The 144,179-nt window shown below is 38.9% G+C and overlaps 2 long non-coding RNA genes across 2 annotated transcripts; one reads left to right on the top strand and one right to left on the bottom strand.

Annotated features, from left to right (window-relative positions):
• Window positions 1-37,674: 37,674 nt before the first annotated feature.
• Window positions 37,675-132,499, bottom strand: LOC129638165 (uncharacterized). The gene is made up of 3 exons (XR_008707716.1): window positions 129,670-132,499; window positions 39,447-39,521; window positions 37,675-38,407 (listed from the first exon to the last, which is right to left on the bottom strand). It is a non-coding gene; the product is annotated as an uncharacterized LOC129638165 (long non-coding RNA).
• Window positions 52,208-60,999, top strand: LOC129638158 (uncharacterized). Its single transcript, XR_008707715.1, has 3 exons — window positions 52,208-52,575; window positions 60,270-60,378; window positions 60,818-60,999. It is a non-coding gene; the product is annotated as an uncharacterized LOC129638158 (long non-coding RNA).
• Window positions 132,500-144,179: the final 11,680 nt, after the last annotated feature.

Below are 144,179 nucleotides of genomic sequence, written 5' to 3'. Positions count from 1 at the left end.
TTTTTTTTTTTTTTTTTCTGGGAACCCAATCTACCTTTCAGGAAAATTATGCAACTATTTAAAAATTCTTTATTAAAATCCTAACTTCACGCAGCAAGTGTCAAATGAAATTTGGAGGAGCGATACTTTTTTAACAAAGTTCCATTATTTGCACTTTTCCCACATTAAACTAAGCAATCTTGGCTGGTCCCTTTCTTGATGACTGAGGACAAGATTTCTTAGACTTTGGAGACCTAGTAGGGTGATTTCTGGCAACGGTGCTGTCTAAGTTAATCTTCCCAGAGGTTATGATATTTGCATTTATTAAGTGGCATATATACAAAATGCCAGGCATTCTGTATTTATAGCTCATCACAAAGCCACGAGTTGGACAATATTATCCCTAATTACAGATGAAAGATCCGAGGCTCACAAAGGCTATGCAAAGTGCCCCATATCACAATTTAATCAGTGGCCATTCTGTAATTCAGACCTAGGGCTGTCTGACTCTAAAGCTTGGGCTCTCAATTTCCACTCCATCCTGCCAAATGGATACGTGCAAGCCAACCAGGCAGCCCTTCAGGGGACCAATGGAAGAACTCAAAATGGCCTCATTCCCAGTACAGGCGAATCTGCAACATTGTGGCCCATCTGCCACAATGCTACAGTGTACTGATGTCATTCTAGAAGAAAGCCCAAAGGCCATTTTTACAACTTCTCAGCAGTTCACCATTTTATTTGTTAACCTAATGGATCTTTTTCTTGGGGAAGTGGCACCTGACTGAACAGCTGGTCTCCCTACCATATTGCAAACAGGGTATGAGTAAATCTAATTGGGTCTGCCAGAACACATACACAAACTGGATAAGCCTTTGAGATGTACGTTTTAAAAAATCATAAATACATAATTAATTGCTTTCAATACAGGACACTGTGTCTTCATGAGCTGACAATGAAGTTCTGTCTTCAGTAATATTCCCCAAGGGAGTAATTTCTGTCTAGCAGTCCAGGCACTGGCTGTGTCCCATCACCTGATATGCTAATTAAAATTACAGATTCCTAAACTTCACCCAAGACAAACTGAATCAGACTATCCAGGGGTGATGATCTGGAAACTGTGTTTCCAACAAAGCCCCAGGTAATGGTAGTGTGCAGCCAGAATTAGGAACTAATTCAGTAAGTTAGAGTGAATGGGGACGACTGCCTCAGGCTAATTCATTTGACTTTTCAGTATATATTTATTGACCTAATACTCTGTACTACTACTGTTCTAGACTCTGAGAACAAGCTGTGAAGAGGATAGACAAATCCTGTCCCAGAGATTTACAGTCTAGTGAGGGGAGAATAGCAGTAAGCAAGTAGACATGACACATAAATAAGAGAATTTCAGGGAGCGGCATCACAGGGTGGTAAAGCAGGAGGGAAGACAGGGATCCGTACAATGAATCAGGGAGGGAGGTGGTGGTGTAGGGAGGCAGAGGGTGAGCGGTGAGCGCACATACACACACATATATGTTGCTCTTGTTTAGTTTCTAAGTTGTATCTGACTCTTTTGTGACCCCATGGACTGTAGCCCACCAGGCTCCTCCGTCCACGGAATGCTCCAGGCAACAATACTGGAGCGTGTTGCCACTTCCTTCTCCAGGGGGTCTTTCCGACCCAGAGACTCAACCCACATATGCATTGGCAGGTGGATTCTTTACCACTGAGCCACCAGGGAAGCCCAGATTCTTTTCCATTTTTTCCGATTCTTTTCCATTATAGGTTGCTACAACATATTGAATATAGTTCCCTGTGCTATACAGTCAGTCCTTGTTTGTTTATTTAATGTATAGTCATGTGTATCTGTTAATCCTAAACTTCTAATTTATCCCTACCCCCTTTCCCTTTTGGTAACCTTTAATTTGTTTTCTATGTCTGAGTCTGTTTCTGCTTTTGTAAATAAGTTTATTTACATCAAGCAAATAAATTATCAGTGTTCTTATAGATGTGCCAAAAATAATGGTGATGGAAAATGGTTGAAGTTTGGTAAATATCATCTAACTCAACCTCCTGTCTTTACTGAGGGAAAAACTAAGGCCCCAAGAACTTAACTAATTCACAGGCATACAACTATTTCGTAGCAGAAACGGTAATAAAATGCAGGTCTCTCAGCGCAGTGCCCTTTTCAGGATGTAAAGAAAGATATCTGTACAAACACTAGAAGTGCTTCTCATACAAGTAAAGTTAACTGGTGGGATTGAAAATTTTGGCAAATCTATTCTATATATGAATTCAGGAAAAACAGAGAAAGAACAGGTTGAAACCCCGATCTGTGCTTTCCAGTTATGTGCCAATGAAAAGTCTCCAGATTTTTCTGCACTTGATTTCCCTCTTCTGTTAAAAACAAAGAAACAAACCCAATGACACAAGCCCGGCTTACCTCAGAAGGCTGTCAAAATGAAGGAAGAGGATGCTATAAAGGCTTGGCACAGAGACAGTGATTGGATAAGGCAGCATTCATTTTTTCTTTTTTTAGCCTTCTGCCCCTCAAAATACATGCTGGGGTTTGAATGGCTGGAAAGCATGTGTTCTTTCCTAAATTCCACCTCTCCCATTCCAAAATGATTTTTCAATTCAAATAGGAGGAGGGGTTCCTGGGTTCATAGCCAAGAATTATGGTAATCCAAGGATCACTTTCCACCAAAAGTGAAATTAGCAGCAGCCTTAGAATGCCTCAGGTTTGTGTTTTTTTTTTTTTTTTTTTAAGAGCAGATGAAGAGGTAAGAACTAGGTGAAGCACCGTTCTCTTTCTCCTCAGCTGATAGAATTTAATCAAAACAGGACCCATCTATCCAGTTGGGAAGATGCCCTTGAGAAGGACATGGCACCCCACTCCAGTATTCTTGTCTGGGAAATCCCATGGACAGGAGTCTGGTGGGCTACAGGCCATGGGATCACAAAGAGTCAGATACAACTGAGTGACTCAGCATACCCTCCAGTTATGCTAACCCTCTGGTGGAGATCAGTGGAGAAACTGGGAGAGGAAAGTATTTAAAGTGTTTAAATAGTATATATAAAGTATTTAGTATATTTTCTTAAAAAAAAAAAAAGACATAGAGATGAATGATGGCAGTGGTCACCTCATCTCACTCTGTGTCATTGCCTGGGTAGGTATCTGTGGTGACCATGAAAATGTACCCCTCAGATCTCCTGCTGTAGGAGCACAGCTGATGGAGAGCCACAAGCATGATCCCCTTTGGACCCACAGCTGTGTGTGTGCCAACGTCAGGCTTCCTACGGGACACTCTCAGCCAATGACGGAGCAAAGTAGATAACATACTTCAATCCCATTTCTGTGGAGTGTAGGAAAGCTCTGGTAGACAAATTTGGTTCCTAGATTCTCCGCTGTCCTGGCTGACATTTTTCGGAACTAGCTACGCTCTGGGGCTCCTTTACCCCATCCTCCTTTCCTCCCAGTCTCCTGTCACCGGTGTCAGGCTCACACTGTCAGCTGAAGCCTCTCCCCACCTTCTCTGGCACTTCTGTTTTAGTCTTCAGGTGTTTCCCCCAAGAAATCTCTTGCATATCTCATCCTGCCTTGGTATCTGCTTCTCTGAGCATTCCAAATGACACAACAGTGTTCCAAAAGTTCAACTGGTGTCAAGAACATCATTCTGCACAAGGTTTAAAATGAGTAGCTAGTTGGGGACTCAGACATGTCCCACTGGTTATAATAGAAAGGGAAAAAAATGTTCTGTTAGCATTTTGTATAAACTTATGACCACATTTTATCACCCAAAGTGTACCTTCGCTGACTACCAGATGTGTCATTAACCATTTCTGAAAAAAGTGAAATAAAACCATCCAGCCTGAGAATGCTGTAGAATAAGTCAATACTAACAGATGGTGTTTATTTTGTCACTGCTTGTGTTAAAAAATTACCACCTAGTCCCATCGAATCCATTTCTTTAAGGTGGAAGCTTTATGTAAAAACTGCTACAGAAAATGCAATATTTTATCAGCTGTCATTGAGTTCCTTAAAATATGAGCACTTGTTTTCATGGTTTTCAGTTTTCTAGGACATGGTGCAATACACAGGAGATGGGTTTGTATAAATCTGACACGATGGAGTATTTTGCCAGCAGCTCTGTCTTGCAACATGCAATCTGTTTTGTTTTTCAAACAAAGTTGGTATATGAGTTAGTTGGAACGCTAGTGTTTCCAGGACGAAGACAGAAACTCCTCAGTTATATAGGCTTCTGCCATGTGATACAGTGTACAGGGCCCACAGGAGGGAATCATTTAAAGACATTATTGCCTGCCCTTTAGATGAACTCACAAAGAGAATCAGGAAGAATGGTGCCATAGAAGAACACGTGATAATACAGGGGAAAGTTTACAGTGTGTTAACTGAAAAAATTATGAAGCAAGAAATAAAATATGATGCCATTTTTGTTTTAAAATATACACACAAAGAGGTAGTAGAACAGAATAGTTAGGTTAGGAAAAGGTCATCCTGAGCTTGACTGGCTGAGATCAAATTCTGGTTCTGCCACACACGTCTATTACCGTTACAACCTTGCTACGTCACTTGACCTGTCTCTACCCAACTTTCCCCCTGCATCCGGGATGACTGCATACCTGGCTCATGGGACTCTTTGGAGGATTAAATGTAAAGCATTTAAAAAAGTGCCTGGCACAGATTAAGTGCTATAAAAGTATTATTAATATTGTTTTAATTTTTATTACACATAATTATAAAGAAAGTCCTAGATGCATATTTCTCACAGTGTCCATAGTGATTTTTGCTAAATGGTAAGATGATTTTCCTTTTCTAAAATTAATTTGTATTGGAGTATATTTGCTTTACAGAGTTGTGTTCGTTTCTCCTGCACAGCAAAGTGAATCATCTGTATGTATACATACATCCTCTCTTTTTTGGATTTCTTTCCCATTTCGGTCATCATGGAGCACTGAGTAGAGTTCCCTGAGCTATACAGTAGGTTTCCAACTTCATACATACTATCGGCAGATGACATTCAAGTGTTTTTCCCCTGGCTTCTTTGTTTATTCTAAAGTGTTCTTATACATACAAACATCTACCATTTGAAAAAAAAGGGAAGGGAGAGAAACGGAGAGGTAGAAGGAAAATTCTTGCATGCTTCTGCCATAACAAGTTCTGCTTCCATAAATAGTGTATAATTGGCTGGATAAAGTGGCTTGATTTTTTTTAAGTCTTAAACTCCAAGCACCTTGATCATTTAGAATTTATTTTAAAATACCTTAACTAAAACATCTGTGAACTCTCAAACTAAATGATAAGTGAACAAAATCACATATCAATCAATATGACCTTGGGATCAAAGCGAAAACACTGCATACACGGAGTTTTCTCCTGATAACTAAGTCGGGGAATAAACGTTCTCCCTTGCCTGATGCTTCCATGTCACCCTCCCCTAAGTTGATGAAAACTGAGCCATTTTTTTTTTTCCTTCAGAAAATGGTGGTCTCGGTAACTTTTGTATATGTATAATCCTAAAAATCTGTATGTAGGTCAGGAAGCAACAGTTAGAACTGGACATGGAACAACAGACTGGCTCCAAAGAGGAAAAGGAATACGTCAAGGCTGTATATTGTCACCCTGCTTATTTAACTTATATGCAGAGTACATCATGAGAAACGCTGGACTGAAAGAAACACAAGCTGGAATCAAGATTGCTGGGAGAAATATCAATAACCTCAGATATGCAGATGACACCACCCTTATGGCAGAAAGTGAAGAGGAACTCAAAAGCCTCTTGATGAAAGTGAAAGTGGAGAGTGAAAAAGTTGACTTAAAGCTCAACATGCAGAAAACGAAGATCATGACATCTGGTCCCATCACTTCATGGGAAATAGATGGGGCAACAGTGGAAACAGCGTCAGACTTTATTTTTTGGGGCTCCAAAATCACTGCAGATGGTGACTGCAGCCATGAAATTAAAAGACGCTTACTCCTTGGAAGGAAAGTTATGACCAACCTAGATAGCATATTCAGAAGCAGAGACATTACTTTGCCAACAAAGGTTCGTCTAGTCAAGGCTATGGTTTTTCCTGTGGTCATGTATGGATGTGAGAGTTGGACTGTGAAGAAGGCTGAGCGCCGAAGAATTGATGCTTTTGAACTGTGGTGTTGGAGAAGACTCCTGAGAGTCCCTTGGACTGCAAGGAGATCCAACCAGTCCATTCTGAAGGAGATCAGCCCTGGGATTTCTTTGGAAGGAATGATGCTAAAGCTGAAACTCCAGTACTTTGGCCACCTCATGCGAAGAGTTGACTCATTGGAAAAGACTGATGCTGGGAGGGATTGGGGGCAGGAAGAGAAGGGGACGACAGAGGGTGAGATGGCTGGATGGCATCACCGACTCAATGGACATGAGTTTGAGTGAACTCCTGGAGTTGGTGATGGACAGAGAGGCCTGGCGTGCTGCAATTCATGGGGTTGCAAAGAGTTGGACACGACTGGGTGACTGAACTGAACTGAACTGAATCCTAAAAAATGTACTGGCAATTATACCAAATGAAAGTGTAGAACATATATGTGCATAAGCTCTAAATCTGTAAATAAGTCAAATATTACATGGGTGCCATTTTGAGGTAAAATGATGGGCTTAAAGCAATTAAACTTTGTTTTCTGGAACCCTAAGAGTACACCCAAGTCAATTTTCCCTGAAGTTACCAGAGAACATATCACTAAAAGTTACCAGCAAAACAACAAGCAGAGATATAACTTCATTCATGTCTTATATATATTTTTAACTGCATATGTCTGTCGTGTCGTGTGACAGACGTTTAAGAAACGTGACAACAGATTTTTCAACATGTAGGGATCTGATTATGAGACTGGGACTCTTCTGGACTATGACTCTGTCTTCTTTGCCCCAGGATTTCAGTGAGAACTTGGCAAATAAGAAATGGAAGCTGAGGGATCTCCCATGTGCCAAGATGCCATAAGCTGCATTTCTTGATGGTCCTTTATTATCTTGACATATTCTTTATTATCTGAGGCATCAGTTCCTTTATTGGCTCCAGCATCCAACAAAGCTACAGTGATGTATCTATCCTGTTTGTTTTAATTTCCATACTTAGGTTTACTATCAAGAAAACTCCAGAACATATCTCTGAATGCCATCACATTCCATGAGATTGGCCATTGTAACACTGAATGAGGTTACCATAGAAACTCCTCAGGCCCCACTTATACCAAGACCTTCAACACACATGCACACAACCAGCTTTTCTAGGCTGGAAACATGTTTCCATTTTTAAAGCTCTCACTTAATTAAAGTGCCTGCCATGTACATATGCAGCAAACTTTGGGCTGTGGAATAGATGCCTGCAAGGAAAGAAATATTAACAAATGTGCTATAGTCCCTTTAAACACTGAAGTTAAAGACATGATAATTATTCACCCAAGATAGCAGAGTTTTCCATCTCAAATCTAAAACATTAAGGGTAAGAAAGGTCATGCTGCTGCTGCTAAGTCGCTTCAGTCGTGTCCGACTCTGTGCAATCCCAGAGACGGCAGCCCACCAGGCTCCCCCGTCCCTGGGATTCTCCAGGCAAGAACACTGGAGTGGGGTGCCATTTCCTTCTCCAATGCATGAAAGTGAAAAATGAAAGTGAAGTCGCTCAGTCGTGTCTGACTCTCAGCGACCCCATGGACTGCAGCCTACCAGGCTCCTCCATCCATGGGATTTTCCAGGCAAGAGTACTGGAGTGGGTTGCCATTGCCTTCTCTGAAGAAAGGTCATAGGTTCTACATAAAACCATCTTTTTGGCCATTACATCCTGAGTCTGCAGTGCTGAGGCGTTTATGAGGGAACTGGGTTACCCTTTCACATATATGTACTCAGTGTGCCATCTCTACTCATCATACCCACAATGAGATCTTACCTCACACATGTCAGAATGGCTGTCGTCAAACAGACAAGAGCAAACAAGTGCTGGTGAGCATGTGGAGAAAAGGGAACCCCTGGGCACCGCTGGTGGGAATGTAAATTGGTGCAGCTGCTATGGAGAACAGTATGGAGGTTCCTAAAAAAATTAAAGATAGAACTACCATATGATCAAGTGATTTCCTTTCTGGGAGTTTACTCAAAGGAAATGAAAACACTAACTCAAATATCTGCACCCTCATATTCATGGCAGTATAGTTATAATAGCTAAGGTATGGAAGCAGCCTAAATCGAAGGGCCCGTTGATCGATGAAAGGCTAAAGGGGATGTGGTGTTACATACAATGGGATATTACTCAGCCATACGAAAGAATGAAATTTTGCCATTTGTGAACACATGGATGGACTTAGAGATTATTATGCTAAGTAAAACAAGTCAGACAGAGAAAGACAAATACCATGTACTTTCACCTATATGTGCAATCTGAAAAACTAACAAATACAACAAACCAGAAAAAGAGAACAAATGAGTGGTCACCAGAGGGGACAAGGGTGGGGGAAGGTATGAAAAAGGTAAAGAAGATTAAGAGATTCAAACTGCCAGATATAAAATAAACAAGTCACAGGGATGTTAATATAAGCACAGGGAATAAGGGCAATACTTTTATAATAAATGTGTATGATGTGTAACCTGTGAAAATATAGAACTACTGTGTTGTACACCTGAGACTGTGATGTTAACTGTACTTCAGTTAAAAATGTGACTTTACAAAGATGTCCTTTGTTACAGGATAGGCAAGCTGATCTTGGCAAATTAATATTAAGCGATCAATAAATTCTAAGTCTTATTGTGTGTCAGGTACTCTTCTAGGTGCTTCGGTGCACTGCTTTATTTGAGTTTTGCATCATTCATATGAGAAAAGCACATTTATTATTCCCATATTATAGATTAGGAAGTTGAAGCTAAAAGATGATAAGTGACTTATTCAAGGTAACATTACCCCTGGCGGCCGTGCTAGATTTGAACTCAGATGACGTACTTACACAAATGTATACCTGTCTGCTTTATAAGCTAGTAGCCAATTATAAGACTCTTGGAAAACCTTATGGACACTCCTATTCCGCCTTCCTGCTCCATCCCCGCTATAGCCTTTTGCCCTCTTTTGAAAGGTAAATGAATCCTGTGTTAGCAACAGTGACACAGCTGTTTTGTTTTTCTTTAATCACCTATCACAGACTGTCATAGACCATCATGGTTTATCTATTTGCCATGCATGCTAAGTCACTTCAGTCATGTCTGACTCTTTGAGACTCCATGAACTGTAGCCCATCAGGCTCCTCTGTCCATGGGATTCTCCAGGCAAGAATGCTGGAGTGGTTTGCCGTGCCATCCTCCTGGGGATCTTCCCAACCCAGATTGAACCCTCATCTCTTACGTCTCCTGACTTGACAGGCAGGCTCCTTACCACTATTGCTACTTGGGAAGTCCCACCTATCTACCATGAATTGCCTTAACTACATAGCTCTCTTGATTATGTTTAGAATTCAACCATTAGGAATATTTCAACTCAAAAATGCCTTTATGCTTTCACAGTACTTTTGTAAGCTCTGGTGCCAGGCCGAAGCTCATAAGTATAGGTAGGCATGTAAATTCTCTGAAAAAGAATTACTGATACAGCAATGATCTGACAGTACCAAACACTGAGATATTTAAAACGTGTTTCTTCCCAATAGTATTTAAAAGATCATCTCAAGGATTTTAATCTTCACCATTGGTTTCATTTTTTCCACTAAACCATACATCTGAGTCACTTTTCAAGACATAATTTTTAATATTTAACAGTACAAACATTCCACAATTCTCTTTTCAAGTTGGTTTCTGAAACTGCAGAAACAGTAATGAAACTGTTTAACTACTGATGACTTACAACTCCATGGGAAGTTCCAAGAGTCTGTTTCTAAACTGTGGCTTTGGAATGGTAACAACCAAGACCGAGCTGTGTACCGGTTGGGACCTGAAAGTCTGCATTCCATAGGTTCTCATTTGGGTTCTCATTTGGCCTCTCCACCTGCAAACCACGTATCCTTACTCTAACTGCTTTAGATCCAATTGCCTCCATTACTCTCATCTATAATATGCTGATACTAATAGAACCTGGATATTTATTAACAGAACTTCCGTGAATTAACTGAGAAAGTGTGTGTGAAGCGGATTCAGTATAGTTGTTGTTACTGTCACTTAGTCATGTCTGACGCTTTGCAACCCCACGGACTGCAGCACGCCAGGCTAGTACAGTATAGCAGGTGCTCAATAAAGATTTATATTCTTGTTATGACACAACAATTACTCCTAATCTTATTAATGGGGAAAGGCCTTCCTGTGATGGTAGGAAAGAATGTCATGTCCTTACAGTAGGTAATGTACAGCCTGATTTATTCTTAAAATATTTTAGCTACATTCTTCCAATGTTTCCCACCTGGCACATGCAAAACAGTGGATGAAAGCATTTGCTTTGAGGAAGCCTCCTGTCAATATTATCCAACTTCTCTCTGAAGGTACAAGTTTTCTTTATTTGTTGCAGACCCATTCTCCCAACTCACTCATTTGCCCCATGAACGAAATATCAGCCCAGGCCCTCATTCTTGATCAGGCAGATACTAAGAGGTGCATTTTTGGTACCAAAGGCACACTGAATGCACTGGGAGATTCCTGAATGCACAAGCCTCCTGATCTGTGCCAAGGCCTGGACAGCAGCTACTTTGATGCTGACCTGCATGAGGATTTTCCAGGTGGCGTCATTTGGAGAGACCATTACCCCAACTGGGACAGGTAGCCAAGACTGGGGCCATCTGTCTCCTAGAGAAGAATCCAGTGAGTGTAGAAGATCTTAGGAGAGGCTTGGTGTGTACTTTATGGTTGTTTGCATTGAAACAACTCTGTGCATTGGTCAGGCATACTGAAACATGACGGTGAAGATGGGCTGGCACTGGTAGTCCCCTTGCCAGCTGCAGGAGTTGACCCTTTGATCCTACTCGCTGGCACATCCACATGGAGTGTGTGATTTGTCCTTTCAAAAGCTCGAGAAGCCACAGGCAAAGCACAGTGGCCACCAGGCTACCCAAGAGGCATCTCCTTTATCCGCGTACTACGTGCACTTTTAATTTAAAAATACTTCCAATTACATTAGAATAATCATAAATAAGAGTACAATGAGGTAGAGAGTGAAGCTGGCAGGCTATTTTCAGATTGTTATTAAAATTAGCATTATTATGATTCCATCAATTGTTTCCACACTTTGAAATGTCCTCTTTCCGTCCAAACCTCTTTATATGTTTTTATGAGTTTCATTATAACATCAGGTACCCCTTTCAAAGGAACATAAATTTTAAGTCTGACAAATCAGGTTTGCCCTATCTCAGGAAACTGTTCTATTTGGGACACAGATAAAATGACAATGCTTTTTCTAATGCTGCCTGTGTTTATTCCCTCACGCAATCCCAATTATTGGTAGCTTTGGGAATTCCAGTACAGTCCATTGGATGTTTACATAACAACACACTTTAGTTTTTAAAGATAAACATAATGAACACTATTGTATTTCACATGAACAGTGTTCTTTTTCTAAGAAGTTAGTGACATTTGTACAACCAGGAAGTCAGATAATATTACAGGAATCATCTTCCCTTTGAGAAATTAAGACAAAGTAATATAAAAATGCCAGTGAAGGCTATGTCTATTTCCTTGAATTTTCTATCTCTGATGTTCAGTGAGGAAGAGAGACATGGTCCGGCCTATGATGGAGCTACTGGAGAAGACAGCCAATAAATATTCAACCAAACAAATATATGCAATTAATACAGATTATGGTAACTGCTATAAAAGAACTAAGTAGAGTTGCTATTATTATTTTCATACAGGAAACTATGCTAACAAACATCCAACACATTGAAATGATGCTGTATGTTTCAATAGCAGTAGGGTCTTGAAATATATATATATATATATATATATGCATACATATGTACATATATACATATGTGTGTGTGTAATCTTTGTATAATTCATTCAAAGACAGTTTACAACACTGAAATCAATTGAGGCTTGTGGATCAAGAAGCAACAGTTAGAACTGGACATGGAACAACGGACTTGTTCAAAATTGGGAAAAGAGTACAACAAGGCTATATATTACATGTCACCATGCTTATTTTACTTCTATGCAGAGTATATCATGTAAAGTACTGGTCTGGATGAATCACAAGCTAGAATCAAGATTGCTGGGAGAAATATCAAAACAATCTCAGATATGCAGATGATACCACTGTAATAGCAGAAAGCAAAGAAGAACTAAAGAGCCTCTTGATGAGAGTGAAAGAGGAAAATGAAAAGGCTGGCTTGAAAGTCAACATTCAAAAAACTAAGATCATGGCATCTGGTCCCATCACTTCATGGCAAATAGAAGGGGAAAAAGTAGAAGCAGTGACAGATTTTAAAATCACTGTGGATGGTGTTTATAGCCATAGAATTAGAAGACGCTTCCTCTTTGGAAGGAAAGCTCTGACAAAACTAGACAGCATATTAAAAAGCAGAGACATCATTTTGCCCACAAAGGTCCACATAGTTAAAGCTATGTTTTTTTTGAATAGTCATGTATGAATGTGAGAGTTGGACCATAAAAAAGGCTGACTGCCAAAGAATTTATGCTTTCCAGTTGTGGTGCTGAAGAAGACTCTTGAGAGTCCCTTGGGCTACAAGATCAAACCAGTCAATTCTAAAGGAAACCAATCCTGAATATTCATTGGAAAGACTGATGCTGAAGCTGAAGCACCAATGATTTGACTACTTGATGCGAAAAGTCAACTCATTGGAAAAGACCCTGATTCTGGGAAAGGTTGAAGGCAAAAGAAGAATGGGGTGGCAGAGGATGAGAAAGTTAGATAGCATCACTGACTCATTGAACATGAATTGGAGCAAACTCCAGGAGATAGTGATGGATGGGGAAGCCTGGCATGCTGCAGTCATTGGGGTCGTAAAGAGTCAGACATGACTTAGTGACTGAACAACAAACAGCAACATCTTCAGTGTGTGCCAAGCATCTAAAATGTGTCAGGCAGTGAGTTTGGTTTTAGATTAAAAAAAAAATGCCTGTAAAAGACTTAGTGACTGGACAACAACAATAACATGCTAGATACATGCTTTGATCTCAAAGTTCTGCCATTTCTACCTCCTAAGCCTTCCCAGCAGCTGTTCAGGGCTTTGCGTCTCCTCTCTCTCCTGTATGCCTGGGCCACTATCTTCATGTAGTGACAGCAACTATAAGCTAGCTTCTGCCTGTCCTCCTGTTCTCCACCCCTCAGGCTTTTTAAACTGTGTTCTCCCCACGTGAGTGCACGTAAATATATGCTCAATCTCTCTCTGTGTCCTTAACACCCTAACTGGAACTTCGAGGCCTTTCTAATATCTCACTCTCTAAACTCCCCCCACTTCATTTTTACTCCCGTGACTTTCAGTTCTTTAAACCAACACTCTCTTGTTTGCCCCAAATCTTTATAATTCCTATTTGCCTGGAAACATCTTGTCCAACTCTTTTGTTGAATTCCTATGTATCCTTCAGATTTAGCCCTATTATTACCTTCTCAGGGAGTTTTCTTCTTTTATATATGTATATATATTCTTTTATATATGTATATATATTCTTCAAACCCCTTTTCATGTTTATTTTCTCTATAAATTTGTAAGCGGTACAAAGGCAGAGATCATTTCTTTATCACCATCCCCAGGGTCAAGTACTGTGCCTAGCATAAAGTGGGTTCAACATTGGTTGAAGGAATGGAGTGATTAATTAATTAGACTGGAAAACCTATGGGAGCCCTGAGAAGGAAAGTCCACTGCAGCCTGGGGGATATTTTCTCCAAAGCCTGTGTCTTGAAGAATGACAAGGAAAAGACAAAGGCAATGCAGAGACAGACTTCTGATATTTAACCAGGTGGTTATAAAATCTGTGTTCCCTTAAAAATAAAGAATAACTTGGCCAATGAAAATATCCAACTTAAAAAACAGAGCTGTTACCACGATGAAACATAAGCCATAAATGCTGTCCTTCCCAGAATTGATCCCAGACTATCTCAGGTGAGCACTGCAAAAAGGTTGGCCTTTTCTGTTTCTATATGTGGAGACAGATTACGTTTTAGAGTCTTCATCAGTGTAATTGAATTCTTCCTGCAGAATATGGACCTTGAATAAAAATCTAAACTGCTTATAATGTTGCAGAGTATCAATGTCTAATAACATTTTTAAAAAAACAGCCTAAGAAACTAATTTCCAAGGTTTCCCTGTTAAATTACTCTTTCTGAAATAAAAACTTGCATTCAGCACCAACAGAGAAAACTGGTTTAAAGCTGAAATATGAATATATTGAAATTAATCATGATAACATAACCCCTTAACTTTAAATAAGTCTAATTATTCCTTATCTAAACTGGATAAAAATAATGTACATAGTTTCAAAAGAAGTATGTCTATCGTACTTGCTGATAGCATATGGATTCATGCCAGGATTCCTGAATTGAGAAAATGCTTTTCACAACCAGAACTTTGAAATCTAATGAATTACCTATTTTATTTTTACTGCTTGAATTCCACTGTATGAATGTGGAAAAATAAGTATCTTATAGCAATGCAGTTTAACATATTATTAATACTATTTTTTCCTAGGTAGATCTTGAAGCTTGTATAAGTAGATGATAACAGAGTAAATCTTATTTTAAACTTAGAAGACAGAAAGGCTATAGGAAATAGTCCTGTGGCAGCTGATATGAAATTATAGGTACTTCATCAAAACCCAGGCAGCCAGAGCTACCTCATAACTCATGCTTAGGGCTTCATAATGTGATTAGGTTTTCAAGAGGGTGCATTTGTGTTTTGGCTTTCTTTTAATCACTTTATGTTCAGCTAGGCTTCCAACTTACTACTGATTGACTACAGTCATCATGGTGAGAATAAAGAGATCGTCAACTTTGCTGAAGAAAAGTTATTAAATTTTAGTTTTCCTAAAGGGAAACATTCCCTGCAACAGTAATTGAAAAAAAATAAAATCTTTATTGACATTCTTTGAGGGGAAAATACAATATTCAACATTTAGGCAGGAGCTAGATAGGTAAAGGAAATTTAGATTTGAGGCAATTATACAAAGTCAGCCAAGAAAATTGACTGTGAGAGGAGGTGTCTTGTCTGCTCGTATTCTGGTCTGATTGGCAGCAAGGGCCTCTTTTCTATTTCCACTGAGTCGCTTACATACTCACTCCACACACATTTAAGGAATACCTATATATATGAATCATCTTCTCTGCAAATGAGATGCAGACTAATGGGTCATTGGGTATGAAACCAAAGACTAATGAACAAAGAGGTGGACTTCAGGGTGGCGAGGACTGTACAGAAAAAGACTGCTGTGGGAAACAGGGGAAGGAAAAGAATGACTTTGCAGGTAGAACCTGCTTGCAAAGTCATTCTTTTCTCTAGATACTACACCATTGCCATCCAGGTGGAAAAGGCTGTGTTGACTGAATATGAATCCTATCTTATAGCTTATTTTGAGAGACAGGAATTATCTGCAGGATGTGATAATAATAAATGGCTCATATGTGACTTTTTAAAACAAATACTTTTTCCCTGATTAGAAATGTAGCACACGAATTCCCTGGCAGTCCAGTGGTTAGGACTTGGCATTTCCACTGCAGGGGGCATGGGTTTGATCCCTGAGCAGGGAACTAAGATACTGCAAGTGCTGTGTGCGTTGAAATCTATTCTTTAAAAAAAACAAAACAAAAAAACAAAACAAAACAAAACAAACAAACAAAAAAACAAGAGCAGTCCTAGGTAGGCTATTTTGTAATCTGCCATGTTATATTTTATATTTTAACACAAATACTATTCCATATTTTAAAATGTTGTTCTACATCATGTTTCTAAGTCATACATTATTTTATTGCATTGATAGATTAATTTATATGGGCTTTCCTTGTGTGGCTCAGCTGGTAAAGTATCTGCCTGCATGGTGGGAAACCTGGGTTCGATCCCTGAGTTGGGAAGATCTCCTGGAGAAGGGAAACGCTACCCACTCCAGTATCCTGGTCTGGAGAATTCCATGGACTGTATAGCCCATGAGGTCACAAAGAATTGGACACGACTGAGAGACTTTCACTTTCACTTTTCATTAATTTATTTAACCACCTGCTTACATGTAGACCATTTCCACCTCTTCTACATTATAAACAATTTGTATCTTGGATCTATATCTATATCTGTTATCTTGGGGAAGACAGATTCATTATTTCAATCATAGTCTATTCAAATTTATCTTAAAACTTCTGCTATTATCAATAGATTTCTATTAATAGTATTTTCTTTAATTATTATATTTGAAACTGTATTTTCTTAACTAAATGGTCCCCAAATATTCTAAGTTTCCTATAGACTTATGGGTTTAAAATAAAAAATTTAAAAATAACAATGGTGAATAAAACTTGGAAAACATGAAGAAAAGACAGAAAATATTAGTACACAGAATATGAGACATAAATATCTACAGATTTGGATAGAGGGCAATAAAAGTCTAGGTATGATTCACTTGCCAACCAATGGAAACAGAAAGATACTATTAGTCAAACAAGCAACAATTTCTTAAAAATGAACAAAAAGCAGTTCTTCTTTATCTATTCCAATACTAAGTCATGAGAAATGTTTTCTTGCAAATCTTCATAAAAATCTATGTGATGTTTGAGTGATATCCTCAATTACATGGTCAAGGTAAATGCAATTATTTGCTTCAGTAAAACTGTAATTTTTAAATAAAATTTATTGCTACGAACACTTTAACTGTTTAGAGAATCATTTCATGTTATCACCTTCTCCTGAAATAACTAGAAATACCAGAAAATTGTTAAACAATGTTGCGAGTTCTCTAGAACAGTTCCTCTTGCAGCTGAAAAGAGATTTGATGACATTCCTTTGTCCTCCACATTTGAAAGACAGGTGCGTGAGTCTGAATCGGACACAGAGGGAAAGGCCACTGACCGCCTAATGCCCTTACTGTACAACATGCATACATTTAGTGCAGAGAATTACCTACAGACATCAGCTGACTTCAAGAGGTCATTTTCAGGTGCTCTGTTCTCACATAGTTTAATTAGTTCGACTTTTTCTTGATGACAAAAAGCATTAGATTCACAATAAAGGCCTAGTAGAATCTCAACTTTTTCAAGGACACTTCAAGAGGGAGGGAAATGTATGTTTCATTCCATGAAGTGCTGTTTTAACAAAGGATACGATGCAATGTAGAAAACATATTATTTATGGGACATGGGTGCAGGAACAGTCACTGAAAAAAAAATCTGTCATTCCAAAGCTCCCTTTATAGCTTTTGAAACTTAATCATCTGACATTTTTCCAGGAAGCCTTCCCTGACTGACACCCTTCAACCATGATTACTCTCCTCCTGGACAGACATGAATGCATGTATTCAATGTATGAGAACAGTTTTACACGTGCCATATTACTTTGTATACATTCCCTAGTTAATCTATTAGTTTGTCAAAGTATTCTTGAGTACTAGACATTAGAAATAAGTGTAAAGTATAAATATGCTGAGTTTTCCTTTTTTTTTTAACCTAGGCTGCATATTCCAAAATAATCCAGGAATTATGCCTGCTATTTTTTTTTTTTAATTTTTGATGGATGATTTATAGGGTGAGTATTTAGACTGGATAGAGAAGAATGAGTACAGAAGGGTGTTAGTGACATAAAAATGCCTAATTTCAAGGGAGAAAAATCGAGATTAAAAATTAAAAGGCTGAAGCTTCAACTAAAGATGGTTGAGATGAGAAAATTATAATCAAAGCTGCATAGAACAGATAATACCTGCAACATCTATATTCCAGAAAAATTCACCATGCATAGAATAAAAGTGCCATGTAAATAGTTATGAGTTGTTGCAACAATAGAAGACTTGGGTGATATAATTTTTTTTTCTTCAAAACTAGCTCTTTGAATGTGCTTGAGACTTCACATTGCCTATTCCAGGTTGTTGTCGAGCATCATGGGTCAGTAAATACTGCAAAGGTTTTGAAAGACAGACTGATCTCTGACATTTCTATATTACCCAGATGACCTAAGAAGTGTACAACTACCGGGATGATCAGAATACAGAAGGGAGAGAAGCTTCCTGTAAAAGTATTATCTGGATATAATGATATTTGTCTTGTACTCTCTATATGAGAATGTGACTCTCTGACTTAAACAACTGCCACTGTTTATCAAATATTGAACATGTGCTGGATCTGACTTACTCCCTTTGAGCTAGGTACTATTATTTTTCCTACCGTACTGAAAGAAATATACAGCCTCTGAAACAAAATCACCAAATTCTAAGTAGCAAAGCTGGGATTTTTAACCTCTTAACAACTATATATGGGAGGCTAGACAGTCTCCCCCATGAAGTCCTTAAACGGTGTGATCAAGAAAACATTCTAAAATTCTGTGAACATGAATCATCTTCAGATGACTTCAGGGGTGCCATGATTAATGTCATGATTCATGGGTGTCAATGTCAACTTCAGGGGTGCCATGATTAATGTCAGGCGGTGTTGCTGACGCAGACAAAGCAATGGCAATCCGTTGAACATCCAGGCCTGGCCCTCCAAAGAGCAGATCAATCACCCGGCACAAAGATGTGCAGTGGATATACATAATTTTAGAAAGCCAAATCTTGTTAATGGAAAGATAGGACTACTGTGCTCTGAACATTATATTCCTTTTTCCTTGTGAACTTTTTGTAGCAACTGACTTGAATTCTACATCCTCAGGCTTACTTAAGTGGCAGCAGGTATGCAAAAGTCTTTGTGTGTCACCCCAAACAACAGGAAACAAAATTCTTAATCTTCCCAATGGAAAAGAAGCACAGACCATTAATAAACCATGCCAATCTTGTTAGACTACAGCATAGTTTTTTTTTTTAAAATCTCATTATATCATATTGGCATTGGGCTTACTTGATATTTTCAGAGTGCTTACATATTATCAGAGTGATGTCTTTCTTTTTTCCCCACCATGCATTGGATAGCACATCAGTGTGACAGAATGGGTGTTCTAAGTTGAAAATTTACTTTCTTGCCTTTGTTTTGCGAGCCAGTGAGACAGAGAATGCAAATGCAGGAAATGCAAATTTGGAGCTGTCTGGGGCTGGAGCTTAAACAGAGCCCAGCTACATAAAAACTGCAGTGTTTCGATAGGGAGATATTTATAAAAGCTTCAGTGCTGACAATGTGACCAGCTAGTACACAAACACAATCTAAATTCTAGGTTTAGGAAGATTACGTTTCTGTTAACTGATGCTCCTCTGGTAAAACTCCAGGTACAGTTACTCCTGTGCCCATATTCATCAGTGCTACCGCCATTCTTGATTACTTACTAGGTGTGTCACATATTTATCTCACTTGAGCCACCCCAAGAGGGAGACTCTATTAATGACCCCACTTTCCAGGCCAGGACTTCCCTGGCGGCTCAGAAGGTAAAGCGTCTGCCGACAGTGCGGGAGACCTGGGTTCGTACCTGGGTCAGGAAGATCCTTTGGAGAAGGAAATGGCACCCCACTCCAGTCCTCTTGCCTGGAAAATCCCGTGGACAGAGGAGCGTGGTAAGCTATAGTCCATGGGGTTGCAAAGAGTCGGACACAACTGAAGGACTTCACTTTTCTTTCCTTTTTCCAGGCCAGAACCCTGAGACATACAGAGGTGCTGTAACTCACCCTAGGTCACTTGGCTTATAAACAAAAGAAGCTTGGTCTCAAATTTTTTTGTTTTCTTCTTTTCTGATTATTTTTGCCCTTACTACAACTTTGCCTTTCAAATAAATGCTTTAGACTGCCCATTTTGGGTATCTGCTTCCCCAGGAGTGGTTTTACATGTGTTCTAGGCATCAGCTATGGATTTCTATATTTCAGTTGCATATGTACTTTCACAGGAATAAACATTTGGGGACACTAAATCAAAGGTGAAGACCTAAAGAATAAATGTTCAAAGATGCCAAGGTAGAACAGAGGAGATGGCATGACTGAATAATCAGTTATTGACCCCAGGTGACCTGACCTGCATAATCCTGGAAATTCATTTGTCTCCATCAAAAGGGCAGCTGAGTTGACTAAACTGCATGCAGGAAGGTCAAATGGCTTCAGCAGAGTGACTGGAGACACAGACATTCAATGTCAATACCATGCAGAGCCACACACCCTGGAGTTTATTCCCCTTTTAAAGAGAATGTAATAGAGAAATTCCAGTCAGCAATAAGTTAGCTTTTCAGGAGTCTAATGACATCATTATAGAACATTCTAACTTGGCTCTGTGGATGCAATGTCATTAGTGCCCCTGGGGTTTAGACTGTGCTATGTCAGTTATTCTATGCAGCCTCTCTCCATGTTGTATCCTCTCCCATATGTCGGGAAAAAATGAGAGCTTTTATAGACACAATAGGGTCTGCAATAGCCCCAAGAGCACACAATATTATTTTATTCATCAGTTGTCAAGTGCCTGCAGGGTTCAAAGAGACAGGTCAGTAGAAGGGTGTATATAATATGAATTGTTCTACACTCAAAAAAAAAAAATAAGGTATTTGCAGGAAGGTGTCTCTAGGGTTCAAATTTAATAGAAGCTGCAGATTCAATTGGGGTCTCGCAACTTTAACCCTTTTCTGAGACCACCAACCTAGAAGTCAGTATTTGAACTAGGATTTGGATTTTTTTTGAAGATTCTTTATTATCTTTAAATGCCCCCACAAGCATCCTTTATGCTAAACACTGAAGCCCGCCCATCAGATCCTTGCTAAAAATCTCAAGTACTTGAAACACACTGTATACACAGTGGGTGTTCAGTATATGTTAGGTGAAGGAATCAATGTTAGAGGTTTGGTAGAGACAATCTATGCCTCTGAGAGCTTTTCCAAAGGCAACCATGGGAACTGGTATCCCCTTTCAACAGTTGTGAACAAACCTGTTTTGGCATGGGAGCCAAATAAAAGTCTTACTGGGAACCATATTTTATTTAAAATTTGAATAAACTAATTTTTTCTCATTATTAAAGTAGTATACACACACTGAAACAAACGGAAATCATACTGAAAACTAAAAGGGAGACATCTTCCCTCACCCCACACACACAAGATGATACTAAAATACGATTTATTTTCTTGAGTCCTACTCACAGATGTAGATATAGAAACAGCTGTATGAAAACTGGCATCCACATATTGGTGACACCTCCATAAGTCAAAACGTGACATGATCGTTTCATGCTCTTTATACAAAGTCACTATGTTGGGTGGGTAAGGTCAGTTGGTATCTCTTGAGAAACTGACATGGCTCCATTTATTATTATATGATAAAAGAGTTGGATGAATCATCACATTTTCCTCTCTATTGTGCTTAATTTTTGGCTTACTTTAAAGCGACTTTCCTCAGCCAAGTATTTCTGCCCAAATGATTCATCACACTATAATTCTTATTCTTGTGTGCTCGAGTCACCAGTCTAAGTTCTCTTCTGAGAGAAAAACATGTTTGTGTGTGTACCTGTATTCATGTCTCTGAAGATAAACTTTCATTTGGGCATCAAAGGTATTGGCTCCTGGTTTGATTTTCAGACATACAGACCTACTCTTAATGGTGCATATCACTATCCCAAATCTTTTCTAGAGAGCATCGCCTACTTGATCATTCAATTCCCAGCTTCTACTGAAAGCCTGGCTGAGAGAAATGATGGGCCAGGAAGCCTGTCTGTGGGATACATGATCCATTCACCCCTCTAGTAACTGAAGTCAGATCACCAGAAGCCCATGTGATTAGACCTCAGTCAAGGAGTATAAATCATACTGAATAAGTTCTAATGCTATGCCATTGACTTTGATCAAAGGATATTATCAGGTATGCACATTCAAAAACCCACCTGGGTCTTGGTTATCGACAAAAAGGCATTGAGAACATTGCTTATGCCATCCATTCAATATCCCTGGTTTAAAAAAACTGGGCATGAAACATTTTGGGATTTAATACCTGGAAAACATTTTGTCTTCTTGAGTAACTTTTATTTTTCTCTAACCCCTACACCCATTTTGATTAACAAACAAATAAAAAAACTATGTAAGTACCATGAACTTCATGTCTATAACTGAGAAATTCAGAGTCTAACATTAAAGTTCAATAAAAGCAGCTATGTTGATTCTTCTGGTTGATATATTCGCAGTCTATTTTTTCCCATATTGTTTTCTATTCTCTATCTCATAACTTAGATGAATATACTTTATAGTGTAGCTGTATGCAAAGGGGCGGAGAAGGCAATGGCACCCCACTCCAGTACTCGTGCCTGGAAAATCCCATGGGCGGCGGAATCTGGTAGGCTGCAGTCCATGGGGTCGCTAAGAGTCAGACACGGCTGAGTGAATTCACTTTCACTTTTCATTTCATGCATTAGAGAAGGAAATGGCAACCCACTCCAGTGTTCTTGCCTGGAGAATTCCAGGGATGAGGGAGCCTGGTTGGCTTCCATCTATGGGATTGCACAGAGTCGGACACAACTGAAGCGACTTAGCAGCAGCATGCAAAGGGGATAAGGAAAATGAATGCTAGTTATTGTATTTTGTCACTCACTTTAAGTTTTCTCAATTCCTTTTATTTAAAGAGTTTATAAACGATGAATACACATGCACATGGTCTACCTTTCACATACAGCTGATTCCTGGGAAATTTAGGGTATAGAACTGAGCTTGTATTTTACACAGTTTGGCAGATATTTTTAAGTTCTTTTGTAAGTGTGCTACCTGGATTTTTATAATCTATTTTTCTAAAAGAACATCTTAATAATAATAGTTACTATTAATTGAATGTTAACTCCGTACACTGTACTATAGATTTAGCATATGTACATATTTGATCTTTATAACAATCCTCTCTGGGCAAAGTTATGTTCCCATTTTATAGATCAGGAAACTGAGGCAAAACAAGTTAAGTACCCAGATTACTAAGAAAATAGAAATAGAATATAAGCCCAAGTCTGCCTGAATTCAAAGTTCATACTCTAAATGACCAATTCACCTTTTCTGAAGCAAGGCAGGTCCAAGCACAGAGTCCTTTTAAAGCCACAGAGCTTGACCCTTGGTAATAATAAGTGAGAGTCGGACTATAAAGAAAGCTGAGCGCTGAAGAATTGATGCTTTTGAACTGTGGTGCTGGAGAAGACTTTTGAGAGTCCCTTGGACTGCAAGGAGATCCAACCAGTCCATCCTAAAGGAGATCAGTCCTGAGTGTTCACTGGAAGGACTGATGTTGAAGCTGAAATTCCAACATTTTGGCTACCTGATGCGAAGAACTGACTCATTTGAAAAGACCCTGATGCTGGGAAAGATTGAAGGTGGGAGGAAAAGGGGACAACAGAGGATGAGATGGTTGGATGCCATTACCGACTCAATGGACGTGAGTTTGGGTGAACTCCGGGGGCTGATGATGGACAGGGAGGCCTGGTGTGCTGCAGTCCATGGGGTCACAAAGAGTTGGACACAACTAAGTGACTGAACTGAACTGACTGAATAACAAGTCATTTCAAAGACACCAAGTCACGGTATTATGTCTGCAAGAAAGAGTGCTATGGGCTTTATTAATTAGCAGGTGAAACGTCTGTCTCTGTTCCTCAGTAGTGGAGTAACACAGACACTGGAATCAAGGTCGAGGGGAAAATGTACAGTTCGTTCCTCCTAATTTACAGGATGTTGCTCTGGGTTCTGGTCATTCTATCTCCAAAGTGGAGTCAGTGACACCCCCCTAACAGTTTTAACAGGGCTGCAGTGAGCATCAAATAAGGTAAATGATGAGGCAACACATGATAAATTAAATAAGCCCAGTAGAGATAAAAGTTATCTTAGCATAAGAGAAAAAGTCTTCTTATGGCTCTGTAATTATATTAAAAATTTATCTTTTCCCGTGTCTACCTAACTGCCTAGTGGATAACAAAACCTCTTGCTGTTGCTGTTTAGTTTTTCAGTCATCCCTGACTCTTTGTGACCCCATGGACTTTAGCCCACAGGCTCCTCTCTCCAAGGGATTTCCCAGACAAGAATACTGGAGTGGGTTGTCATTCCCTTCTCTAGGGGATCTTCCTGACCCATGGGTGGAACCTGTGTCTCCTAAAATTGGCAGGCAATTCCTCCTTTACTTGTACATGCCCATTTTCGCTAAAGATTACAAAAGATCACATCCGTATTTTTGCTAAAGATCACAGCTCTTCCTAAATGAGTCCCTCCTCTACTGTCCTCAATGCTAGACATAGGGAGCAGGAAAGAGAAAGGCAGGGTGAGGGAACCTGCACCTCTTCAAGAATGCCTGTGTCCACAGATTAAAATGTCCTCATTTGTAGGATGTGGCTAATAGTAGAACAGTGTATTCTTCTACAGCAAGTGTTTTGTTGTTGTATTTAAGCTGTTAGGCTGTTGGCAAATAAGGGAATAATGCCATGCAATTTAGAATTTCATTAGTTGATATATAGTTTTCTCCAGCATGTTCATGTTTTACTTTGGGAATGACAGCATTCCTAGGGATGAAAACCCAGCTGAATGCAGCAAGTCAACCAAGAATGATGTAGCACTCCCTGCCCCCTGCTGCGCATGACTCCTGCTCATCCTACAATCTGATGGTGCCTCATTTTGGTTGTATTTTGTCTTATAAGAATATATGGTTCCTCCTGATATTTGTATATTTTGCTTTTGCTCTTGTTTCCATAGCTCAGCAGTCTTTGCCATTCCTACTCTTTAATCATTTTACCTTTAATTAAAGGTAAATATATATATATATATATATACATACACACATATGTATTCACACATATGTATTCACACACATTAAAATTTAATAATTCTCCACTATTGTTTTATTTTTTAGGATTATAATGTTTTGTTGATGCTTGATTACTAGGTTGTATAGGCTTTAAATGGTCTGCCCCAACCCAGATTTACAGTAAATCATCTTATTTTTTTCAGTGCATGATTTTGCATGTAACAAGATTTTTAGAGGGTGCATATACTGCATGAGAGAAGAAATGCAAGCACTTCATTCACAGATTTGTTGGGAGGATTGAAGAGATAATGCATGAAAAACCCTTACTCCAGCACACAACACAAAAGAGTTAGCTCAGTTAAGGAGAGCTATCAGTACTCTTGACATGTTCATTTCTCAGGGAGGGGAGTTCATAATCTCTATACTCTAAGTAGACTGTATAGTTCAGGAACTGAATAATTTTTAGAAAAACATTTGTGGCCATTCTGCCTATAATATTTCTGGTTCTGTACATCTATAGGTATAGATTGGGTTTATATATAATACAAATACAGACTTTCTAAAGGAATTAACATGATCTAATGATAAATATGTATTTATATGAAAAATATGTACTTATATTAATAAATGTAATGGATACACACAGTGTTTATAGAGACATACATAAAATTTTAACATGAAATAGAATAGGTCTGTGGATCTTACACCTGGCTGGATGTCAGAATGATTTGGGGAACTTAAAAAAATATTTCTACTTGGGGCATTACCCATGCTACTGATGAGGAGGCTTACGATGGGACTTAGTCTGTGTAGTTCTATAAAGCTCTTCAGATGACTCTGACTTTAGTTGGACTTAGAAAAAAAGTCAACACATTGGATATAAAAATTCCTCTTTCATAAAATAATAGAGTGACTGACTCCTTACCAGCTTTATGATTATGCTAAATAAACAGGAGCTTACTCTTTGACTTATGGATTTTCAAATGCTTCTCCAATTATTTCAAAGCTATTATAGAATAGTAAAACAGTCTCAAAATAAATTTCACTTTAATTCACATTATATTTACAAAACAAATATACACAAGTCACCACTACAGGGCTACAAAGCTGTAGGGTGAGGTAATGTGTATGTGAGACCAAATTATGTTGACGAAGTCTTATACCTTTATCTCCTACACTTTGATAGCCATAAGCCTAAGAACTTCATTAAAAGGTAAAAGAAAAGTAAAACTACTGGGTTAGACAAAAAGTTCATTTGAGTTTTTCCATACATCTTACATAAAACTCAAAAGAACTTTTTTGCCAATGCAATATTATGAGATTCCATATTTACAGTCATATTTGGACGAGTGTGGACAAATGAAACAGTCTCATTGCTTAGTTTGGTGACACAAACTTACAAACTTGAGACAGTGTTAGATTTCACTTTCCTATCCAAACAGAAACAAAAACTCTGAAGGAATGTGATGGTTTGGGAGACAATGAAGGAGTAGGGATGAACGGGAAAAGAATGAAACATGGCAGTGAAGGAGGACAAAACGGATCACCCAAGGGCTTCCTGGGAATGTAACAGAGTTGTCCAGGAGATCGTAGAGAAAAGCATATGTAGGAATGTCTGATATTGGAGAATACAAAAGAATATACCTCTCAAGGAAGAAATAGAAGGGTAAAGAGATGGAAACTGGAAGGTGGCCTCCCTACGAATGTGCACACTGCAGAGGTTACACAGAATATTGGTACCGACTATGTGATCTTATCTGAAGAACTTACCTGGGTAGCAACGCTCATGACAATTTAAATGGTCAGGTCTATGAATGGGTTTCCCCCACCCGCCCCACCCTGAGGGGTTATACAGCTCTTTCAGTGCACAGAGAAAATTGGAGAATGAGAGAGAGGGGGGATCTGAATCCATACGGCCAAAAGGAATGCAATTAATAAAATGAAATGCAGAGAACAGAATGTGGACACAGCATCGTTGACATTGGATCACATTGCCCTTTACAATGTGTGTATGTTTAGTAAAATCACACCAACTCCCTTTGTCCTTATCTCTGGCCACCTTGGGAGTTTTGATCCTTAAAATCACAAAGAGGACAGAGAAGGATCACAAAGCACTCCCTCTTGGATGCGCTGCCATCCATCTTTTTGATGTGAAACATCTAAAACCAAATTCTCAAAAATAATTTTCCACTGAGCATTTATTCTGAGCTCTGTTTCTCTGGTGATTCTTAACAAAGGTTTTGTTGCCAGTGCCCAGAGGAAAGACTAATTTAAATGTAGAAAGAGATGCTTAAAAAATAATGTCATCTGTTGGCAAAATCTCCGAGGGTATTACCTTCCTTTCACACAGGCAGGGAGCTAAACCTGATTGCATTTAGGGTTATCTTTAGCAGCTAAACTCAGAATCAAAACATTCTCATGAGGACTATTGTTCTAACTAATCTACTTATTATGCTTTTATTCAGTTTTAATAGTCTTTTATTAAAAAAAAAACTCAAAGGGGACAGCAATGGATTTTGCAATTATTAGCGAGGAAAGCACAGCCTATGACCCACTAGCACTGGTTTGTCTAAGAATGTTCATCTTTTGAAAGCTGTATTTTAAACCATTATGTTAATTACAGGCGCTCACTCCCCCCTCTGCCGCGCTGCCCTCTACTCCCAACAAAGTACAACCAGTATGAAGCTGGCTTTCCTCCGATTTGGAATCGGAGGTGGAAGAACTCAGTAGGTGTGATGCATGACTGCTGCTTAAAAGAATGAGATGGAGAAGACGAGCGTGGCTTATTAGAAAAAGAAAAAAAAGTTACACTCTAGAATATCTGTGAGTAGGGTGTTCAAAGCTTTGTTTACCAATCCTTTGTGCCATTTAATAGGAATTCGTGTCTTTCATTTTCTTTATGCTTCTTCCACCTTCCTATCTTCAGGGGATAGAACAAATCAGTCTGATGTGTTTCCTTCTTTATGCGTTGTTTGTCTTGGGCAAAAGATGTTCACATATTTCTTTTGACTGAAAGCTCGATTCACCAAACCAATTAAATGAAGATTTTCTAAATGCTTACTTCTTGTTCAGAACTTTGTCCACAGTGTACAAACAATATAACTTTAAAGTAAATAGCTCTTTTCCCCAATTCTAAACAGATCATCTGTTGTGCATTTGCACACAAATAGAAACTGCAAACATCATAGACAAGCTTAGAGCCATGATGGTACTGCTGGTTTAGTTGTGAGGTCATCTCTGACTCTTGCAACCCCATGGATTAGTAACCCGCCAGGCTCCTCTGTTCATGAGATTCTCCAGGCAGGAATACTGGAGTGGGTTGCCATTTTCTTCTCCAGGGGATCTTTCTGACTCAGGGATCTAACCCGAATCTCCTGCATTGACAGGTGAATTTTTCACCACTGATTCACCAGGGAAGCCCCATAGAGCCACACGCCCTAGTATATATGAAAACAGAGCCATGGAAGGTAAAACCTCACCAAAATTATACTGGATTTCCTATATATTTCTGGATATACTTTGACTATTTTTTCCTTAAATTGTTTGGAAATCCCAAATGGAAGGAATAGCCTCTGGCTATGTTAAATATGGCTCGGTCGCTCGGTCGTGTCCAACTCTTTGTGACCCTGTAGATTGTAGCCCACCAGGCTCCTCTGTCCACAGGATTTCCAGGCAGGAATACTGGAGTGGGTTGCCATTTTCTCCTCCTGAGCATCTTCCCAACCCAGGGATGGAAGCCACGTCTTCTGCATTTCCTGCATTGGCAGGCTGGATTCTTTACACTAAGCCCCTAGGAAGCCATGTTAAATGTATGCTCAGTTAAAAGGCAGGGCCATGTGACTGCTGATTTATTCTTTAACTGCTAATCAAATATTTTATAGATTAGGTCTTTACTATCAGAAGTCATTATTTTCCAGATTATTCTCACTCATGGTCTCAGAAAGGTTTTAAGAATCATCTAACAGCAGAAAAGAAAATTAAACCTCACTCTACACTGTCATCTTTTGTTCCTAAGGAGCCAGTAAATGTGTGAGGGACCGCATATTCAAGTACATGGATGATGCTAAAAGTCATATTAATGCAAACAGGGAATGACCCAAGGAGTAATAGCACTTACATTCATAGAACATGTCTAAAAAAGTGTATGAAATATCATACTCATTAGTTAATGAAACCTTATGATATCCTCATAAAAGACATGTAAGAGGTATAAATGAGGTAACACACCTTGATTGCACTAGGCCAGTCTCTGATATACAAGGGGTTTGGTCACTTACACAAGAGCTCTTGGGTCTTGGTAGAGCTGAGGAAGATCTACTTCAGTGACCTTGAACCCTCATCCCTAAATAAACAAAGCAGTCTCAGGAAGGAAGGAAGAGTATAAACATTCAGTTCACATCAAGAGAGTCACTCAGGGAGTTGAGAAAGATTTTCAAAGGTGAGAAAATCAGATCACATTTTCTTTGCTGGTGACTTTGTTATGAGAATTGTGGCATCCAAGTTCCAGTGAAAGACTTTCTCTTGAGATGAAAGATCAATATCTTATTTGATTTGCAGGCAAGAAATAAACTTCAGAATGGAGAGTTCCTTACTGTTTTCTTTGGTTAGACTCTTCCAGTTTAGAAGGCTGCTGGCCTAATCTTAAGTATCAGAGAAACTGAGGTAGGGAGAAGTTTCATATGGTTTCCCTGGGCCTTACAATCTACCCCAACCAATAGATGGTGATCCATCTGCCATATTTCCATTATGTCTTGGGAAATTAACAGCAAGAAGTACTCACATTTATGTGACAAATGACTGACTAAAGAACACAAGTAGATTCTAGACAGACAGGCTTCCCCTTCTTCCCCGCCCATGGTAGGTTCTGCTGTTTGCCTGCACCTTAGCCATTAGTTCTTTCTATCTCCCTTCTTCTCTTGTAACCAAATCCTACTTTTGTTCATGCTAAAAGCTGTACCAGTATTGTGGCCTGGAAAAATTCCATGGACAGAGGAGCCTGGTGGACTACGGTTTGTGGGACTGCAAAGAGTCAGACACAACTGAGCATGCACACACACACACACACAGCGCTTAGCAAAGGTTGGTCCCTTCCCCAACCCAGGGGATAAACTCTGCTTCGTCTGATCGTCTAGTGATTCCAAGCACTTGCTTGACTGAGTAATGGGCAGGCAGTTGACCCAGCTATTGGGAACATAAAAGGAAATAGGGTGGGCCAGATTCAGAAAGTGAGTTTTACTCCCTGATGATAAAAGAGAGATCTGCTATTTGCCCTTCTGGGTTTACATGCAGTAAAGAGAGTGAGATGCTTGAGGATGAAGTCCAAAGGGAATCTAAGGGCAAACATGGCCAAAGCCAATACAAAGGTTCTCCAGTTGTCAAAGACAGCGCTCCCCAACCTTTTTGGCACCAGGAACCAGTTTCATGAAAGACAATTTTTCCATGGATGAGTGGCAGTGGGGGATGGTTTCAGGGTGATTTTCACAAGGAGCATTCAACCTAGATCCTTCACAAACACAGTTCACAGTAGGGTTCACACTTCTATGAGATTATCTAATGTCACTGCTGATCTGACAGGAGGTGGAGCTCTGGCAGTAATGCGAGTGATGCAAAGCAGCTATAAATACAGATGAAGCTTCACTTTCTCCCCCGTTGCTCACATCCTGCTGTATGGCCTGCTTCCTAACAGGCCATGGACCAGTACCAGTCCGTGGTTCCAGAGGTTGGGAATCCCTGCTCAAAGACACTGTTGAACTACTAAACCAATCCAGAACTATCCACCTCCAGACTCAAAGAAGGCCTTTTATTTTAATCCAGTTTTAGTTTGGCATTGAGTTGTTTTTGAAGCTGAAAACAGCTCTAAGGAGGATCCCTCCTCCCCCTTCCTTTCCCTCAGCACTTTCTTCACTAAAGGATTTTTAAAATTTACAAAAGACCTATGTGTTGCTTAAAATCTCATTAGATTTAAGTGCCTTGCAGTGCCCTCCAGAAGCTATAATGTATAAGGTGACAAACTCCTCCAGTTTGCTCGGGACTGTCATGGTTTTCACACTGAAAATGCCGCATCCCAGAAACTCCTTCAGTCTCAGGCAAACCTAGATGGTTGGTTACCCTACATGTACACAGGAAAACTTAGCATATGAAAAATGTCCTACCCCAAATTGAGAAATTATCCGAATAATCCAAGGTAGTTTGTTTTTCCTCGAACATCTGGGCATATCAAGTACAAGGAGAATTTGGACAACATTTAAAGAATGTCTTTATTTGCCCACTTTGATTTCCAGATACAAATCGAGGAATGGAGATCTTTATTTGTGGGGAAAAAAACCCAAAAAACAAAAACTAGTGTAGGCCAATATTAGCATTAACATTAAATATTATGAGTATATATGAAAAGTCAAAGTGTTGCTCAGTCGTGTACCATTCTTTGCAACCCCATGGACTGTAGCCCACCAGACTCCTCTGCACATGGAATTCTCCAGGAAATAATACTGGAGTGGATTGCCATTTCTTTCTCCAGGGATTCTTCCTGATCCAGGGATTGAACCCAGGGCTCCTGTACTGCAGGTGGATTCTTTACTGTCTTAGACACCAGGGAAACCCTATGAGTATATATATGTATATATGAAGTATGCCAGGCCTTTAAAGTACTATACTTGAACTATCTTATTGAATTCTCAAATAATTCTTAAAAAATATTAATATTTGTTTCCATTTTACAATGAGGCAAGTGAGGCTTAGAGAATTTAAGTTACCTGCTGAAAGTCACTTATATGATAAGGATTTGAAGAACAATCCCTGATTTTTGTGAGCAAGCCTGAGTAGATTTAGTTTGGAGTTGAAAGTGTCACAAAACATGATCAACACTTCTGTGAACTGAGATAGAACATCCTAAATGCTCACAACCACTTCTTAGAAATTTTACTGCAATTCCTTCCAACCTACAGATTTGAGTACAAGCCCTTGGGGCAAAGGATAAACATGTGCCTGGGAAGGTCCCTGTGGGTACAGGCTCCAGTTCGTACAAGTCACACTTAGGGACCTACTAATTCACAGAGTCTCTGCACCCAGCAGGAAGGAAGTCCAATTAAAGGCAAACGCCATGTTGTGCATCTCTGCTGATGGGAATCACCTGTTTTACATGAATACCTCTGACTCTGGTCTGAGGGAAAACCACTCAGAGCATTTCAAGTAGTGGAATCAGAGGTTACTGAAGCGGAAGTTATCAGCCAGACCCTGTCCTGTATTATCTCCTTGCAGGAGAGGAATGAGAATGATGTTGGCGATTTTTGATCTGATTGTATTGGGAAGATAATGTCAATGAAAATTGAGTGTTATTACTAGTGCAAAGTAAATGTCGGGGCAGACTGAGACATTTAAGAAAAAATTGGAGAGGCCACTTTCCAGGGAAAACTATTCAATTTTATTAACATTAGAGCTATTACATGCTTTTTTTCTTTTTTTGGCAAAAATAAAATAAGATAATTGAGGGCACCTGATAACCAAATACCAGAGTCAATTTATATAAGGGTATAATCCAGAATGGAACCACAAGTGACCTTTTTTACTTTGCTAGTTTCTCTTTTTCAAAATGAAGGACCCACAACTGCATATGCAAAGATATGTTAACTACTCTATTCTGAAAGTTTGGTTACTTATTTGGTACACACTGGTAACCATAAAATCAAAATCATTTGAAAGTATAGGTATTAACTTTTTCTTGCTCGTATCCTACTCTGCCCTTCATCATCCAAATGTTTTAACATAAATGAAATGGGGTCATATGCACATTTGTGTGTGATATCGGTAACCATGATGAAGACTCATCCACTAACAATAATAAAAATATTAATAATGGTCATACTAAGAATAGTTCCATATCACTGCTTACTATGAGTCTTGTACTATGTAATTTTACATGCATTATCGTATTCCTTTTTCACAATGACCTATGATAATCCTAAAATCATTGTCCATTTTCCACGAAGGAAGCAGAAGCTCAGAAGAGTGAAAGATTTTGCCCAAGGTCACATGGATAGAGCCTGTATTTTAACACAGCCCGTTCACCTCGGTGTCTGTTTCACATCACTCCTCAATGTGCCTTCCACTTGCATAGTCTACTTATACAACAAGATTTGTGATACTTAAAATCATATTTTAAAAGGACCTCAGGGTTATTTATCCTGTGTCCTGATTAGTATAAGATCAATTCCATATAAAGACATGCCTTAAGGTTGTACAAACCAAAACTATAATGAGAGTTCAAGAAGGGTTTAGAGAAATTCCTGGATGATAGATCTTCCCCAGTTAGGGATGCCCCCTTTGAGGACAATATCAAGAAGGGCAACTCTCATCATGTCACACCAATGTCCCTTGGTGCTACTATAAAAGACAAAATACTGAATAGTGTGGACTATAATTCTTATCCCATGTGACTTTTTTATGTTCTTCTGATTCTTAAAATATATCTAAGTAACCTATTTCTACAATTCATCAAGCTTAACTGTGAGGAATAACTGAATCTTGCTGTTCCTTGTCCAACTGGAGGCAAAGGTGAAGAGTTCTTATTAGAAGAAGGCATTGCTATTTTTGCAGCTTGTTTTGTTGGAGAGAAAATGATTGGTCTATGAGAAGATCTGGGTCCTTTTTTCATCTCTGCCTCCCAGGTGCTGGGTGACCCTGAGCAAACTCTGATCCTCACTTTACTCATTAACAGTGTGAATGACTTGAAGCTGGGGTGCTTCTCCTCAAAGAAAGGATGGGACAAAAAAAAAAAAATTCACCAGTCAGCAGAGACAGACCAGGGAATCTGTTTATCTAATCCTGAATTCTAGATGGAAAAACGTGCCTTCCGAAAAATTTATCACCACAGGCCTGCCCTTAGGCAAATTTGGGATTCAACATTTACATTACCAGCATATATCAGGAAACCCCAAGACAAGAAATCAAAGTGGGCTTGACTTAGTTGTATTTTATAGAGCATGGCACAAGCCAACACATATTTCTCTGCAAAGATGGAATGTCTCTACAAGGATGGGATACAGCTTCAAGTCAGGCCCCACAAAATATACACAGATAAATTCCAGAGAACATAAGCTCACTCTCCAAAACTGCAAAGTAAACAAGGAAACAGGTGTTCATGAGCAGTCATCAGCAGAAACCACAGGGGGAAAAAAACCTTTAGACATTGGAATTATGAGATTCAAATTGTAACATAACTATGTTTAAATATTTTTTAAAGAACTGCAATAATGAGCAAAGGGAAAGACAATGGAAGAAAAACTGGTCAGGTTATAAAAAGAACTCTTGGGGACTTCCCTGGTGGTCTAGTGGTTAAGACTCTGTGCAGCCAATGCAGGGGGCACAGGTTTGATTCGTGGTCAGGGAACTAAGGATCCCATGTGCCACTGAGTGGGGCCCAAAATTAAAACTCCTAGGAATAAAATATTCTAAATAGAAATTCAAACACCAAAAAATTAAAAGCATCTAAACAAAAACCCAATGTATATTAGTCACATATTAGATTGGAACATACAAAAAATTTATTCAGAATGTTGAAGAGAGAGACAAGAAGACTAAAATTTGAGAGAATAGGAAATAGGAAGATAAAAGGAAAATGTTTTGCAGTCTTTCTTTCCTGAAAATAAAAGGAATGAACAGAACGAGGGATAATAATATGGCTAAGAATTTTTCCAAAGTGATGAAAAGGTTGAATCCTCAGAAAGAAATATATACCTACCTAGCCACAATGCCATAAAATTGCACAATATCAAAAATGAGAAGATTTTGATGACTATGAGAGATTAGAAACTCAGGTTGTCTACAAAAGAAAAATGTTATTCTCAACAAATTTTTCAGCAACAATTAAAGCCAGAAAAGAATGAAAATCTTTTAAATCTTTAAGTCACTGAAGGATAATAAATGTCAACCTAGCATTGTGTAACTGACTGAACTATTATTCAATATAAGCAGTATTAATAGATATTTTTCAGACAAACAGAAAATGAGAGTTTGTTACCAACTGATCCTAAATTACGGGCTTCTCTGGTGGCTCAGACAGTAAAAAATCGACCTTCAATGCAGGACACCTGGGTTTGATCCCTGGGTTGGGAAGATCCCCTGGAGAAGGGCATGGCAATCCACTCCAGTATTCTTGCTTGGAGAATCCCCATGAACTGAGGAGCCTGGTGGGTTACAGTCCATGGAGTCACAAAGAATAGGACATGACTGAGTGAATAAGCAAAAGACCCTAAATTAAGAAACTTTTTGAATATTCATTGGAAGGACTAATGCTGAAGCTTCAATACTTTGGCTACCTGATGCAAAGAGTCGACTCATTGGAAAGATCCTGATGCTGGGAAAGATTGAAGGCAAAAGGGTATGAGGGTGGCAAAGGATGAGATGCTTTGATGGCATCAGTTTCTCAATGGACATGAACTTGGGCAGACTCTGGGACATGGTGGTGGACAGGGAAGCCTGGCACGCTGTAGTCCATGGGGTCGCAAAGAGTTGGACGTGACTTAGCGACTGAACAACAGCAACAAAGGAATTTCTAGGGTAACTTCTGGCCCCATGCCCAGAGATTCCAATTTAGTTGGTTGGGGAAGGGTCTGGCACCTATATGTGTATCTCTAAATATACATATATTACACACACACACATGCACACACATTAATACTTGGGTTTTTAGGCCATCTAGGAGATTCTAATGGGCAGCCAGTCCAATCTCTGTCCTCAAGTAGGGCTTCTTCAACTTTAATGCATAAACAGATTATTCAGGTATTATGTTAAACTACAGAATCTAATTGAGTGGGCCCCAAACTCAGCATTTCTAATAAGCTCCCAGACGATGTTGATGATGCTGGTCAGGAGGCCATGCTTTGAGTAGAAAGGTTCCAAAGCATTAGTTGAGGAAGACAAAAATTTATCTCAGGAGAAAGACTGAGGATCAAGAAACAATGGTAGTTTCTGCTGCATAATGTAGTGCTGCTGCTGCTGCTGCGTCGCTTCAGTCGTGTCCAACTCTGTGTGACCCCACAGACGGCAGCTCACCAGGCTCCCCCATCCCTGGGGTTCTCCAGGCAAGAACACTGGAGTGGGTTGCCATTTCCTTCTCCAGTGCAGGAAAGTGAAAATTGAAAGTGAAGTCTCTCAGTCATGTCCGACTCTTCGCAACCCCATGCACTACAGCCTACCAGGCTCCTCTGTCCATGGGATTTTCCAGGCAAGAGGACTAGAGTGGGGTGCCACTGCCTTCTCCATAATGTAGTGAGTCAGCTATAAGTATGCATATATCCCCTCCCTCTCGAGCTTCCCTCCCAGCCCCTCACACCACCCCTGTGCGTCATCACAGAGCACGGAGCTAAGCTCTTGAGCTATACAGTAGGTTCCACTAGCTGTCTACTTTATACATGGTAGTATATACACATGTCAACCCAAATCTCCTAATTCATCCCAGTCCCCATGCCCAAAGGTCTGTTCTCTGCACCTTCCATCTCTACTCCTGCCTTGTAAGTAGGTTCATCTGTACCATTTTTCTAGATTCCACATACATGCATTAATATATGATGCTTTTCTCTTTCTGAATTCACTCTGTATGACAAACTCCAGGTCCATCCACATCTCAGCAAATGACCCAATTTCATTCCTTTTTATGGCTGAGTAATATTCCATCGTGAATATGTATATATGTACCACATCTTTATCCATTCATTGCAAAAAAAAAAAAACCAAAAAAACCCCTAGTGGATAACTTTTAAAAAAGCAACAAAAATGAAGCAGTGATAAACGCAACTCCAGAAAAATAAATGACCCAATCAAAAAATGGGCCAAAGAACTAAATAGACATTTCTCCAAAGAAGACATACAGATGGCTAACAAACACATGAAAAGATGCTCAACATCACTCATTATCAGAGAAATGCAAATCAAAACCACTATGAGGTACCATTTCACACCAGTCAGAATGGCTGCGATCCAAAAGTCTACAAGTAATAAATGCTGGAGAGGGTGTGGAGAAAAGGGAACCCTCTTACACTGTTGGTGGGAATGCAAACTAGTACAGCCACTATGGAGAACAGTGTGGAGATTCCTTAAAAAACTGGAAATAGAACCGCCTTATGATCCAGCAATCCTACTGCTGGGCATACACACTGAGGAAACCAGAAGGGAAAGAGACACGTGTACCCCAATGTTCATCGCAGCACTGTTTATAATAGCCAGGACATGGAAGCAACCTAGATGTCCATCAGCAGATGAATGGATAAGAAAGCTATGGTACATATACACAATAGAGTATTATGCAGCCATTAAAAAGAATACATTTGAATCAGTTCTAGTGAGGTGGATGAAACTGGAGCCTATTATACAGAGTGAAGTAAGCCAGAAAGAAAAACACCAATACAGTATACTAACGCATATATATGGAATTTAGAAAGAGGGTAACAATAACCCTGTGTACGAGACAGCAAAAGAGACACTGATGTATAGAACAGTCTTATGGACTCTGTGGGAGAGGGAGAGGGTGGGAAGATTTGGGAGAATGGCATTAAAACATGTAAAATATCATGTATGAAACGAGTTGCCAGTCCAGGTTCGATGCACGATACTGGATGCTTGGGGCTGGTGCACTGGGAAGACCCAGAGGGATGGTATGGGGAGGGAGGAGGGAGGAGGGTTCAGGGTGGGGAACACATGTATACCTGTGGTGGATTCATTCTGATATTTGGCAAAACTAATACAATTATGTAAAGTTTAAAAATAAAATAAAAAAAAAAGAATTTATTAAGGTGGGTAACTCTACACATTACTTGTATGAATGATAACAATAAGGTCTAATTTTGTATAGGAAAGAAGTAAAATGGGAGAGGATGATTAGAAAGAAAATGTTCCAAGATCTTCATATTATTCAGGTGAAACTCGGAAGCATTTATTAAGATGAATGCCATGGTGTACATTAAGAGTTTTGCAATTGTGTCTGATCAACAATAATAGATTTCAGAGATTCCCCAAGATCTGGCAACCTCAAATTTTAATAAGCAAACCAGAACACTTTTGAGAGTAAAAGGGGTGCCATTAGTAATTACCCTGGACAACAGACACAAATCAGGATCATCTCAGAAAAATCAGGACAGATGGACAGCTTCCCTCAGAGTTGAGAGGAGTGTCTGAATCATCAGGTCTCTGGATCCTTCCTCCTCTCCCCCTGGACCATCTAATGAGAAACGTCCTCTTTTTATTTATTTCATGCCTCATGTGTCTATGTTCATGCTCATTTGAAAGGAACATAATGGACAGACTGCTTTTGCCTGCCCTGCCTCAATTCCTCCTTCACTGGGCAGCTGCACCTCAATTACCTTCGGGAAGAACCACATCTAACCCACACTGTATCATTCACTATTGGTCTGTGCCAACTATGGGAATAAAAGCATCTTCCAGGCCTGGCCAAGCAGGTCACTCTGTTCTTTTGATCACTCTGATTGGTTGCAGTACAAGCATCTGAGTCAGGACAGCCTAATGAGAGTCAGTTCTGAGAATCATTAAGAAAAATATTGCTCTTTGTGTTGGGTTTTCCAGTTGGAGGAATTTTGTAAGTCTGATGCTGCTGGGAACCAGCAGGTGGAGGGTCTTGTCTGAGAGCCTTTCCAAACCTGAAGACAAGAGAGACACACACCCCAGTGACATCTTTTATATCTGAATCTAGACAGGCCTGAGCAAATGATGCCCCTGCACCGTGAGGTGATGTGAGTTATCTCCTAAACCAATTTTTGGTCTTATTCATTTCATTATTGTTGTTCTTATTTACTTAAGCCAGTTTGAACTGGGTCTTCTAACTAGCAAATAAGAGTCATACTTAATAAGATGTATGGTTTGTGCAAACCACTTGACCAAATTAACTTGGCAACCCCTTTCAGCTCTACTGACATGGCTGAAGGGACATAAGCTACATAAGAATGAGAATCAGAATTACTTTTTTTCCTGTGTGCTATTATTTAAATCTACGGCTTGAAGCTGCTATGAATTTTAAAAAAGTGTTTACCATTTCCAAAAATAGATTTTATAACCCAACTTGCCTAACATTTGAAAAAAATGGGCCAGGTTTGTGCCATTCTAAATTCACATTCTAAAGGAGGCAGCTTATAAAATTTTGTTTATGATCTGATTTTCAAAACATTTGAAGGGACTGATTTAGATTATGAAATTCAGCTAAAGCAAGAGGCTGAAATTAATGCTTCTGAATTTCTTTGCTTCTGATTCTAAATCTCATAACTGTGAGTTATTCAAATGCATCATTGTCAGCATTCCAGAGAGAGAGTCACAATAATAAATAAGGTACCTGCTCACTTCAAGTTACCCTAATGACATGTAAGGAAAAAATACCTATTATTTTGCACTTTTCCTGACCACTTGATTTAAGATTCTGAAGCAGTATTTATTTGATGTGTTGCAATACTTTGATTTTTAATATAACATGTTATTTATATTAGTGACTAATATATTTTGAAAACAAAATTAAAATATGCTTTTGAACTGATGTATCCCCAGCACCCAACAGTTCCTGGCACAGAAAATCTCCTCAAATATTTGCTGAATGAATGACAAATAAATGAATATGCCTAAAGCATATATTAAAATATGCATTAGAGGACATAAAAGTATAATATTCAAAAAGCAGGAGCATATATTTACCTCTGTGAAGTATGGTAGTCACTCAGTCGTGTCTGACTCTTTGCGACCCCTTGGACTGTAGCCCGCCAGGCTCCTCTGGCGAGAGGAGAAAGGATACTGGAGTGAGTAACCCTTCCCTTCTCCAGTGGATCTTCCTGACCCAGGGATGGAACCCACATCTCCTGCATTGCAGGCAGATACTTTACTATCTGAGCCACCAGGGAAATCCATATTCACTGCTAGTTACCAATTAACACTTAGATCAGGGTTTTTGGTATGTGTGTTCCCAGGAGTATATGTTCCAATGCCAGCTCTTAAATTTAAAAAAAAAAAAGTTTTCATACATATCTTTCCTGCTGGACTTCTCAGAGCCTTGAACATGCCAGTATGAATTTAAATATTCCAGAAAGAAGCTAAGTGAAGCAGTGGTTCTTAGTCATAATGCTAAATTTGACAACCAAATTTAATTTTTGTGGAATGTTTCTTATTAAGAGTATTCTTCAGACCCCACTTTTGAGGAATGCTTTCAGACTCTCACTGCCAACATCCAGAAAAGAGTTCATGATGGCAAACACATCATTTGGGGAGGCAGGTGTTTTTCTTGCACGGATAGAAGAATTCAACATGGATTTCCTGGAATGTGCAATTGAACTCTATGAGACTTTTTCCTTGGATCCCAACAAAATAGAGAGCTTAGAGGAGCAGAAAGTATTACCCTGGATGTAGAACTGATCTGCATAAATTCATCAAAGGATTACACTGCGGATGTATAGGTTATTTGAAAGAAGAAACATGAATATCAAGCCATGCTTTAAAAATACGCCTGAAATAAAAAGGATACTGTTTTCAAAACTCAAATGCAGTTCTACATTTCTTATGTATCAATAAAATGTGGATAAATGTGTCAAAGAGAATATTGAGGATTTCATTTGCTCCTTGTATGCAACCACACTTTGGGTTATTCCTTATTGATTTATGATTTTATTAAAGCCCTAGGGACATGTTCTCCTGCATATTTCTAGTTGATGACTGAATGTGTATCTGATGTTTTGTAAAGAACACGTGGAATGCTTCCTTGCCAAGCTTCACCCACTTTTAAAGAAACACTTATAATAGGAGTTCAATACAACAACAAATAAGCATCATTTGTTTCCCTCTTTATCTTATCTTTGTTCCCCAGGAATTTAAATGCAAATGTGAAATAGAATGAACACCAGCAAATGCATCAACTGCTCCCACAATATAATCATTGCAATCTATAAAGCATAACAGGCTCTCTTGTGCTGTCTGCTTACTGTCACAGTATTTTGTGGTTGGAAATACATTCCGTGGGTGTTATTTTGCAACCACATTTGAAAAGGAACACTCTGCGGAATCATCCCAGTGTTTATGTGAAAAGAGTGCAATGTTTGCCTGGGCATGTATGGAACAGCTTTATTCTTTATTTAACTTATTTTCACAAAACAATTAAGGGAAAAATATTTTTAGCATCAATAATTAAAACTGGGGAACTCAAAGGAAGGGCTGATCTCCGCAGCCTTATCTAAGCAGAGCTTTCTGCCTTGCTACTAACCATATGCCCTGCCTGACAGTCTCCTGAAACGCTCCACTCTGATTTATTGGCCAGTTCCTGCAACCTGCCTTGTGCCCTGAACTGAATACAGAGCATCCCAAACAGTCCTTTCACGGTGAAAAACCACCCTCATGCATGTGCTGCTGCTGTTGCTGCTAAGTCGCGTCTGTCGTCTCTGACTCTGTGCGACCCCATAGACAGCAGCCCACTAGGCTCCTCTATCCCTGGGATTCTCCAGGCAAGAGTACTGGAGTGGGGTGCCCTTGCTACCCTAGATCAATTGGTTATATTTTTTAGTACTCTAGAAATGTCCCCAGGGGAAGAGCCTGGACCCAGGGAACCACTAGACCAGTGGTTCTTAACTTACTCATACACTGAATTGTCTAGGACAACTTGTTAGACTCTCAGATTTCAAACCTAAAGATTTAGGTTCAATGTGTTTGAAGGAAGACACAAGAATCCGTCTTTCCAGCAGGCATCCCTTATGACACAGATGCACATGCTCCCAGGTTCTGCCAGACCAGGGACTGGTCCACTAAGCCCAATGGGCCAAATCTGACCTTCTGCTTAATTTTCTACATAAAGATTTTGTGGAACACAGCAATACCTATATTTCTTTTAAATCTATGTCTGTGGCTACTTTCACAGTCATGAGATTGTTGAGCAGTTGTGACAGAGACTGCGTGGTTTGAGAAGCTTATTTACTCTCCAGCTCTTTATAGAAATGTTTGCTCACCTCTCCTCTAAATGATATTGAATTAAGTTTTATGCTTCAGACTTAAGTTCCAAAACACTATGGTGTTGTAATACAGATGCCATCTTCAGTATAGACCTCAGCAACTTAAACCTCTGCAATGGTTTCCTATCACCTTTAACTTCTTACTCTATCCCTCAAGGCCTTTGCTTTACATGGTTCCTGGGTCCCTCATAAACTTCACTTCTTTCCTCTTCTCCCTAAGCCTTAGCGCTCTGCATCCCAGGGATTCTGGTCGTTCTTTCTGGTCCTTGAAGATGCCATGTTTGTTCACATCTCAGAGCCTCTGTACATGATGCCATTTTAAATATAGGGTATGAACGTCCATGCATTTTTAAAAAAAGTCAGTGTATATTTAAGGGACATGTACTATGTCCTTAGGAACCATGTGCAGTGCTTGTCATAGACTGGAGAGTAAGTGAAGTTTGGCTCTTTTCCTTAAGAAGTGTACAGCTTAATATGGAAGAAAGAAAGTGAAGAAGTGAAAGTGAAGTTGCTCAGTCATGTCCAACTCTCTGTGACCCCATAGACTATAGCCTACCACGCTCCTCCATCCATGGGATTTTTCAAGCAAGAATACTGGAGTGGGTTGCCATTTCCTTCTCCAGAGGATCTTCCCAACCCAAGGATCAAACCCGGGTCTCCTGCATTGTAGGCAGACACTTTGCCATCTGAGCCACCAGGGAAGGCTTAATATGGAAGAGAAACATCAAATAATGAAGTATACAAAATCTGCAACATCACCTCACACAAATCAGAATGGCCAAGATTAAAGGGAGCTCAACCAGGTGCTCTGTAACCACCTAGAGGGGCGGGATGGGGTGGGGGAGGGAGGGAGGCTCAGGATGGGGGGAACATACGTATACTTATGGCTGACTCACGTTGTTGTACAGCAGAAACCAGCACAACATTGCAAATCAATTATCCTCCAATTAAAAATATTTTAAGAAGTACAAATGACAAATACTGCACAGGGTGTGGAGCAAAGGGAACATTCCCACACTCTTGGTAGGAATGTAAATTGGTGTAGCCACTATGGAGAACAGTGTGGAGGTTCCTTAAAAAAACTAAAAAAAGAGCTATCATATGATCCTGCAATCCCACTCTTTAGCATATATCCAGAGAAGTCATAATTCAAAAAGATAACGCAACCTGATGTTCAGTGCCAAGATAGCCAAGAGCTGGAAGCAACCTAAATGTCCATGGACAGATAAATGGGTAAAGAAAATGAGGTATACTCTCAGCTATAGATAATGAATAGTACTCAACCACAAAAAAGAACAAAATAATGATATTTGCAGCAACATGGATGAAATTAGAGATTATCATAATAAGTCAAGTAAGTCAGACAAAGACAAATACCATATGATATCACTTACATGTGGAATATAAAAAATTATACAAATGAACTTATTTACAAAACAGAAACAGACCCATAGACAAAATAAACAAACTTATGGTTACCAAAGGGGAAAGGTGGGTGGAGGGATAAACTAGTGATTTGGGAGTAACATATACACATTACTAAATATAAAACAGATAAACAACAAGGACCTACTGTATAGCACAGGTAACTATACTCAATATTTTACAATAATCTATATAGAAAAAGAATCTGAAGAAGAATAGATACATGCCTATGTACTGAGTAAGACAAAAAGTTCATTTGGGGTTTTCTGTAAAGTCTTCTGGGAACCCTAAATGAACTTTTTGGCCAACCCAAATATAACTGAGTCACTTTGCTATATAACTAAAACTAATACAGCATTGTAAATCAACTATACCTCAATAAAATTTATTTTTAATTTTGAAAAATGCTGTCATGCTAAATAGCAGATGCCCTAAGAGAGCACATCCAAGAGTCCTGATTTGATTTGGAAAGACAAGGAAGACCTCCATCACCAAGTGATATTTACACCAAGATCTGAATATGAGTGGACTCAACTTGGGAATTTCATTTTTATTCAACTTTCTACAATGAGAACAGATTGAAAGATTTTAAACAGATGAATAACATGTTACAATATCTGACTTTAACAGAATACTTTTCTACTAGGAGATACAGCATTCTGTACTCAACTATATTTTAAGTCAAATGTTAACCTTCAATAATAATGGATAGAATGCTAGATTTTCTCTTGAACCTAACAAATTTCCCTGAAAGTTTCACACAACAAATGGTTGAATAAATTTTTAAAAGAGTATATTTTTACAAAACAGCAAGGCCAATTCATCCAAGGAGTTAATCCTCACCCTTGGAGAACAACCATTTCCAAATACACAGACAAATATATTTGAGATATAAATGACAAGCAGCACATAATTTCAGGTGTAAAATGTAATGATTTAATATATATGTATACGGTGAAGTGATCACCAGAGTAAGTCTAGTGAACAACCATCACCATATATTTTTTCTCCTGTGATGAAGACTTTTAAGATCTAGCCTTTTAGCAACTTTCCGATATGTAATACAATAGTATTAACTGGGCTTCCTAGGTGGCACTAAAGGGATTCCCAGGGGGCACAGTTGGTTAAGAACCTGCCTGCCAATGCAGGAGACACAAGAGACATGGGTTTAATCCCTGTGTTGGGAAGATCCCCTGGAGAAGGTAATGGCAACCCACTCCAGTATTCTTGCCTGGATAATCCCATGGACAAAGAAGCCTGGCAGGCTACAGTCCATGGGGTTGCGAAGAGCTGGACACAACTGAAGTGACTGAGCCCACAGGTGGCACTAGAAGCAATGCAGGAGACACAAGAGACGTGTGTTGGATTCCTGGGTTGTGAAGATCCCCTGGAGCAGGAAGTAGCAAGCCATTCCAGTATTCTTGCCTGGAAAATTCCCTGGATGGAGGAGCCCGGTGGGCTACAGTCCATGGAGCCACAAAGAGTTGGACACAACTGAGCACATGAGTATTAACTATCTCATCATGCTGTACGTTACATTACAGGAATTATTTATAACTGAAAGTTTGTACCTTTTGATCACTTTCACTCATTTCTCTCGCACCCTACCTATCAAAACATTTTATGTTTCAGAAAAGTGATTTGTCTTGGATAAATCAACGTGTCTGAGGTCTGGATCCAAAGGCTGCTGGCTGAGAGCTGGCTTCTAGTGGTGGAAACACTGCGATTCTTCTTCATCATTTCACCTGTCTCCTACCTTTTCTGCCCTTCCTAAGAAGAAAGCATGTTAAATATGGATTGCCTGAATCCCCCCTTTTGTATCTGGCTAGAGTGTCAAGAGATGACATTTATTTAAAGAGATTAAAAGCTGCGGCAACTTGTGGCCTAGGTGTTCCCACTTATAAGCTACTCTGGCTTCCTTTGTTTCTGTCTTTCTTAGCATCAACTGTATAACACGCAAGGCCTAGCGCACAATGAAAGTATAAGCCTTTTGTTTGAGTTATTAACAACCTCAACAGGGGACTGCAGTATGCTAAGCCAAGTATGTGAAGTTCCTTTGAGTCCAGGACAACTGCACAGATCACAAGCCCATGAAGCTGGTGCTGGTTCCTCTCTTTATAGTCTTTCAGTGAGGCTTAGATGCAGCGATCTTGGGAGAAGCTGTGAATCAGTGCAAACTTCTGACTTGGGTAGCTAAGGGCAGCTGAACTCTAGACACTGGGACAAAATCTTACGCACTTTTGACTTTGCCTTTGTTTTTCGCCAGGAAGGACAAAACCTGCATTGGACTTGCCTTGAATTTGAGAGTAAAATCAGGTTTGTAATTCCAGAAAAGCAGAAAAACAAGACTTTCAGAGTGCATTAGTTCCAGGCTACTTAGCCCTAATAAACCCAGACAAAAGAGTCTTCTATATGCTCCAGCCAACATCACTGGAGTTCTACGTTAGTAACTAGGGTCAATGCCGGAATTAATAATAGTGTCCTTGTACCCAGCTTATCTGGATTGTGCACACATTTCTAAGCATCCTCCGGGGGGGAAAGGGCTAATCTATGATAAAATTGGGGCTTTAAAAATCTGTGTCTTGGATATTCTCACTCTCCATACCTATTGGCAAATCATTTCAACACAACTAACAAAAAGATTAGTCCAATTCATTTACTAATAGATGGCAGCGTAGACTTTGAGTAGCCAAATTGCCGGATTAAAATACAGCAACACCAAATTTTTCTTTTTATTTATTTTTTGCTTCAAAATTCAACCATATGCCTATGGACACAACTTTGTGCTTTTGAAATCTGAACAAATGTGATAAGACTGCTACAGTAAAGTATCACGATAAAATGATTTTGCCCATGTCCAACACAAATTGGCAATTTGCCCAGAATATGTGTAAAGTAGGCCAGCAAAGGTTTTCTGATTCTAACTGTACCCAAGTAATAGAAATCTGTTGTTTGTGTGTAGTGTTGGTAGAACTTTTGAGGAGAATGCTTTTCTTTCTCTTGGTTGTGGGGTAGACATATGATCACAACCAGGAAATTAACCTACTGTCCTAGGAACTAGTCTTAAGTAAAATAATGCAAAAACAAAACTTGAGTGGAATCATGTGAGGAAAATGGTTGGTAGAGATTTATCCTATTTGTGCTCAATGAGACTACAGATACATGTTCTTGTTATTTAGCTCCTTGGAGCTGTCTTGCTTCTAGACTGTTCCAAAAGTTTTCTTTGGAACCTGTTTGTTTGTTTGACCTGATGTTACTTTCTGAAACATTTCCTTTGTTTGGAGTCAGTTTCTGTTGCTTACAACCAATGAGCCAGTACCACCAGCACAAACCCAAAGAGGCTCCTACTGACCTCCCACAATTTTAAATAATCAACAAAATTCCTTATAAAATGAAGATATGTTTACAGCTTATTGTCCTTGTTGCACAGGCTTCATCGATTTCATTGTTTTATCTCTAATTGATTTATTTAACACTTTTATTAATAATAGGTGCCAGCTTGAAATTGACTTTACCGCCGAGAATTCTAGTGTAAAAGTAGCACATCTGTGCTGACAGGATGGCTCATGAGATTGACCTAGATAATGAGTTGTATAATTCTGGCTCCACAACAGACACTGAGCTATGAAAATATAAGTAAGTGAGTAAAAATTCAATCCTCTATCCCTTATTCCATGTTATTTCTGAATGTGTCACTTAGTAGAGTTATTGCTTCACTTCCTTGCTGGCAAATATTATTCAGAGGTTTTTTGAGTCATGTCATCAACAGACTCTCCCTAAAATCATTGTATATTGACAAATGACTGCAAGATGAAGAGGTAAAGGTTAAAAAAAAAAAAAAAAAGTGGAACAGCCTTGTCAAATGAGTATAATGCTGAAAAATAAATGTGATGCTGGATAATTCCCAATCTCATGCAAAATTTGAAAGTCTCTTGAATTTGCCTAAAGCTTATTAAGTAGTTACTCTGTTAGCAGAGGCAGAACTAGAATGCGGTGAGTTAAGTGAGGGAGCAACATTTAAGGAGGTATGCATTCTCTCTCCCTTCATAGGAGTGCAGAGTGAGCCCCTGAGCGTGAGTGCTTCCTTAAATATTGCACCCCTGGCACCTTTCTTAACACACCTTAGTTTGGGCCCCATTTGCCAGATCAATCAAGAGCTCTTCCATTCATATCTGGTAGGGGTCAAGACAAGTTAATAAAGGATCTTAAAATAAGGATGAATAAAATATGTATCAAAATTGAGAAACAAAATGATTGATGGTAGAGAGATACTGTGTTGAATTGGGAATATTAATAAGGGTTCAATGAAAGGAGTAGTATATTAATAAATGTTCAGTGAAAAGAGTAGTATTTGAGATTGGTTGGTTTTTGTTTTTGTTTTTCTTCTTTTAGAAAACACAATTCTGACTTTAAGCAAGAGGGAAAATGATTGGTTTATGTAACTACCATTCTGGGAATGTGGTGTGGTTTGGTTTGGGGTGCTCATAAGATCTCAGCAAGAATGAGTTTTTTCCCCCCAATTTCCTTCTTGGTTGACTCCACTCTCCAACAGATAAGATGGCTCTGGTAACTCTAGATTTTCTATCCTCTCAAGTTGAAATCCAACAGGAATATATGAAGACTGTTTCCCAGTGGTTTCTTTAAAATCCCTCAGATAAGCTCTTTGCCTAGCTTAAGTCACATGCCATTTCAGAACCAATCTCTATGAGCAGAGAAATGTAGCTTAGCTAATTGGCTAAGCCTAAGGTCACATGACCCATCGCTGGACCAAAGGCTGGGTTGAAGGCCTGGAAGGGTTGGAGCCAGAGAAAGTAACACTGGAGGGGCAATAAAATTAAGCTTCAATAAATATGCCTTTAAATATGGATCAGATATTGACTATTAAGGAAAAGGTCATTCTGAGAAGAGGGAACATAAGCAAAGAAAAAAGGGCAGAAAATACTAGGCAGTATTCAGAATTACTAAATTATCCAACTGTGGTCAAGTATAAGATACATTTAAGTTACTTAAATATATAGAAATCCCTCTTTATTTTTTGAGTCATATTCTTTGTTACCATTATACAGTGTGTGTGTGGTATGTGTGTTTGTGTTTAGTCTTTCTCTGAAAGACTGAAAATTAGACTGAAAATTTCACATTTGTATTTTTGTATCTTTGGGATATTCCCTATTTTTGGTCCTCAATAAATATTTGTTGCAAAAGTAAAGGGATTAATGAATAGAATAATAAATGAAAAGTAGAAAACTAGCCTAGAAAAATAGGGTCATATTGTACAGGATTTTGAAAGTCAGGCTAAAAAATTTAGATTTTACTATATGGCTCACAAATGTTTGAAAGCATGGACACCAAATGGTCAGAGCTGTATTTCCAGAATATAAATTAATTTCACAGTTTTATAACCTAGAATGAAAGAGAGAGAAAAGAGGAAGAGGTTGAATGACCTGTTGGAAAGATATTTCACTATTTCAGTCCCTGAGATGCTATTTCAGTATTCCTGAGGACCTGATTTGAGTAATAATAATGGCCTTAGGAAAGGGGAAGTACAAATAATGGTAGAAATAGAAAATCTGGTCAACAATTAAAGGGAGAGAGTGAGGGTGAGAAGTCAAAAGGAATGAGATGGTGAGTCTGGTTGCCTATAGCAACAGAGGTGCCATTAACAGAAGTCAGAAACCACAGCTGCTTGGTGGTTTGTGGAAGAATATAATGAATGACAACTTGGACACACTGACCAGCATTCAAGGGAAATAAATTCCACTAGCCATCAGAAATGCAAGTGTGAAGTCAGCACAGATTTGGGGGCTAGAGTCTTCTCCTCCTGAAGGAAGATGAGGAGGAGGTTGAAATTGTAGAAGAGGATGCACATGGTCAAAAGGAAGAGAAAGAAAAGAAGGGGTCCAAAGTCAAACGTTAGCATTAAATATGGTAGAGTTTGATTTCATTCTAAATACAGTACAGTGAGAAACCATGAGTGATGTTAAAACAAAGGGAGGGTGAGTTCTACTTTAAATTCTGAAGACTTTGGGTGTTAGATAGAGTGAAATTAAGGTCAGACAATTGCTAGACCAAGAGATATCTCCGTGATCCTTGATTCCTAACTGTTAATCTAGGCCAGTTGATCAGGGTCCTCCTTCTAGTTCTTTTTCTAGATCTTTAAAACAAAATTAATCAGAACACAAATCTACCATTCAACACTGAAAGGAGGAGGAGGAGACAGCAGGGGAAGAGAAAAGGATTAGTGAAATACGATCTGCAGTTGAAGTTACAGCTGCAGAACTGAGACTGAGATAATTAAGTAGCTGGGGAGAAGGCAGTGATGACACCCAAATGCAATGCCTGAATCCTCTACTCTTAACGGCTATGCTGTCCTTACAGCTGGTAGGTTCCAGATAATTTTTTCAAAAGTTGGACTGACCAAGATATCCTTGGGTAATACATGTGGTAGATAACAAGTTGGAGGCTACGTGCAATAAGAACAGAAAGGACCACTTTGTTTGACATTTACTGGAACAAAGAGCTTAGATAACTTGTCCATGATCATGACAGACATGTAGTATTAGAGGTCAACACAGCGACCGGGACTCCTGCATCCTGAGTGGTAGAGTGACTTTCCCATTCTATCACGTGGCATTTTCTATGCAGAAACTTAGCTAGATCTTAAAGAGTTACAGCTGCAGCTGTAAAATGGGAACTTTAGAGAGTCATGAGTTCAGAAGATAAATGGACCTAGAAGACAACCCAGATGATAGAGTAAAATTGGCCCAGAGTCAGAAAAATATTTTTTTCTGAGACTATCACTTACCATTAAAATCATCACATATCCAGCGTTCTACTTTGTTTCTGCTTCACACTGACATATACGCAAATACATAAATGCAAATGAAGACACTGATGTGCAAAGGAAATTATGTGAGAGGTGGTTCTTATTTGGAGGGTCCTAAGGAATATCCATTTTTTTTTTTGGACCCAAATTCAAGGAGGGTGAATGACATGGATTTCCTATGAAATGGGGATGCTCTTTTGTCATTCTCCAATGTTAATGCCTCTTGTTCTCATAAACATGCTATTTATACCCATAATAATAAGCAACATGATCTTTTCCACTTCGTGAAAAAGTTGTGACACCAAGATTTCCTTTTCACTTCTAAGTCTAATGATTAGAAAGCAAATAGACTATTTAAATGGTTTTGCTTATATCTGCTTGCCTTTATGGATCTGACATGATCTGATCCATGAGCTGCAGACTGTCAAGTTCTGTACCTGTGAAAGCATTGTGGCAAATCACAGAGAATTCAGATGACAGACCCTTACCGCTCATTCCTCATCCAAGTGTCAAATCAATGTTATGTTGTCTCCAAGCAACATCTGGTTTTACTTTCTGCAACTGTTGTTGATCTTGGCTTTCTAAATACCTTTCATGTTGCAAAAGACATGGCTTCGTTTGAGCAACTATTACAAATAAAGCCAACTGTATTGTAATGAGTCTTAAAGCCTTCGTTAGCACATTCCTAACAACCTTTCAAAGGTAGATCAGCATTAAAGATGTATTACCAGGATCTCATAAAAATTAAATATATTTCCTAGGAACCTTAGCTGAATTAGGGGCAAAGCCAGAAAAAAAGAATTATTACCTCTACTTTAGCCTTTAGGCCATGTTATAAGAACAGACACCCCATCAAACAACTTCATAAATGTGAAAAACCTAATTAGAAAATTAATTCCCAATTATGCATATAGAACGAAGCCTGCTAAATGAGGAAGGGACCACAGTGGGGGAGAGTCAAAGCAATGTGGAAATTATTTCAATTGGGAAACCTGCTTCTCACAGAAGGGTAGAGATATTGAGACTAGGGAACACAATTTATTTTATGGAAAAAGACCCTGAGGTTTCTTTTCTCTGGCCTTGGGGACTTCCATTATTACTTACAGAAGGTCAGGAAGTCCTAAAGCTCTTTGAAGTATGGGCCACCTCCCATGATGGGGATGAGAATAAAGAAAAAACAAAACAAAAACACTTATTCATCGTTCTTCTAAATGAGTAATTCTAGAGTCTCCATGTATGGGTGGTTTATCTATATGGCTTAATTTCCATTTGAAAAAGTAGAAAATGCCCATGCATAGGAATGCATATTTTATCTTTGACTATTGAACAGTACTCTGTTGCCTGAGATACTTTGATATGAATCTACCACTTATATAAGAACAAGGGATTTATATACAAGAGGATCAACTATATCACATGTGCTTGAATACTTAACACCATGTCAGCAGCCTTCGGGTCTGATGATGACAGCACAGGCAACAACCAGGCCCCTCGAAGGCGCATCCAGATCACTCCTGCCTATGTTTTCCAAGTCCACCTCTTTAAGTGGGTTTCAGATGCAATTAAAATGAAAATGCCATAATGGGCCGTGACATTAGAACAAAACACACCCTCAGAAGGTTTCTGCATGTGCTTTTTTCTTTTTTTCCTGAGCACTGAAAATTATCTCTTTGTCAGCCCTGTGGCATGGTCACAATGCAGGGGCCTCAGACTAGGGAGATGTGTTCATTAGGAGAACTGGATGACTAGGCAAGGTGCCAGCTTGTGTTGCCTTGTTTGGAAGAGAAAGCAGAGCCGAGTTCCCTAGCACCACCTGCCCATCAAACCCCAGAGCACTTCTCAGCCTCCCAGGTCAACCTGGAGGATGTTAACTCGCATCAACAAAGGACAGGGCAGGAAATTTGACTGCCAGCCCGTTAATTTTATATACAGTCTTACAAATCAAGATTGTGTTGCAGGAGCTATTCAAGCTGGTGTTTACCAAGAGTTAGGGATAGAAAGAGAGATGGAGGTTTCAAATTAAGATCTAAGGAGGGAATCAGCAAGCTGTATGCACTCTGCAGAATGAAAGACCCTTAACAATTGCTCCTAAAGTCATCATTTTCTACAGATGAAACCACAAGGGCTCAGGAAGGAGAAGAGGTCTGCTAAATAAGGATGGTTCGGCAGTAGAATAAGAGGATCAAAATCGGGACTGCAGCTAGGGAGGGGCCACAGACTGAGCCCTTTTCATTTGCTTGAGATGCCCTGGAAAGTTGCCTTAAAGTTCCTCAGATCAAAGTACAGGCTGTTTGAGAAAAGAGCCTTCCGATTGTTTGCTAGTCCCTCAAACCAATTTCGGCTAGTAATTAACTGATTCCCAACATCAAAAGGTGAGCCATCCCAGGAGGAGTCAAGAGAGATCAAAGCCTGTGGTGAGGGGTCCCCCAGCACCCCTGCCACCCTCCGCCCTCTTTCCCAGACAGATATCCATCCGACTGCAGTAAGTGAACAGTCGCATTGCTTTTCACTAGAGAGCAACATCAAACAGACTTCCAAATCACTTGCTGGAGTTTTCAAGCTCTGTTAGAAGAAAAAGAGGAAGGTACAGGTACGTGACCATATGGTTCAGATTTCCTAGGATGGTCTAGGTCTCTAACAGTAACTCCTGTTGTCCCCATTGCTGGGACATGTTCCAAAGCAGGGTCACTATGGTAAAGAAAAGTGGGCTGGGCAGTGCTTGGTACACAGTATATGATAAACACATTTTAGATCCCCTCTTCTGCATATCATCACACTATGATTCCTAATTACTGTATTTTTTAAAATATTGTGTGCACAGTGTATACTTTTATAGTATGCAAGGAAAGAGTATCACATAATGGCTTTCAATAATTTGCCTAAGCCAGGTGCTGCACACAAGTCTGCCAGAGCTGGTCAGTCTCTGTGAGAATGGGCCATTGTCTGTAATAGAGTTACTAAGGCATTTTTGTTTCTATTTTTTGCTGCACGGCACAGCTTGTGGGATCTTATTTTCCCAACCAGGGATTGAACCTGCACCCCTTGCGTTAGAAACATGGGGTCTTATCCACTGGACTCCTAGGGAAGTCCCCTTTATGTGACACTCTGAAATGCACTAGACTAGTGTGGTTCCTCCTGCTCTCATTCACACCACTGGTTAGTTTCTGTGGTTTTCCACACAGGTTTCTACACATGTGGCTGTACCAAAGCAGATCCTGGCAACTGCTTTTTGGACAGAGACTATCTCTAGCCCAAACTTTTACAGATTTTGTGAAGCTGAAACAAAGTCCCAGGTGACTTGCAGTCAAAATGTACCCAAGGATTGAATGTAGGAGAAAAATGAGGAAAGTCAGAATAGGGCTCAAGTTTCTAAACTGGGAAGGCTTCTGCCAGTATTTTAGGTCTAAAGATCTAAAACTGAAACTAGAAGCAATTCCTACAAAAGGGGATCAGACAAGGGGCACTTGCAGGACAGATGTGCACTTCTAGATTCTGTTTCTGTCCTTGGGAATGCTGCCCATGTGAAATAATTCAGCATCTCAGCCTCTTCCCTTTGAAACATGCTCCTTCCTCATGGTCCTATGTTGACGGTAGAGTCAACATTTTTCCTGAGAGTCTCTGTCAACAGCTATTCTTTCCTGGACATTAATCTTCATTCTAGATCCATCAGCTCTACCAACTTCCCATCAGTCTGGTAATTTCCAATGCTACTATGCTAATTTTAGAGGACTCCTGTCCTTATGACTGGTTTCTGTATTTCAAACCACTGAACAAAACACCTTTAGATTAATTTGCCAATATCCCATTTTTCTATATATTATTACATCCCAACTCTTGGAACTCTTTGAGAGTGCCACAGTGTCTCCAAGAAGTTGAGAAATCATCTCATATCTCTATATCCTATCCAGGAATGAAAGGATTTCTAAATTTCTCCTTTCTTTCCCTTCAACTATATGCAACCCTTATCCTCCTCTGGATTTTGACCCCGATTTTCAAAATATAGAAGGAGCTACTGGCTTGAGTTGAATTACAGCTGTCCCTTCATAAGCCATCTGGCTTGTCAGTGTCTATCCTTTCACAATTATATGCCTTGACACTGAGGTTGAATATCTGTTACTTTTTAACTTTTCACTTGTGCTATTACATTCTTATCACAGGATGAAGGGAAATATGGAATGCTTTTAATGCTCCTGTGTCTATCACCAATCAGCTTGGTTCACTCATTTATATCTCCAGTTTAGCTCCAGTACAACTCTGAGCTTGTGTTTCCTGTCTCAGCCTTTGTGTAACTGTATGGAGCAGGCTAACCCCCAAAATATCTAAAAGTTTTAATACCAACGTGTCTCATTTTCTAAGGTGCAGCTTGGTTTCCTCAGAACTACCCATAGATTTTCCATATTTTTCCTTCCTTCTGGCATTTTAATGGAAATAACCATACTTCCACAACATTTAATAACATCTTCCAGAAATAAGCCAGCTCTTCGATAATGACCCACTATGCCTGATACCATCAGAAAATAATACCCAAGGATAATAACGTGAACCTTGTGCAGAAAAGAATAGCTATGAGGTGAAACCCATTACTTGGAATGAAAACAGGAAAGGATTTTTTTTGTTGTTGCTATAATATATATTCTTTTTTTTTGTTTTTCTTTTTACATATAGCTGCTTCAGGAATAACCTTTGTGAAAAGATAAAGATATCAAAGTTTAACTTTTTGACCTTTCTTTCTCTAAACTAACATTGATAACATACTGTGAAACTTACTTACTGGATAACATCCACTGAAGGGCTTATGAAAGCATTCTTTAAAAGCTCCATTGTCTATTTCCTTTTAATCTTTCGTGTTTACCTGAAAAAAAAAAAATCTGTGCTTTCTAAATTACATGTTCCTGACAAAAGAAGAAAAACACACAAGTTATTCCTGTGAAGAGCATCAGAGAAGCATCAGAGACGGAGGGGGGTTTTCTGATTGATTGACAAGCTTGATTTGATTGGTGCTTGTTATGACTTCCTGTGGCAATTATAATAGCCTTAGTCCCGAGCGATGCTGGTCATCACCACCATCCTTCTTCTCTACCCTTCCTGCATGTTTCCACATTGCTTTTTCTCTCACTGCTGGCACCTCTTTCCAGCCCAATGAGCAATTTACAATGATTACTCCCTTCTCCCAGCCATGAGAATGTCATTTTAAAACAGTAGGAAAAAGAAAATATGATTCCGCTCAAGAAAAGGACCCTGGTATGGAATGAACCTCTCATTCTTTAGATTAATAAATGGAGACCTTAAAGGTTCTTTGACTTCTTAATGTAGCTGAGGAACCAGAGGGGTGGGGAAGGGCAGGTCTGATTGCCATTTTGAGAAATACTTTAGCATAAAGTGACACTAGCAGAGTGATTTTGGACAAGTTTCTTAACCTCTTTGAGCCTCCGTTTGCCAAATGGAGTAATGATATAAGCTGCATCATAAAGCATTTATCTTACTGAATCTTCCCAACATCTATAGTACACATACATAACAGTAGCTTCCATTTATTGAGTGCATAACTCTATACTTACTGTTAATGTTTGGGCACCACAGACCTACCTCCTGACCCTTTCTGTGTGTGTGTGTGTGTGTGTGTGTTAGTTGCTTAGTTGTGTCCAACTCTTTGCAACCCCATAGACTGTACCCACCAGGCCCCTCTGTCCATGGGATTCTTCAGGCAAGAACACTGGAGTGGGTTGCCATTTCCTTCTCCAAAAGGAACTATAGAAAGAAAGAAAGTGAGGTCATTCAGTCATGTCCGACTCTTTGCGACCCCATGGACTATATATAGCCTACCAGGCTCCCCCATCCATGGACTTTTCCAGGCAAGAGTACTGGAGTGGGTTGCCATTTCCTTCTCCGACCCTTTCTATAATCCTTTGGAATTGTTTGAGTCTGGAAATCCACCCTACCCTTGCCTAGACCTCTCCCACCCCAGAGAAAGGAAGACAGACTTTGCCCCCACTTAGAAGAGAAACTGGGAAAAGCCAGTTTCAGTTCTCAGTTATGATGTGAGCCAAACATGAGTTAAAACCTCAGGTTTACAAAGCCCATCGATACTGCTCTAGGAATTTCATGTGAAACACCCATTACCAAGCTGGTTTAATTTGTTTAGTTAATAAACTTTATGTGAACCGTTTTTATTTAGCATGTGTACTGGAAGCATTTTTATATAATTTCTGAGTCCACAGTGGCATGCTTTCCCTGAACATTTATGACGTTCCACAACTCAACTTCCAAAGAAACCCATTATGGAATTAAATGGATTCAGGTGGATAATTTGAGAGGGTAACTATATTGCAGGCAGCAAAGACAATATGTAAATATTGCAGCAATCTCTCTGACACGATATTAGAATATGAAAGAAAATGAAATCAACGAAACTATGAGATACGGAATTAATTTACTTTCAAATATTAAAAGTAATGAATCTTCTACTTATTTTCAGATTCCTATGACTCATCTTAATACTATAATAATTCTTAACTCTATTACATTACTTAACACATATTTGCATCACAGCACTCTCCAAATGAATGCCTGGCACTTTTTTTTCCCCCAAACAGTTTGCCAGAAATTGCTATTATATTTTCACCATTCTGGGTTTGAATAGTCTGGTGGGAAATTATTTTTTTTTAAAGTGCAACACTTGACATGGTATTTTCTTTACAAGAGGGACAAATGAATGAGAAAGTATAATCAGCCACATTACATGAGATCTAGAGACTAAAATCCTATTCTAACTCTGGATCTACCTTGCTTTTCATTGGAAATGAGTCTTCCCTCCAGTTTCTGAATATCTGTCAATAAATAAACATAAGCCTTTAAAAAGGCTTAACAGAAGCTGTTAATAAGCTGTTAAGCAATAGAAAGGAATGAACTACTGACACAGGCTGGATCCTGGATGAACCTCACAAAGATTATGCCAAGTGAAACAAGCCAGACACAAGAGACCATATATTGTATGATTCTACTGATATACCCAGAAAAGGCAAAATTATAGAGGCAGAAAGTGGATGAGTGGTCACGTGGGGCTGGGTGTGGGAATGGGGATTAACTGTAAGTTGGCAAAAGGAATCTTACTAAGGGGGAGCAAAAATATCCTAAAATTTATTTATGGTGATGGTAAAGTTACTTCAGCAACTTTACTAAAATTACTAAAAGTCATTGATCTGTACACTGAAATGGGACAATTTAATGATATATAAAATACACATCAATAAAGCTGTTGAAAAAATAACCTGGAAGAACAGATGGATTGAAACTAATGGCAGGGTAGGCTGTTTGAGAGAGGAATCTCTGCCTTAATGTCATCAAAGAGTAATATCTCTTTGCAGTGATACATTAGGACATCTTCTCTGGGAACGCTGATGGCTTAAGCTTATGCACCAAGCACCATGTCGTTATTGAATCTTGCATGAAACCCCATGGCCTACTTGTAGAAGCAGGATTTCCAACATTCCCCTCCAAAGAAGACCTTGACCCTCCCACCTCACCTCTTTCTCACATGCTACTTCCATACAGTGCATAATACTCACAGACTTAACATTCAAACTCAAATGCTATCAGTCTTAGATCTGAATCTTAGATCCTTTCTTTGAGTTCCTTCAGTTTTTCTAAGCACTGTATCCCCTCCATTCAGCAATGCTGTAGGTCCAACCCTTTTACGGTTCTATCATGCTTTTGTCTATCTTGAACCTTTTGACGTGAAGCCCAACTGTGACACTTGTATGGTACTTCATGGGGATGATAATAAACAATAGCTTCATATCTCATAGGTAATACAAACTCATAGTAGATTCAGTTTGGTGTGCAAGAGTGTGTGTATGTAGAGACATACATAGATGTAGGGAGCATGAAGAATGGGAATTGAAAAGGAGTCTTTTCACATGACTAATGCATCTTTGAGAGAGCTCCTTAAGTCTTCTGGTCAGTGTACAGTCATCTCAAAAGAAAGGAGCTCATTTTATAAGTACTATCTATGCTGACACTTAAATTGCTATATTTTGCGATCATATCTCTCTTTTCACGTCATTGTGTCCTCATTTCCTCAATACCTGACATTTTGGAAATCTGGGGTACAGACAAAGAGAAAAAGGTGTGGAGTGTGAAAAAAACTCGTTTATGGCTTTTTACTAAAGAGATCAGGCAAAAGGGAAGCCACCAGTGAATGAGTGTCATTTTGTGCCAGAATTGGCAAGTGGTATGCTGGTAGGTCTTCCCCCTATATTATTTTATTCCGTCCTTGTAACAACTCTCTGAGGCTGGTTTTATCCCCCACTCCCCCTTTACACTGATGAGGAAGGCAAAGCTCGGGGGAAGTGAGCAAACTAGACCAGGTTAATCAGGCTAGTATGTGAAGCAGACAGATATCACTCTAATACCCAGCTGTTTCATGATTGAAATTGAGTCCGATGCACAGTAAATTTATTATCTTCATAATATTTAGTAAACTTTTATAGGGGGTGTGTTCTGCTCCCTTATCAACCCCAAAATAATTGTTTGAGAGATGAAACATCAAGAATTCTGGGAGGAAAAGAAAGTGACTGTCTTTTTAAGAAAAACAAAATACTTGTTTGTTTTCTGAACCATCTTGATAAATTCCTTACTTCCTCAATGAACTGCCTAATGGGTAGGGGTGTCTTTGCAATTATAAAGACCTCCTCCTGCAATTGGCCATGATATGTTGGTGCTATATGATTGATCTCCTATCACATTATGGGAATCTGCTCTCCATGACTTATTTGGTTCTATGAATTTTCTGTAATGGAAATAGGTAGATGACACACACTGATGCAAATCTAACTTTTAGGTTTCATATTGAACCTCTATGAACACATATTCTAACATAGTGCGCTCAGTTGCTTAGAGGTGTGCTCCTCTGTCCATGAGATTTTCCAGGCAAGAATACTGGAGGGGTTGCCATTTCCTTCTCCATCTAACACAGTAAGAACTTAGAATTCTGAAAGCTATCATATGTACCTTATTAAATCACTTACAGCAAAAGTTCTCAAGTTGAGTGTGCATCAACATTCCCTGGAGGGCTTGATGTAACACAGATTGCTTGGCTAACTCCCATGGTATCCACTTCAGTAGGTCTCAGATTTGCAGGAGATTTTATAGTATTTTGGACAAGTTTTCAGATAATACTGGTAAATTAATTTGAGGACCAATTTTTTAGACCCATTTTTTTTTTCTTTCAAAAGAAAGAAGAAGCATATAGAGCAATTATTTTTTTTTTTGAGAAATTATTTTTTTTCTATTTATTTTGTTCTCCTCTATAGGTAGGAATACATTTTATAATTTCTATGGAATTTCAGTATTTAAACCTATTCAAAAGTAGACATACCAAGAATTAAGTTCTCATTTATACAATTTAATTAAGTGGCACCTGGGTCTTGATTGTTATCACTGCAAACTCTATTTTTCTGTTTTTCAAGTTATTTTGCAATTTTCTCTTACTTGGTTCTGACAACCACTTGACTGGCATGGCTAATGTATTATCGTATTATAAATGAGATAGCCAAATCCCTGGGCAGTTAAGTGACTTGTCCCTATAGATATAAAGGATTTAAATTGATGTGATTTTGATTCAAAATCTTAAAACCTTAAATTTTACAAATATACATATCATGGTGTGAATGGGCACAACCAGATAGACAAAAATAAAAGCAAGTGGCAAAATGATGGTGCATTGAATCAGCAATTAGGCAGCTGGGGACCTGATCGCCTAAGTCTGCCCTAACAAGCTCTTGGAGACAAATCATAGATGCAAATAGACTTAAATTTACTCATCTAGAAAATGAGGGGTAGACCAGATAGCTGAGATTCCTTCCTGGGTTGGTTTATTTATTCATCTAGTTGTTCACTGAAGAAGTATTCATTAAGAATTTACCATGCATCTGGCACTGTGTTAGGCCCTGAAAACAAAGAGCTGAGCAAGAGACCCTACATGCCATGAAGCTTACATTCTAGGTGCATTCTAGCTAGCTCATATACAGTAGTGATCGTATTTAGAGAAAAAATAAAACTAAGAAGAATAACCATATCATTAAAGCATCACTGTAGCTAAGAGTCAAGGTCTCCATAAAGAAGTGATATCTTAGTGGACTCTTGGATTTAAAAAGGGAGACAGCTACATAAAATGACAGGGAAAGCATATACCAGGTAGGGCTGTACTAAATGCAAAAGATCCTGAGATATAAACCAGCTCAACTTTTATAAAAATTAATTAACTAATTAATTATTTTGTATTAGGAAACACAGGAGTCATGGGTTCGATCTCTGGGTCAGAAGATTCCCTCAAGGAGGAAATGGAAAACCACTCCCATTCTTGTCTGGAGAATCCCATGGACAGAGGAGCCAGGTGGGCTAACAGTGGGGTCACAAAGAGTCAGACACGACTTAGTAATTAAGCACAAGCACATAGTGAAGTATAGTTGATTTAGAATGTTGTGCTAATTTCTGCTGTACAGCAAAGTGATTCAGTTAAACATACATATTAAACATATATATTCTTTTTACATTATTTTCCAAACTGGCTTGGCAATTGTAAGAAATAGGAGGAAGGTCAGTATTCTGGAGCCAGGAGAGTAAGCAAATGATAAGAGACCATGTCTGAGTGGTACCCAGAACCTGATTGTTTAAGATCATTTAGAGTTTTTTTTAATTTGAATGACATTTACTGAAAATTTCATTAGTGAGGGTGTTTCCATTAAAAGCAGAGTTAAAATGATCATAAAATGTTCTTGTTGTATAAAGTAATAAAACATCCAGGATTTACCTAGTTCTCTGTTTTCTGAAAGGTGCACCTAACTATAAGATACGAGCTGCAGTCCCGCCCTGTGAGATGTCAGCAAAGACTATCAAGGCAAGGCCAGTCCAACAAGTATCTTTTCTTAATCTAAAAGATATAAATGGGCTTTTTGAAAAAATTTACTTTACTAAAGCATAGTTGATTTATAGTGCTGTGTTAATTTCTGCTGTAGAGCAAAGTGCAATAAATATCTTTTTGATCTTTTCCTTTTTGTATGCCACACTTCCTTTTATGTTATTATTATTTTCTTTTTTGAGTCTTAAAGGCCACCATAAGAATTTGGAGGTCTTCTGGCAGAGAAAAGTAAGAACTGATTTAAGCTAAAATTACTCACTGGTTCTATGGGTATTAAAAAAAACTATGTAAAAGTGAACATACACATACGTAAAAATCCATTTAAAAATTCTGACCTTTAAATAGATGTTTTCCCCTCATTTATTTAGCATATGAATGAGAACATACACATTAATACACCAGCCAAAATTGTGCCTTCACCATTGATACTTTAAGAATATTACTAAGTATTATAAACATGGGCAACTCAAATAATAATTAGGGGGAAAATCATATGGAAATTGCTCACAAACTCATTAGAGTGTGCTTAATTATTGCAGTGAAGGGTTAGCAAGAGGATTGAAGCTTACCAAATAAATCTGTTTGCACATGGATTGATATGCTTGTATCATAATTACTCACAGCTGTTGGACTTTCGAAGTTTATTAGGAACTTAATTCCAAAACTTTCATGCTGAAAAGATTTTTTAAGAGGAAAGTGTTAGCCCAGTGCCAGTAATGTGAGCAAGGAGAATTTTTCTAGCAATTCTTTTCAGAGATTACTTACAGAGTAACACAGATCTCCTCATTATACATAATGAAGTGAACCCACTCATTTTTGATTTTCACACACTTTCCAGAAAGAGCAGAGCCTCCTGATTGAAACTGCCTGAGCCCTGCAATGAGAAGTTGCATGTAATATGTATTCCAATTACAAAACGATCTCAGAAAACAGGCTTGATGCCTGATATATTCATTTGAAAGCAATTCTTGGCTAAATTGATCTTTAAATAATCTATCTATACGCTTGTTAATTTAATAGATCAACTGACATCAGGAGAAGACAGCAGCGCTTCATCCTTCACACTCTGTCTTATAGCTGACAACTAATCCTTCTTTCTTGGTGATTCATTTATTATACTTTATAAATTAGAAGAAATGTACAGGGCCCCTGAAATACAGCTGAGGCTATGCTCAATAGCTTCTTCTTACTCATCATCAATCAGAAAATTAATATTGTGCCTGGGCTTGCAATTTTGATCTCTTTCTAATTTTTGGTCTATTTAACTGATGGCTGCTGTTCAGACTTACATTGCAACTGAGTATAAATAAAGTCATTATTTGTCTCTAAATGGTTTCCTTTGTTTCTGAGGCTCTTTTTAGATCAGCTTTTGATAAGTACTAAGATTACCTATTGAGGGCAATTTAAAAAGAAAACAACTTGAGAACCAAATGTTTTCACAATCAATGGATTTTCCATTGTGCATGCATGAATGTCCATACACACATTCTGCCAATATAGACCAAATCACAATATTAAAGATCTGGCCTTTTTATCTTCATCATATACCTTGCATTCCAGACTCCCAAATTATTAATTTTTCTCCAGATTTACATTGGACTATTAAACATCCATGTGCGTGCGTGCTAAGTTGCTTCAGTTGTATATGGCTCTTTGCGACGCTATGGACCATCGCCTGCCAGGTTCCTCTGTCCATGGGATTCTTCAGGCAAGAATACTGGAGTGCTTTGCCTTGCCCCCCTCCAGGGCATCTTCCCAACCCTCCAGAGATCAAACCCACTGCACTGGTAGGCGGATTCTTTACCACTAGCGCTACCTTGTTCAGTTGCTCAGTCATGTCCTACTCTTTGTGACCCTATCAGCTGTAGCCCGCCGGGCTCCTCTTTCTGTGGAATTCTCCAGGCAGAAATACTGGAGTGGGTTGCCATTCCCTTCTCCAGTGCCACCTGGGAAGCCCTTTAAACATCCATGCCCATGTTCATTTCATTCCCTCTTCCTGGAATGTACTTTGAATTTGAATTGAAATCCCACACAACCTTCAACCTTCGAGGACCAAATCAGTTTCTCTTCCTATGAAAAAGTCTCCCTCACTGTATCCCAGGCAAAATCAATATGCAAATAAATTCTGTTTTAAATACCAATACATTATTTTTCATCAATTAAAATGGAAACAGCAACAATTATAGTGATAGTAAACACACTGTTCTAAATCGTTTGTTCCAAATTCACTGTTTTTAGTTCTATGTATATTATCATCTCATTTAATCTGTAAAGCAACTCTATGACGTCAGTGATTTTGTTTTCTTCATTTTGCACAAAGCAACAAAGGCAATGAGAGATCAAATAACTCATTCTGGTTCACTCACAGGTAAAAAGGGCTGAGTCAAATCCTGAACCCAGTCATTGTGGCTTCAGAGTTCAGTCTCAACTCCTACTCCTACCCTGTGCTACAATGCCAAAGTTGCAGGGGAGTTGAAAGTGTTACAATAAATCTAAGGTGCCTACCATAGTATCTCAAACGTAATTCAAGAAGCAGTGGTTATCTTATTATCATATGCAATGAAAATGTTATAAAATAAGTTATACTGCTGCTGCTAAGTCACTTCAGTCATGTCCGAATCTGTGCGACCCCATAGACGGAAGCCCACTAGGCGCCCCCATCCCTGGGATTCTCCAGGCAAGAACACTGGAGTGGGTTGCCATTTCCTTATCCAGTGCATGAAAGTGAAAAGTGAAAGTGAAGTCGCTCAGTCGTGTCCGACTCTTCGCCACCCCAGAGACTGCAGCCTTCCAGGCTCCTATGCCCATGGGATTTTCCAGGCAAGAGTACTGGAGTGGGGTGCCATTGCCTTCTCTGAAAATAAGTTATAAGTAACAATAAATCAGATACGATATATTTATTGTTCTTATGTCAGTCTATTATTTTAGATGGATGCTCTATAAATCATCAATCACAGCTTTAACGCAGAAGTCTGCAACTCACACATGAAGCTGTGATGCAGAGCAAATGTTCCATAAATGTTAAGTGAATGAATGAATGAAATGAATCAACAAACTAATATGAGAAGTTTGGGATGGGCTTTACCCTCTCCTTCATGTCTCCCTGAGGCACAGTGCTTAAATCCCTCAAAAATCACACAAATATTCAACCACTGGAGCATGGATTAAATCAACTTTTTCCTTCCATTTCAATGAGTTATTATCTAAGGTAAAATCCACAAAGCAATATTTTTAAAGTCTACATACAGAAATAAAACATGGAAATTACCTGATTAATGCAGATAGCCACTCACCAATTTATATTCTTGAACTCAAGAGAATCATTTAGCTAATTGTATAGGTGATTATTATGCTTTTCACAGAAGTGTGTATCATGCATTTAGAATTTTTAAATTGCGACTCTGAGAGAATCCTCTTAAATCTAATTATTGTATACTTAGAATCTTCCATAATCATCTAAAAGACTTATTTATTTCTTTAAGGAAAGAGAACTTTTAAATATGTAGAAGCCCTCTTGTGAGAAGGTAAATTAAACATTTAAAAATAATTAAGCAGGCTTTTTCAAAAATACAGGCTAAAACATATATTAAAATAACTGGTCAATGAAGGAAAAAAAAATCTTCTCATATGTTTCTTATCATGTATTTAAAGTTGAATGTGCTCCAAAAATGTATCAATAATTTAATAATAGTCAGAATTCTTATATTTAGGGAAATTCTCTGATATTTTAGAAAATATTTTGAGATAAAGCACAGATACAACTATCGAGTTTGGAGAATGGCTGAAATTCTTTGAGCGTCACATGGGACTGGTGATTTGATCTACAGAGAATACAAATATGCACTTAGAGAACATTCTCAGGTGAAAAATAAAAACTAGGGAAGGAAATAAGAAAGGAAGGAAGGAACACATGAAGAAAGAAAGAAAGAGGAAGTTTGTTTCTCTAAGTGACCTTGGAGAGAAACAAAGGAAAAATTAGTCTTCAGAGTTCTATCATTTGTCTGAAACGTATTTTGTCTCCTGTGTTCATATCAGCTTTTTAAAAAGGCACAAACACATACTATATGTATTTATTTATGAAAAAATATACTTCCCTATTACATAAACTATATATATAGTGTGTGTGTGCTCAGTCACTCAGCTGCATCTGAATCTTTGCAACCCCATGGACTGTGTAGCCCACCAGGCTCCTCTGTCCATGGGATTTTCCCAGCAAAAATACTGAAGTGAGTTGTCATTTCCTCCTTACATGTTATTAAATGTACACAACATTTTCAAGGAAGTTGAAATAAATGAAAAGAAATTCAATAGCTTCTTCTTGTACCACGTTCAAGAAACATTGCTCTAAATAAAGGCAATGACAATATTTCAAAATAAAAAATTTCCCAATTGGGAGATCTTCAACGTGTCAGCATCCCATAACATTCTAATCTGCCAAAAACTTAACCATGGACCCATCATCTAAAATCAATGTTCAAATCTTTTAGGTAATTTCACAGAAGTCTCTTTTCTTGCTCATCTCTTTGACTGCAGCAAGAAAAAAAGAAAGAAGGAAAGAATATAGTTTTCAAGGACAAATGAACGCTTTGGGGAGGCTTTCAATATACTGGAGGTTTGTTTAACAGTTCCTCCCTGACTGAGTAAGTTGGGGAACATAGAGGATTCAGGTGGGATTGCTTCAAGTTAAATACATGGAAAAGTACTTTATTTACAGAGCCATCAATTTTCTTTATGGATCTGAGACTGCAGAGAGAACATTGGACTATGAATCAAGAGATTTGGGTGCTGCTATGAGAGTTGATTCTGGGACTAAGTACTTGGATGACCTTGATCAACTCATTTAAATTTTCTGTGTCTCCCCCCACCAAAAAAAATCAGCTAACTTCCTCAGACATTTGTTAAGCTTCTTCTAGGCACCCCATAATAATAATCAAATGAATAATTAACCCTAATATTTCAAACACCTATTGAGACTCCAAAAAAGAGAATTTCTAACTTTTGACATATTTTTTCTTTGTGGTATTTTAACACTTAAATTATTTTCAAAGTTTATGCCAAATATCAGCAGAATGCCTTGCTTGTAGCAGGAAAATAAATGTGCTTCCTGAGCCTATATGGGAATGCAATCATTGGGCCAAATATTCATTATAAACCATAAGTTTCTTACAAACAGAAACAAAAGCCAAACTTTTCAAATTTCTTGGATCATCAGAATTACTTGCTGAGCTTTTTTAATCCCATGTCCCAACCTTGGCATTTATGAATTCAGGACATCTGAGCCAATATTTGTTTTCAAGCCCAAGTTTTCTAGCAACCAACTCAAAGAGGAAGCCTGAGTAGTTACAACATCCATGGTGTTCACAATGCAGAAACAAACCAGTTGCTCAGGAAAAGCCCAACCATTTCTTATAACTGGAACAAATTTCTCTTCTGGGAGTGGATCAATGAACCAAAGCAAAATTGCTGTTGGTAATAAAACTATTGCCTATATTTGTATTGGGACTACAAAATGATCTATTATATTATTTGAAGAATGTTTCCAGGGATGGATTTCCATTGATTAATCAAACCTTTCTTTTGAGGGATTGCACCTATAGGAGGGTATAGGTACAGTACCTGAAGCCATACAACATTATTAATTAATACTTGGGCAAAGATGGAGGAAAAGAAAGAAGCAAGGGAGGAAGAAAACGAGGAGAGAGAGGGAGAGGAAGAGTTTAGCTAATCTGCTAAAATTATATTTCCAGGAGCCAAGCTAAACCACACACTGTTTAGGCTGATTGGCACTACCAATTCAGTTCTGATTTAGAAAGATCCCTTCAGCTAACACTTGGAGAGTTTGAAATGAAACTCTACCTGATGTTGTTAAGTCAATTTGCTTGGATTAAATCCAGCATTTGCCATGTGTTTTCAAGAGTATTTTGACTGATTTGCTCCAATTATCCCTGAATGTCTTCTAAGAACTTTTCTCTCCAAATTCCACTCATTTTTCAAGGGCCAATTCAAGGCCTAGCATTTTTTTTTTTTTTTTCTGGAAGGTTTTGCCAATGATTCTAGTCCTAAACATTTCTCCTTTCTCAAAAACCCTTGAGCCTGTAAATGTTGACAAGTATATCCTGTCAACTCAACAGGAATGAAAACTGTTTGAGTAGAGATAAACTGATACACCTAATCCCCAATTTCCTTACAGAGCATACTGTGTTTCTGCATTATCACATTTTTTATTTCTATTTCTGTGGTTTTTTTTTTTAATTTATTTTTTAATTGGAGGGAAACTGCTTTACAATATTGTGATGGTTTCTGCCATTCAGCAATGCAGATCAGCCATAAATATACATGTATCACCTCCTTTTTGAGCCTCCCTCCACTCTCCCATCCTCTAGATCATCGCAGAGAACCAGGCTGGGCTCCTAATGTTATACAGCAACTTCTCACCAGCTACCTATTTTACACATTGTAGAATATATATGTCTATGATACATTTTCTATTTGCTTCACTCTCTCCTTCCCCCAGTGTGCCCGCAAGTCTGTTCTCTATATCTGCATCCCCATTCCTTCCCTGTTAGATGTTAATTGACAGATGAGTGGATAAAGAAGATGAAGTACATATATACAATGGAATATTACTCAGCCATAAAAAGGAATGGATTTGCATCAGTTTTAGTGAGGTGGATGAACTTAGAGCCTGTTATAGAGGTGAAGTAAGTCATGAAGAGAAAAACAAATATCATGTATTAATGTATATATATTTCTGAATATTTATTAAATTCTGCTAGATCCCAGCTCAAACTCCAGCTCAAACTTCTAACTTGAGCTATCACCTTTGAAAAATCTTCATATGTGTACCACCAACACCTCAAACTCCAAATATCCCAAACTAAACCTGATTTCCTTCTAGGCTTATTTCAATGATTGTCTTTATTAAACAAGCTAGAAACCCTGCAAGCATCCTCAGCTTCCCCTCTACTAGCTCCCTAGTGAGTGAAAGTCACTCAGTCGTGTCCAGCTCTTTGCGACCCCATGGACTACACAGTCCATGGAATTCTCTAGGTCAGAATACTGGAGTGGGAAACCTTTTCTTTCTCCAGGTGATCTTCCCAACCAGGGATCGAACCCAGGTCTCCCATATTGCCAGAGGATTCTTTACCAGATGAGCCACAAGGGAAGCCCACTAGCTCCCTACTTGCAATTATAAACTGCTCACTTTACTTCAGAAAATGTTACAGGGTAATGCGGAAGAAATCACACCCCAAAGCAATAAAACATTTATCAGCCATAACTTCTGCTTATTTTTTGTCAGTGTGATCGAGAATAGGGTGTTTCCTTTCACTGGAGTATTTTTTTAACATGTAGATTAAGAATAGCTACCTTTTTTACAGTGCTTACTCTAAGTAGAGTGTGCTGGGCAGTATACTGGATACTTGACCTTACACACACACACGTGTGTGTGTGTGTGTGTGTACACACCAGTGTACACCCATATTGAGTCCAAACAAAGTAAAGGGGCTGCTTTGAAAGTGAAGGGCAAAAAGCTTAATCACTCAGGACTGGTAATTGACATATTTCTCTCAACTGGGTAGATTTCAATGTGGCTCCAATGGGTCGTCGCCTTACAAATATGCATTAAAAAGCTGATTCGACATGTAGTGCTGAGTAGATTTATTGATTCTCTACTCCAGTGTCACTTTGGCATTTTATTACATTGATACGTCTTCACATATTTTGTAACAGGCCAATTTATCCACAAAGAATACAGAATGATTTTCTCTAAGAGCTTCCTCTTTCTTGGAGAGGTCTCTGGTATATTTGGATGCAGGATGCCTGCCTCACAGATGCTGTCATGCTCACTAGGACTAATATTGTGTGTAAGAGCAAAGACTTTCCATTTCACCCTTCTTGACAGGGATCTTCTAGAGCTTTTACGAGAGGACTCCACCACCCGCCCCCACCTTGGGAGCTGAGAGACTGGTAAGACAACATCCACAGGCGCTGTTTAAATCCTACTTCATCACTGCAGAAGTGAGATGGCAGAGTTAGACCCTCGTACAGTAATTTCTCTGGCAGTGAACATACTGCCAGGCTCAACAGTTTGCTGAATGTGTTCTATACACCAGATAGCATGGTAGGTGTGCTGTGCTTCAACATGAGCAAAACCCTTCCAACTCCTGACCTCACGGAGCCCGTAATCAAAAGAGAGGGACAGAGAAGTGAATGGATAAATACATGGTTATAATACACAGTCTGGGTTATCAAATAGAAGGCCAAAGAGTGTGTGACCAGCATCCTGATCTAGTCTAAGGTGTCAGGGGAATGAAGGGGTCCAGGAAGGCTTTTCTGAGGAAGCCAAGTTTGAAGCAAAATCTAACAGTGTAGAAGTTAACAGGTAAAGGCTAAGAGGGTGGGGTGTAGGGAAACCATTTTTAGACAGTGAGATAAACCTAAAATGGGAGGAAGAAAGGCTAATCAAAAGAAAAGGAGAAGGTCCCTGGGCAGGTGCTCAGAGACTAAGAAGAGTCTTACGAGGAGGGAGGGGCCAGGCCTTGTAGACCATGTTAACCAATTTGCTCTCTAGTCTAACGGCAATGGGAAGATCCTCCTGAGCAACTTAAGAAGGTCCAATGATCCAATACCTATTTTTCAATGATTGATCTGACTGCAAGGTAGAGAGGGAGGGCTGTGTGGACTTTGGGAAAACAGCTGGTGCTCCAGTGAGCATCCAGGTGAAAGCTGACAGTGACTTGGATGAAGTAGCAGGTCTACACAGGCAGAGTAGAGGAGACAGATACAGAGAAGGGAAATTTATCAGTACTTGATGGTAGGTGGAATATAGGAATGGTGGAGAAGAAAATAAAAGTCATGCTGTAAAGACATGTGGCCCTTCAGAAAATAAAATAGTTTTCCTTTGTTTTAAACATTGCCATTAATAATTTTTTTTTTTGCTTCCAACACTGGCTTCTTCTTTTTAAAAATGTGAATACTAATGCAAGCTGTAAAAAAATTGGTACCCATGTCTTCTGAAAAAATATATGTACCACTGATGCAGCAATTAGCTAGAACAGAGAGGCAGGTACACAGGCAAGGAAGTGAGACTTAAGTTTGGTTTCTAGGCCTAATTACTAGCCTTGGGCAGTCTTTTCACCTCTCTACATTGTACTTGTTCCATTTGTAAAACGGGCATTAGAATATACAAATTGGTTGTGAAGGTTAAACACGTGGTGTAAAGTGCTTGGAACAGTAGCAGGAATGTGGTAAATATTCATTAAATTTAGCTCATTTCTGCCTTCAAAGACTCTCCACGGGAGGTGTAGCAATACGTCCCATCAGACCCTGCGCCAGTGCCCAGGATGCTATGCATCATCCGGCTGCTGCCCACGTTGTTTTCTATCTCCCCTCTTTGTTCTCTGTACCTCAGCCATGTCCAACCTCCTTCTATCTCTGGATGTACCCAGTTGGGTCCTATCTCAGGACCTTGGCCGTAACTATTTCTTCTGTGTGGGACACTCCAGATCTTTCCACAGTTGGCACCTTCTCATTGTTCAAGCCTTAGCATACATGTCACACTCTCAGGGAGGCCCGCCCTGATGGCCCTCTACAAAATGGTCCCTTTTTTTTTTGTCATCCTCCATTCCATTATTGCGCTGTATTTTCTTCATAGCCCAAATCACTCACTGAAGTTACTGAGTTCTTTCCAAGCTGACTGACTGTCTTTCTTAAATATAAGGCAGCCAACAAGAGGGCAGGGGTTTCATCTGTCTTATATCCCAAGTAGCTGCAATCGTTTATGGCACGTAGTTAGCACCCCACGAATAACTGTTGAATGACTGAATGAATTAATTACAACCACAAGTACTATGAAGGAGCAGAAATTTCTGTCAGGGATCCAAAACCCTGTTGAGGTTACAAGAGAATGCTGGGGAGTACTTTTTTAGTGGATCAAAACCAAGATTCATCTTCTTCATCGTTTTGCCTCAGAGGCAGCTTCCCACCCTGGGTTTTTCCCAGCAAAGAAAAGCTACTCAGGGATGCAGCTCCATATATTTTTGCCTGCTAATTTCCCTTCTGAGTAGTGACACTCTTAGAACCACATCCCTAAATACTATTCCAGTTTGCCTTTAGATATACTAGAAAAGGTAATTCTACTTTAAATAATAAATATTTGGGGAAGTGTGAGGTTTTAGTCTGTGACTTTTTCAAGACCAATGGTCACTGAAATCACCACATATTGCCTGGACCCTCAAAATCACCCAAAGGAATGGACTAGGATTTCCCACAGCTTCTTCCCATTTATTTTTCTTCTTTTTAAATTTTTACAAAGAAACTGAATTGCAACAAGATGTAACAAGTAGTGCATTTCTGGGTGATTATAACACACCCTAGGTGGTGTCATAAGGCACCAGAAAGTGTAAGAATTTCCTCAAATCCCTGAGAGTTTTGTTGCTTTAAATGTAGTTGACATTCTATATAACAATGAGAAAACGGGATGTGTGTATTTACTGGACACTGCAAAGGTGAGCTTGGGATGTTATTATCACCCCATCAGTAAGCCTGGAAAGTGTTCAGAGTCTGAAAACACCATCCTGGTTTATGTTCTAGTGTGAAGTCGTTTCATATACTTGCTCAGTCCTGGATTTTATTTTTTTTTTTTATGATGAAACTGTTTTGGTCCAGAGAGGCTGTGGTGTGATACCAATCAGTTGAAAAATATATACCAATAAGGCACGGGCATAACATTTAAGTGGATGGATTATGAGGGTAAAATGATTAAATATTAATAGTTAACATTATAGAGCTTTTAAAACACACCACGTACTTTAACATGAGCTATTTCATTTAACCCTCACAGGAACCCTAGGATGTAAATACTTTTACTCTCCTAATTTTATAGATGAAAAGACTGAGGCTTATAAACATTAGAAAATTCACCTAAGGTCATATATCTAGAAAGGGGTAAACAGTGGTAGCCTAATCTCTCTTTCTCTCCAATATCTTTCTTTCTCTCTCATTCTCCTAGAAGTGAAAAGTTAAACACTAAACCATTTCATCTGATTCAAAATCTCATTCTACCACTTGGATGCTATATGACCATGGATCCAATTTTTCTAATGTAGAAATGGTGATGCTAATAGGATTTACTTCACAGATGGTTTTGAGGGTTAATAGAGCAGAGTACTTCACTTATAGTGTTTAATAAATTATGACAATTATGCATTATCAGTACTTTATGGATAATCTACCAGGTTCAGCTGTGAAAATCCAATGACACAAACCTCCTCTGGGTGGATGATGATAGATTTGGAACACAACACAAGTAATATGCAGCTACAAATTCAGTGGGTAATACAAGGGAAAAGAACAAATGGTCAAGTATAGAAATAATAATAGCAATATAACACTGTCCTAAAGGCTTCCTTTATCCTTATGTAATACCCATGTTCCTAAAAAGTAGGCATTATCATCTTCTTTTTACAGATGAAATCCAGACCAGAGAGTTTATTTGTTCTAGGAACCCATTCAGTATTCTTGCCTGGGAAATCCCATGGACAGAGGAGCCTGTGCTCTGCTTGTGCGTAGTCGCTCAGTCACGTCCAGCTCTTTGCGACCCGAGGCACTGTAACCCACCAGGCTTCTCTGTGATTCTCCAGGCAAGAATACTGGAGTGGCTTGCCATCCCCTCCTGCATGGGATCTTTCCAATCCAGGGATAGAACCCAGGTCTCTCTCATTGCAGGCAGATTCTTTACCATCTGAGTCACCAGGGAAGCCCAAGAATACTGGAGTGGGTAGCCTATCCCTTCTCCAGGGGATCTTGCTGACCCAGGAGTTGAACCGGGATCTTCTAAATTGCAGGCAGATTCTTTACCAGCTGAGCTATCAGGAGAGATCGGGGGCAGGGGTGTGTTGCAATCCATGGGACCACAAACAGTCAGGCACGAATGAGTGGCAGAGCAAGCACACATACAGCTGGCAAGTGATAGAGGCGGAACTTACACCCAGGCCAGCTCACTCTCAAGACTACATTCTCTGTGCCACCTTATTCTATGCTATGTTGTTTCCCACTATCACAGAAGATCAGAACAGGAGGGAACTGGTGTCTATGAGGAAGAGACAAATGTCTTAGAAACAAGGAAGTGTTGATTAGAATGTATATTTTCAGGAGGTAGAACATCATCAGTTCAGTTCAGTCGCTCAGTCGTGTCCAACTCTTTGCGACCCCATGAACCGCAGCACGCCAGGCCTCCCTGTCCATCACCAACTCCCGGAGTTCACTCAAACTCACATTCATTGAGTCAGTGATGCCATCCAGCCATCTCATCCTCTGTCGTCCCCTTCTCCTCCTGCCCCCAATCCCTCCCAGCATCAGAGTCTTTTCCAATGAGTCAGCTATTCACATAAGGTGGCCAAAGTATTGGAGTTTCAGCTTTAGGATCATTCCTTCCAAAGAACACCCAGGACTGATCTCCTTCAGAATGGACTGGTTAGATCTTCTTGCAGTCCAAGGGACTCTCAAGAGTCTTCTCCAACACCACAGTTCAAAAGCATCAATTCTTTGGTGCTCAGCCTTCTTCACAGTCCAACTCTCACATCCATACATGACTACTGGAAAAACCATAGCCTTGACTAGACGGACCTTTGTTGGCAAAGTAATGTCTCTGCTTTTGAATATGCCATCTAGGTTGGTCATAACTTTCCTTCCAAGGAACACCATCACAGGAGGACAAATGACAGATCATGAACAAAGAACAAAAAGCCTACATGTGAGAACAGCATGAGGGAAGGTAATGGAATCCAGTGTTGGAAATGTAGGGAAAACTAGACCAGCGAGGACCTTCAGTGGCAGCTCGTGGGTCAATCCCACAAATAACAGTGTCAACCACTGTAAACCCTACAAACAACTTAGAATTTTGAGTAGAGGCCATGAAAAGATGACAAGGTTTTTGGAAACAACCCATTTGGCAGGAATGTGCAAAATGAAGAAGGAAATTCACTTAGGAGCTTTCGAAAAAAAAAAAAATGAGGGACAAAAACCTGAATACAGAGCAAGGATGTGTTTCCTGTCTTGAGGAATCAAAGCCTTATATTTATAAAGATTTACTGGGTACACCTGTTGTACATTTTAAGGTTGTTGGGAAAAGGGTTGTCACAATTATCTTCTTTTTTTGGAGTGTAATACTCACAGGTGAACTCCAGCATCTGGTTTCTGCACTGATAATGGGGTCTCACCATATCTCTTTCAAAGGAAACTCACATATTGAATTATTAGTGCCCAGATGAAATCTAGTTAATAGCTGAAATTGCTGTTTTCTTTAGTGTGTTACCTTATCTCTTTTTAACAAGCCTTACTTACTGGGGTAATTGCACTGAATTCAATCCATTATCTATGGATTAATTCATTAGGGTGGCTTAAACTTTGGGAAAATGGATGGGTTTTAACTGTCCTCCCCTCAATTCCAGGCACTGACACAGTAAAACAAGCCTGGACCACTTTTATGGAGGCAACAATTCATGAAATAAAAATCAATGAAGACCTTTCCTTTCCAAGCCCTCATGTCATTGTTATGCTCCCTTGGTTGCATGGAAAGCCTTTGGGTAAAAGGACAACTCTAATCAGAACGAGAATCATTGTCTTTGCAAAGCGTGAATAATACATTTCTGGGCCAGTGCCCTGACCACTGGAATGGCCCCTCATGTTACTGCCTTGGAGGGACATGGCTACAGAACTAAATAGTCATATTCAGTCAGGTGGCTGGTATGGGGAAAGATGGAGGCTTTTTTGAAAGCAAAATAGGTTATCATGAGTGTCAACGATTCCCCCAGCCTTTTTTTTTTTTTTTGGATGTTGTCCCTTACAAGTGCCTTTAGTCAGTGAATAGATTTGGTTAAGTATGGCAGTAATTCTCAAACCCTGTTCTAATTGACTCTGTCAGAATCACCTAGAACTTTAAAAACAATAACAGTTCTCAGGGCCCCATTCCCTGGAATTTGTGATTTAGTAGATCTGGGCTAGTAGCCAGAAATCTTTATTCATAAAAGGCTTCAGGTGAGTCAGATGTAAAAACCTATGTTTATAAACCACTGACCTAGTCAAGTTACTGTTTTCTATTAAAAAAACAGCCACTTAGCCAAATGAGTAGGGGAGGCTTGGATTGTTTTATATATGATGCCAATAAGTGGTTTTAACTTTATTAAATACATCAAGCACTCTGGGAAGCCATGCCAGAAGCACACACAGTAAAACCCACATAATACTGTCAAACTGAAACCATTCTGTGTACCTGGAAGAACATGGCCTTCCACAGTGGCCTTCTGATCACATTTCAAGACTGACCAAAAAAATAAATAAGTAAATATTGATGATCTACTCCAATTTGTCACATCTATAAAAAATTAAAAATTGTAAGTTAAAAATTACAGGAGGTCAATCCTAAGGAAATCCACCCTGAATATTCTTTGGAAGGACTGATCCTGAAGCTGAAGCTCTAATACTTTGGCCATCAGATGCGAAGAGCTGACTCACTGGAAAACACCCTGATGCTGGGAAGGACTGAGGGCAGGAGAAGCGGGTAACAGAGAATGAAATGGTTGGATGGCATCACCGTATCAATGGCCATGAGTTTGAGCAAGCTCCAGGTGATAGTGAAAGACAGGGCAGCCTGGCATGCTGCATCCATGGGGTTCTAAGAGTCAGACACGAATTAGTCACTGTACAATAACAATGGCAAAAATTACAGGAACATCATATGGTGGTTTAAAAATATGCTCACAACTGGAAAGGGTCAGTTTTCATTCCAGTCCCAAAGAAAGGCAATGCCAAAGAATGCTCAAACTACCGCACAATTGCACTCATCTCACATGCTAGTAAAGTAAGGCTCAAAATTGTCCAAGCCAGGCTTCAGCAATATGTGAACCATGAACTCCCAGATGTTCAAGCTGGCTTTAGAAAAGGCAGAGGAACCAGAGATCAAATTGCCAACATCCGCTGGATCATCAAAAAAGCAAGAGAGTTCCAGAAAATCATCTATTTCTGCTTTATTGACAATGCCAAAGCCTTTGACTGGGTGGATCACAATAAACTGCAGAAAATTCTGAAAGAGATGGGAATACCAGACCACCTGACCTGCCTCTTGAGAAACCTGTATGCAGGTCAGGAAGCAACAGTTAGAACTGGACATGGAACAACAGACTGGCTCCAAATAGGAAAAGGAGTACGTCAAGGCTGTATATTGTCACCCTGCTTATTTAACTTATATGCAGAGTACATCATGAGAAACGCTGGGCTGGAAGAAGCACAAGCTGGAATAAAGATTGCCGGGAGAAATATCAATAACCTCAGATATGCAGATAACACCACCCTTATGGCAGAAAGTGAAGAGGAACTAAAAAGCCTCTTGAAAGTGAATGTGGAGAGTGAAAAAGTTGGCTTAAAGCTCAACATTCAGAAAATGAACATCATGGCATCTGGTCCCATCACTTCATGGGAAATAGATGGGGAAACAGTGGAAACAGTGTCAGACTTTATTTTTGGGGGCTCCAAAATCACCGCAGATGGTGACTGCAGCCATGAAATTAAACGACGCTTACTCCTTGGAAGGAAAGTTATGACCAACCTAGATAGCATATTGAAAAGCAGAGATGTTACTTTGCCAACAAAGGTCCGTCTAGTCAAGGCTATGGTTTTTCCAGTGGTCATGGTTGGATGTGAGAGTTGGACTGTGAAGAAAGCTGAGCGCCGAAGAATTGATGCTTTTAAACTGTTGTGTTGGAGAAGACTCTTGAGAGTCCCTTGGACTGCAAGGAGATCCAACCAGTCCATTCTAAAGGAGATCAGCCTTGGGTGTTCTTTGGAAGGAATGATGCTAAAGCTGAAACTCCAGTACTTTGGCTATCTCATGCGAAGAGTTGACTCACTGGAAAAGACTCTGATTCTGGGAGGGGTTGGGGCCAGGAGGAGAAGGGGACGACAGAGGATGAGATGGCTGGATGGCATCACTGACTCAATGGACGTGAGTTTGAGTGAACTCTGGGAGTTGGTGATGGACGGGGAGGCCTGGCATGCTGTGATACATGGGGTCGCAGAAAGTTGGACACGACTGGGCGACTGAACTGAATTGAACTGAACAAATTCTTTCATGTTTTTTCCTTCCATAGGCAGAGCCCAATTCTTTTCCCTTGAATGTGAGCAAGACTCAGTGACTCCCTTCTCGTGATTATAAAATAGGGCAGATATAACAGTACGTCCCAAGACTGGATCATAAAAAGATTGCTTCTTCATCTCTTTTGAATCTTGTGCTCTTGGAGAAGCAAGCTGCCATGTCACGAGGACATCAACTTGTGCAGGAACCAAAGCAGAGGAGGACTTGAGCCTCCTTTCAGCAGCCAGTACCAAATGCTAGCCTTGTGAAGAAGCTACATAGGAAACAGACCCTTCAGTCCCAATAAAGCCTTCACATGCTGCACTTGGGGCCACAAACCCTTGTACAGCCTCATAAAGTAATTCACTCTCAAATTTCTGACCCACAAGGACTGTGATTATTAAAAATTATCACTTTAAACCATTCCATTTCTGGTAGTTTTGTTATACAGCAATAGATAACTGATAGACCTGAGAAGACATTCCTTTCCTGACATTTTTAACTCTCCTTTTATTTATTCCTTATCTGAGATACACAGACACATAAAAATGATCACCATCACACATATCAGTAAATACTTCTTAATTCATAAGCACTGCTGTAAGTATATAGTCCCTAAAAATAAGTCATGGTTAAATAATACAATTTTGCATGGCTTCAGTGAGATGGTATGGGCTTCCCTGGTGATTCAATGGTAAAGAATCCATCTGCCAATGCAGGAGATGTAAGGGATGTGGATTCCATCCCTGGGTCAAGAAGATCCCCTGGAGGAGAGCACAGCAACCTATTCCAGTATTCTTGCCAGGAAAATCCCATGGACAGAGGAGCCTAGTGGGCTACAGTCCACAGGGTCACAAAGAGCTGGACATGAATGAAGCAACTAGCGCGTGCATGACTGAGGTAGTGTACGATAATAAAACAGTTAAGGTAAGCATGGACTGAAAAATTAAACCTGAAGAGTGGGGGCGACTTTAATCAGGAAATGTTCCTTGTGTTTCACAAACTCACATATGAATAAGGAATTAAACAATTGGTAATAGTGGGCAACTGCGATTGTCACTGTGGAAAATCATGTTAGTCCTGACTCTGGATACATTTTTCAAAAAGCAAATTAGGAAGAGCAGTGGCTGAGACTAGTATATAGGTGGTGAGGATGAATGCTAAAAATCTGAATGCGTACCCACTGCCAAAAGGAAATGAGAGAGTTCTCTGTTCAGGGTAAGCCAGCTATCTAGATAGTGATTTGGTATCTAGATAGTGATTTGGTATCTAGATAGTGATTTGCTAAATGAAGCCACCAGGAATGCAGCACTGGAAATCAGCAGAGTTAAGAGGGTGAACAGTTCCTTGGTGAAATAAGATGGGTGTTAATGCAAGATGCGCCTTGTTTATAGCTCTCTATATAATGTTATGTTTCTGCAGATAAACACTTCTGCTAAGTGTTTGGTAATGATATCATAGAATATATTTTGTCATTCCTAGTGAATGTTCTTGTTATGAAGTCCTCAGTTTAAAAATGCCATCAGCTGTTGTTAAAGAGAAGTTTCTGCATCCTGACTCTTAACTGACAGAGTCAAATATCTGAGGCCCAGAGCATTCTTTTTAGCTAAATGAGTGACTTTTTGTATCAGGATTTTGCATTTGGGGGAGGATAAGAAGAATCACATAAAGTATATGATTCCTGCATGCAAAGTCACTTCAGTTGTGTCCGACTCTTTGTGACCCTATGGACTGTAGCCGACCAGGCTCCTCTGTCCGTGGGATTCTCCAGGCCAGAATACTGGAGTGGGTTGGCATGCCCTCCTCGAGGGGATCTTCCTGATGTAGGCATTGAACCTGCATCTCCTGTGGCTCCTGCATTGCATGTGGATGCTTCACCACTGAGCCAGTGGGGAAGCCCAAATTGTATGATAGATACTGATAAATAAAATATGAAAACCACCTAATTTTTAAGTAATTATTAAAATCTCCCAAGGGGGACAGAATTATTTGGCTCTTAAGGGTGGAGGAGGAGTAAGAAAGAAAGAAAATCAAAATAACCAGCTGTTCCACTAGCATCTCCACCCAACATCACATACCACACCAGACACACACATGAACACACACACACACACACTCTAAAAGAATACAACTAAAGTACACACGCACCACTCCCACCCACCCACCTCATACAAACACAACAAATACACACACAAAAGATGCATACTAACAGCCAACACACACACACACACGCGCGCGCGCACTCTCCAGAAACTTAGCAGTTACACAAGCAGAAAAATGGATGAAAAAGCTGTAATAAGATCAGCACCAGAGGTGGTCTTGCCAGGATTCCTTCAGAGGCCAGTGAGGGAAGCAGCCAGGTTTGAGGCAATTGTGGGTACCGGGGAGTGTACTTAATGAAAGGCTTTCAAATTCAATTTAAAAATCACTTTGCTGGCTACACAAACCCCTTTTGGCTGTGACGTAACCTACAGATTGCCAGATTCTAATAATATCAGATTTGATGGCAAACACAGGGTTAAGGAAGGAATTCAAAGGGCATGAGCTCAATTTACTAGAGGTGCTGGAACTGAAACTGAAAAAAAGTAAAAAAAAAATCTCAGGTGTTTTTTTTGAGATGATAAAGAGAAACCACAAGAGCTAGGAAAAGGATAGTCAATCATTCTTAGTAATTTTCAGTGAAAATTATTTCATATTATGGGCAACAAAAATAATAATACGCAGAACTCTGTATTAGAAAGTGAAATAAATACAGTCTTCTTTTTTTCAGGACCGAATGAGGACACTGTATCAAATAATCTGTGTTTGAAGTAGTTGGCCCCGAAACAAGAAACAGCAGCCCTAGTTCTTGGGCTATGCGTCCTAAAGCAAATCTTAGCCTCCTGCCATCTTATGCAGCATCTTATGGTGACATTTAAAAAAAAAATTGTACAAGGTATTTTAACAGAATTTTGTTCTCAAAAAAATCTGCCCCCCTCCTTTTTTTTTTTTTTTTTTTTTGCTTTTCCTACCACAAGTGCAAATGATTGCATATTTTGTTAGGATTCAGGTAGAAGGAAGAGGAAATGGGTGATAACATTTGCAGCTTTGACAAGACAGTAAAAGAGGGAAATACCATAAAGGGGAAAACAAAACAAAACCCCAAAGAAGAAATGAAGGAGTTCTCAGCCTCTGGCCTCCTCTTTGGCTATTTGGATTGGAATACTCATATAGCAAAAATAGCTCTAGAGCCATGTTCCTCCTAAGCTGATGATCTGTCATTTTCTTCCTTGGAAATACTATTTTAAGCAATTGTCATGTCTACAGTCTTCAAGGGATTTTAAAAAACACAGTGTACTTGGAGCAAGAACAACACTCATTTGAACTGTGTGGTATGGCTTAATCTCAGTGCTGAATCTTTTTCTCTGATATCTTTCTAAAATCTTACTAAGGGAATAGAGGAATCTAAATCTTCACCAATATTTGGATGAAACTTCCCAATTGTGAAAGCTTATTCTGAATGTCAACTTACTGTTTTATCACGTAACCCAATTCTGCTTCGAAACATTAGTTCATTAAGACCATATGTGTTTTTAACACATGGCAGACTTTTGTATCTCTCTGCATTTATGAAGAGTTTACAGTCCTGAGCTCCTGGATTTCAGAGGTTTGCTGGCCTGTGGTGCCCAAAGGGTTTGCTTCTTGTCATATGTCTTCCTCAGCCAAGTTGGAGTTTACTTTTTGATAATAAAATCAAGTAAATGGAATAGAACAAAAGTAAAAATAGAATTAATTTCCCAATTTCACTCATTTTGCTTGAATTAATAAAGATAAATCTTAAGTATGTTAAAAATTGACACACTTATGTAACCTTATTAAGAGCTAGTATACAAAATAGTGTAAATGCATACAGCTGTCAGCAGGAATCTTTCATGAATATACACACTATTAACCTAAATATTTTTGTCTTTGAAATTTTCAAAATATAGTAGGAATTTCCTGAGAGAAGTGAAAAGGAGTTCGATTCTCCAATTTCCTATACATAAGGCTTGTTTGCTGCTGCTGTTGCTGCTGCTGCTAAGTCACTTCAGTCGTGTCTGACTCTGTGTGACCCCATAGACGGCAGCCCACCAGGCTCCCCCGTCCCTGGGATTCTCCAGGCAAGAACACTGGAGTGGGTTGCCATTTCCTTCTCCAATGCACGAAAGTGTAAAGTGAAAGTGAAGTCGCCCAGTCGTGTCTGACTCTTAGCGACCCCATGGACTGCAGCCTACCAGGCTCCTCCATCCATGGGATTTTCCAGGCAAGAGTACTGGAGTGGGGTGCCATTGCCTTCTCCGAGGCTTGTCTGAGGAGCCTGAATATGCAGAATGAAAGTTCTACTCCAAGAAAGCCTGAATTCGTAAACTTGGAGTGAGACCTTGGAAACTTCCCTTTAAATAACACATCCCGCCACTGCCCCAGATGACTTTGATGCAGGTAGGTTATGACCACTCTTTGACAATGTTCCTGTTCAGCTCTTTTCGTGTGTGGGTATTTTATAATTTTTGTTAATTTTCGGTGCACCGAGTGGCATATGGGATCTTAAGTCCCCTGACGAGGGACTGAACCCACACCCCAATGGAAGTGCAGAGTCTTTATCACTGCCCCTCCAGGGAAGTCCAAACACAGCTTTTCTATCAATTTTTGAGAAAAAAATATAATACAAGCCCAAACACAAAGTTTGTGTCCAATATGGTTTGAATTAGAGATTTAAAACCTCAATAGCATTATTAAGAAGGAGGATGCACAATCCCAACCTATTCACAATAAGTTTAAAAAGAACTGGAAAGAGCTTTTGGCCCAAGAGTCATGAACTTATGTTAAAAATGTTTTTCGGTAAATTGTGATCAAGTAGGACTTGAAAGCTACCACAGATGTATACCAAAAAGGGAGAACTTGAGACTTGCTTCTCAGGAACATGAATTGCTCTGTTTTCTCTCTCAAGTGCTCCCCACAGCTGTGACCTGTCCTCTTGGCTTAAACTGATAATCATTATTACAGAGATACTTTCTTAATGGCATGAACCACCATGAGCAGAGCAGGTCTGAATTAGGCCCCAGCTGCTCATATAGTCCTGCATAACCAGTCACCCAGCCGACTGTTGACCTCTGAGAAGGTTAACAGGCGTTTACTGACTCTTCACATTTAATACAACCCTACTCTTAAAACACATACATATATGCATTATTAATCATGCTTCATTTCTATTCTTCCCAAAGAGATTTCCCCTGGTTCTACAGGCATAACCTCTATATCAGTATGGTCTATATGAGAGTGGGCAGAAACTTGCATTTCTATCCATCACCATGAAGCCATCAATCCTGCTAATTTTTTAAAAATACCAATAATAGGAAAAGGCCTTGTAATGTCAATGGAAGGGGGAGCAAAGGAGGAACAAGCAAATTTACGCAATGCTTGAGGTCCACAAGAGTAATGGGACAAAGTCCAGGGTGATAGATTGCCTGATTTCACTATTAAAAACATTATACTCAAAAAAGACATCTTTCATTATTACTAGAACCAGTGATTTAATGCTCAACTTTTATTTTTTAAATTAATTTGATTGGAGTATAGTTGCTTTACAATATTGTGTTACTTTTTACTGTACAACAAAATCAGTCAGCTGTATGTATACATATAGCCCCTCATTGTTGGATTTCCTTCCCATTTAGGTCACCACAGAACACTGAGTCGAGTTCTTTGTGCTCTACAGTGGGTTCTCATTAATTACTTATTTTATACGTCGTATCAATAGTATATGTGTGTCAATCCCAATCTCCCAGTTCATCTCACCCCTCCCCTCCTTCCCCCTTGGTATCCACATGTCTGATCTCTATGTCTGTGTTCCTGTTTCTCCTTTGCAAATAAGAACATCTATACCATTTTTCTAGATTCCACATATATGCATTAATATACAATCTTTGCTTTTCTCTTTCTTACTTACTTCATCTGTATGACAGTCTCCAGGTCCATCCACTCTGCTCAACACTTTAAATACACAATTTAATTTAATCCTCAGGACAACCATGAGAGTCAGTATCTTCTACCTCCATTTTACAGATGAGGAAATGCATTTAGCTCTGAAGGCTAAATAACTCACTGAAAGTCAGGGAGCTGGTGAGTAGGAGCAAGAGGGTCTCATCTGTACTAGCCTTTCTCCACAGTCCAGGCCTTTGATGCCCACTATAATTCTGTCATGCCCTTCCCTGGGTTCAATTTCACAGATGAAAAAACAGGGTTCACAAAATTCTATGCCTTGTTTATATTCAAGAAGACTGCCAATTTCTGGTGAAGATTGGAACTGGGCACTCTTAGTAGTTAGTGAGGAAAAGAAATTATTTATTTCCAAATGCATAAAGGTAGCAGAATGAGGAGCTTCCCAGGTGGCTGCTGCTGCTGCTAAGTCGCTTCAGTCGTGTCCGACTCTGTGCGACCCCATAGATGGCGGCCCACCAGGCTCCCCCATCCCTGGGCTTCTCCAGGCAAGAACACTGGAGTGGGTTGCCATTTCCTTCTCCAATGCATGAAAGGGAAAAGTGAAAGTGAATTAGCTCTGTCGTGTCCGACTCTTCACAACCCCATGGTCTGCAGCCTACCAGGCTCCTCCGTCCATGGGATTTTCCAGGCAAGAGCACTGGAGTAGGGTGCCATCGCCTTCTCCATCCCAGGTGGGGCTAGTGGTAAAGAATCCACCTGCCAATGCAAGAATAAGAGATAATGGGCTTGATCCCTGGATTGGGAAGATCCCCTCGAGAAGTGCAACCCATTCCAGCATTCTTGCCTGGAGAATCCCATGGACAGAGGAGCTTGGAGGGCTATGGTCCATAGGGCTGCAAAGGAGTCAGACATGACTGAAGCAACTTAGCATGCATCATACACAGCGGAATAAGGCAGCTGCTTGCTTTGAGCTACACACAAGCTCTTTCATGTTTTTACTGGTGACACGATATTGACCTGTGCAGTGCTGAAAGCAGCTAATGCAACTATATAATATTGTAAATCAACTATACCTCATAAAAAAGAAAAGACAAAAATAAAGCAACCCTAAAAAAACCCAAATGGAACTAGCTGCCATGTAATTTTGCAATGGAAAACAAAACAAAAAATTAGGCTTTCAGAGACTCTTGAAAAACTGGAAGATCCAAAACACTGGGCAGGATTTCCATGTGGCTAACTTGTGAGATTAGAGTTTAAGGACCCCTAAAATGGGACATATATTCCCCAGTTTGCCCCAGTTATAACCATTTCTATTTTTTTAAAATGGCACACTCACTATTCAAAGACTTACCTTCTTAATTCATTTACCTGATGTGCCCAGCTCTCCTGCTATGCTATGCTATGCTAAGTCGCTTCAGTCATGTCCGACTCTGTGTGACCCCATAGACGGCAGCCCATCAGGCTCCCCCATCCCTGGGATTCTCCAGGCAAGAACACTGGAGTGGGTTGCCATTTCCTCCTCCAATGCATGAAAGTGAAAAGTGAAAGTGAAGTCGCTCAGTCGTGTCCGACTCCTAGAGACCTGATGGACTGCAGCCTACCAGGCTCCTCCGTCCATGGGATTTTCCAGGCAAGAGTACTGGAGTGGGCTGCCATTGCCTTCTCCAGCCCAGCTCTCCTAAACTGGTGTATTTTAGGAACTTGGTATAAAGTCTCTTTTTCTTTCTTTTTTTTGGGGGCAAACAGAAACCTTTACATAGGTAAATGCTATTAAAATGAACAGCAGTGGCAGATGGTGGGTAGTGGAATTGTAAAGACTGTGGCTGAGAATATGAAAAGCAGATTGGTAACCAAAGGTGGGAAATGTATCACAAAAAAAGGTAGGCTCCAAGCTCTCTCTCTCCAAAGATAGGTGGCTGGGACCACTACCCTGCATCGCAATGGTAGTGCCCAGACAAAATGAACTTGTGGGTAGAATAATACACAGTTTCCACTCTTTACAGACATTAAGTCCTGATGTGCAACTAAGTAAGTGATGCTCAACACAGCTGCGTGCTAGGAGGAACCGTGGAACTTTAACAAAATGCCTCCCTCCCCAGACAAATAAATAAGTGTATCTGAGAGTTGGTCCAGAAGAGGTCCTCAATGAGTCTAACATGTAACCACTCACCATTTAAGAGCATAAGGGCATATGTGTGAAAGGAAGACCACAGAAGGTCCCCTGAAGGCAGGTTTTCTGGGTTCAAGTCCCAGCTCAGCCACTCACAATCCAATTATGGATGACCCTGGACAAGTTATTTTACTGAACTCTAAGCTGGTAATGGAATAAAATTGAAGGCAGAGAATGCATGTAAAGTGCTTAGAATACTAATCACTCGATAAATGATAACCATTATCACCATCGTATATTGTGGATGGTGTTGATTCCCATTTGAGAGACAAGTAATTAGTGATAAATTTTGTCACAGTCCTCCTCAATTAGGTATCACTTCAAGACCTCCAATCCCAAATATTGCACCTCACTGAGGCAATGACAATTAATGAGCGATCTCAGAATCTGAGTCCGTTACCAAGCATTCAAAAGAACAGATGGCTCGGCAGGAAAGGAATCCTATCTTGCTAAGGTACAAAATTCACATGTGAACAGAATTAATCAACTGATTCATTCAATCAGAATATACAGAGTGTTTCCTGTGTGGCAAACATTGTGTGAATGCAGCCATTCTTTAATGCACTTAGCCATCTTTCCATGACTTATCTTTATTTTATATCTTACATTTGTATAGGAATACCCAACAATTAAATGTCCCAAGAACAGGATACTCAAAGCTCTGGGGCCAGTGTTAGTTTCTGGGGCTAAAAAGACCTTTCAGATATGGATCCTGTGTTAAGAGATATCAGAGTTAAGTGGGTAGTCATACATGCCATGTACCAAGAAGTAGAAGAGAATTATGAGTGTTCAGAAGACTGGTGATATCTCAGTGTTATGAAAATAAAACTAATTTTATATAGATCAAGTAGGAATTAATACTTGCTGGTAGCAGTTTAGTAGTCAATGGACTAAAACTATATATTTAAAAAAACTTTATTTTAAAATAAACACCCACTGAAGTTGCAAAAATAGTACTGAAGGTTCCTATGTAGCCTTCATTTAGCTTTTTCCAATGAAATCTTACATCACCATAGTACATTACTGAAATCAGAAAACTGACACCATTATGATATCATTAAAGTAAACCACTGACCATATTCAAATTTCACTAGTTTCTACATGCATTCATTTGTATGTATGTGGTGAGAGAGATACTATGAAATTTAATCACGTAACTATACAGTAATTTTAAAATAGAGAGAAAATATGGAAAAAATAAATTAGCATCTCACGGTGACAGTTTAGAGGGTGGAGCCCAACAACAAATGAAAACTAGGGTGCCTACTGGACAAACAAAACACCACAGTTTCCAACACAGCAGCTCTGCTCCAAACAAAGTTCAAAACAGTACCTGCATACTGTTTATAACAGATTACATAGGAAAATTATAAACTGAGAGTCTCATGTGTATAGGCACAAGGAGAAGAGATAGATATGCAGACTTGAAACCAGGTAATCTTTCTGGAAGGTTTTTCACAGAACAAACGTCCCTAAGTTAGAAGGATGAGAAACCTGCATTCTCAAGCATTTCAGGTGGGGCAGTAAACTGAAAAACTAATGGGCCTGGAGAAATTACAGGTATCAGCACATACAGTCGTGCATTGTCCTTTATACGTTTGAGTTAGCCAAAAGTGGAAGAAAATAATTACACTATTTCCCCATGTTTCCATCATAGCTAAATGAAACACAGCCCTCCTTCCCCACTCTCCCTTTCTTCCTTTCCTTATATCTTCAGAAATATTTTCCCCAAACCAAAGATCTGACTTTCCTAATACCCTACCTGCCTTTGAAATGAATGCATACATGCTCATAATTACAAGTAAGGCATTTGCTATTTTGCATCAGTGGAATTTAAGAAATTAAAAACCAAAAGGGGGTTTTCAGGAACACACAGCAGAATTGCCATTTTAATAATAGATTTGGCTCCTCTAATCCATTCTTAATCTAATTAAGACAATGTAAAGCACTGGGCTGCCATTTCAGAAAATGGCAAGGATGCTATAAACAGAGCACAATAAAGTGATCCATTCACACCCCATCAAATTTACTCACAGTCTGAATAACTGTTCTTCCTTTCTGAGTTTCATTTTTACAAGTTAACAAATGTTTTCATTTGATTTCCACGGCTTCATCTTTAGATCAAGCACAGATTGTGGGACTTGTAGTTCTAGAAAGTGTGTTATATCTGGTGAAGCAACAACCCGTGTGTGATTATGGAACCCTACAAATTAATGCTAACATCTCCAATAAGTGAAGATAATAATTAAGTGGTAAACCTTTGGCACTGAAAACAGCAACGGTGTTATTAATACCCAAATGGGCACCAAAACAAACAGCATTAATGGAATTTAATTAAATGATTTTATGATTGTGTATTCTTTGCAAACTCAGCTGATTACACTGGTTATCTCTAGATGAGCATTTAAATTTGGAAGCAAAGATTCTACCTAATGGCCTTTTGTTCAAATACTACCCAGGGATAAAGAAGCTAGATTTTAAAATAATAAGTTAGTAAAGGAGAAACGGAGGAAAAAAAAAGAACTGGTTTTGTTCTCTATTCCCTCCACCAGCATAAAAAATATTAAGGGGATAAAGGTTTAGTCTAACTGGGGAGTTTTGCTTGCCTTTCTTTTTGTTCTGCAGTGATGTGCAACTCTGGGAAAAAACCTGACTATTTGTTATCTTCCTGAATTATAATTAAGGTAGTCTGAATGTTTATTCATTGATGACACTAAAGATTAAAAGAAAAAAATCTTCCATGTCACAAGTCTGAATCCCTTTTCCCACAAGTGTTGGAATCCATAGAAAACCAACTGGAAAAACTATTATATTCTGAAATTACAGCACAATCAAAGAACTATCACTTTGTTTGATTCTGCAGAAACAAAAATGGTAATAAATGATGCCTGACAGAAGAGACCAAATGAGCAAAGGGGTTTCAATTTCAGGATCAGGGATCTACAACTTGCTCATCACTTTGTTCAAAACAAAGCAAAGAACAACTAATCCACTATAACACCCAGACTTCAAAAGGCACTGGCAGTTAATTTCCTGAACAGTGAGACTCGATAAAGGTCAACTCACCTAATAATAGTTACTGTCCTCTCACCCTTAAGGAAGAATCATAGCAATGAGCAGATATTTAAAAACATACAGGACAAAAAAAAATCACCCACCCATATTATTCATAGTAATAGGGCAGTCTTGAATAGAAACGTTATAATGAAAATCCTTATTAGGTGACAAAACGCATGTTTTGTTCTGAACCAAGATAAAGTTGTTTAGAATGTTTATGATTATTGGTCAGCAGCTCTATGCAGTTCTCATAAATTATAATTTCCCTCTTAGAGTCCTTGTTTACATAAAATAACTAATATGAAGGATGGTGAACCCCCACAGTGGAATAAAGACAGCATTTGCTTCCAGTCGGTGGAGCCTTCAGTAAAGAGGAAGCACAGAGATAAACGAGATCACCCGCTCACATATGGTAAGAGAGCTAAGCTTATTCTGTGGGAAAATGAAAGGAGAAAGGGGGCTAAGGACAGAGAAGCTTTAAGAAACTGACCACGACAGGATGTGGCTTACATGACACTGGAAGTGACCAGTGTCAATCCCCCAGCCTCCCTGCTCCTCCGTGGTCACGGTGACAGATCAAATCTCTTAGGGTGGCCCACAGGCCCTCTTTGGTTTGGATGTGCTTCTCTCTTCCTCATACAATCAGGAAACCATAACCACGGACTGTAAAATCTTCTTTTTTTCCCTAGAATCCTCAAATCCAATCCTATGAATCCAAGCTACAAGTGAATCCTATGAATCCAATCTTAAAGCATTTCCACTTTCCAAATATGTAGGCAAACTAATGTTTTCTCTCTTGTATGAGTTAACAGACCATACCACTTTACTCTCGCCTGACAACAAGTAAGAGAGGAAGGATGATATATCGAAACTAACCAAAGCGTAGAACTGTGAGTGCCTGAGTTCCTGTCCTATATCACCATCGCCTCAATGCAAGATCTTAAAGATTTGAAAGGTGACCATGACTTTCTCTGTGGGGGAAGGTTTCCACATATGCAAAATGTCTGGATTGGATTTAATCTAAAATAAAACAATAGCTCACGCAGGGGCAGAAATTGCCGGCAGACAGCTATTTCTTATCCCACAAAATACATTTTTGAATTATTACTGATATCCAAAAACTAAGAACTTCCTCATAAAAGTCCAATATTATTTTGTGGTTATTGAAAGCTGGCATACTTTTAAGCATATTAGGTGGATCTCAAAGGAAGGATGACCTACCAGCCAACTGTGATCATGTTATTTATTTGTCCAGACAAAAGAAAGAATGCTCAGATGAACCGGGAATCTGAGAACTCTGGACTCAGTAATCTCGAAAGATTCCTGAAATTTCCAAAAATAAACTAATTTATATTAGTAGGTTTTCAAGTGACTTTTTTCCTGCACTAAAGCCAAGAAAAAGAAAAAGTGAATAGAAGTGAATAATTTTCTTTATTCAGAACAATACACAGTTGAAGATCAGTAACTTCTAGGTAAAATTTATTCAACAGCTGCATTTTGAGAATATACTTAGCCGGTTATTTACTTTTTGACATTTTCTTTAATGCTGTGTTAAAAAAATGACACTAACACCGATACATGCACTAAAGCCCAGCTTATCTTAAGAGAGAAAAGGGAGCTCTCTGCTAGGTCTCTTTCTCTTAAGAGAGAAAAGAGGATGCCCTGTGTTTTTAAAACTGACTGCCCGGTCCTGGAGGGACATAAACTTGGCTTTCTGTATCCAGACGCTAGGATTTATGGAACTCATTTTTCTCAGTGGGTGACAGTGAGGTGGCTCTGGGTGTCAACTGCTTCCAATAATGGTTGATGTAGGTGGGACCTTCAAGTTCAATTACTGCCTTTTAGAGATGAACAAACTAACCTAAAATATGTTATCAGTTCCCTGACTCCCTGACTCTGACCCCTTTGAGGTGGATAACTCTGAACAAAATAAGCCTCCGGTGAAGTCTTTGTTTCTTCATTTGTAAGTTCGTGATGCTGCTTGTAATATCTGAATTAAATGAATATGTGCCAAGCACCTCACGGGGTCCTGCTATATAATAATAATAACTAACCTTCACTGAACTCAGATTATCCTCAATGTAACTCTGTGAGGTAAGTAATGTTATTATCTTGGTTTTACAAATTAGCAAAGGCGTCTAGATGTCAAGTGACTTGCCCAAAGTCACAGAGTAAGTTGTGAAGCCAGCCTTTGAACTTGCACAGTCTGACACACGAGAGCCTGGGGTTTTAAGCACTATGCTCTTTGTATCATGCCCTTCATGTAGTACTGAATCGCTGATAGTTGCTATTAATTTTAATAATGAAATTATTTTTATAACCAGGTCTGACTCTTCCATGCATGTCTCCTCCTGCTCAGATCTAAAGGGATTTTTATTCATGACCTATTTGCCTGAGCTGTAGTCCAAATTTTGCCATTTTGCACCTGGAGCAAATGTGGTCTATTTTTGTTATTGGAAACCCTCCAGTGGACATTTCCTTCTCTGAACAAGTCTCTTGAAGTTTTTCCAAATGCCACCATTTGGAAAACCTGAGAGTTGAATGCTGCCACACTTGTCATTTGATGGTCTTATGTCATGGAGGAGGTCAAAGAGAAGTCACGTATTCAAGTTCCCCTCAAAACATTCCGTACGTCAGGGCTGTGCTACACAAATGTAGCACGCTTACAGTCAATGTATGATAACACTTTGTCAAATACAATTCACTGAGTCCAATTGAAATTAATGAAGGGTGTAAAAATGACAGCTATCTGACATATTTCAAATCTCAAATTGACATTTACAACCTTTTAAAGCTATTTTTAAATGCAGCAGTGTTTAAAATGTATTGAATATATCATATGCTGCTAAGCCAGTGTTGGATGACTGGGTGTGTAGCCATGGAAATGAACACAGGGCCAGATTCCCTAGCCTTTAAAAAATAGCATGCAGTATATCTTGATATAAAGGAGATAAGGCGAGGTATCTTAGTAAAATTAAATAAATGCTACCTTCTACCTATCTTTTGGGGGCATGGGTGTCCATTTGCATGGAAATGTGTGTCTTGATGAAACTTGGATACAGGTAGAAATGCGCTTTATAAGCTTGATGATGGAGGTAGCAGAAGTAGAAAGCAGTAGATGATGAAAACATACGCCTCTATTGAGGAAGGTGCTGAGCTGCTCCGAGCTGTTTGGGTGGTATTCCAAAGAAGTCCGCAGGGCTGGACTTGGAGAATTTGTGCTCCAGTTTTGGCTTCAGTAATAGTTTGATAATTCTGACCTTGGATATGACACTATGACTTCATATTTTATTTGTAAAATAAAATAAACACTGGGACAAATTCATGGCATGGAAATATTGATCAGCTGAAGTAAATGTGTATTAAATTGCTTCAGAGCATCTGGAACATGATACAAAATAGAAATTGTTATCATTCAATCTATATGTTAAATATCCTTAAACTAGACTTTCCTCCTCTAGACCTTCTTGGCAAGATTCTCCCTTCCTTGTGGCATGGTCAACCCGAGCAACAATATTGCTCAAGCAGGCACATGTCAAAGCGAGGCGGAGGGGCTCTCAGCTGAAGGTCGCCTTCTTTCATGGCACTACCTGGATGCAACCCTGGATGCAATCCAAGACCTGGGCTTTCTTATCTTCTCCCAGCAGGACTTAATCCAGGCTTCTAGACCAAGGAACAGAGAAGGCAATGGCACCCCACTCCAGTACTCTTGCCTGGAAAATCCCATGGACAGAGGAGCCTGGTGGGCTGCTGTCTATGGGGTCGCAGAGAGTCAGACACGACTGAAGCAACTTAGCAGCAGCAGCAGCAGTAGCAGCAGACCAAGGCAATGCTAGACCCCTATGTCAACCAAGGATGCTCCTCTTTGATCTACTTAGTATACTGCAGTGTGAAAGGAAACCAACTACCAAAGAAAGAAAAATTAGAGATATTGATATTGATGTGCTAAAGGTCGTTATGATCTAAAAAGGAAGCATTATAAGATTAGCAGTAGTCAGTGAGAATGAGAGAATGCTTGGGATCCAGGAATGCAAAGCCTTGGGGACTAGGAAGAAGGTTAGCAGATGAACATTTCTTCTCATAAAATAATTCACATGAAGCCAGTGGGAGGCCCACATTCGTCTTGGTATTCTCAGGGCTTAGTCCAGGATTGAGCACATCATAAATGTGGAATAGTACCTGATGACTGAATAGATTTATGAGGGACTGTCTTCTTATGAATCAGAGTGGGTTTAATACTTTGAGATTTCCTGGTTCAGAGATCTGAGAAGGTTGTAATGAAAAGCTAATTAAAGATCACATATTTTCCTATGAAAAGAACATTGATAGTAACTAAGCTGTCCAATGGAGATGAACCAGCACAAACATCTAGAAACATTAATTTAAGACTTCTAAAACAAAATGAGAAGAAAATGAAACACTTAACCAGTGATACTTTATTCAACTTTGCCCTTCTGTTTCATCACTCCAGCCTCGTTGCATCACTTAGAAGACAGAATGCACAAAAGCCAAAAGGGGCCACTCATTGGCCTATAATAGACAGAGAAGCAACAGTTCTTGGATTCTAACGTGACAGTCCTGTTTGTTTTTAGTGTAACAAGTTCATTCTCTCAAACTAGAATCTAGGGTAATTGATTCTGTTATAAAATACAGTCAGACAAAAGTTTCTAAACTATTTTGTTTTCTTTTACTTTTCTTTCCCCAGTTTTCTAAGAAAAAGAAATTTTAAATAAATATTTTGATTTTTCAGACAAGAAAGAAAACAGAAATCAAATACAAGCTGACTAGTAAAAGAGGGCTTGGGGGAAGAGAAGAATGACTTGGAAACAGAGCTATAATATAGAATCATACAATATTCTTAAAGAGATGGGAATATCAGACCTCCTTATCTGCCTCCTGAGAAACCTGTATATAGCTCAAGAAGCAACAGTTAGAACCTAACATGGAAAAACAGACTGGTTCATAAAGGGAAAGGAGTGTGTCAAGGCTGTATATTGTCATCCTGCTTATTTAACTTATATACAGAGTACATTATGCAAAATCCTGGGCTGGAGGAAGCACAAGCTGGAATCAAGATTTCCAGGAGAAATATCAATAACCTCAGATATTCAGATGACACCACCCTTATGGCAGAAAGTGAAGAGGAACTAAAGAGCCTCTTGATGAAGGGGAAAGAGGAGAGTGAAAAAGCTGGCTTAAAACTTAACATTCAAAAAGCTAAAATCATGGCATCTGGTCCCATCGCTTCATGGCATTCATATGGGGAAACAATGGAAACAGTGAGAGACTTTATTTTCTTAAGCTCCAAAATCACTGCAGATGGTGACTGCAGCCATGAAATTAAAAGACGCTTGCTCCTTAGAAGAAAAGCTATGACAACCTAGACAGCGTATTAAAAAGCAGAGACATTACTTTGCCAACAAAAGTCCGTCCAGTCAAAGCTATGGTTGTTCCAGTAGTCATATATAGTTGTGAGAGTTGGACCATAAAGAAGGTTGAGTGCTGAAGAATTGATGCCTTCGAACTGTGGTGTTGGAGAAGACTCTTGAGGGTCCCTTGGACTGCAAGGAGATCCAACCAGTCAATCCAAAAGGAAATCAACACTGAATATTCATTGGAAGGACTGATGCTAAAGCTAAAGCTCCAATACTCTGTCCATGTGATGCAGAGAACTGACTCATTGGAAAAGACCCTGATGCTGGGAAAGATTGAAGGCAGGAGGAGAAGGGGACGACAGAGGATGAGATGACTGGATGGCATCATCGTCTCCAAGGACATGAGTTTGAGCAAGCTCCAGGAAATAGTGAAGGACAGGGAGGCCTGGTGTGCTGCAGTCCACGGGGTCACAAAGAGTCAGGCAGTACTGAGCAACTTAACAACAAAAATATAGATCGACACAGAATCATTTCAACAAGTGCATATTGTCTATTGTATATCCAAATAGTAATGATACTGTGGACTAGAGTCAAAGAAATGACACTCAACTTGTGTAACCCCGGGCAATAGTACCTTTCTGATTCTCAGTTCTGTCATCTCTCAAATGGGAGTAACAGGGCATGACTAGCCTACCTTGAAGGGTTGTTATGGCTGGACCATGAGTAATGTTTGATGCTTTATGCAAAATGCAACATCTACACCTTAAAGGACAAGATGATAGACGCAGATTCATCCTTCATCTCCTTCAAATAATTTCCCGTAATTTAAAGGCAAGGTTAGAATGTTTACTCCTCAATAACAAAAAACAAGTATTTCATTCATTTTGTTGTTGTGTACTAATTTAATCAGCACAGAGGATGTGAATTTTCTCAACTGAAACACTTGCTACTGTCTATTTGACCACAGAGAAATGGCAGTGCTCATGGAACAGCCAAGTCACTAAAAAAATTAGAATCTATTTCTCCTTCCAGGAGAAGACATTCAGGTGTCCCATCTGACAAGCTTTCAACACCTCTTTCTGCCTAAGCACAAAGCATTTTCAAGAAACAGGCCAACCCTCCAAAAAAATTATGTTTTGTTTTTTTGCAAATCTGCAGCTCCGGTGAGACACAAAGCAACAAGCTCTAGTCCATTAGTATGACAGGTAGCACTCTTACTAACAACTGCTTTTTACTCCCTCTGACAAATGTGCTTGGTGCCACGGTTGACGTTTGTGTGGTAATCAGGAGTGATGGAGAGGGGACGTCGGCGCTGCCGAAAGTGCCCCCCGATTTAATGTGAACGATTTGTCAAGCGTGCTGTGATAGCAATGCTGTCAGACCTGGGCAGGGAAGCACTCTGTCATCTTTGCGCCAACCAAGGTCACTTTGGCAGGGAAAGGAGGGTGCTCGCCAATGAAATTTTCATGTTTATCGGTGATGCGCGTGGCCGACTTTCACAACTTGTTTTTCTTTCTATTCACAGATAACCATCTCAGGGCTGGGGATACACATCCCTGGAGAGAAACCTGCTACAAGAGACGGTCCCCCGGGTGAGTCACTTGGCATCACTGAGTGCCCAAAGCCCAGGTTGCCCATCTGAACCAAATGCATCCGGGTCTTTTCCCCCTGGCTGAATACAGCTATCACACAGCTCGCATTTTAAATACAACGTTGATAATATTAGTTATTGGCATGACACTGGGTGGTAAGACTTCTAGTTTTATACCCTGACCTTCTGGGCATCATATCTCTTAAGCCTCAAAAGAATCAAAGTTTAGGTATTCTTTACACAGTGGGCTCAATGCCTTGGCTAACTGTTTAAAAAAATAAGGGAAAGAAAAGGCAGGTTAAAAAAAAAGGGAGGATATTTTCTTTTATTCATAAAAAGAACTAGAAGCAACAGGCATGCTAGAGGAGGCTAGGTTAGGTCTCTTTGCCTCATATTCCTGTCCTGTCCTTTCCGACCTCAGTCACTGCCCTGGGCAAACATCCTAGACTAGACTGGAAGCTCCGTTAGGCAGGGACGCTGTCTTACTGAATGTTGTATCATTATTATCTATCACAGTACCATCTAACTCAGTAAATATTGATTACATGAATGAATATAATCCATAGCAATGAATGCCAGAAAATTGAGTGAAAGGAAACAAGGATCCATGCCAGAGATTGCCAACTGGATGCCCGCACAGAGATGCATTTAGTTGGTAAACAATATATGCGAAAACAAAAACAAAAACAAAAAACAGTGATTCAGTAGATGGAAGAGATGGATTCCAGAGGGAATAATCAGAGGGATGGTCATCAACCAGTGGTGGGCAGGCCACCTGGGGCACAAGGGCAAAATTCAGACACAAATGTGTTTGTTTATACCAGGCAATGTTAGCCTGTGAAATGCTTACTCAGTGTGTGTGTGTGTGTGTTGTGATTTTAATTAGTTATTAACACTTAAATATCGAGAGCTTTTACCTGAGAACATACATTTGGGATTCCCTGGGCGGGAGGGGATGGGACATCTGGCAATGCTGGGCTGAGTACAGACAGCTGCCTCCTTCAGATGGTGTTCTGCCCCCTTCGGATGGTGTTCACGCTCTAGTTTCTGCAGCCCTGGGCAGCTAATGCCAGCTGCCACTTGTCGCCATGTATGCACTATTACTTTTCCAAGAGCAGGGAGACATTTCTCTCTGCGAGGTCTCCGTCAAAAGTGGCTCCAAGCACTGAATGATTTTCCTCACTGTCAGCTCATTCCTTCTTCGTTTACAAGCTCTGCCCTGGCCCAGTGGGTATTAGAACTTGTGACCCCGGTTCCATGTTCTCTTGGGAGATTCTTTCCTGATATCATCAGAGTAGCAGCTAGCAGAAAACCTGGGCCATAAAAGCTCTGCCATACGAAATTTAAAATACTGATTTCATGTCAAGCTTCTTAACAAAGAAAGACAGCTAATTAAGGCAGAAAATTGTACTTTTATAGTACTTGAGGGATAACCAAGCCTTCTGATATCTGTCATCTCATGTCACCTTGAACCGTGCTAGGAATGCCATTCCCATTGTTTAGATGAGAAAACCAAGGTTGTAAGTAAAGTTGAGTCACCAGCAGGGTGAGGAGGTAGGCCTAGCAGACATATTAAATTTGAATCTCATGGGCTAGAATCAGAGCAACAATATTTGCTTAAAGCTTCCTACGTGACTCTAATGTGAAGCCAGGGTTGAGTCCCACTCTCTTAGTGTAGTGGACTGAATGTCTGCATTTTTGCAAAAATCATATGATGAAGCCCTGACTCCCAGTGTAATGATAGCAGAAGGTGGGGCCTTTGGGAGGTAAATAGGTTTAGATGAGGTCTTGAGGGTAGGCTCCTCATGATGGTATTGGTGCCCTTATCAGAAGAAACCAGGACTTCCCTGATGGCCGAGTGGTTTAGAATCTGCCTGCCAATGCAGGGGACATGGGTTTGATCCCTTGGCCCAGGAGATTCCACTCACCACTAAAGCCTGTGCACCTAGAGCCCACGCTCTGCAACAAGAGAAGCCCCCACGATGAGAAACCTGCGTGCCAACTACAGAGTAGTCTCTGATCGCTGGGACTAGAGAAGGCATACGCATAGGAAAGAAAACCCAGAGAAGCTAAACAAATAAATAATCAGTAAATAAAGAAGAAACCAGAGAGCTTTCTCTCTTCCTCTTTCTCCTTTCTTTCTTTTTCTCTCTCTCCTTTTCCTTCTTGGTGGTGAGGACATAGTAAGAAGGGAGCCATCTGTCAGCCAAGGAAGAGAGCTAAATAACCCAATCACACTAGCACCCTGATCTCAGACTTCCAGCCTCAAAACTGTGAGAAATAAATGTCTACTGTTTAAACATGCAGACTACAGTATTTTGTTACAGCAGCAGGAGCTGACTGGTACACTGAGGCTAAAGATTAAAGCAATGCAAACACAGGCATCTTGACTTCAGGTCCAGGTCTGGCTGGGGAGACATAAGAAGAGGTGCATTTCATGGGAAGTACCCAGGGCTGGGCCTCCAGAGATAGGGCTTCTAGCCTTAGTTTTTAAAATCTATGCTTTGGGATATCTGATTAGAATGAGTGGTTTTTCAAGTAGATGAATGTGTAAGAATCTGCTGGGGGAGCTTTTAACACTACAAATTCTTCAGGGTCCTACCCCTACTCTGAGATTAGAGATTTTCATCTCTTAGCTGGCACCCATACATGCACAGTTTTAAAAAGGTTTTCCCCCAATTCTGATGTGCATGCATAGCTAAGAACCACTATGTGAGAGGATAAGGACTCTTTTATCTCATACATCAAGTGTTCACAACTCATGAGAAGTGTGACGAAAATATGGCCAATGTGCCCCATGCTTCCACAGGATACGGGGATTACAAGTAAGAGGATATGGTTACACCAAATATTTACATACATGTTCCAAACTGAGTTCCCATTAGAGAGTTACACAGATTTGATGTAGAAATTGACCACCATGTGATACCAATCCTACCCAATGGAAAGATTTGTTCAACACATAATCCTCAAGCACATATACAGGTGGCCTAATTATACTCAGTGGTAGTAACCCCAGGGGAGGACTTCTCAGTGGGGACAGGAGGCTATATTTAGAAAGAATACTTAGGGGTGAATAATTATTCACTGACCCTTTATTTGAAAATGTAATTTATTTTCATCATTGCCTTTGAAAGTCACAGCGTGCCCTACTGTGAATATTTATTCATTGTTCATCTCCCTACATCCAGCATATATTCAAAAGCTGATTCATAGTAGATTCTTAATTTTGAGTGATGAAAGAATAGTTTTTAAAAAAGAATTACAATTTTGAGTATTGCCATATTCCCATTTATCAAAATGGTTTTTAAAAAATATAAAATGAACACAATGTCATTGCATTCTCCTGTTTAAAATTCTTTAATGATTTTCCATGGACTACAGCATAGGGTGAAAAGCAGTCTGTAACTTTAGTATCATATTCACTGTCTGGCTTGGACAACATCTGTGATTTCATTTCTCATTGCACTGACAAGGGATGACCTTGTCATTAATTGCAGGTCAAGAAACACACCTCATTGCATGCCTCCAAGTCTTTGATCAAACCTACTTTCCTCAGCTTGGAATATCATCTTTCTGTTTGCCTCCCCAGTGCTTCTCAAGCTTCAGTTCTAGGAAGTCTTTCTGAATCTGTCTAAGGAGAATGAATCATTCCTTCTCTCTTTGCATCATCCACAGACTTCATTCATTGTGCCTTCATCACTTTGTATCACTTCACCATTGTGCATTTTTCCTTTAAAACTCTTTAAACTACTGGAGGCTTGGTCTTAAGTTTGCTGTAAGCCTTGACATCTGCCAAAGGATCTGGTCATTGTTAAGTACCTATCAAAAATAGCATGAATACATTGATGCATCTCATCCTAATGCCTCAGGTAACATGAATATACTCTAGAGGACTTACTCTTCTCAGAGAAGGAAAATAGTAGAAGATTTTTGAATAATAAGCCTTATAGCAACTCAAATCCAACACAAGAATGTACTTATAGACATGGAGACCTACTAAATACTTAGATCACAAGAAAGGACTCCAAAAGATTGCCAGTGACTAAACCAGTTAAAACAAAGCCTCCTGTTGATGAGCCAAAACAACATTGATCTTCACTGTCAATCTGTAATACAAAGGAGGAGATGGAAAAATAAATGCCCACTGCCTTATTTTGTCAATGAGATGGTAATTCGCTAATTACAACCTTTCCAATAGGAATTTCAAGGCAGTAAGGATTAAGCTCTTTTACTTGCTCTAGTTTTAACTGCAGAATACTCATTTCCCACCTACATCTTCTATCATTCTTGGCAAATATTTCCTGAGCATCTTCTATGTGCCAGAAATTATTTTAATAGTAAACAGGACTAACAGGTCCAGGTCCTGCTTCATGTTTCATGTTTATCTTTTCTTTTTCTGTTACTATCATCTACCTTTTTTTTTTTTTTTTTTTTACTATTTTTAGTCTTTTCAAATTCAGTGTTTGTTTGTTTGAATTTATTGGAGTATAGTTGCTTTACAATGTTGTATTAGTTTCTGCTGTACAGTGAAGTAAAACAACTATACATACACATATATTCTCTCTTTTCACCCAGGGAAAACCATAATTCCAAAATACACATGCACCTCAATGTTTATTGCAGCACTATTTATGACAGCCAAGATATGAAAGCAACCTAAATGACCATCAACAGAGGAATGGGTAAAGAAAAAGTGGTACAATGGAATATTACTCAGGCACAAATAGGAATGGAATTGTGCCATTTGCAAAGATGTGGATGCACTTAGAGACTGTCATACGGAGTGAAGTAAGTCAGAAAGTGAAAAACAAATATTGTACATTAATGCATACATATGGAATTAAATTTAGTGTTTTGAGAAAATTGGAAACCAGGTTAGTATAACTTTATTTTACACTAATAAGGACTCTGAGCTATGAAAATGGGGGAATATATGCCTCATTCCTGAGATACACTTCAAAACACACAGATATAAGATTCTAGACCAATTAAAGGAGGTACTAAATGGAAAATAGAGCATTTCTATATAGTTTCTTTATGTCCCACTGTAATGCTTCCCTTCTTCTGCTGGCTCTTATTTGCAAGTGCTCTGTCTTTAGCATGACTTGGAAATACAGATCCTTTCATCCTCCCTTACCACTAATGAGGAAGAGACAACAGTGTAAGTTCAACTTTTTCATCCCTATTTATCCGACTCCAGGGTTTTAAAGAACACTTTTAAGTATCCTGCAGGGCTTTAAATTTTTTTTTTATTGAAATACAGTTGATTAGCAATGCTGTATTAGTTTCAAGTGTACAGCAAAGTGACTCAGTAATGTTTTCCAGGTGGCACAGAGGTAAAGAATCCACCTGCCAATGCAGGAGATGCAGGAGACAGGAGTTCGATCCCTGAGTCAGGAAGATCCTCTGGAAGACGAGATGACAACCCACTTCAGTGTTCTTGCCTGAAAAATTCCATGGACAAAGGACTAGAGTCTATGGTGTTGCAAAGAGTCAGACATGACGGAGTGACTCAGCACAGCACAATGTAAAATATCTATTGGGTTGGCCAAAAAGTTCCTTTGGGTTTTTCTGTAAGATGTTACTAAGAAAACTGATGAACTTTTTTGCCAACCTAATATGTGTGTGTGTGTGTGTGCACGTGCATATACGTCTATGTCTTTCTCTGTCTTTCTTTCTCTGTCTAGCTTACTCCACTTAGTATGATAATCTCGAGGTCCATCCATGTTGCTGCAAATTTCATTCATTTTTATGGCTGAATAATACTCCATTGTAGGGCTTCCCAGGTAGCTCAGGGGTAAAGAATCAGCCTGCAATGCAGCAGACTTGAGATGCAGGTTTGATCCCTGGGTCAGGAATATCCCCTGAAGAAGGAAATCCAACCCACTCCAGAATTCTTGCCTGGAAAATCCCATGGACAGGAGCCTGGCGGGTTACAGATAGCCCATAGGGTTGCAAAGAGTTGGACATGCCTTGGTGCCTAAACAGCAACAATATTCCATTGTATAGATGTACCACATCTTCTTCATCCATTCATCTGTTGATAAGTAGATTCTATGGTCTTAAAGAATACTTTTAAGCATTCTGCAGGTGTTTCTTAACTATTTTCTCCTTAAGGCCTCAAAATGATCTGTGACATCTGAAAACCAACATGAATTTCCTCCTTAAAACTGACATTAAACAATTAGAGGAAATACCTCTGGCCTATGTTTCAACAATAAAACTGAAATAATATTATGACCTTATAATATCTAAAGGAATTTAAGGAGCTGTATGGTCTATTAATTAATTGATAACCCGTAACACAGGCAAAATGACAATCTAGGTGGTTGAGCATCTAGAGACACTTAAGTATCTATAACCTCTTCACACCCACTCCTCTTCCTTTCCTTCATGTTGCTTCAGCCTACTGGATCTATTTGTATTCTTCTACATCTGAGAACCTGAAACATCAGAGTCCCATTCATCTCAGGATCCTTTGCCTTTATGTTCCTTGGAAAGCTATTCCCACAGCAGGCTCCCTCTATCACCCAAGTCTCAGGTCAGATGTCCCTATTTTCACAAGACCTTCCATGACCATCCTCTTTAAAGGAATCCTCCCCATGTCCAGTTAACATCATATGGCTCTGCATTTATTTTACATCCTTTATCTCTATAAAGTTTTCTTTTGTTCCTTGTTTACATATTGATTTTCTTTCTAGCCCCACTGCCTGACAAAACCTTAAGTTCCATTTATCATTTTCTTTGTGTGTCTTGCTCTCAATCTTTCTCTTTCCTTCAGTTCAGTTGAGTTCAGTCATTCAGTCGTGTCTCTTTCCTTATATCATCAGAATCTAGGAAAACCAGTGGAAAGTATGCACTCGATTCATATTAACTGAAAGAATATATGAATTTATAGAAGCTGAAATGCATTCATAAAGTGTATTTTCTTCTTCAATGGACTTGAGCAAATAGTCTAAAATAGTTTCAACAACATATATTCTTCCCCACCCCCACAAGCTTACTTAACCCAAACCATGACCCAGAACACTCAATCTTCAGTAGAAATTGATAGAGAAATATTTTTTCTTTGCTCTACCCTCATCAATAAAAAAATACAGATGGCAAGACAGTATGAAGGCATGAACCCCAAGTGGAGAGGTGACACAAACATGTCTCACAGATGGCCAGCAGGGGGTTTCATACAAGGCACTGAATTAAAAGGTCCCGGATATCAACCAGAAAGGAGAAGGAGCAGAAAATTGTTTGGCTCATTTTTCCTTCTTTGGCAAGAAACAGAATGAGAAACAAACAAGAAGCAGCTGAGGAACGTAGGGACCAAAATCACTCGATTATTCTTTATACTACAAAACTGCAGGGACAAGGAATCTGGAGAGTAATAAAAATGCTAAGGGAATAAAATGTGACGGCAACTTTAATGATTATAGCTGTATGCATGGCCAAAGGCTACCTTCTTCGGGTTGTTTTAATTTTTTGGTTCTCCCTATCTCTCCCCCATCCTTGCTTTTCCCTTCCTCTTCCTCTTTGCATCCTTCTCCACATCCCCTGCCCCAGTTCCTTTTCTCTTTTTCAATTCCCATCATTAAGAAATACATATACACTGCGAAATGAGCATGAGAAATTGGTTACAGTGGAATGATGTTGAATACAATTCTGGGTGAAAATACGTTTGCTGCTTTTACTTAGTGGCAGCATAAGCTAAAGGAGATTTATGGTAATAAATCATATTAATCAATTAAATTAATATACAATCTCAGTGATTCATAGAGTAAGAATAACAAGTAAAAAATTGGACTTGAGGAAATATCTTCACCGGGTACAGGATTCAATACACAAATTAAAAGTGAATTTGTAGTCTACTCACACATTAAGATCAAGGGCATTATTTTATCATTTCTTATCAAATATGCAAAAACACAGTCATTCCCTCATGGATTCTCTTGGTCTTTGAAAGTGTTCCTTATAGTTCATGGAGTAAATGATAAATCAAATGTACACATGCTGTGACCTGTTTTTGGACTAGCAAGTGACATTTGCAAAGGCAAAAGTACATACAGGTAATAATATGGTACATTTTAGACTAGATTTGTCCAATACGGTAGTCAGTAGCCACATGTGTCTGTTTATATTTACGTGTAAATTAACTAAAATTAAAGAAAATTAAAAACTCTATTTCTAAGTCACATCACCTACATTTTAAGTTCTCAGTAAGTTAAATATGGCTAGTGTCGAAGTACTGGAAAACACAGATGCAGAATATTTCCATCATTGTGCAAAGTTCTAATGAATACTCTTCCATGGCAAACATTTATTATATCTGGACTAAAGAATGAGTTACAAAGGCCATGTGAATTATCTAGTTGTCTTTCACATTTTTCTGTTAATTAGATATATTGGTATAATTATTTAAATAATGTCTCTCTCCCCAGATGGACTGCCAACTTCACAAGGGGTTTTTTGCTTTACTCTCCCCATAACCTCACAGCTTGGCAAGAGGCTTTGTAGAATGCTGGCACTTGATAAATATTTGTTGAGTGACTGAATGATGGAATACATGTCAAATGGCAAAGGAAAATCACCACAACTGTGTATCTAAGGACATAAAAAGAGAGAAAATGACATCTAGTTTTGTATAAATACAAATAAGTGCCTATTTTTCTTATTGTTTTATCTGCCTATGAAAAACCCAGAAATCAATTCCACCCTTAACATATGGGGGTCTTCTTGCCTAGATGAGCAAATGACCCCTAACCATATCAGCCGAGGAAACTGTGAAATTAATTGTGTTGACATCTACTTGGGCAGAAAACAGTTAACCCAGCATGACAGGTTATGATAGTGACTGAAAACTCCTTGGAGACCCTCGAGAAAGAGTTGTTTTCATCTCATTATGTCTGCCTTGATAATTACAACCAACTCATCAGCCTTGAGTTGAACACCACATATAATCACTTTCCTGCATATTTTTTGAAGGAAGAAGCATAATAACGTAAAATCTGCAGACTAATTTATGACATTTGTGGATCTATTTTCAGGAAAAGAAAAACTACAACGCAGTGGGGGATGCTGAAATTCTCTTTTAAATGGTGTAGATATTTTTTTGAACGGTGCTTAAAAATTAAGAAAAAAAGATCTTTTATAAAAAAGAATCAGCACACAATGGACAATACTATTCATATTAACAAAAAACCTCTAACTTGTTGCCCAAATCCATCTTCATCTTTAATTCCAAGAACATATTACTAGAAAAAAAGGAAAAATCCCATATCTGGTTAAAGGCATAGATGAAAACACCAAATATGGGAACATACCGTTACTGAGAGTATCAAAGAAAAAAGTTATTAGCTCAGACTAAACATTAACATATTTGTGCAATAAAATAGCCTTGGGAGGAGATTTTTGTTCTGGATTCCATGTATCTGTAAATGAAAACAAAATAATGAAGCTCTTAATGCTATTCTCAATCACCTCACTAAGCTTTTATACTCAGCAAGTCATCTGTCAGCTATTATAAGGACATTCATTGCACTAATCAAAAAACAGTGAACAATTTCAAAAAATCATCAAATCTCTGTGCTAACCACAAAACACAAGCAATCAACAAACAAATAATGAAAAAAAAGACCCTCCAACAAAACCATCTGGCTACTTCCATTTCAGGTCATCGCAGCTAAAAAAGGCATTAGAGAAGATCACGAGCAAACATAGTCACTGCTCTTACCCAGAGAGGTTTAAAATAAGAAAACAGGTATCTGAGTTTTGCCACAGAGGCCATCAAACTCCTTACCGGCAGTATTTTTCCCAGTGGAATCAAACAAATCCATAGAAAATTCTTAATTTTGAGTTGCTGCTAATATTCAGATATAATCAGATTGTAGTTATGTGCAAGAGGCAGCACTTGAGAGTTAACATGGTTTATTTTTAACTGCAAAACATTAGGTGTAGGTGGTTTTGTAAAAATCAATTAAAATGCCCATCTGCAAATGGGGAATCTACATTTGTGTAAAGTTCCTAATTAAAGAGCATCGTTCCACTCTTTCTCTTTCTTTGCCCTTGACAATCAGCTGCCCTAATAGGACGACACACACGTGAGGACCCCAAGCCCTGCCTTTAGCTGCCTCTTGCTTTCCCAGCTCGCACTGAGCACCAAGTTACACCCAAAGATACAAGAAGTCGCTCTCCTTCCACCAGCCCTGGTTTCTCCCCTATATACGTTCTGCCCTTTAATGTTTGCCTCTGTGTTCATTTATTCCAAGTGCTCATTTTATAGCTCAAAAGGAATGCCTAAAAAAATTTCCAGTGTCTTCTGAAGTGAAACAAAACCCTTTAATCTTTGAGGCTTTTCTAGGAGAGCGCAGTTGCTCAAATGAAGTTCAAAAGAACTCTTAATGTAAGAACTTTCCTGATGGGGGAGGCTGTGATTAACCTAGAGTCTGAATTATGCTTGTCTAACTTAATTTCCAGTTTAAGAGAATCACTTTTTTTCCCTTTACTTTGATAACTGCCAACATTTACATATATTACACAGTGCTTCCAACATTAAAATACGCTGACAATCATACCTTCAACTCTATCTTAGAATGCGAGCAACGCCAGGAAAGAGAATAGCTGTTTGTTGGAAGGCTGTGATGAGAATACTTTAAGATTCACAGTAGGGCTCTGAATTGGCATAAATACCCCACACATCACTTCCATGATGCTTTTCATCTTCTAACATGGGGTTACCCACCTAATAAACTGCAATCATCTCCTTCCTCCCTAGACATCATTTGTATCCATATTTACTCAAGCTGGCAAAATGTAGAAAGATGATTCCTTCCAGCTTTTTTAATTACCAAAATTCGAGTTGCTTTTATATAAAATACCATAGTCTCCCTTGAGATTTCAGGAGAGCTGGAGATCACCATGGCAATAAGAAAATGGTGCCAGCATCATCTTGGCATTGACTCGTTACACATCTCAGGAGACTTTTGCACGGGAGAAAACTGAACTGGTGTAAAAAGCAGGCGCTCTCCCTTCAATCCTTTATTTTGGGGAAAAAAATGACAAATTTCATGTTACAGAAGGTAAATAGGAAAGTGTTGTAACCATATGCCTTCCTCTAATATACACAATTAAAATGCAATATCAATCTGCTCTCCTGGTATGTAAAGTAAAAATGGAAAGTTAACAGACAGTAGCCTACATACGATGACCATGTGCCAGTTTTGCTTCACTCCTCCATGCCTGACGGATCTCTCATGAGGCAATCTCTGACTGCAAGAGGGGTTAATGCATCGCATTCATGGCATGTGGGTGTAATCTCGTTGCCTCCTGTCATTCAGAGGCTTGTTCATTCATTCTTTCAGTCAACATTTCCTGCCTATTTATAATACGCTGGGCACGGGAGAACTTGGGGGTGATGAGCACAGAGTAGCATACAGTAGTGCTATGTGAGCCTATGGCAGAGTGGGAGCAATGTGTGGGTGTGTGTGTGTGTGTGTGTAACTATGAAAAAATGTGGTAAGGTGGGAGAGATCTATACAGAATATTATAGACATACTGAAATATAGCACCATGTATAATCTATAAAAAATACTATAGAATTATAAATACTAAGTAAACATAATAAAATATTATTTTTAATATAATAACATTAGTGCACATACACTAGTAATAATATTATTTCTCTCACCTGCTTCCCTTCCCCTATCATGTCCATTGCCTGTTTTATTTGTTCTGTTTATCAAGTCAACCATTCCTAGGACGTTCCAAAGGATATTTCAAATGTGCATTTTGTGCCCCAGTGACAACTGCCCCAAGCTCTCTACTTCAGACAGAAGAAACCCTCACAAGTTTGAGAGGATGGGGGCTGAAAACTAGAGAACTAAGTCTATGACGTTTTCCCTTTAAAAGGTGGGGTTGGAAAAGCAAGGCTTTGAATTGGCCTCTTCATATACTTGGGGGAGCCTTAGTTCTGGAGCTGTTTTGTGTCCTCTGAAGGTAAACTGATTATTGGAGAACGCCTTGATCTCTTTCCTTGAAATTCAACACAGAAGTCCTGATGGAAGAAGAGAGATTTCTCAGTGCCTCTGAGTATTTTTTCTCCTACCATTTATTTGCACAGAAAATTCACCAGTGGAACGAAATCAACGGGAATGAGATCAAGAGATTCTTGGAACTCAAGGCCTCTAGGGGTGTGCTCAGTGGAGACAGTGCAGAAGAAGGGGGCAAACAGGGGCACAGCAGAGTTAAAGCCACGCTTCCTCCAAGCTATGAGATGCTATAGAAACCACCTAGCTTTTAGTTATCACAGTTTTCTCATCTGTAAAATGGGGATGCTACTTAGTTTTGTCCTTTAGGTCTACTTGAAATAATGATAGTCAACAGTTTGGCACATAATTAGCATTAAATTAGGGCTGCTATTTCCTCATCACCCCAGTAGTTGTTGGGCCATTGGGCATACAACTTACCATCACACTAGAAAACAACAGAGGTCACTGGACAAAGCAGAATTCAAAGGGAATTCAAGGGGGAGAATTTATATTCAAAAGGGAAATTTGAGTAAGGGTAGGGTGGTTTCACCTTCTGTTAACTTCTTAGGTAGCTGTGAACATTTACACACTGAAATTATACTTAAACCAAACAGTCATTCTGTCTTTCCAATAATCCCCATGCTTAGTGACTGTGATGGAGTTTTTCCTCCTTCATTTTTTGAAGGGAGGGAGATGAACAGAGAGATGGTGGAGAAGGGTTTACATAAGGCTGTTCTTGCTGAGGATTTAACAAGGATCTATTTGTACATTATAAACATTAAGTGCAAACACTCCTACCAATCCTAGAGCTGAAGTTCAATGTCAAAACCAGCTGTTAGTTTATATGTCATGTTTCGATATAAGAGGCTTCCTTCCTCAGACACAAATAAGTCTGAAATTGCTAAAGGAATATTAAACAACCAAAGAAATCAAAACGGTTCTCTGTTTATTCTCCTTAATGAGAACAGCAATACAAGAAATATTTCACAACTGCTTGAGGGCTAGTATTTTTTGAGAAACTAATTGTTTTGAAAATTAACCTTTTGCTTCAGAATGGGCCTATCTACTATGGATGTTGTTGATGCTAGATTTCATGTCATAAATCTTGATCGGGGCAAAAATCAGAGTCAGTTCTCATCAACTTTCTCATCCTTTTTTACTCTGTAAACTACTTTCATTCTCAAGGACTCAGTTTCCCCATATTTCAAAAGTCAACTTTGGGCTACATATTTCTTGGTGCTTTAGAATTTCTGTGATTCTCAGTGATTAAGAGAAACCTAGTTTTATTGCTTAAAATCTTTTGATTCATTTTCACTAATTTTTATTTTGATCACTTATTCCCCTAGTACCTTTGTCTTGTCTTTCCTTTCTTAGAAAGTGAGGCACTATCTTCAAAGACAGTAGCTGCCTATGTAAAGGAAGATTTATCTGATAATAAGGTGAGACGATTATCTTAAATCCTTGAAATTGATGTTCTCCAAATGAAGGACTCAGAAGAACTTGATTTTGCACTGATCAGTCCTGGCAGTTTCAAATGAGTAATTTCAGTTTCGGGACCATTCCGAGGTTTGGAATCATTCTATTTTCATTTGAGCTGGGGTCAGAACAAACATAATGCATTTGAAACTGCCAGAGTCAATCAGTCTTTCACTTCCTAATCTGTATTTGTAAGTAAAATTGCAATGACTTTGGTGTATCAAAAGGAGTGTGACATTGGTGAACTGTTCAGATTCTCTTTTCAGCCATCTATCAATATATGATCGAAGGCAGACAATCACTGTTTGATGTTATCTCTTTCCATATGAAACAATTCTCTCTCCCTGAGTCTTTGACTCTATAACAAGAAATACTGAAGCATGCCACAAAATTGCACTTAAGAGTATTCAACCCCAAGTCTAGGGTTTGAAAATGTTATTTATAATTAATGACAACATTAGCTTCTATATTAAACAAAACACACAAAAATTATATATCGTATAGAATGATAGCTGGATACAAACACTATTTCTGTCTTGATGGTAGCTGATTTCTAGTATCTACAAGCGAGAGACTTATTTTGTAACAACGCAGGTTTCTAGAACCACGTTCAGTTACTACAGTCCGGTGACGGTTAGATTAAACATTACATTTTTATAGATTATATATTTTAAAGATTAAAATAAAAAGCCATGTGCTTTCTCCATTTCACATTTCACATAGTACATTTAGGTGCAAAGTCATATGTTATCATCAATGAGAAACACAGCTTCTATACTGGTTGGCTAAAGACAGGAAACGGAAACTTGGAACCCGGCATTGTATGATCCAATCTTAATACAGTTTAATTTTAGCAGTGGATGTTTCAAGCCAGATTTCTAATCTACTAGCAGATTTAAAGAATTTAAGTTCTTCTTAAATACTGCATATTTTAGAATTATTTTATACAATATTTTTTTCTATCAGGCAGAGAATGTGTAACTTAAGGAATGTACATGGCAGTCTAAATATGCAAGAGAGAAGTCACATTTCAGCAAAGAAAGTTATCTGAGTCTCCTCAAAATCTACATGTGGTTATCATCCAACAACATCAGCATGAGATGACTAAGATGGCATTGCCAATGTTTTCCTGAGGTGAGACAGAAGAAAGTAGCAAGCATTCCTGCTATACAGGGACCCATTCCAAAAATGCTTTTGTCCAGTAACACAAAGATGTACAATGGTGGTTTATATCAAAACTCTAAAAGAAACAGCTGTAACTTGGGACATTCTTTTCAATTTCAGAAGTGTTCCTATGAATTAAATGGATAGACTCAAAGCATACAATGTGTTATCATCTAAAGGCCAATACAGGAATCTTCGAGTGAAGATGAGGAATAAGCATTTATATTTTAAATTTAACTCTTGAATCCCAACTTCTCTTTCCAGACAGACATAAGCCTAGAAAAATGAATAGTGACCAGAGTCCCATGGTTGTGGGTGAGTTTTACAACTAAGTGGGATTTGGCAAAGAGCTTGGGGCTTATAACCCCCAATGCAGTTCCAAAAAAAAAAAGTTTTATTTCAAAGAGCCCAAGCAGAGAGGCAGAATGCATGTTCATAAGAAGATGATCAAGTTAGAGGCCCACAACTAGAAGAATTTCTACAAAAGATGGCAGAACACGGGAAGCTTTCTCCAAGGCTATCCCCTTTAAACAAAATAAAACAAAAACACTTGTATTCTTAGCACAAATGGAATGAGGGCTAGATCAAATATTCCTGAGTGATTCAATCGAGATCCTAAATCATCTCTTTTATAGAGCTTCAAAATGAAAGGAGCTCCCATAGCTTCCAAGAGAGGGTTATTTCCATAGGGACATGGGCTGTGTCTGTTTCATCTCTTACTGTATTCCTTCAGAAACTAGGGTAGGGCCATGTAAAGAGTGAACAGTGATGAATATTTATTTAAGGAACAATTGCTAAATGAAAAAAATAACATATTTTATGAAATGAAATATTTTAGCTAAAATAAAGTTTTTAAAGTAATGAAAAAGACCACACTAACATCAACTTAAAAAGTACCTTACTAAATCATGTGTGATATAAATCTCATTTTATTAAACATTTTATTGTATATGTATAGGGAAATATCTGAGCCCATATTTTCTCCATAATATTGGACATTATGCCAGAAAAATTATGTATATAAAACAAAATTATGCACAAAAAAGGAAACATGTTTTTCCTATCTATAAAGAATACATATTTTCCTGAAGTAATAAATAGTTTATATTAAAAAATATAATAAAAGCTAAAGTTTGCCAACCTAACTTTTAATATACTCATCTCAAGCACATAAGCTAAGTTGCTTCAGTCGTGTCCGACTCTGTGTGACCCCATAGACCCCACCAGGCTCCCCTGTCCTTGGGATTCTCCAGGCAAGAATACTGGAGTGGGTTGCCATTTCCTTCTCCAATGCATGAAAGTGAAAAGTGAAAGGGAAGTTGCTCAGTCGTGTCCGACTCTTAGCAACCCCATGGACTACAGCCTACCAGGCTGCTCCATCCATGGGATTTTCCAGGCAAGAGTACTGGAGTGGGGTGCCATTGCCTTCTCCGATAGAACATATCAAAAACTTTCATATTTAAGTCCTTAGATGTGATCAGGGTTTGGTAAAAGGAAAATCCATGAGACAGGCAGAATGAAACCAAATCTCTGAGGGACCATTTGTGTGAGTAAAACAACTTCATAATCAATGTGAAATTTTATGGGTAACTGATACATGGCTAAATTGATGGTTCTAAATATGCTGATGTGACAAAATGTCAGGAAAGATCTAGGCCACTTACACTCATAAGTTGCTTTCTATAAATAACACAGTTTAGAAGACCCACAAGTGGAGAATTACAGTAGTCTAGAGTTAGAGTAATAAAGGGGTTTACCAACATTTCTACCTTGTTCTTGCTGAGCTAGGATTTTGCTTCCAGGAGGATAAAATGGTGCTCCAGTGGGGAGAGGGGATAAGAAAGGACTGATGAATCAGAGGTCCACAGGACACAAAGGCACTCACAACTCGGGGATGATTTTAGAATCATATCTCATAAATCATTAGCAGAGAAAGAAGCCCAACTCAGGAAGCACTTGGAGCTAAGGAACTAAACTTGTGACATCCTCCCATATTCAACCAAGGTAAAATCCTCCTTCTGGATTGACAAATACTGGAGCATGGGATAACTACCTCCTGAAAACCTCTTTATCACTTGACTTCAGCTCCCTCACAGCATTTGTCTCTTCTTTCATTTATTTGCATCCTCACTTTCTCAGCAGTGTACCAATAAAATACATGCCAATTGCAAAGCATTATGAAATTGTTACTTCTTATTGCACCAACTGTTAGGGTGTTTGAGAGCAAGGAATATGTCCTATTCATTTTTCTTGTAAATGATTATTAAGTATAACGCCAACTGTAATTTTGTAAGTGATTTCTCTGTGTAGAAATTGTATTAAGGACTTTATATGCATCACTGCTGCTGCTTCTAAGCTCCTGCAATGATACTGTCCCCATTTTACAGAAAAAAAATTGATCTGCAAAAAGCTTAATGTATTTGCAAAGGAGCATAGAGCTACTCTGTATGATGATGGTACAGCACTGCCTTCTGCAACCAGACTATTATTAACCATTAAGGAAATGTTCAGTGGACGAAATGCTTTCAGACCGGCCTCTGAAGATCTGAGTAGAACTATTTTTCATTCCACCCCAAAAAGTAGCAAGACTCACTGGAAATTGAAATTGATTAGAATAATGCCACTTGAATACTCATTATATATATATACACACACACATATATGTAATACTTATCACTCAACCTATATATTTATTATATTACATGAGTGAGTGAAAGTTGCTTAGTCATGTCCAACTCTTTGCAACCCCACAGACTATACAGTCCATGGAATTCTCCAGGCCAGAATACTGGAGTGGGTAGCCTTTCCCTTCTCCAGGGCATCATCCCAACCCAGGGATCAAACCTAGGTCTCCCGCATTGCAAACGAATTTCTTACCACCTGAGCCACCAGGGAAGCCCCATATATTATATTATATATAATATAATATATATATTATAGATTGAGTGATAAGTATTACATTTACCCCATAACAAAACAGAAACCATCAAACCAAATATTGCCCCCTCTTCCAAAAAAATAGCAAATGTTAATGTTATTGATTAAATCTGGGAGAAGCTGGGTTCAAACAGATAAGAGAAGTTTTTACTGTTGAACTCATCCAAGCTTTTAATATGACAAGAGTTATTATGAAGTGCCAAGAAAAGGCTATTATATGAATTATTTTTCAAACTAACTTCACTAAGAAACACTTTCTTTGTGGAGTTTTGTACTGCACTGACTTTCTATGGATTATATTTTAGAAAATTCCCAAGGGGACGCTAGAGCAATCAGAACTGTTCAGACTTCTTCATGCATTTAATGCTGACACACAAATGGATAAAGACCAACAATGTAAATCAGCGTTTTATTTTGTGCAGATATGGTTCAGTAAATGCAACTGGGCACTTGGTACACTAATATAATGAGCACTTTTTAACAGACATTGTTTTCTAAGAAGAAAATAAAGTTATGCAGAAGAAATTTCTTGCATCATTCTATGCAAAATGCATAAGGGATTTTTAAATAAAATTCCAAAATAAATTGCCTGATTAAGACAAATGAAGGAATAATAAATTAAAACACTGAACTCATATATTTAAAAGGGTGGAAATATGTTGTTGGAGAAAAGAGGGAAGAAAGCACTACCATTTATAAATGACTCAAATTAAAGAGAAAAATATGGTTGAAGATGTTAACATTTTTCTACTGTTCTATATATGCACAAAAGTGAATAAGGTAGGTTGAAAATTTCAACAAATTGAATTTAAGGCATAAAAATATATGCTTAAAATTTTAATATCATGGTTCTATTCGACTTATTAGGAAAATAATTATGAATTATTTTCTTAATTATTAGGAAAAATAAATAAGAATGACATTCAAGCAAAAGAAAAAAAACAGAAATTCCTCTATTACTATGAATTTAGTATAACAATAATAGTGCAAAAATATATATAAACACACACAAGTATATTTTACAGAGCAGAAGGTCCCAAAATAGACTATACTGCACAAGACATTTAATATAGACTGAAAACACAGGTGAAAAATACAAGTGAAAATGCTGATAATTGATTAACTTTGAAGGGAAAATAGATCCTTATCTGACACATACCTAGAATTTTTAATGGATTAAAAATTAATGTTATTAACAATTTTTAATTACTAGAAGAAAATAGTACCTATTTATTGAACCTTATAATGGGGATTCTTTTGAAGCTGAGACCAATTCAAGATAGCTAGAATACTAGAAAGCTTTACTACATGAAGACTTTCAATAGCTTCATGTGAAAAAACGCAATAAAAAAACTCCGAGGGTAAAATATGAGTAAATAATATGACAAGCAGAAGTTGACCATACACTAAGAAGATTAAGAGTAGTTATAAAGAAATAAATCTTTATTAAAAAAAATGAAATGAAGCAGAAAAATCAGTGGAAAGTAAATAAATTTAAAGTATATAATCTTAATATAAATAAATATCATAAATTAAAAAAATAATATTATGATTACTTATTATACAGGCAAAATAATCAAAAGGACAGGTGAAACTATTATTAGTATCTTTTTATATAGCATTTAAAAATGTATATTTTCACCTGTATATTTTTCCAAATTATTTTATAAGAAGCATATAACTAGATTTTTATAATCATAAAATTAATAAAAGTTATCTCTTAAATCAGATTATATTTTTAAGGCATACACTTTCATAGAATATTAATGTTTTTCAGTGCTATTTAATACATGAGAGAATTCCCACAATGCAATAATGAAGGCGTAAAACAAAATCTTGATTCTTAAAATACTCATTTGTTGAAGAGGGTTAAAAAATAGATTTGGGTGAAAATATGGATGATTTTTATTGTGTTATTTTTTTCCTGAATTTCTTGTATGGACCATTCAACTTTTATAGTTAGAAAATACATATTTAAATAAATGTGCTGACTTCTATTGCTATCATAAACTTATTGGAAAGTGTGTAGCCAAGAAAGCATCCGATGAAATATGGTATAAAATGTGGTGTTCAATGTTCCTGTGTCTTCCTCACAATAATTCACATTTATTTTTGAATTCCGATAGTAGGGTTTTTTAGAAGCAAATTATGTAGGCTTAACAAAGAGTCAAATTTCATTACCGATTTGCTGATATTTAACACATGTTAAATAATGTGTATATTATGCATTAAGGGAACACTGAAAGAGACACTGAATAGTTTTTGGCTTTATGAAGACAGGAAAGATGATACACCATTCTCTCATCGAGAGAAACATTTGTGTCACCTGATTTTTATGTTTCTCGGCAAATCGGCAGATCTGAAGGAAAGTTTCAAGAACAAAGAGACGAGATGAATTAAATGGGACTCAAACATAAATGCAAAACAGAAGTCCACACTCCAATTACTGAATAACCAGGATCCCCTATACTGTACTTTACAAAACTGTAATAATTCTATGTAGGTTCTACATGTCTCTTACAGGGGTTCATAATTTTCAGCAAATGGTCTCAAGGTACACTGCCTTTTAAAAAGACTCTTACATCAGTAGGTACCTGTAGTAGACTTTATTTTATTTTGCTTGTTTGAGCTTCCCAAGTGATTGTGGGAACAAAAGTGGTTTGAAAAGATAATCTGTAACTAAAGATCAAAAGGAAATAATATACTTTCAATGCTTATTCATATCAATTCATTGGAATGAAAACTAACTATACCTGTGGCTATATAATTACCTTCTAAAGTAAATTTCACTCAACACACCCCACTGATGAAAATAATATCACAGTCTGTCTGGAAATATGAAAAAGTGATCTCTCAAATTAAGGAACAACTCAATGCATGAATATTCACAAAAACATGCAAGATACTCTGTATCAAGCCATCACATCTAAACATCACCACCGGGCTTAGGCTAGAAGCTATAACCAGGTGGGTAACCACAATATTTAGAACATGAAGAAGAAATCTGCCTCCAAACACCAGTTTTCTACTGCATTAACCAGCAAACATTGTCATGTTGCAATTACGTTGCACACTCATTCCATTTATGATGAAACATATGGAAACTTAATTCTCTGAGAAGGTGAACAATAAGCCCTGGGAATATCACTCACTTTTCAACAGATTGAAATGGTTTGATCACCTCCTGCCATTCCCTGCCTTTTTCTGAGCTCAGATGCCTCTTAGGATCTCAGCATGCGATTCTCATTAATGGCAGCAGAGGGGGGTGCTGGAGCTCTAGGTGACCATGCTTCTGCATTAAACTAGACCTTTGCAAACCACTAGGCTTGCAGGCTAAAGGGGAAAAAAGTGGGAATTCCCCAGTCCCAGTAATGCTTTCTGACATATAAAAAGGCAAAATAGTTACACCTTTCACTGCATCACTGTGGGAAACTAATTTGTTTTGACATTCCGAGAAGTAATCTGATGTTCGTATTTATTCTGAAAAAAGCTGTATTAGCTAAAAACAAATTTCATGAATAAAACCAGGGGTACGTAATCAGGCATGTATGTCTACTGAGCATGGCTGATATAGAGGGAATTTACCATTGCCTGGAAACTTCTCTTTAAAGGAATCTAATTCCTATCACTTTGAAATCTTTCCCAATTCCCCTCTCTAGCACTGTTAGGACCCAGGACACAGCTGTCTCCGCCAACACATGGAAACATTATACCCAGAACACTAGCGGGCATTGATCCGACCCGCTTGTCTCATGCTTCTCCTTCCAAAAGGCCTTATAAATGATCTTGATTGAAGAGCTATTTCAATACTATTCTTGGCACAATGACAGTCACTGAAAACATTTCTAAGCTGCAGCCTGCTTCACACAAGCTGACGCACCACCTTATTTATATTCGGTTTATGAAAATCTAATAGCTAAAATTCTATTCGAACTGACGAATCACCCAAAACTCCCTTCTCCAAACTCTTCTGGTAAGGAAAGTCATATAGAAAGATATTGGGCTTTAAAGATAACAGTAAGAAGGAGGGGGCGGTGGTGGGGAGTGGAATTCCAATGAAACCACAGTGAGTGATAAGGGACTCAGAGTTACAAGTATTAAAAGAGATGAATTGCATTAACCCCTGCCCTTCCCCATTATATGCACTGCCCACTGGAAACAACAACAGAATTACTAAAATCCCACACTCTCTAATGGGATGGTAATAGGATTCAGAGGCCATTAGGGTAAAGGCAATCCATATTTTACACAGTAATAAGCTCAGACTGAAGATGCTACACCCCTCCTCAGAGATCAACAATTACCAACTTAACATTAACAAATCCACAAGCATTTTTCAAAATTGCAAAATAAACCCAAGTTAAAAGTCAAAGGTCTATTTTTTGTAACTGCATGCACTTTTGTGAAGTAAAATCATCTAACTAAATTGAAATATATATTTTTACTCTAATACTGATTATTGTTTCTCATTCTAGAATATTTTGGAAATGAGGGATGCTGTGACTGTTATGATGTGCTTCCAATTCTTTATAAATGGAATATGATTTCTCACGGCAAGTATATTCCACTTTTCAAAGAATTACCTTGTTTTTCTAAAAATGTTCTGTTTTATTCTAGAGAAAATATAAACTGTTTTTGGCATTAAGAGTTTCTACAAAGGAGGTCTGAGTGAATGCAACAGGACACTCTGGAGAAGACAAGGGAGAGTGAGGCAGAAACAGGCACCCTGACATTATACTCACAGAAGGATAAAACTGGGGTAAGAAGGTATATGTAAAAAATTAAAACAGAAGTTACAGTAGTGAACTAAATCATTTAATATGTATATTGTCAGGGGGACTGTAAATTGACCACCCTTTGAATGTTTATTAGTATAAATTAAAATAATGATTTTATTATTTGTTTAACATCTGTATTCAATTGTTATCTAAAGAACTTCTAGGATGGCTGTAAGACTGTTTATGCTTTTGTGCAATACAGAAAGACGATGAATCTTTAGGAAAATATTTTGGTGGCTGTTTCTTAAATTTTCACCAGAGATGATAAAAGGATTTAGTATTAATCTCCACATGTCCCTCTTTTTAACTTCCCTGACACAATACTCAAAAAGAAAATCCCTTAAAATACATAGCAAATATTACCAAACTGTAGAATAATAGCCAGCCCTCTCATCAGCATCCATGCTATATCACATGTGCTTGAGTTCTTTCTAAAATGCTCATTATTCTTTCTGAATAATATAGTTCCAAAGCTGCTTTAATCATATAAATATATGGAGAAAATCTCATTTTATACTTCTTATAAAATATACACTACTTCCTTTGGACAACAATAAAAATAAATGACAGTAAGCATGGGGCTAGATGAGAAAGGCAGAAGGTAATCTAAAATAATAATAAGAAGATACCATATCTGAAAGTACTTTCTACCATATTCCTCACACATCTCACCAAACTCCTTATACATTTTCAAATTAAAATAATACTTTGAATATAACTGAGTTAAGGTCATTAAAGCTTAAAGTTATCCACTCTTTAATTCCAAATTCACTCTTAACCATTTTTCAGGGTACTATAAGAGTAATTTTCTACTTTGAGGTATGGCTTACCCATACCTGAAGAAAACCAACTAAATACCAAGTAGACATGAATTGGGTGTGCTGACATTAGAAACTACTTGGTCATTTAAATTGTTCATCTATAGAACATAATAGAGTGGGAATCTGGGAAATCTACTTGAGATGCAAACATAAGTCTTGGAGTGTTAAAGGAAGAATGGCACCAATTAGGGTCTTTCATTCAAGTAACTAGAGGTAGCTCCATCTTACCAAATCAGAGAACTCAAAGACTTTATCAAACATTTAAGGTGATGACAAGGAGAGGACAGTATGGAAGGATGATGTGGTGGGAGAAGATCCTCACATAAAGTGAGGTTCCTAGACCCAAGTAAAAAGAAATCAATACTTACTTACTCTGCATCATTGCTTCCGACCTCCAGTTCCTAGCAAAGTGTCTCATACTGAGCAACCACCCATCTTCACTGTGACATTGCTCAGAGTCCACGGTCTACTTCCAATAACTAAGGTTCCATATCCTAAACCAATCGCTAGGGTAGTGAGAGGAAGTCATTGCTTTTAGGGTGTCTGGTCTACTGTGCCTGATCAGAGACTAGTGTGAAAACCACAACTCTAAAGTGTATATCCCCTTCCAACTAAAAGGATGGTTCTGTTCTGATACTTAGGGACCTGGATTATTTCAAGGTAGAAAAGCAGCAGCAGAAGAAAGGTTAACACTTGGGGCCACTTTGAACCTATCCTTGAGTAAGACTTGAGTTCAAACAAGGATGCCAATCCTTCCCAGTTTCCTGAAGATGTGAAACCTACTTTTATATTTATCAATGCCTTGTTATTATTTATGTATTTAAAGTCATTCAAGAGATACTAATTAAATAAACTTTATGCCATCAGATATTTTACTAGGCTTCACGATACATAGACAAGTTAGATCACATGGTTCCTGACTTAGCTGAGCTTAATAGATTATGTGGGTGTGGACAAGTAGACAAGTAGTTCTTAAATGATAAACAATGTTCAGTTCAGTTCAGTTCAGTTCAGTCGCTCAGTCGTGTCCGACTCTTTGCGACCCCATGAATCGCAGCACGCCAGGCCTCCCTGTCCATCACCAGCTCCCGGAGTTCACTCAGACTTATGTGCATTGAGTCGGTGATGCCATCCAGCCATCCCATCCTCTGTCATCCCCTTCTCCTCCTGCCCCCAATCCCTCCCAGCATCAGGGTCTTTTCCAATGAGTCAACTCTTTGCATGAGGTGGCCAAAGTACTGGAGTTTCAGTGTTACAATAAGGTAAATCCATTGTTATAGGGTTACAGAGCAGGAGCTCTGCATTTAGGCTTAGGGAGGGATAGTCCAGGGGAACTTCTGGGAGGAATCAACACTTAACCTGAAACCTAAAGGATGCATAGAAGTCAGCCAGGGGCAAGCTGGTGTGTCAGAGATGAGCACTTGAAAAGGCACAATTATGAAAGCTGGAAGGACTGAAGGGAATTCTGTAGAGATGGAATGGAGGATGCAGGAGCTCAAGAGCACAGATATGAGGCCATTGAGGCAAGGGAGAGGATGTCTTGGAGGTATCTAAGTACTGGGTTGGCCAAAATGTCCGTCCGGGTTATTCCATAAGATGTTATGGAAAAACTCAAACACACTTTTTGGCCAAGCCAATACATTACACATTTCTTGAGGATAGGAAATATACTGTATCTTCCTCATTTAATAACTTGGCAGCAAAGTAAGGACTAGATGACCCACTGGAAGTATTCTAAAAATATTTATCAATATCTATTGGGGATTTCTTTGTGATGACTGAAACCCCTCTAAGCCTAAATTTCTATTAACTACTTCATGTGACCATTCTGTAGAAATGCTTATAGATTTTTGTCTTGTTTTATTTAGGTCGCATAGGTTAGGTTTGAATGTGTGTGTATGTGTTTAAATTTGGAATGACTCTTTAATGTCCCCCATTATCTCCTATTGTCTTATATCTGAATAGTCTCCTCTAGGCATTTGTGTGTGTAACCCTTGGATTAGGGTTTATCATGGAGGACACTGAGCTAAGAATGCAATCTGCTATGATGTAAATGGACACATATAGGAATAGAGTATTGATAGCTTGGATCCAGGTATGAGTGATCTTCTTGTGTGCAAGTCATATTAAGTTCTAAGCCACGGCAAGTAACCTCAAATTAAAGGATAATTATTCCATCTCAAATCCAGATGAAACACGCAGCTCTGACACGCTGTTTTCTTTTGCACGGATGAGTGTAGGAGGCACCACAACCCCGTCGTTAAGTAGGTCAGAGTCACCTGCCATCATTTTCTATACTTTCTTGAATATGACTTTTCTAGGGAAAGACTTGATCAACGTCCTCAACTGTGCACTAATTTACTGAACTGTCAACAATTGTAGCTTTATATATAAAATTAATTACAATTTTCTAAGACATTTCCCATCATCAGGGACATTTAGTTCCTCAGAACACATAGAACTGAAACATATAAATTATCACATTATTCATTTCTAAAGAGTGGAAGAGACTGAATTAGCAGCTAAAACTGAAACACTGTTTTGGATATAAGAGTCAAATGTTTAAAAACAATTTACCATTTTGTTCTGTTAAACAAAATAAAATTTAAAATGTCTTCAAAAATATTTTAGAAAATCAAAGTCTTATAATAAACCATTACAAAGTAATTACAGCTTGGGTTTCCTGTCAAGGTTCTTGCCATGTAAATGTCCATGTATCTGAAATTTGCTTAAAATAAATAGATTAGTTCCATTTCAGGAACAAGAATGACATGACTTTTTTGTTAACACTGATTAATGATTTTAGTTCCTAATGGCATTAGTCGACTATCATTATTTTATCATTTGAAAAATGGTCTTCAGAATCTCTAGGGCTCATCTACATGTGAATGTTTGCCCATTTCTTATATTCTACTGACCTCTAGAGACTATGTGCGTGTCTATAAATCACATATGATATGTGGCTATAAACACATGAAATGTACATCATAAATGTCACATAGATTGAGAAGAAAAGAATTCTAACTTGGGAAGCCCATTTCATTTTAGAAAAATATGCACACATTGTTTACCTATATTTTCAAACAAGATCTTAGGCCACATTAAATAGTAAGCATGTTGATGGCACTTTCCCTGTGTTCTCACTTATATAGAACTCACAGAAAAGTGAATATCATACAAACAGATCCTATGTTTGGTTTGCGACTTGCCAGCAGTAAGAAGAAATAGAGAATTTAGTCTCACTGGCCTGGCTTTTCCATAAACCCAGATTTATTTTTAGTTGAGACCAGACCACTTCACATGAGGATCTTCTTCCCCACAAATCATGGATGCTGTTTCTTTTCCAGTCCTCTTCCTGAGCAGGCAAGTGTGTTAACTTTAGAGCTAAGGGCTCTGATCACTTGGTAATCCTTAAATTTTTTTCTATCAGTATTTCCAAATATGAAACATATCCATGAGTGAAACATTCAACATTAAAATAATTGCTAATTAAGTACTAGATCAGAATTCCTTAAGAGTTATGTGTGGTTCATCTGGTAACTAGTACATTGCATGTCAGATTATGGGCAATTAATCATGTCAGCTAGAAAGAAACATGGTATTTTGCCAGGAACATAACCACCTTACATGTTACTAGGAATATGACCATTCTCTCTCTTTCTTTCTACCTCTGACTATAGACACAGGTACAAACATCAATATAGATACAGGTGCAAAGCTGGAATTAGAGATAAAAATATGCACATACATATAGTAACATATTTATGTATATACATGTGCACACACATATGAATGTCAAGAGGCATTTCCTACATATATATAATTTATGACTAGATTTGACAATGAGTTTTCTAATAGTTACCAAGTTTTCCATTTTCAGTTTTGCCTGCTATATTATTGCTTAAATTTTCATTTTACAATATGGATTGAAAACTAATGGTTACTATACTACATCATCAACTATACCTCAATATTCTAAAACTTCAAGTATATTTCTTTCTAATAAACTCAGTTTTTACCTACTGGCAAGAAAATATTTTTAGTATCAAGAATAACATTTTTGCCCTTTATATTTGGATCAGCTATACTACAAATTATATATTTTGTTAGCTACATGACCTTACCTATGAAATTTAGAAACTGAAACATCTTGTGAGTTTTGGTTAGGCACCTCAAGTGCAACCAATTGTTTATAGACATATTTTTCAGATCAGGATAGTGTAAGAGAAGAGTGAATTATTTGATAAGATGTTACGATATGGCAGATATGACTGCAAGATTTTGAAAATGTTCAAGCCACAACTCAGGTATAAGAAAAGGAGAGGAAATCAAATTTGATTCTGTGAAAATATCCACTAGATGGAATCCTAAACTCTGCAAAACTGGAAGGTGGCTGGTAAGGTCCATGCCTACTCTACGATCACAGTCTCTCGGAAAAGCCAGCCACCCTTTCAATTCTTTATATTTCAATGTAATTCCAGGATATAAGAGGTTGTCAAAGACTTTAAAGTTGTTTGGGACTTTGAGGACCTCTAGAGGGTCAAATCCTAAATGTAAATAATTTATCAAGGACTGACTGGCAGTCACTGATGATGAAATGAGATAGGACTGGGGTTGGAGATTAACTTAGGTTTGGGCACCAATAATTCACTTTTGTACTTAATGCTAGAGAAATATGCTTATCAGAATCCCAATAACTTACACAAGGTATACTTGCTTGATCTGAGTGGCTTTTTAAAATTCCATCTAGGCATGCTATCCAACCAGTTAATTCAAAATAATAGTTGCTTGGGTGGTAGGGCTGGGGAATGATATAAGCCAAAACAATGAAACCAAGTACTTGGAATCATTCAGACTACTGTATTTACTGTTTGCCTTTTAAACATGTGGGTAAAATACTGGTATTTTGATAGCTATAATAAACCACCATTTGTAAATAAAAAGAGGGGTACCCCCAGAAGGAAATATAGTCAATTTTAATGAATAGTTTAAAAAACCTACCATTTAGATTTTTTTACATAATTCAGTCTTCTGAAGGAAAATTCCCAGGTTTGGATTTTCCTGTTCAAACGTGCCTTTCCATACCATTAGTAGAAGGGCCAATGATTAGAGAAATGATTCACGTCAGGGGAGTCAGGAAGAAATCTGAATAATCCCTATGCTGGAAATTCAAACTCTGGATAATCAAGACTGTTCTACATCTTCAATAATGATTCTGTCCAGTTAAGAGAAATTTGTAATCTATTCAGTTTCAAGACTAGAAAGTCACATTTCGCAAAAACTTGTATTTCAGCCTCCAATAGCTTAAAAAGTTCCCCTAGCTAGATTGTCTCCAATTACAGAAATCCTTCCCAAGTACAAGGCTAGAGAAGTATATTAAACCTGTAGGATACCATGTAGCTGGCTGTTTTACAGAGCTTTACAACACACTCAATCTCTATGCATGAAGTAATACTACTGAAGCAATTCACCACAATCTGATAGCACTGTTTGTTCAGCTCACAAATGTTGTCTTACATATGCGGGTACATTGTCTTTGAATAGAAAGTTCAGGATCGCAAGTAAAGGGAGGTATAAATAAATTTATATTAACTAAGACCCCCTCCCCTCTATCTCAATGCATACACAAAGATTTCATGGGTAAACAAACACAGGACTGCTATGGATTTGATAGATTTCTGGTCTACCCAGCAATAACAGAGTTACTGCCATGACCACAGATGTGTGAGTCGGGAAAAAGGTCTGGCCGCAGTCAACTGCCAGAAGAACTGATGGCAGGAGTGAAGAGGCAGCTCCAGGGCAAGGCTCAACTTCGGTACTCCGTCAGGAAGTGGTCGGTGACTAGCAAATAACAGATAATCATAGAATTGTAAATTCCATTGTATTAATACACATCCCTGCAATGAACATAAGGATGGGTACCTTACGGCTTGGTGAGTGCTAATTTTTCCCGGTTTTTAGTACTCTCGGCAAACACACAGAAGCAAAACAGTCAAATGAGACAGATTGAAAGAAACAGAAAAAAAAAATCCACCTACATTCAAGGTACGAAACAATAATTTCTAAGCCTTTAGGATCTATTTTTTTCCCCTTGCATTGTAATGCAGTCAAGTGTCTGAGTGATGCCTTTTGTGTTTGATAATGTCAAGTTTGAATGTCATGGGCAGCCCCCATCTCTGATGGTATTAAAATGGTGGGAAGATGAAAAGCTTGGAAAAGTAAATGGAACAAATTAGATTAAAGTGGTTGGAGGACAAGGCAGAGCACTCATCTACAGCTTGGTTCTGAGGTGGCATTGGTCACCCTGTCTACGGGCATAGGCTAGTTAAATCAATTTCTGAGAAAAAGGGTGGCTCTCTACTTACTTAGTGATACCGATAATTATTTTCACTGCTTCCCTCTATGAAGTCTATCGGATACAAGAAAACATCTTATATGTTAATACAAAACTTCCATTAAATGGTTAGAGGAGTCTCCATAGCTGAACTGCAGTCAAATATTCTGGATATCTCCCAGTTCAAGGTAAGTGAGTCAAGGCTTATAGAAAATAAGTGACACATGGGCAATTCAGGGAGGCAATTGATTTCAACAAAGAAAGTATATACCTTTTCAGAAATTAAACCTTAAAGATCATAAAAACCCATTCGAGTCAATGTCAGGAAACCGGAGATGAGCCTAACACTAATAATACAGAGAGAATACCACACCCTCTAAACTCCAGGTCTCATCTCTGACGAATGGTGAAGGTTTTTCTTATGAAAACAAAAGCATATACACAGAATCCCTTCCTAATGAGGCCATGACATCTACAGTACATACAAGAGATTGCAATAATTACAACAGGAAGGCTCCCTCCCAGTCCCTCCCCCTCCCTTGATGTTTCTCAACCTTACCACCCATGCCTAGCAAATGCAATACATGATTCACCGGCCTCCCTCCTCAAGACTAAGGATTCTCGCTGCTTTTTCTGCAATATCCCTAGAAACTAAGACAATATTCTACTATTAACGACAGCTGCTCAGGACCACAATTTAATGGGAGAGCAAATGGACCCTAAACAGGCATTTTAGCATCACTGTCTCTGGGCAAGCGGCATAGTATGGACCCATTACCGCACTTCTCCCTGACTCCCATACTAAGAGAACTCCTCCAGAAGCTGCCAGATCACATCTTTCCAGTGACTGTTGAGTGTCTGCTATTTGAGGCTCTCAGTCCTACTGGCATTGGTCATTCATTTTGGTGTTATTGCCCACAGGACCCCTTTGAGTTTGCTCATTTGGATTATTCTGTGTTTTCACCTTTCACTTTCTGATTCAAAGGTGATCATCCTCAGGTTTCCCTCAACTTGCAATGACCTTTCCTTCTTTGCTCTCCTAAAGAAAGTCAGGACTAACCAGCACATTTTTAACCCCCTAGATAATTCTCCAGGTCTGGTCGGCACCTTCTGTTTTCCTAAGGTTCTCACCAAAAGGACAGATATTTTTTGCTATCAGGACAGATATCTGGGGGCACATCTAACAGGGTGCTTTGAATAGAGTTAGTGCTTGATAGCTATAATGAAAAACAGAAAACACCGAAAGACAAGAATCAAATCAACCAGAGAAAGAAACCAAATACTCCAACCAAATTGTAAAGCTTTTCTTATTTAAAGACAGAGAGAAAAAAATAATCAGTATGGGTCAAACACAAAATACGTATTTGAATCAAAGCAAAAAAAAAGTTGAAACAACCTTACCCCCAGTGGACTTATAGTGCTAATTACAAAACAGGAGTAGATGACACCCATGCCTTCTTTTTTTTTTTTTTTTTTTGACACTCATGCCTTCTAAATGTAAGCTTTTTCCTCCCAGTAAAGAGAATTGAATGGGTGTTAAGTCAAAACATCCTATGGAGCATTTCACACCTCAGGAATGAAAACTGACAAAGAAGGACTTCAGTGCATAAGAAAAATGCACCAGAAAAGAGCTTGATCTGTTTAAGGTACGAAACACTGAAAGCTCTCCACAAAGGGTGTACACTTGTCTTATCTGAATGTGCTTTTGTAAGAGCCAAGGCCCTCTTTGCATTGGAAAAATTATATACCTTTCTCTTTCACAACTGAAATTGGTGAATTGATCATTTCCAAAAATAAATACTCCCATAGATAGAGGTCACTGGTTGCCTGAAATTGCATCAGTTTGTGTCTGGGTACTAGAGTCCTGGGCTCCCCTGGGATGTCTTTGTCATTTTATCAGAGTGATTATCAGCAGAGAGTTCCAGCATGGGTCCCCTCAGCTTCTAGCGCTGATACTTGCTCTCTGCAGCCCCAGTTTGTCCATCAAGCCTTGTGGCTTTTGCTTTGGTAATCTGGCACTTAATAGCCAATGTTAATTATATTTCCTAGTCAGAGGAAAATCCTATTGGGCTAATTTTTCAAAATCAGATAATAAAAGAACTTCCATGACAAACCATGTAGGTTTCCGATTATTTTTTAACGGAGAGATCTATTAAGCACTTAATATTCAGTGGGAAAACAGTCTCAGAGCAATGAAATTCTATTACTTTAGAGGTTGCATGCTTTTAATTTCTTAATATTTCATTACATGTTGGCAACTGGTGCATATTTTTATAATGCGTTTGATCATTACTCTTCTCAGGGTATTCTATTTCAGTTCCTCCTCTGACATCATATTTGCATGTTAAAGGGTTTTAGCATTCAGGGATGAAATGTTCTGAATAGTAATGTGCAGTTAACTTGATTTTTTAAAAACGGAAAACGGCAAACAGACATTATATATAGGGTCTAAGGAGAACAATCTCATAATTTAAAAATCTAGCTCACGTTTTAATAGCTTTCTATAGAACATCATAAAAGGTAATGATTCAATATAATTCATTAATTAGCAAATTATGCAAAATGCTATCAGCGGAGTTTGGGGAGAAGGATCTTGCTCGTTGGCTTTTCTAAGTCTACTGCATTTCTTTATTTTCCTGTAAAAAATGATCTTTTCTTTGCTCTCCAGCAACATCTACTGGAAAAGTCAGAAAAATGCTATTTATATTAATCAGATAGTTTGAGTAAGGATAGTTTGGCTTGCCATCTGCTTAAGAAGTGCATGCTGAACTACTATCCAGTTTACAACTGATTTATTTCTGCCTACTTTAGTTCCATTTGGTTCTCTGGAAGAAGGACAGTGGTTCAGTGATACAGACAGCCACGCTACAACTTCAAATGTATCATCTCACCACGAAGTAGTCATTTTCATAAATAAAATTAAAACGCATATATGATACAGACAACATATTTCTCCTGGCCCATCTTCTCAATACTTGTCAGTTATTTAAGAAATAATCATTATTATCAACAGCGGCATGAAATACTCAATGGTTAGCTACAGCGAGAATCAAAGAAAAGGCTTGATCAGAGAAAGCTATGTAGAAACACGGACTGAATTTGAGAAGAACTATTTTGAGATTCTGCAAAGTTTCTTAAGTTGAAAAGAAGAAATGACATACTATGTGATTTTAAAAACTCACTATGCTACCACTGGCATGATTATATCAAACATCCTACAGCCGTTTCTCCCCCCCTTGTCCACATCTTACCCCACTCTTTTAACCATGATGAAGAAATTAAGTCTCCCCGCACCTGTATGAGGGGCTTTCCAGAGAACGTCTGTTGATGATTAGCTCTGGATGATAAAGTGTGATGAGACCTATAGTTGATTTGATCTCCATGCCCCAACATTCAGTAGCTCCTGGTGTCCCCCTAAAACTGGATTCATGGGCTGCACCCACAAGATGGTCTGTGGGCGCAGATGGTCTGGCAAACACTAGACACGCCAGAGTAAGGAATTGAGGGGCAAGTTGTTTGGAAACTTGGTAAAAAAATAATCTTATCACCAAATAAATATATAAAATATCTTTTCATGCATGGTTGCTGAACTCAACTATGCTACAGTCTAGCAGTTCTTTCTGGGACCAAACCTTGCGGAGGCATTAAAGTCACCTTTCTGTATCTCATTCTGGAGAAGTATTTTTTAACAGAATTTCGTCCTTTTAATATTCAGATTTTCCCAACCCTCCCCAAAATCATCTGCAAATGAATTCAAACATTTTAGGGAACATCCTAGGTAAAAACCTGGATATCATTTGGCTGTTGTTATCCTTAAATCAAAACTCTGCCAATTAGATTTTTTTTTTGTATTCTCAAATCTCAATTCATTCACGCCAGCAATAAATTTTAGCAGCATAGGCAATGACCATAAAATCAACGGAGACTGAGGTTCAAAACAAATGATCGCAACTTTAAAAAAACAGCAGCAGCAACAAAAATCAGGCACTAGGAGACTACAGTGTATTGCATTTGGTGTTTGTTCAACGTTAAAATAGATGTGAGCCTTTTAAGCTTTATCCCAAAGCTCTTTAAAGGAGAAATGCCATCAAATATAATCCACAACTCTCATTCACGCGCACAAAAGGGACAGATTCCTAAAAGCCACCTACAGTGGAAGTCTTCATGTATTCTATATTTAAGGTCCTAAAGCAAAGTTCTGACTTGAGGCTGATAATTACCCCCTTCATTATTGAGCTGCTTAAAATCCAGGAAGACTGATCAAACAGCACCTCCAGAGTTAACTCCCACTCCAAACTGTCATAATTCAGTTATTCCTAATTAGGCACTGGACCCTCTTCTAACACACACCCTAACCTGGTGTTTTAACTTCATATTTCATTTGGGACAACACTTAATCTCCATTTATGAAACATCAACCTGACACAGGTTAAGGACACAGAAACGGCGCTTCACCCAGAAGATTCAAGCCAAACACAGCTCAGCAGCTCGACTTAAATAAACTCTACCCTTGCTCAAACCTCCGGTGAAAAATTATTATAACGCAGCAGAAGTTCACTTAGAAGAAAAATTTCAAATCCCAGCTGTCTCCCAGGGTTTAAGTCCCAGACTTCAAAAACAAGATCAATTGAATTATTATTATTTTCCCCCCGTTAGCTATTTAGAATTTCACGTAAATGCAAAGTGCTATTCTGATCAAAATCATCTTTCTCATTTCTCCCCTGAAATAAAACGGAGGAGAAATCATTCAGCTTAAATGCATTTACTATACAAATCTATTTTCAATTGAATTTGCTGCATGCTCTAATTCATCAAAATTAATACAGGTACTTTCTATGTTAAACAAAAGGAAGCCGACTGAAAAATCGGCTTCTGCTGCGGATGCCTTTCTCAATTACAAAACGGTGAAAACAGATTTAACTAAGCCACTCGGTCAAACCCTCCGATGGGCGCTCTTACCTGTCTCAGCTGAAGGCTTCCTTCCCTTGTTAGCAGCGTGCAGCATCTCCACTAGCTCGCCCCAATCCTCACCACCGGTCTCAAATTACACCGCTAAATCCACCCCCCGCCTTACCCCCCCTTTCTTTCTTTTCTTTTCTTTTTTTTTTTTATCTTCTTTTCTTTTCCCCAGCAAGAAAATGCTTATTGAAAGTGATTAGTTTTTGTTGTCCCTTTTAAGTCCCTCCTGCGGGAAGAAACAGGGGAGCAATGTGACGCCACCTTTTAATCTTTTGTAAGAGTGAAAAGGCAGAAAAGGAACGCTCGATCAAACTGAGCTGCACACATGACTAAAACTCGCAGGAGAGGCTGCCGCTGCCTGGCGAAAGCACCGCTAGCTTGAGTGTAAGAACAGAGAAGAGGGAAGAGTCAATGGAATGTGACAACGTATGTGCATCAAAGGCAGGAGGAGAGAGAGAACAATGAGCGAGGGAAAGACAGCGGGGAGAGGGAGATGGAGAGAGAGATGGAGAGAGAGAGGGAAGAGAGAACACGGGGGAAAAAAGATAGAGCGGGTTGCAGGCAAAGGGTTCTGAGAATAAAGCCACAGTGCAGTGTCTGGCAGCTTCTGTTTTTATCTCAGCAAGCATGATACACTGCCTCTCTCATTTAGAAACACATTCGTGTATCTTCCAGGTTTGAAAACTGAGATAATCGCCATGTGCTCTGGTTTTGTCTGATTGGCATTTAACTGTGCGGTGTACCTGTGATTTTTTTTAGGATGCGTTTATGTGCAATTTATTTCACATATTTATTTATGTAGGCAAAAATGAAAGCTGCTAATTTCTACGGCAATTTGCGGCGTAGTTTTACTGGCAGATGGAACTCTACTTATCATAACTGCTGACAAACTGCCATGGGTAAACAAAAGAAGAAACAAATGCTTCGTCTTGATAATTGTCTTTAAAAGGAAGAGCCCACACCACAGTATGAGCACTTGCAGAAACCTAGGTTTCCTGGTTAAAGTTGGAAAGGTGGTTTCTCTCCATTCGTTTTATTAAGAAAGGCAAAATAAAAGGCAGGGCAAGATGTTTGAAAGAAAGGTGTTGGAGAAGAGCTATTAGCAAAGCGAAAACCTTAATTCTCTCTGGTTTCCCTCCAAATGTGACAACAGGCTTGCTTTCTTGAGTCCTGGAACAGAGTTTTTGAGTCAGTATTTCTACAGACTTTTATTGCATCCTTCTGCCTTCCTGTACCATTTTAAAAGTAGGTTCCATTTTTAAAACAGTCGAAAAGAAATGATTTCCTAATTCAAATGGTTTCGAATGGTGTTTCACCAGCTTTGTTCCATCTGCACTCATCTCCTGCCACGTGGGGGCTAGGATTACACAGTTAAATTCCCTAAGTGACCTCTTGTATAAGGATGTAAATTGCTCATTCCAAGGTCAAGTATTTGGTATAAGTTAAGTTATTGGTGAAAATAACTGCTTGCTTCCCATGGTAACCTTAGCTAATGCAGTAGAAGCCAGCAGGAAGAGGATATGTTTGAGTTTCTGACTGACCGTCTTTTTGAAATGAAGCAATTCTAATGATGGAAAATAAATCTCATGTATCCTACTCATAATAGTTATTATTTGGGAAAAATTAAAAGAGCAAAACAAAGCATTCAATCATTTTACTTTAACTACAGTGTATCTCACTATATCCCTGAATCCTAGGCATCTTGTATAAACCACCAGATACAGACTGAGAACTGGTCCAGGAATAAGACCTTCTATCTCGGCCCTGGCCACATTGCTATATCCAAAGAGGGACTGCTTCATCTTGTTAAACTCGGAGTGTCATTATTTCCATGGTTTGCCAATAGGAGGATGTGTCTTTAGTTTCGACCCAAATAAAGAAGGAACAAACTCCCTCCCAACCCTCCAATGTGATCAAGATGAAGCCCTACTGATCATTAAGATGGAGTTGAGAATGGAGAAATCACAGTGCCTGAATAGAAGGCAGCTGGCCAAAGAACGGAGCGTGCTCAGATGTAGAAGGGAAAGATGAGGGCCAGTGAGTAGCTAGGGAAATGGTGCCCTGGTAAGTCCAGAATCCTCTGCTGGCATTTCAGAGTGTATTGGAAGCAGTCTCCTTTAAATGGCATTATTGATATAGGTTTTATAGTTAAAATTAACTAGATACAAGGGAGTAAGTAGGCTGGGAATTTTCTGCCAATAAAAACAAAGACCCTGTTATAAGACTATAACTATTTTTTAAAAAATAACTATTTCAGTGCAGGGAAAGCTGGGGAGTGGCCTGAGTCTTATTGAACAGGATCAGCAAAGCACAGTCAAGGTAAAATAAAAAGAAATCCAGGTGGCAAAAATATGTATTTTTTAAAGCTATAAATGGCTATCAGTGTTGTTGCTTATTTTTACCACTTCTTTAGTAAGGAGGTGGGGACCCTGAGTGGGCAATTTTTGCAGTCTGATTTATATGACTTAAGATACCTTGACCGTGGGGGAACCATCTGACTATACTGAGGTGCCCAAGTTGGCCCAAATCACATTAATATTTCTTGCGAGAATATGACGTTCACAAGTTCTTACTTCTCTGCAGGACAGCTTTCTCCCGTGAGCTTATACAGTGGAGGGAGTGTGTGCATGCTAAGTTGCTTCAGTTGTGCCCGACTCTTTGCAACCCCATGGACTGTAGCCTACCAGGCTCCTCTGTCCTTGGGTTTCTCCAGGCAAGAATACTGGAGTGGGTTGCCATGCCCTTCTCCAGGAGATCTTCCCAACCCAGGGATCGAAGCTGGGTCTCTTGTGTCTCTTGCATTGGCAGGCAGGTTCTTTACCACTAGCGCCACCTGGCAAGCCCATACTATGGAGTAGATGGTGGTTAAATGCTCTGTTTATGGAATCAGGCTGTGTGGGACTGAATCCCAGCTCCACCATTTGCTTGCTGTGTGATCTCGACCAAATTATTTTGCCTCTCTGTGGCTCTTTCCTCATCTCAAAATGGGTATAATAACATTACCTGCCCCTTGGGTCTATCACTAGGAATAAATAATGCATGTGCTGTTATGTGTTTTGTTCCCAGCATATAGCAAGTGCCTCATACATGTTAATTCCTATTAGAAAATCCACCCAAAAGATTTTTTTTAATAGTTAAAATAGACAATATTTTTTTCACCTCAGAATAGACAACTCACAGAGACTTATTTCCACTCTGACCTTCCTTGTAAGCTCTAGTTATTTAACCTGCCCTCTGGGTCTTTCCACTTGGGTGATATGCGTGAAACTCAAGATCTACAACCAAACTCATGAATCAAAACCAGCTGTTTCTCCCCATTCCCTCACCTGTGTAAAGTGTATAACTCCTGAAGTCATATGGGGTCCCTTTCTTTTCTCTCTCATCATTTGACTATTAATAGCTATCAAATATCACCCCTCTTATCTTTTAAAGTTATTGTTTCATTTCCAGATTTTTAATACCTTCTCCATCTGGGCACTTCTGCCTGGACTATTGTGATAATCCTCTAATGCAACACTTGGCTGTGCTTTTCTGTCCTGAAACACATGGACGGGGACAAAATGCAGCATTCACTTCTCTAGGGACAGTCCTAGGGTCCTGCCAAAGACCCAGCCAGATTGTAACACCACTGCTTTTCCTCTTCTCAAGAAAGCACTCAGAATCTAAGTGAAGGCGAGTGACATTATTCTAGGAATGACCTTGAATCTGCTCTAATGGATGAAGCAGCTAATCTTCGGCAAACCAATACTTTACTATTAGCGCCTTGTTAGTTGTGATACTTCTCCCAACTGTCATGACACTGCTATTGAAACAACCATTTTAAGAGGTTTTCTTCTCTTCTCTAATTCATCCTTGGACGCCAGAATAACCTTCTTAAAATACCACTCTGAATGACATCCATCCCCAATAGTTATTGACTGGTCGACTGAAAGTCTGTTTTATTTCATTACTTTATGTGGCAGCTAAAAATTCATCAAAGGTTCTCCCCAAATGACAGTAAAATTGTTATCACTGAAGAAACAAAGAGGACATAGGAAAAAAAATGTAGGAAAAGGAGGAGTTGTGTCAAGCCAATAATAAAAAAAGATCATGCTACTTTCCTGGCAATTCTAATATTTGTGATTATTGTCAGCCCTTTAACATTTGTCATTTGTGATTTCTTTCCTCATTCTAAGTATATATTAGTTTTTAAAAGAAATCATCAAAGGTTCGCAGTTCTCTAGAGAACTAGTAGGAATCACTTTGTTGTGCAGTTTTTTTTCCCCCTTCATATTCAGTCATCTCTGACACCAACCTATCTGTGTAAACATTCATTCTGTCCCTCACCGGGGGCTCCCGCCCTCCCCACCCCACCCCATCCCCCCAGAGATCACTTTCAGAGCCTCATTCCTCATTCTCTTTAGAGAGTCCTTGTCTTCATCACAATTTAGCTAGAGGGAAGGTGATTTGTATAATAATAAAGCAGCGTGTCTTTGGGGTTATTCCTAGGTCCACACGCTGACTTGAAATTTGCTTCCTAACTGTGGGACTATTGGGCAAATCAATTTTCTGTTTCATCATCACTGTCGTCACCTGCAAAATACTGTGATGATGTAATTTCATTAGGTAATAAATGTGAAGGGATTAGCACAATACCTAGTACACAGCTAGTACCCACTCAATAAAGAGGAATTAGTAATCATATAAGTGCTATTAAATGACGGGGATTTATTGTTACCTCTAATTTCTAAACCTCAGGACAACTCACCAAATGGCTATTAGACCCATTTTACAGAGGATGAAGCTGAGCTTTAGCAAAATTAACTTACCCAATATTACACAAAGAACAAATACAGAGCCAGAATATAAACCCTTGTCTTCCCACCTTGCAGTTATTTTCATCCTTGCCAATCATTTACCACTTAGTCTATATCATCCTGGCTTGTTATTATGCTTTTTTTTCCAGGTTTGTGCCCTACTTTTCTATGTTATAGACTAAATGAGAGCAATATTCATGTTTAAACTATCTTTGTATATTTAGTATCTTTCATAAATCTTTGAACAAAGTAGCCTGCCTACTTGGTAAACGTTGACTGCTTGATCATCTGTGCTCATGGGGATTCAAGTTTTTAACCATATTTAAATTCAGTGACACTGATTTTTTGCGGAAATGGCTTCATCATTCTTTCTATGAGAAACATCATAATTATACAAAATAATATAAAAGAGAATGAGTACATATGAGTGAGGCATGGAGATGGAAAAGAATGACTGTCTTTGCAAATAAAGCTGTAGGAAAGTGATACTCATAGATTTGATTTGCTTCTTCTTCGTACTTGGCACTTATATTCTGCTTGGAGCTAGGGCCCTCAGGCTACCCATTCCATGCATGGAAAAGTGAAGGTCATTAGCTGAATGTCATCCATTTAAGGTTACACCGAAAGGCAGAAATATTCACTCAAATACCCATAGCATCACCTTTAATTCTATTCCATCACCTTTAATTCTTTCTTTTTAAATAAGTGCAATAATTATATTCTCATTTCTTTTCTATCTGGATATTAGTCTATAAGATACTAAAACAACCTGGAATAAGGTAAAATATTCAGTGTTTTTCAGTGTATGTGGTGATAAACAATGCTATTGAATTTTCAACAAGTGAATGAATGTTTCCATTTCAAATATGTGTAGACCATGGTCTCTGTCTGTCTATGCATGAGTAAAAAGCAATAGAACTGAGAAATGCCCTGTGCACCCCACACAGGATAATTAATGTCATCAAATGCTGTTGTCTTGTACCCATCTTTTGATATTTGCATACACTTCATGAAGTCAGGATATTTTTTTGCTCACTGCTGTATTCCTGGTAATGAAGGCAATGCATGGCTTAACGGTAGGTGTTCAATACATATGTGTCTGATAAATGAATGAGTGAATGGGGTCATTCCCCAGTGCTGCCTAAACCCATCCACTTCTGGAGAGTTTTTTGATTCCCACGTGACTGGTATATATTCACCCATATATATTTTGTACTCTGCCACTCTCCCATGTTATTTCTCTTGGAATTAATTTTGTTAAATATATGATAACCTTTGTTCACAATAACATTTCCTCAAAGAATCCTTTCTGGATTATATTAGCTCATGGTAAATGCTCTTTTCTCTAATTTCAAAGCACCCTTTGCATGAAACTTTTTATTACATGTAATTTTCCAAATTAATCTTGTCCTGGCTTTGGATATCTCAGACTGTTAGTGAACTGTATTTTTCTAAAACCTCTAGGTTATTCTTATTTCATCATTTAGATTTTAAGTTTCCTGAAGGCTGTAGGAACTAAGTGCCTTTACTTTTTAATATATAATATGTATTGCTATTCTTTTGAGTACTATCTTGTACATAGTGTGTGTGTATAATATATACATATATATTGCATTATATATGTATATAAATAGCATGTTGATTGATGTTTATACTGAAAGTACAGATAGGTATAAAATTCTATTATTCAGAAATTATGTGCAAAAACATCTAACACAGCCCTCAGCCTTTAGAAAACTGTTGTTAGGATCCTGCTAGAATAGTGGCAAAATAGAATTTTATTGTAGCTTATTCTGCCATTAGGTGAAAGACCATTCCCTTTGTCCCAGTGTATGTATTTCTGAGCACATGCGCAGAATCAACCAGTATTTCAGCTACTGTGAAATTAACTCACTCCAACAAACTGAGATTTGCAGGCAGGAAGAATTAACAACTGTCTTCTGGAAGATTATATTTTTTTTCCCTAATCATTAACGTATTAGTTGAAAGTCAGCTTATACTGACCTGTAAGCAACTAATCCTTAGAGAAAAGTTTTCTCAGTTCCCTAGGGTCTCATCTATGGGGTCATTCAGATCTGATTATCCGCTTATTTGGGAGGTTAGTCTTAGGGGGGATAGGATGGAAGAGAACATGGTGAAAGATACCTCACCTTAATAAGCCTTACTCCTTGAACACAGGAGGTTTCTTAGGACAATTTTTTCACCCTTCTAGAGATTCAGGATGTTGAAACTATCTATAAAGTACTGGTTTTCAAAAAGAAAAAAAAAATTCTCCAAAATAAAAGGTTATAACCTCTGAAGTTTCAAAAAACCCTTCATGTGTTCTTCTTACTGTAAAGATGAGATAATTCAGGTCCATTTTCGTATCTGTTTCCAAAACTCCAATAAGTATATAAGATGATTAAAGGTTGGTGATATAGTTTCCCGAAATAAGTTTATCGAATATTCTAATCATATCAGATCTTATTTAGCCAATTAAAACAAATTATTTTGCTTATAAAATTGTTCACATTGATTATCATGTTCAGGCATTTTGGGTTTTTTCTGCTGAAGGGAAGCCAGTCCTGTCTGTTTTCCATTTCTGTTTTGCATAGTGATTTGAATACCCCCTTATGTGAAAACCAAAGTGCCAGCCGCCTAATCCTAAAGTACAAATGGAAGGCAAATCAAGAGAGAACCTCAATTCTCTGCTTGCCATGGTGGACCGAACAGAGTTGGCCTCAATGAAACTCTAAGAATTTACGTTCCTCTCTGTTGAGTTGAATACAGGCTTCGGTGGACTATTTGGTTCTTGTTACTGATGTTTTTCAATAAGGAACATTTGAAAGCATCCAACCAGAAGTTGCACAATGATCACAGCCTTGAACGTATTCATCAGAAAAACGCATTCACTGCTACAGGTTTTATTTTTACCGTAACCAGTGTACTACGCTGTTTGCCAGTTTCTTCAATACTCTTACCTATGACAATCACAAAAGCAATTCGCAACCTTACTTATCAGATAGTTCTGTTTTACAATAATCTGGTTGCTACTTGTAAAATCCAGGATAAAACAGTGCAATTTCTGATGTGGAATATCTGAAGAGCTCTGGAAGCTGCTAGGAAGAGATATGCACTAAAATATGTAATGTGATGGAATCACAACAGACTTTCTGGAGGGACACACCCAAGTGCCTCCCAGAGTGTGACATTTAAGGGTGCAACTTGCAAGATTTACAAATACATTCTGCCTTTAAACTGCCCGCTTTGGAGCTCTTTCTTAGCTCCAAATTGAATTCTCTCATGAAAAAAAAAATTTTTTTTAAGGTAGAACCCTCTCAAGAAGAGTGATCGATCAAAACAATCGTCACTGAATCACTGTTTCTAGAACAAAATGAAAATAAGGATCTCAATTAAATTGTTCATTTCATGCTCAGGTTCCTAGATATCTAGATGCACTCTGAAATCAACATCTTTCTGATGAGAATTTAACTAACACAAAAAAGTGATGATTTTAACAGCTGTCAAATCCCCTGTGATAAGGGGCTTAAAAAACAATGCAAACAAACAAACCACTTTTCCAGTGATTAGACTGTGCAGATGTCAAAGAACAGTGTGTTTGTTACACACTCCCTGGAAGAGTATGGATGCACGATAAATCTTGTAAAAGGAGTTTTCATGACACTGCATTAGTGTGAAAGAAAAAGGGGAATCGTGTGCACCACTGAGAGGCAGTGTGGCACAATAGAAAAAGTTTCTCTGCTTCAGTCTCAGATCGACCACCACCTCAGTACGTGGCATTGGTCAGTTCACTTAACCACTACCCACCTCCACTTCTCCATCCAATAAATGGGACGAGCCGCTCCCAGTTTCTGATAAGATTAATAGAAAACATTAGTATACTCATAAAAATGGAGAACTCTCTATTTCCCTTGTGCAGTCAGATTCTACCAGAGCTAAATCTACTCAGGGAAGAAGAAATTTTATTCTAGAAGCTGAATGCTTTCCCTGAGGCTTCTGGGGCACCAATTAATAGATTGAGGCAATAAACTACTCAATAATCCTGCATTGGCTCAAGGAATTAATGCAGCTCACCTCTGTTGCTGTGAGTGCAATACCATGTACTCAAAGGATGTTCAATAAATATTAGCTGATGATGGTATTGACAGGGTGCCGTGTACAGTCACAGCACTAAGTGAATTATGAAGTTTACAGTTGTTCAGAAAACTCATTGAATAATTATTGGCAATCAGGGAAACATATCTCTGACCTCATTTACTTTATTTTGATATCATCTTATGCATAAGAATAATATTGCCCATCCCTAGACACTTAATAGTCTTACCCTAGTGACTTAAGAGAATACAAATAAGGTTATCCTTCCAACTACATTCAGAATCTAGGCACATCTTAAAACTCCCATTGTCATCACCCTGGTGCAATCCATCACCATTTCTTTTCTGGATTATTGTAGAGCCTCCTAATTGCTCTCTGTGATTTCCACTTTTGGCTCCTGTGTCAGATTGCAACAAGAAAGACTTCCAATGGCTCTGACCCTCATGCATCTGTATTCCTATGTAGTCCTGAGCCACACTGACCCTGGGATTGGCCTTGTGACTTGCTTTGGCCAATGAGATGTGAGCAAACACCATACAGGTAAAGGTATCATAAGCACTTGGGATCTGGGGCTTGCCCTGTTGGAAGGGCGCCACTTCCATAAAAGAAAGCCTTATCTGACCTCCCGGAAGATGAAAGATGATAGAAAGAGAGAAAGAGAGGCCTGACCATTTCCTGGAGTCCATCCATCATCTGACCCACTAGCTGGACATAACTGGATAAGGGCAGGCAAGCCCAGTGGAAGACCTGACCAACCAACGCACTAAAATCAGAGAAATAAATTTTTGTTTCAAGCCAGCAGGTTTTGGTGTGGTTTATTTAGCAACAGGTAACTGCTACAGGCTCCTCCTCATTATTCTCAGGTCTTCAGAGTGATTCTTTTCATAATATAAAATGGATAATCTCACTCCTCTGCTCAACACCCTCCCTCCAAGAACTCCTCTCTCTTCTACAGTTAAAGCCAAAGCCTTTGCAATATTCTAAAGATTGGAGATGCTTCATGCTCTTGCAGTTTTTTAGATCCCAAATCCTACTAATTTCTCCCTCATTGTCTCCCTGGCAGCTACACATGCCTCTTTCTACAATGTTCTTCCTTGTGAACAAGGATTAAACTCTTATCTCATTTGAGAGTGTCCTCTCACATCATTTTTTTCCCCCAATGATGCCTACTCTGTTTACAACTGCATCACCCCTCACTCTGAATTCCCCATCCACCTCCTTGTGGTTCTTTCTCCAATGCATTTAACACGTCTAAATCACTATCGTCTGCTTATTTTGTTCCTTGTCTTATCCCTTTACCAAAATATGACTCAGATGGTAAAGAATCTGCCTGCAACGTAGGAGACCTGGGTCAGATCACTGGGTCAACAACATCCCCTGGAGAAGGGAGTGGCTACCCACTCCAGTATTCTTGCCTAGAGAATTCCATGGACAGAGAGGCCTTGTGAGTTACAGTCCGTGGAGTCACAAAGAGTTGGATATGACTGAGAGACTAACATTTTCACTTTTTTTAAATTCCAAGAAGGTAAAGAATGGTCTTTTTGGTTTACTCTTGGATTTCCAGCACCAAATCCCATGCCTGATACTTAGGATAGACTTAATAAATATTTGCTAAATTATGAAACAAATCCTCCTGGGCTCCAAAGGTGCTCCAATTGGATTCTACGTGGAATGATAATGTTGAGAGAGAAGAGAGCCCATAAGGGCACACAGCTGATGCAACTTCCAAAGATTTATGGGCCCTCATCTGACAGAGCACAGAAGTGGCCTTGTGGTCAAGGAAAAGAGAAGGTCAAGGAGGTTCTTTGGGCAGTATTTTATCAGCAGGTCTCTTCAGTAGGTAGTAAGAGCTGCAATCAAAAGCAAAGAGAAGTGACTCAGCACCAGAAAAGCCACCTTGGAAAGGCTAAGGAGGACCCCAAGGGAAGAAAAGGAGACTTTCCTGGCCTGCTTGGATAGAAAAAGCAAAAAGTCCAAAGAGAAAGATGCATCCAAAGAATAAGACTGGTCTTTTATTGGAAGATCAAGTTTGTAATGTGCTTGTACTTGTTTCACCAAATGAGATGGTTGGATGGCATCACCAACTTGATATACATGAGTTTGAGCAAGCTCCAGAGTTGGTGATGGACAGGGAAGCCTGGCATGCTGCAGTCCATGTGGTCTCAGAGAGTTGGACAGGACTGAACAACTGAACTGAACTGAACTGAAAGAAAAATATATCTGAGGCTTTGTCTTTTCATGTCGATGTCAGGGTTGAGGATGCAGACCAATGAACACCTGTTAACAGGACCGAGGCGTGCACCCAGGAGCGTGATGAGTTGCCATTCACACTCCATAAGCATGCATATTTCAAGGCTTGCTGTCAGTTTCCCTAAAAAGCTAGCACTTGATTAGACCAATCAGAAAGATGGCCCAAGCTCCCATTTGAATACTTTATTTTGTGAAAAAGTCCATCTTCCAAAAGCATAGCCTGGGCTGGTGGTGCAGCCTCCAGCTTGCAGCACAGGTGTGCTGCCAATAATTCACTTTGGTTACTGCCAAACAGACATGACCTGGGAAGACTTCACTTCACCTCACTGACTCCATCTTTGTGCAAATCTCATCCACAACCATCCATTTTCCTCCTTGCCCACACCTCATTTTCCCTGTTGCTCTGAAATTATTTATTATCTGGCTCAGTAATTGTTTTGTTTACAGCGGCCATGCAAACTCTATTGTTAAGGGGGAAAAAAACCATGCTTCTTTGCCCATCTAGATTTTCCTGTGTGGGCAATAAAGGAGGTTGGTCTGTAAGAGCTCTTAATATACGGTTCTCTGTGTTCAATTTTCCAAAACATGAAAAGTAGGCAGCAAAGTAGGCAGGAGAAGTATGGTGAGATGCTGCTGCAGCCCAGGTTCCTGCTGATGGATGCTGGCCCCCTGAATGTTGGGGAGCACGTGCTAGTCACTGCTGTGGCCCCTGCTTTCTGAGGAGCTGGCAGCGTCCAGCCCTTTGGAATAGCAAGTCCTCCGCTTCACCCCTCCCACCGTCTCCTGAACTGCTTCAGTTAGTCATCCCTGGCCTTTTATAAAACCAAAACACAGACAGGCAGAACTGTTAGCCCAGCCCAGCAGATGAGGAGGCTGAAGGAGGCACTGGGACTTGGGATCATTTTTTTTTTTTTTTTAGTGATTCTCATGTATATATTTCAGCATTTGATCCCACTTCACATAAAATATTTACTTCATGACGGGCGATGGGGGAAATGTCATTTTTTCAAATTTCTTTAGCTTAATTACAAAAGATGTAAATGTGGTCTCGCTTGTGGGAAAAAAGTTACTCTTAACAATGAGGTGTAAATTGGTGTCTGCTTAATCTGTTCACAGTAAGAATAAAACCTCACACTCGCCTCCTCGCCCTTATTTTTGCAGTAGTACCTGGGAAGTTAATGCATTCTCTTGCTGCATCTCCAGTCTCTTAAAGAGACAAGAAGAGAGGGGTTTCCTGCCCGATCCTTCTACCAGCTGTAAGGACATTCATTTCCAGTATCTCTTTTGGACTGCAGACAGCTGCTATCTTTTTTGACCTCAGTCACGGGCAGCCAAAATCTAACCTTTTTCTGGTCTCTTCTCTCTCCCCAACCATTGTGGTCTCCTGCAGATCCCCAAATGGAGTAAAATTAATAGGGGAATCAGTGTTATTTATACAATGACCTTGTGCTCCTGGGGGAAGTGCAGGCGCTATTCTTTCACTTATGATGTTTTACATTTCAAAGAACCTAGCTCTCTTTGATATCAAAGAATGCAATGTGCTTTAATAGGTTAATCAGGCTGCATCAGGTTTTCCTGCATGTGGCTCTGTTCCAAAGGAAATGATTTGGCTCCTAGTCGATGGATTCTGACAAGGGGCTCAACATTAATATTTGAGAGACTCAGTATACTGGGGGGTACCTAAATCCTCAAGAAAAATTGCTGGCTTTGCTTACCTCTGTCCCTCTGTGGGTAACAGAGGGCTCTTCTCAGCACTGGCGCTGCTGACACCAAGGCGTGATCATGCTCTGTTGTGAGGGGCTGCCTTGTGCCCCAGGATGGTTAGCAGTGTCCCGTGCCTCTCCCAACTGGACTGTCAACAGCGCCCTCCCCGTTCAGGACAATCAAATCCAGACATTGCCACCCATCCCCAGAGAGGAGAACCAACCTCTGTTTAGAATCACAAGGTTAATTGAAAGAGTGATGAGGATCAGAGATTCCATTTAGGGCTTATGATATGTTTAGAATTTACTGGTTTATTTATTTATTTCTTTTTTGATGTGGACCATTGTTAAAGTCTTTATGAATTTGTTACAATCATGCTTCTTTTTTTGTTTGTTTGTTTGTATTACATTTTGGTTTTTCAGCCTCAAGGCATGTGGGATCTTAGGTCCCTGACAAGGGATTGTACCCACAGTTTCTGAATTGAAAGGTGAATCCTTAACCACCGATCACCAAGGAAGTCCCAAATTTACTGGTTTAAATGATAATTAAGAACTCACTATGAGCCTCTACTAATGACGTTATGTGTTTGATCTCATTTGATCCTTAAACTACGAGGTAGTTTTTGTGATCAATGTTTTATAGTTCAGAAAACCGAGGCTTAGAGGAGTTAAAATAATTTGCTCAAGACTTCCCAGCTGGACAGTAGAATGGTTACATATGTCTAAATCTTGAATGGCAGTGCATTAAACCTCTCTCTCCCCTTTCTGGCTTTGCCTCCTCTTCTTGGGGTTATAATCTGAGTATCTAAATTAAATTCAGGAGTTTATTAACCACCACTAACTTTAGGAAATGCACCTACAAACTAAATAGGTCTAAACAAAATAAGGCTATGTCTGCCCTCAAGTAATATAAGCAAAACAGAACATATAATAGAGAAAGAAATCAGATAAACATTTGACAAGGGCCACTAACAAGATCAGGGCTTCCCAGGTGGCATAGTGGTAAAGCATCTGCCTACCACTTCAGGAGGGCTCAATCCCTGGTTCTGGAAGATCCCCTTGAAGAGGGCATGGCACTTTCTCCAGTATTCTTGCCTGGAAAATTCTATGGGCAGAGGAGCCTGGCAGGCTACAGACCATGGAGCTACAAAGAGTCAGACACAACTGAACAGGCACAGCAAGATCAGAGGTCAAAGTGCTCTGGATCGTAGTGCTTTCGCAGACCTCAGTGTGCAGCAGAAGCACCTAGGGGTTTATGAAAATGCGGGTTCTGCTCCTAAGTACGTATGGATTCGGGCCCGGCATTCTGTATTTCTAACCAGCTCCTAGATTGTGATACTGCTGGTCTGAGGAACAGTTTTTGCATTACGCTGCGATGTGCTAGGAAATGTAGCCTCAATGCATTCAAGTAGTGAGGCCCAACACTGTGTATCTGAGATGCCAAGAAATCATTGCCACAAGGTGGAAGGAGTGGGAGGAGGGGGTGGGATTGCCTTGGCCGTGAGAGGCACACTTGTCTCTCAGCCCTCCATTTGGAATATCCATGATGCTCCTACTCACGCTGACGGCCCACATGTACCGCAGAACATCTGCTATTGTAAAGGACAAATAGTAATTTGAAGCACGAAAACACCTACCCATTGAACACAACTCGTTTCTGAAAACA

Source organism: Bubalus kerabau, chromosome 1 (genome assembly GCF_029407905.1).
Source record: "Bubalus kerabau isolate K-KA32 ecotype Philippines breed swamp buffalo chromosome 1, PCC_UOA_SB_1v2, whole genome shotgun sequence".
In the NCBI taxonomy this organism is placed as follows: domain Eukaryota; kingdom Metazoa; phylum Chordata; class Mammalia; order Artiodactyla; family Bovidae; genus Bubalus; species Bubalus kerabau.
This window is presented reverse-complemented; position numbering and strand designations above follow the sequence as displayed.